This window comes from Desmodus rotundus, chromosome 10, assembly GCF_022682495.2.
Source record: "Desmodus rotundus isolate HL8 chromosome 10, HLdesRot8A.1, whole genome shotgun sequence".
Lineage (NCBI taxonomy): Eukaryota > Metazoa > Chordata > Mammalia > Chiroptera > Phyllostomidae > Desmodus > Desmodus rotundus.
In genome coordinates this window covers 3,934,189-4,042,007 of record NC_071396.1, presented here as the reverse complement: position 1 = coordinate 4,042,007, position 107,819 = coordinate 3,934,189, and the positions used below count along the sequence as shown (strand labels likewise).

Genomic DNA, 107,819 nt, shown 5'->3' with positions numbered 1-107,819 from the left:
TCCAGGATGATCTCCTCAAGATCCCAAACTAATTGACATCTATCTGCCAAGACTCAGTTTTCCAAGTAAAGTAACATTCACAGGGTCCAGGGATTTGACCAAAATATTTTAGTGGGAGGAAAAGGACCATTTTTTTCAGCCTACCTCATTTTTCAGCCCATGTAATCTAAAACTGCCTATAGAAAGCCTGATGTTTCATTGAAGTTTGTGTATTTTGTTAAAATTCTGTGAATTTTGTATTACACTCCTGTTGCACTGTAATCCAGTTTTTGTTTTACTGTATAGCTTCATCCTCTCCCATGTCAGTCTCTGCTGTAGGCACGGTTTGCAAACAGGGTTCCAACCCATAAGAGATAGCACTCTATCTTTTCTCTGATTTTGTGAACATGGTGTGAAATTCATGGTTCTTAGAGATGAGTCATATTTTTACTGTGGCATCACTGTTAAATACCAGTTGAGCCCTGGCTTGTGTGGCTCAGTGGGTTGAGTGCCAGCCTGTGAACTAAAAGGTTGCTGGTTCAATTCCCAGTCAGGGCACATGCCTGGGTTGAGGGCCAGGTCCCCAGTTAGGCACATGAGAGAGGCCGCCAATTGATGTTTCTTTTGCACATCGATATTTCTCTCCCTCTTTTTCTCTCCCTTCTCCTCTCTCTCAAAAACAAACAAACAAAAAACCACCCTGTTTGAAAAGGTAAAAACAAATTTGTGTGCCCAGGCTTTGTTTAGACTGAACAATGTCTCCCTCTTGTGTTTTTTTCCTCCCCAAATATACTGCAGCTGTAATTAAAATCGCTTAGTTTAAAACCATTGCTGAAATGCATTATAAGCTTTTTGGCATTATAAAGTTTCTCATTCTGCAAGTACAGAGATTCTTCTTTCACAGAAATGCTTCAGAAGGAATGTTGCTTTTCCAAACAACAAGTTGTCCAATGCTCTGATATCAGCCGGGTGCTCTACACTTCGGTTCAACGCTGACACTCACCACCTGGAGTGAGCACATGCCCCACAGGTTCAAGACTCAGTCCCACAGGTCTGCCTCCACTTTGGACACCAGCCACAAATGGGGTGTCCTGGCTACTTCTAGTTCTGCCTGGCCAACTACAAATATGGGTGTTACTATGACCTCCCTCAGGTTCAATAATTTGCTGGAAAAACTCACAACATTCAGGAAAGTGCTGTCCTTACAAATACAGTTTTAATTTGAAGGATATAACCCAGGAACAGCCGAATGGAAGAGATGCATGGGGCAAGGTTGGGGGAGGTTGGGTGCAGAGCTTCTCTATACTTTCTCCGGGAACACCCCTCCGTGATTTTCACCAACCAGCGGCTGCCCCCAACCTTTCCATTCAAGAGTTTTCATCAAAGTTTCATTTCATAGGCATGATTGATTAAAGCAATGGCAAGAACTCAGTCTCCAGCCCCCTCTCCTCCTGAGAGGTGTTTGGGGGTGGGAGGTGGGGTGTTGAAAGTCCAACCATTAAGCCCAAGTAGCCACACCCTTGAAACTAAATAAGGGTTCTCTAGGAATCACCTCACTAATGTCAACTCAGGTACAGGGGAAAGGGACTTTTTATGAATAACAACAGACTTCAACCACTCAGGAAATTCCAAGGGCTTTAGGAGCTTTGTGCCAGGAACCAAACCAGGAACAAAAAGCAAATACATATATATACAAATACTATCAATTTTATGCATATATAAAATTATACCAAAAGGACCTAGCTAGTCTTTTTATAGAAACCCAGAGGTTAAAAGCTAAGCAAACGGTGTCCGATGTTATTTGAAGTTCTTATACTCAGAAAGCACATGGTTTGGGTTCCTAATTCAAGAATGAAATGAATAAAGAAATACTATTGTTAGATAGGTCATAATATCCAGCTGCATAGTAAAAATGGAAAGGATTAACAATTTCTTCAGAAATTGTAAGTGTCAAACTGAAAGACATTTCAGTGCTTTGAGCTCAGAGAACAGGAGGAGATAGTATTTTATACATCACGGAAGAATTGGGAGTGATGTCCCTGAACCAAGTGTGTCCTGGATACATTTATGAGGGAATTAAAGATATGCCATTCATTAGGCGAAATCCTGTTAAAGAATGTGGTAGCTTTACCCCTCCATTGCACTCAAGAATCAGCATCCGGTATGTTCTGACCAAAGTATTTGCTTTTATTTTCTTCCAAGCACTTTCTTCCTTCTATATATGTCATGTCTATATCCATAAAATGTGTGTCCTTAAGTCTCTGGGTCAATAGACTGGACGACAAGAGCAGAATATATGTTTTCTTCTGAAGTGTGAGCAAATTATTTTTTTAAAAAGATCTCGGGTGGTCTCTAATCCTTGGACTAGACAAATTAATGACTCCAAGTGCCATGTGGTATTGAACAAACAACATTTAGTGATCAATGTTTCCTGACCTTTGCATTGTGGAGGGTTTTTATTTTTTCTGTCTACCAAATGAGTTCAGTGTTTCTTTGCCTTGTCCATTTTCTTGTTAAGAGGAGGCTAACCTTGTATTTTTATTCTTACTTTTTTATGAATTTAAAAAGAATGAGTATTTTCAGTTTCACTGGTGAATATAATCATATTTGAGGTCAGATATTCACTTAATAGTATAGAGACTTTCAACTGTTGATGCAAAAGACTAAAAGCATATGTCTGGTAAAATTTAATAGAGGCATATAGTGAATATAAGTAAATTCACATGCATAATTGAGTGACATTATCTGGTTCAGATTGAAGACTGAGAAATGTCAGTGGCATTTCAAAAACAGGCTACAGGGGTAATCGTATTCCACTGAGTCTGTGACTTTTTAAGATGTAATGATGGGTATACCTCTCTCCACAGTGCGTTCTTGGGGGTCTCTGTCCCAATGTCATTGACAGAAATGAAGTTTCCATCAAGTTTCAGCAGACACCCTCACCACCACAGACTGGGACCCTCAACTGTCTAGTCTGGACATGTGAAATCTCTTGTGTCTATTTCTGGCTAAGGCCTTGGATGCTTAACTGAGCTCCAACATTTCACTGAAGTCTTTCACATTGGTTATTATTTTATTTTCTTTCCTAGAAGTCTCCTGGGACCCTTCTGTTACCTGACCAGATTTGTGGTGTTCATTTGTGGAATTGTTTCCTAGCCTTCTAATCTTTTTCTCCTGTTGTCTGTTTGTCAGGTTGTCTGCTGAAGGAAAAGTCTGTGAGAAGATTCCAGGCAGGGACCCTGTAAGTCTGTGCTTTAGCCGGCCCCACAGGTCTCCTTTGACCCACCTTTGCTTCGAGTGTCCTCTCAAGGAAAAAGTAGATACAAACATTCTCCTTAGTCTTGCCTTTGTGTTCCTGCTCTGTTTAATTTCATCTGTCTAAAAGCAGGAGGTTTGCCCAACACATGTTGGAGGATGATTAGCCTTTGGCCAACTTCCAGAGCCATGAGGTTTCACCAGCACCACCTTTCAAGAATACTGCTGTTCTCGCAGGGGCTTCTCAGCTGAGCACTGCCACCTCCACGCCACACATGGCTTCCCTCACATTTGCACACTCTGCTAACTCGTACGCCACCTAACCGGCACAATTGCACCAGGGACAGTTTAGAGCTCCCCTGGTTGTTTCTGACAAGAACAAGATTGTTTACTAATAGGTGTTTTAGAATAAAAATAAAAGAAACCTTCATGAGGAAATTGTTTGTGTACAAGAAAGAGAATTTTAATTTAAGATAGGAGACACCCCTTCGTATATGTCCATACTTGGAAGGCTGCTAAGGCTGGCCTTTTAATTGTATGACCAGATGAAATTGTCAAGGCCCAACTTATTCTTTAAATCAGACATAATAACATTCTTTTGTGTGTGAACATGTTAAAATGGGTATTTCTACATCTAAATTTTCTCTCTTTGCATAGAAAATATAAATAGGCTTTTACAGTGGAAATTTCACGTTCGTCTAAAAGCCGGCAGCTTCTCTCTTTGTTCTGTTTTTCCCTCTCTTAAGGATTAACTGATGGATCAAACAAACAAACAAAATTGTTGAAATAATATAAAATGCACATTCATGGGAAAAATAGCTAAGCAATTACTGTTTTTCTGTCTGATGATTTTCTCTTTTGTTTGGAGAAAAAGATGGTTATTTTGATTAAATGTGATCCTTAATGTGACTGGTTGACTATATGAAGTGACAATAATTACCAAGAAATAAAAGAATGTATGGCAAACAATCTATATGATTTTCTGTTTATTAAGAGATTATTTAACAAGATTTTAATTTTGGTTGATACATTATTTTAGTTCAAATACTTATGTGAAAGCTATAAAGACTTTATATTATTTGCATGTATATTCATTTATGCTTAAATATACATAATATAAAGGTATACTTATAAATCTTACATAGCCAATAGTTACATGAATGATGTACAAAAGAGTAAAATTAGAATATGGGCCTGTTTTCTGTAAAAGAATTCAGTCATTCTGTGCCCAAGTTAGTAGAGGTTCCTTTTTGTCCACCAAAATATCTTAATTCTCAGTGCTTTCTAACATATTCAATTATGAATTTTGAAAAGACTCCTTTTGAAAAATTTAGTTCCTAATACAATTGTTGTCTATTGCTGTTTTTACAATATTGCCTCTAAATATGTCTTTAGATGCTTATACTTTTTAAAATTTCTTTTTGAAAAAAATTTGATTCCAGAGAGAGGGGAAAGGAGGGAGAAAGACAGGGAGAGAAACATCAGTGTGAGAGAGAACTGCATGCTCCCAGACTGGGGACAGAACTCACAACCCAGGCAGGTGTCCTGACTGGGAACTGAATTCACCTTTTGGTTTTCAGGATGATGCCCAACCAACTGAGCCACACACCAGCGAGGGCTCCTTTTAGGTACCTATAACTTAGTTTTTGTCTGCTCTAACAACTGTTGTTAATTTTGCTTTTTCTCAATTTAGGCTCCAGATTCAGAATAAGGTCTAAATTCTGATCAGGTATCCCAAAATGGCCATTGGGGAAAAAAGAATTAGTCTTTTAATCTAAACATTAAAAGTCAAGAAACATAATTAGATATTTCTAAAATTCTTCACATTTAAAAAATTATTAAGAAATTGTTTTCAAATCTTAGGAAAAAAACTACAAAAAGAGGCTCTCTTAGGTTAATTATCTATAAACAAAAAGTGTTAGTAAAAAATACCTTTCAATGATTGGAGTATACTTTTCAAGTTAAAAGAAACCTATCAAAATTTTTGTTTCCAGCTTTGGCTGGTGCGGCTCAGTGGGTTGAGCACTGGCCTGTGAACCAAGGGGTCGCAGGTTTGATTCCCAATCAGGGCACATGCCTGGGTTGTGGGCCAGATCCCCGGTGGGGGGCACATGAGAGGCAACCACACACTGATGTTTCTCTCCCTTCTTCCTCCTTTCCCCTCTGTCTAAAAGTAAATAAATAAAATCTTAAATTTTTTTTGTTGTTGTTTCCAGGATCCTCGTTTCAAAATCCTTCTTTGTCTTTGTCCAAGGAAGGTCTGAACAAGCCGAGGGGTACTGACTCTTTAGAAGTTTATTACTTATTTTAGTCTTTCATTAGATCTAGTAGCCAAAGGGCACTCATCTTGTCTAAGAACTTCAGTTGATTGTTTCAGGGCCCCTGCTAAACCTAATTGTTCCTCAAGCCAAGCAGACTTTTTTAAAGCTAGCTGATAAACTTATAAAATACTGTTTTCCTCATGCACCAGTCTGTTACCACAACACTAAATCCAGTCACCTGCCTTCCTTTACAAAAAAGTTATTCCCACCATTGACTACCTCCTTTAGGAACTGTCGTTAATACAGCAGGTCCTTGAATAACATCATTTTGTCCAAGTTGATGGAAAAAAAATGTATTCCAGCTGAGGTCACGGTCTGGGTGCAGTGTGAACATCTTCGCCTTGTCTGCTGTAGTTTCCTCCCACGTCCCAAAGATGCGCATGCTCAGGTTCAATGACGTGTCTACATGGTCCCAGTCTGAGTGAAGTAATAGCTATATATACAATTTAGAAAGGTAAGTAAAAACAAGTAAGAGCATTCTTTTCTCACCTGTTTATTCCAGGTCAGGGGTGTGGTGACCAAAGCCTGTCCTTGCAGTGCGGATCCACTCTGGACAGCACTCCCTTCCAACCCAAAGCCACTCATACCCCCCATGCCCACTCAGACTGAGACAATGTAGACAAGCCAGTGACCCTCACCTGTACCTCTGTCTTTGAGTTGTGGGAGGAAATCAGAGACTCCAGGGCCCTGGGGGAAAACGGACACACGCAAGAGGACACTGCAAAATCCACACAGGGAGTGGCCAGGCAAGATGATGTTTTTTCATCAAGGAGCAATGGTTATTCCAGGACCTGCTGTGTATTGAATTGATATCTTTTCCAGCACAGCAAGGCCACCCTTAAGCCGACTGAATGTCAGTTTAAAATATCAAGTAATCCCAAGTTGCTCTAATTCAGGCAGTTTGTAGTTCATGTTCTCTTAACTTTCCCATCGGCATCTTGGAACAGATCCTTTCAAATTCAGCCCTTTGGGGTTGGTGGGGAGGAACGGGGCTGGCATGGAAAAAGTCATCCTGTACGGAATGGAGGGATAAGACCCCACATGGGTGGCGTTTTGATGATTTGCTATATGCTTTCACCTGATTCTCTTATTAACTCCATTTACGCTATTGCCCAACTGTTGCTGTGATAAGGTGCTAAGCTGACCAAGGTCAAAGAACAGCAAACAAAAGTGGTGCCCAGGACTGATCTCTGCTGCCTTCGGTCTTTTCCAGTATGCGAATTTACCCAAAACCTCAAACTTCACCCTTCCAAAGGGGCTTAATCTCTGAGAGCCAGGGGCCGTTTGCTAGGCTTGAGTCGGGCCTCCATTGGAACACCATCCTAATGTTCTGCAAGACTTTGGCTAAGCTCCGTCCTCGCCAAAGCAGGAAGCCCAGAGCCTTTGGCCGCATTCAGCACGCGCTCCAGGGATGTGAGCGTGGACTCTCCGGGCAGGTGCGCGCGCACCTGTCGATTGCGGTGTGCGCAGCGGGGTGGTGGTGGGGGGACGGTGGAGGGGGGGGACGGTGAGAGGGGTTTTGCAGTACGTTCTCCTTGCGCGTGCGCCCGGCGAGGATTCCCGTCCGTGCGTCGTACGTGGGTACGGGGTTTCTGCGCCGCGAGGTTCGGGTCGGGAGTCGGCCCCGTGCCGGGCGGAGGTCTGAGAGGGGCGTGTTTCTGGGCGGTGGGCACGCCCCCTGGTGGCGGCCGCGCTGTGCTAGGGGCACGCAGTCAGGCGTTCTCCGCGGGCAGCCGGCGGCGGGGCCTTGCCTCCTAGCGCGGGGTCCTTGGCGGCCTGGGCGGCTCCTGCCCCTGTTGCTGGCGTAGGGAGCACGGCAGCGAGCGCGGCTGTAGTTAGCTCGCGGCGGCGGCGTTGGCGACGGCGGAGCAGCCGCGGGCGAGGGAGGCGACAAGCGCAGCCGGAGGCGAGCGCGGCGGCGGCGGCGGCGCTCCGGGCCCGGGGCGGCGAGGGGGCGGAAGATGGCGGACGTGCTTAGCGTCCTGCGACAGTACAACATCCAGAAGAAGGAGATTGTGGTGAAGGGGGACGAAGTCATCTTCGGCGAGTTCTCCTGGCCCAAGAACGTGAAGACCAACTATGTGGTCTGGGGGTACGTCCGGCCGGGCTGCGGCAGGCGCGGGGTGGCCGGGCAGAGTCGGGCGCTCGGGGCGACCTCGGTCCTGGCCCCTCCCCCCGTGCCGCTCGGGGGTGGGAAAAACGGGGGCTCTGGGCGAAAAGTTTTTCTCTGGAGCCGAAGTTGCACTTTTAGGTGGGGATGTGGAGGAGCCGCTTTGGGAGCGGTGCATCCCTTTCAGTGTCTGGGCAGCGTGTGACTTCCCGGATCCTCCGAGCTACCTGCGCGGGGCGCACCGGCTGCCCCCGGGACGCCCCCCTTTTTTTTTTTTGTTCTTGACGTTCCTTTCGTTTCGCGCTGTCCTGGGATACGAGTGTCTCCGCTACCCTCGCAGCGCCTGGTGGGTGTCTCATGCTTCCGCGGTTCCCTTAAGAGAGGAGGGGACGACCTTTGCGGGGTCGGGACTTGGTCACTTTGGGAGAGTCCTGCAGGTTGTGCTGAAGGTGAAGGAAGGAGTTTCCTAAGGGAGCAGGGACTGGGGAGCTCCTAGAGGGAAATAGATGATGTGATTTCGGGAAACGTGCTTTAAAGAGAAATGTTTTGGGTTGTCGATCCACGTGGGGTGTCCTGACTTGACGTCGTGAAGAAAGTATATAGAGAGAGTTCGGGGAATCGTCTGCGCCTGTCTAGGGATGTCTGTCTCGTTGGCATTAATTGGAACCTGAGGCCAGAACGTCCCTGCCCGCCCGCTTCGGGTGAACGGGAGTCGTGGGCTTTGTGAAGAGTCGGTGAGATCCAGGGGAGATGGAGTCTATTGGTTGGGTTCTGTTTTTGCTTTTTGGCCTCCAGGGCTTCCGATTTAATTAGTTTTATGGCATGTTGGTGAAACGACATTATTCTGATATTCCTGTGTGTGTGTGTGTTTCTTTCCAGACTTGTACAGACAGAATTATATTTGTTTGGAGTTTTAACCGATTTTTAGTTTTTTTTTAAAACATGGTGAAGGAGTTTACTCGGGCTGCAGAGCGGTTCAGCCTGAGAAATAGGAAAATTCTTAGGACCCTGGTCTCTGCCTGGAAGGAGATTGACTTAATCAGGCACTATGATCTTGGGGTGTTGGGTTTCATAGATGAATGTTTGGTTTGTGGACATGTTACAGATTTCTCTTGAATACATGAATGAGTAAATGAATAAGCTTTAACGAATGGATGGGAATTCTGAGGTTGAAATGGTGGGTTAGGTCTTTCAGGACCAGGGAACCGGATGCTTAAAAGGCCTGGTAGCCAGAGAGGAAACATTTTGACACTCAGTGAAGCCAGAGTGGAGGAGTGCTTAGGATAGTAGACTTCAAACTTGTACAACAGTGAATCACACCAGTAAATATATTTTCATTTACTGTTAATTTGTGCGCATGTGCAAATATGTATATACTTGTAGCATTCAATGATACATTATTGCATGTGCTGCATTCTGTTACTTTGCTTTTCTCTACCATAAAAAAGCCCCAGTTGTTACCCATATATTAGATTTCATAGTACGATAATTGACAGTGATGTGTGGTTTGAAATATATCCACTGAGAGGAAAAGTGGAAATAAAGTCTAAAAATTAGGTTTGGGGCTGATTATACTGGTGTATTCAGATGAATTCAAATACTCTGGTGTTTGTAAGGGGGGAGAGTGTGGTAGGAAGGGTGGGACTGGCCACTAATATTGCTGAGCATTGAAGAGCTTGTACCCCCAGATGACATTGTTTTATCACAGGTAGAATTCATTTCATTTTACATCGGTGGTGAGGGATGTCATAAGAATTACACCTCTGAAGTTCATTGTTGTTTTTACTGTGAAAATGTTACTTGGAAGACGTAGTAGGATCAATTTCTTACAAGGTTAGCCTCCTGCAGTAGTCTTGCTTCTAATCAGTTTGATTCTTTTATGGATCCTCTCCAATGTGTTACTAATTAGGTTTCTCTATTGAACAAGCCCAGAACCCAATTTGGGCCAAACTGTGAAAAGTGTATAGTAGCCTAAGGTATATATAAATATTGTGTGCTTTCCTTACCAACTGCTTTTTGTCCTTGTCTACCTTTGTGTTCCTTTGGCGCTAAGGACGGTTCCATTTATTAGATTCCATACTTTGTGTGTATTTCCTTTTTTTAAAAAAAGATTGTATTTATTTATTTTTGAAGAGGGGGAAGGGAGGGCAAAAGAGAGGGAAAGAAACATCGATCCCCTATGCACCCCGAGCACTCTGACCCGGGACCCAACCAGGACCTTTGCTTTGCAGGAGCGTGCCCACCCAACAGAGCCACACCAGCCAGGGCACTTTGTGCGTGTTTTCATTAGCTGTGTTAAATCCATTGTTGGAGAGCAGAGTGGGATAGGTAAATTAATACATGTAGTTAAGCTCAAAGAATTGAATTAGAATTATGAGTAAAACTCTTGTTATACTTATTTCAGGACTGGAAAGGAAGGCCAACCTAGAGAGTATTACACATTGGATTCTATCTTGTTTCTACTTAATAATGTGCACCTTTCCCATCCTGTTTATGTCCGACGTGCAGCCGTAAGTAGAATTCACTTAAGTTTTTTTATTTAATTGAGTGTTGGTATCATTTGGCATGGATAAGTTCCCTCTTGGATCCCAAATCGAAAGGATGAAACGGTTGTATTAAAATATCCTGGTGGGTTGTGATTATATTACTGTGATTTATGGACATTTTTTACATGTAAAATGTGGGTGGTGTTTACAACAACAAAAGTTTTGGCCATTTGTAGGGATATTTTTAATAATTTATGTGTCTATGGAAGGACCCCAATGTTCAGGACTCAAGTTTAATCTCCAGAAAACTTTTTTGACATCAAATAGAATTAAGACTAACAGGCAACTTTTAAAATTAATTTTTATTGAGTAAACTTTTCAAACTTTATTGATAAGTTTATTTTTAGTTTTGCCTGATTTCTGCGTTTCAGAGTCTGAACACTGCTTTTATGAATGAGATGTACATACTTAATATTAAATTTGTATTGAAAAAATAATACAGAGGGTAAAACTACTTGGGATTTGGGGGAAGAGTGGGATGAAATAGCAGCATATCTCTATAGAGCTGTGTTAACTCACATTGGACCTTTAAAAGTGAGTTTGGCAGTAACTAGAATGTTTTGTTGGGTATATCCATTCATTTCGAGGTAATACAGTTGCTCCAGGTTCTTGGTTTAGATTTAGAAATTTTGCTTCTGGGGAATGGTTGTAGCGTATAACGAAGGGGTAGCTCTGATTGTTTCTGATGCCCTTAACACCCTTGGTCACGTAAGATTTAATTTTTGTTTTTCTTAATTTGACACATCAAAAGGGCAGGATGCTAAAATTCTGGGGTTCTACAGTTTTACTCTCCTAACCCCTCTGTGTTATTTGCTGCTTCTTCTGAGTGGACTCTTTCTGACATGTTTCCCTGACCCATAGTTCATCTCTTATCATCCAGGGTTGTATGCAGAGTGCTTGGTACAGTGGGATTAAATCAACGCGCAGTATGCGATAGTTACCAGAGATACTAAGGGCTCTTGTTACTTCAGTGTTGCTTATGTGAAGCGACAAAGGGATTCCAGCAGCCACCAGTTTTTCCTGTACTCTGTTGTTTGTTTACATTATAAAAATGATGTGGAAATGGTGGTAATTATAGGATTTATTGAGTTCATGGCCTGTAAATGACTTCTGCCTAAAGTATACAGGTTTATTTGTTTTGCTCACCTTTTTATAAATTGCTAGTGTAAGAGGTTAAAGGAAAATTACCCATTTTACCAAAACAGATATTTTCAAGATTTAATTTTTTTACACCTTTTTTCTGGCATATATAATTTCTCCTTACTGAAGGATAAAAAGGAAATATGTAAGGTAGGAAATAACTGCCATTAACATTTTCCTATATAATTGTCTACATTTCCCCCCATGCCTAAACAACGCATACCTATTGCTAATTATGAAAACTTAGTTTTAGTGGTTATTAGTTTTTTTTGAAAGAGTTCAAGTAGACTATTTTGAGGCCGGTTTGGGTGTGAAAAAAGAAAGTCCTTTGGAAGCATTGCCTGACATGCGCAAGCACTTGGGACTAGAGACATCTGCCTCAAAGAGCACACAAACCATCATGAGCAAAGTTAAAAAATAAATACTTAGAGTAAGCCAAGGGAACCAGAAAGACTCAAACTAATATTTTATAGCATTGTTGTTTTATTTCTAATGACTGCCATTTTTATATCATACTTAAGTTTCAAGAGTAGAGTTATCAAAAATTAACATGCTTAAAGTTTTTAAAGATTTTTAAAAACTAAATCTAAATCTTTTAATCTAAAGTTAGATTCTTTTAGCCTAGTCATTTTCTAAAAATATCCTAAGAAAATGTTATCAAGTTATGTTGGAATAAAATTCAGATATTATATATTTTACCAAGGTTCTTAAAGTTATTATTGATTTGATACCTAATTTAAAATTTTTATTTCAGACAGAAAATATTCCTGTGGTTAGAAGACCTGACCGAAAAGATCTACTTGGATATCTCAATGGTGAAGCATGTGAGTAATTTTTCTATTGCTGTCCCTCTTTTTTTCTTTCTTTATTTTGATTTCGTCTTTATTTTTTTTTCCATTACCATTTAGTTCCCATATCTTCCTCTCCCCCTAGCATATTGCTGTCCTTCTTATGTAGAACTTGTTTCATTTTGTCCCCTGTGAAATAAGCAGCGGAAGAGAATTTGTATTTCCACTAAAAACTGACATGTCTGCACCTCTCTCCGTCTGCTCTCCTTTCTTTCCTGTGGAAAACCTCTCATTTTATTTTGTATACTTCCTTTCCTCCAATGCTGACCTGTTCTTGAGCTCCAGACTTAGGAAGTCATTCCCAACATCTTCCCGTGCAGATTTAATAGGCATCTGGAATTTAACGTACCCAGAGTCAATGCTGATTACCTCCTCCCTGTCTCCTGGAAACAAAACTAAAACAGCAGGTTTATTCCCAGTGTTCCCATCTCCGTAAATGGTTTCCCATCCGTGGAGTTGCTCAGGCCAAGGCCCTGGCTCTCACTTCTCACATGCACACCATCTGGGAAAGTCTGACAGCTTCTACTGGTCTCCTCCCACCCTGCTCCATGCTTCCTCTTCCAACTCCTGCATGGCCTCCCTTGGGTTTCCACACAATGTTTTCTACAGTGTCCCCTCCGCCTGCTGTTAGAGTGACCTGCTTTTGAAAACGCGTGTAACTCGATGTGTCATTCATCTGCTCAAGGCCATCCTATGGCTTCCCATCACACCTATCCTGACTTACACAATCTTGCTTCTGCTTAGATCTCTGACCTCATGTCCTACAAATCTTCCTTGCAAGTGGCAGTCCAGTCTCACTGGTTCTTTTAACTGTTCTAACCCTTAGAGCTTTTGCAGTCGCTGTGTTCTCTGTGTTCAGCCCTGTTTCTCTACGTTGTCACATGGCTCCCTTTTTACCACTTCCTTCAGTTCTGTGCTCAAATGGTGCTCTGTCAGGGGGAACTTTATTTGGCTGCTCTGAAGTGTAAAGTAACACCGCTTTCCCTCATTGGCCGTCTGTTTTATTTTTCATAAAACCCATATATTGATCTGGGATTAAGTGTTTATTTGTTTACTTACATATTGTCTGTCTTCCCCACCAGAGGGTAAACTCTAAGGGGCAGACACATTGTTAAATAACCCAGCACTTAGAACAGTTAATAGTCGGTGCTTACCTGAGTAAGTGAGTAGTAGTTAACTTGGATCTTACAACAGAGTATGAATAAATTTATGGTGTAGAACTGTTTGGTCTTGCCTTTGCTGGGGCGGAGTTCATTACCTTGAAGTCCTCTCTGTCTTGTCCCGTGTGCTCCCCTGCTTGAACACGAAGATTGGTTTGCACAGCCTTGGGTGTAATAGAAAGGCCGTCATCAAGGTTGTTGGCTTCCTGTACTGTCCACACTGAGCATTCAACAGGCACTCCCTGAGTGCTTGTTGTTAAAGGCATTATGCTGCGTGCTGTACAAAATGCAAAGTCCCCATCCTAACACATGTTACAGAGGTGCGAGGTAGATGTGATACAGGGTGAGAAGCAGGGGATCCCTGGGGAAAGGGATCTTTGGTTTGTGGTGAAGAGCGTGCAGTTGGGGAGGAGAGGCAAAGGCTTTTTTCCCCCTTTTGAACCATATGGTGGTACAGTTGTTAAAAACAGATTTTTGTTTTGCTTCAGAAGATCTGGTGTGGAGTCTTAGGATTCTCTGTTTTTAATAAGTTATCTCAGGTGAGCCTGATAAATAGCTAGTTTGGGGGCAGTGCTTTAGAGCAAATGGTTTTTATTTCCAAAACAGAGTTGCACTTTACCTATCCTAATCATTTCCTGTAGTTTCCATAGGATAAATAATTTTAGTCATCAAGTACATTGATTTGCTAATTTTTAAGAAATTGCTAATTTAATGGCTTAGTGAAAAAGTTGATCAAATCTTAAGGTGTTTCGTGTTCTCATACAGGAAGACATAAGAGCTTAAAGATAAGAGTTCTTGACATAATTTGTACATTTAACATGCTCCCAATAAAAATCTGAAGGGAATGGGTGGAACTAGAAAAGATGATTTTAGAATTCACTTAGTAAAGTTAACGTCACAAAAAATTGGAGAAGAACAATGAGAAATACCAGCCATTGTAGAGTTTAGAACTTATAGTAAAGCCCAAATAACTTAAAATATCTGAATCAATAAGTTGATAAAACTTTTTTTTTTAGGTTTTTTAAATTTACTTTTTAGAGAGAGTGGAAGGGAGGGAGAAAGAGGGAGAGAAACATCAGTTTGCAAGCGCAGATAGAACCTCTTTATTTGGTAGTTGTTGTGTGAGTTTAACGAGATTAAAGAGACATTTCCAATCAGTGGTGGGATTATTCAGTTAATGGGTTGGTAAAAAATAAAAGTTGTGGCATCGTGAAAACATGATAAACTGGGAAAGGGTATTTCAACTCATTAAAGTAAAAGAGCCAATCTCACTGATAACGTGAAGTGGTCTTAGAAATATATACATAAATGACCCGCAACCCAATGGATTACAGTGACACAGTTCACAGAAAAGGCCATTAAAATAATATGAAAAATGCTTCATTTCATTCATAGAAATAGAATTACAGATTTAAACTTGCAGAGAAGCATTTTTTTAAACTGACAAAAGTCTATGAGTTTGATAATGCACTCTAAGGCTATGGGGAAACAGATATTTTAGTGAACTGTTGGTTGTAGTGTCAATTGACACAGACCCACTGAGGAAATTCAGTCATTACAGATCGACAAAGAGATGCTGCACATCTGGGGCTTCATCCTAGAGGCATGTTTGGAAATGTGTGAAGCAGAATATATACACATATATATAAGATTTTCATTCTGCCCTTGTTGGTAGTGGCAAAAGACAGAATTGAACTGCCCATTGATAGGGAACCTGTTAAATAAATTACAGGTACTCTATACATTAGAATACTATGTAGCAGTTTGAAAAAAAAGAGTTAAAAAATGTTCCACATATTGATAGGGAAGGATATTGGAGATATATTGTTAAGTTAAAAAAAAAAGGAAGGTTCAGAACAGTGTGTATATTATACTGCGTTTTGGTAATTTGTATTTCTTGTGTCTACAGAAAGGAACTCTAGAAAAGATACACAAGAGACTTAATAGTAGTTACATTATGTGGTGAGAACTAGGTGGATGGGGACGGTATATCCTTGGTTATCTTTTTCAAATGGCTTAATTTAAAAGTAAGTTTCTATCAATTATGATTAACTAAAAATTTCATTACAAACTGAACGCTAACTTATAAAATGACCTTTCCCTTATATGTATATGTTTATGTATTTATGATGAACTATACTGTTATGTGCATGTGTTGGGATATTGGAATATGTTCTTCGAAGTGACCAATTGATTTCAGTGAGGTTATCTCAATAATTTGCAAGTTAAATTGTTAAAAATAGTTTAATAGATTTCCTAATACACATTAGTCTTTTATAATAAAGTGTATTTACAAAGCTGCTTTAAAACTTAGGTTTTACCTGGGGAAATGACCTATATAAAGTAATAGAACCAATCTTGAGCTTTTCATTTATAATAATATCTATTGTTTATGTTCAAATATTGACCTCACATAAATCTTTTTAAATCTTCAGCAACGTCGGCAAGTATAGACAGAAGTGCCCCTCTAGAAATAGGTCTTCAGCGATCTACTCAAGGTATGTCTTGTCAGATGTTTATATAGAACTTTCAAAAACCTATCCCAAAACTGTGCATTTATTTACTTTTTTCCTTGCAGTCAAACGAGCTGCAGATGAAGTTTTAGCAGAAGCAAAGAAACCACGAATTGAGGTAATGGAATTTTATTTTAGAGGCGATTCATATTGTTAGAGAAATGGGGATTGTGTAGCAATAAGAGTTCTTTGCTTATGGTATCCGAGGAGTTGTTTTTCTGGAAAAATTGCTGTAGAATAAATAGTAGCTTGAGTTGTAATTCAAGATCTCTGACATATAAGCTATGTCATGGATAAATCACTTTATTTCCTTATTGATGAAAGTGTTGGACCATATCAGGGGTCAGAAAATTTTCTATAAAGAGCCAGAGAGTAGATGTTTCAGGCTTTTGAGGGCATTTAAGCGCCTCTGTCCAACTACGGCACTCTCTCCTGGTGGGATGAAAGCAGGCATGGACTGCACGTATGTGAACACACCAGGCTGCGTTCCAGTAAACTGTTACAGAACAGGTAGAGGGCCGGGTTTGGCCTGTGGGCTGTGTTTACCTAACCCTAGAGTAAGATGGTGTGGAGATTTGCTTCATTCTTAAGAGCTGTGAACATAAAGTGCTCATTAGTTACTTAAATTATTGACACATCCAGTTACATATTTTCGTAGAATGTTATAGCCAGCAGGTAGAAAATAATATTGGTAAATAAAGTAGTTTACCTGCAACAGAAGTCACTTAAGAAATACATTACCTTTGGAAAGAATATTTGTTGATTAGTGTACTATGGAAGACTTCAGGAATTTTGTGATACTATTTATTTAAATGTGTAACAAGCCCCAGATCAGTTACATAGCAATCCCCCTGAAGATGGAGGACTGTGCACCAGAGGCACACTTAAGATCTGAGGAGTGACTTGGCTGGTCATATGTCAGTGAACAATGCAGGAAGGACACTTGGAGTCATCACTAGTGTTAACATGACCAGAGACCATGAATCTTTTTATTTCACACTAGCATACAAACCAAAGAGTTGCACCTTTTGCCTGCCGTGTAAACAATACAGCACCTACTATTGAGGATAAGAAAGGTAGCTGTTAAAGGGATAGGGTTGATTGATAAGTAAAAACAGTAGAATCATGGGCAGCATTTGATGCTAAAATAATGTAATTTTTAAGGAGATTATATTTTTTTATTTTTAGAGAGAGGGGAAGGGAGAGAGGAAGAGGGGGAGAGAAACATCAATATCTGGTTTCCTCTTGCACCCCCCTACTGAGGACCTGGCCCACAACCCAGGCATAGACCCTGACTGGGAATTGAACTGGTGACCCTTTGGTTCACAGGCTGGCACTCAATCCACTGAGCCACACCAGCCCAGGCATAATTTTAATTGGCATACCTGAGACATGGGCCAGATGTTTTTTAGGTAGTGATAATAATGATACTTAGCTCATTGTTACTACTCTGTGCTAGGTGATGCTCTCTGTACTTTATGTATATTAAGTATATTTATTGATTGATAAGTAAAAACAGTAGGACATGGGCAACATTTGATGCTAAAGTAATGTAATTTTTTAAAAGATGTTACTGATTCTGGTCCACAGTTTCCTTGTTTGTTGAATATGGAGATTAAACTATATTAGAGTTACTAAGTTTTGTTTTTAAGTAACCAAACACTTTTCAGACTAAATTTTACCTGAAATTCTTATATACAAATTAGGTAAAAAGCTACGACCAAGGTTGACTTCAGACAAGAAGGGCCCAAGGGGTAGTTTGTAGTCAATTCCTAATGTTTGGAGGAACAGGGTTTGAAAACCATTAAAGGTTCATATCTAAGGTTTTGATCTTTATTGATGGATTCAGGACCTGGGGCAACAGGTGAAAACAATCCAGACCCAAAATGAGATTTTGACTGTGATGAAGGCTTTTCATAAACTTAGTTATAAATTCTCCTGAAGAGTAGGAATTTATTTATTGTATGATATTTTTCTGAATAAAGGTAGCTATGATATCTTTGGAAGGACCACTTAATCATAGAAAAGTTACTGAAGGTTTTTGGTAAGCTTTTAGTCAGTTCTACTCTTACGTGATCCAACATACATTTATTATTATTGTCTGTATTTAACTGAAAGTAATCTCAAAGTTGACACGGGGCCAGCGATGCCTGGAATTTTATAGGCAGGAATATATGTAAGGGTACATTACATGCAGTATTGTTTCATTCTGAAAATTAAATAAAGCTTTAAAATACTCACTAAGCAGCAATTGTTTTCAGGATGAAGAGTGTGTGCGGCTTGATAAGGAGAGATTGGCTGCTCGCTTGGAGGGTCACAAAGAAGGGATTGTACAGACTGAACAGATTAGGTAAGATTTTCTTCGGTAGAACATAGGCAGTTCAGGTTCATGTAAGTGTGTAGGGAAAAGGGGCTATTGACCTGCTGTCTTCATTTACATTTACTTCTTGCGTTCATTATTTGCCACAGTGCCCTGAGTTCAAAAGTTGATGTGTGGGCCTGTTTTATGATGGGGTGGGGGTTAGAAGCCATTGTGTGACATACGCTTTCTGGAAAGCCTTCCTCTGGATTCGGTTACCATATTGATCTCTTCCTTTTAAATTATTCTATAGTCCAAGCCACTCACTTGTCACGTAATCTCTTGTTGATGTATATATAGTAGAGGTCAGTAAGCTCTTCCTGTAAAATGCCACATATTCAGTATTTTGACTTTGCAGGTCATGCGGGGTTTTTTGCAACTATTCAACCCTTTCATGGTAGGAAACAGTTCTGGGCTGCTTTCATTCATAAATGAGTGGGCTTGGCTGGTTTTGGCCTGTCATCTTATTTTATTGACTCTTGATTTTTACTGTAATTAGAATCACTTTATAATTTTTCTTTGGCACAATAATGTTTTTGGATGTTTATCCAAACTTAAAATTGTGATGCAGATTTTGAAAGCTTTAGTGAGGATAATTCAGTGAACTATTCATATTTAAAGTGTATAAGGTGATAAATTTTGTGTACGTCTACATCTGTGGCACCATATTCAAGGTAATGAATGGAGCATCAGTGCCATCCATTTCCTGTGCACCCTTATACTTCCATGGTCCACCTATCCCCACATCTTTCCCTCCCCAGCCAACCAGTGGTCTGCTGTTAGGTAAATTAGGGTTTTTTCCTAGAGTCAAATATAAATGAAATTATGTAGTATGTACTTTTGGGGGTCTTGGTGCAATTATTTTGAGACTCATCTGTGTTGCTGCATGCATCAGTAGGTCATTCCTTACTATTGCTGAGTAGTACTCCACTGTATGGATGAAACAGTTCGTTTCCCAGTTGTCACTTGGTGAGTATTCACTTGTTACTGTTTCTCTGTACATGTTTTTGCTTATGCACATATGTTTTTATTTATCTTGAGTGAATTCCTAGTAGTCATGATTGGATCATGTTGTATTGGAGATTTAACTTTTTGAGAAATTACAAAAGAAGGTGTGATATATATGTTCAGTGGAATACTACTCAGCCATAAGAAAAGGTGAAATACTGCCCTTTCTGACAACATGCATGGACCTGGAGAATATCACACTAAGCGAAGTAAGTCAGACAGAAAAAGCTAAGAATCATACAATTTTACTCATAGGTGAGATATAAAACTGAAAGCAACACATGAACAAACAAGACAAATCTCACAGACAACAGTCAGCAGTGTGGCAGTTACCGAAAGGAAGGGGGTTAAGGGATAGTAGAGGGTGAGGGAGGTCAATTATGTGGTGACGGAGGATGGTTTGACTTTGGATGGTGTGCACACAGTGCAGTGTGCAGGTAATGTGTCCTAGAACTGTACACTTCAAACATACATGATCTTACTAACCAATGTCATCCCAGTTGATTTAATTAAAAAAAAAAAATGCCAAACTGATTTTCTCAGTGGTTGTACTATTTTACATTTCTGCCAGCAGTGTGCAAGGGTTCTATTTTCTTTACATCCTTGGTCGGGCCTTTTAACTTCAGCCTTTCTAAATTAAAAGATGTCGTGAGCATCCATGTGCTTATTTTACATCCTGTATCATCTTTAGTAAAGTGTCTTCAAGTTTTTGTCCACTTCTATAAAATTTATTTTTAATTATAGTTTACATGCAATATTATGTCAACTTTTTTAACTGAAATGTTTTTTATTCCTGAGTTTTGACAGTTTATTATATGTTCTGGATATACATCCTTTTTCAGACATGCTTTTCAAACATTTCTCCTGGTCTGGCTTGTCTCTCAGTTTCCTATCATAACATTTGAATTTTTATGAAGTCTAATTTATGAATGTGTTCTTCGGTGAATTGTGCTTTGGTGTTAAAACTAAGAAATGTTTGAAAAGGTAGATAAAGATAGTCTATGTTTTCTGGTACAAGTTTTGTCATTTAGGTTTTACATCTTAAGCCCGTGATCCACTTTCAATTAATTTTTTTGTCTTTGGTATGTGGGATGGATAAAATTCACTTTATCTTTTTATGCGGTAGGAATTGAAGTTAAATTTAGTGCATACGGGTAGTTAGTGTTTTCAGTACCATTAGTCTCCAGTGAATTGTCTTTGCATTTGGGGGAAAAATCAGTTGTTCCTTCATGTGTAGGTCTGTTTCTGGACCCATTCTGGGTGGTTGGTCTTTGTCTTTTTTGCCAGTACCACAGTATTTTAATTACTTCTTGATAATGAGTTTAGAAATCATGTAGTGTTAGCCTTCCAACTCTGTTCCTCTGTTTCAGGGATGTTTAGGAGTTCTAGGTCCTTTGCATTTACATAGGGGTTTTGGAATTAATGTCTATTCCTACAAAAAAGCCTGGTGGGATTTTGATTTTGATTGCTTGGAATCTGTAGACCAATTAGGGGTAAAATTGACATCTTAAAAATACATTCTTCTGACATGTTGAACAAGGTGTATTTCTCTATTAATGGAAAGATACTTAGTTCTTCTTAGTTTCTCTTTATCATTATATACATTTTCAGTGTACAGGTTATATATGTCTTTGCCATACATTCTTTGTTGCTGTTATAAGTGGTATTTGAAGAAATTAACAATTTTGATCATTGCTGGTGTAGAAGTGCCATTGGTTTTGGGCGTGGATCCTGCAGTCATGCCAGACTCATGGGTTAGTCCTTGTAACCTTTTTTGTAGACTTTGTTGGCTTTTCTGCTTAGTCAGTCATGTTGTATACACAGATACATGTTCACTTCTTTCTTTCCAAGCTGGATGCCTTTTTCCCCCCAAGTGCACTGGCTAGACTTGCTAATCCAGTGTTGACTAGAAGCAGTGAGATTAGATATTCTTGTCTTGTTCCTCATTTTAGGGGAAAGCATTCTTTCATCATATAGGCATATTAGCTTAGGTTCTTTTCCTTTTCTTTTATTTTTTCTTCTTTTCATTTAATTTTTCATTTTTCTTTCCATTTTATTTTTTAGGTAATCTTTAACACATGGAGGAGATGTCCTTTTAAAATTCAGTTTGCTGAGATTTTATCAGAAAGGAATGCTGGATTTTGTCAAATACTTTTTCTGAATCTATTGAAATGATCGTATCGTTTTTCTTTTGTATTAATATGGTGAATTTTTTGAATGCTTACGTTCCATGGATGAACTCTACTCCTTACCCTTTGCTGCCTAACAAGTTAACCCAAAACATAATGGTTGAAACTACATCCGTATCATCTCAATTTCTGGGGATCAGGTATCTTGGGATGACTTACATGGCTTCTGTGCTTCAGACTCTCTCACAGGCTACAGCATGGTGTTGCTCAGGACTGTGGTCTCACATGTATGCACGATTTGGGAAGGATCTGCTGCTAGGCCCATGTGGTTGTTGACAGAATTTTGGTCCTGGCAGGTTGGTAGATACCAGGTTGTTCAGATGACTGTCTTGGTTCTTGGCTACATTTGGTCCCTCCATAGAATATTTCACAATACTACAGCTTGTTTCATCAGAGTGAGCAAACAAGAGGGCTAGAGAGAGGTCAAGCAAGATAAAAGTCAGAGTTTTTAATAGCTAGGTCTTCAGAGTGGCACCCTGTTACTTGCACAGCATTCTGTTCCTTAGAGGCAAGGTTGAACCCACACACAAACCCAGAGAGGGGATTCAATGTGTTTGTGGATGCCAGGAGGGGGATGTCATGAAGAGTCAGTCATGCAGGCCCTGGCCGGGTGGCTCAGTTAAAGCATCATTGTGTACACCTAAAGGTTGTGGGTTCCATTCCCGGTCAGGGCACATAGGTTGCGGGTTCAACCTTCTGTCCAGGTGCCTACAGGATGTAATCAATCAGTGTTTCTCTCTCTCTCTTTCCTTCCTCTCTAAAATAAATAAACATATCCTCTAGTGAGAATTAAAAAAACGTAGTCATGTTAGAAGTTGTCTACCAAAATTTTTTTTTAAAGGTTTTATTATTTAATTTTAGACAGGTGGAAGGGAGAGAGGGAGACAGAGAGGGAGAGAAACATCTATCGGTTGCCTCTCGCACACTCCCAGCTGGGGACCTGGCCTGCATCCGAGGCATCTGCACTGACTGGGAATCGAACCCTGTGACCTTGTGGTTTGTGGGAACAATGCCCAAGCCCCTGAGCCACGCTGGTTAGGGCCCACTGAGTTTCCTGAGGGAACTTTGGGATTCATAATTTTCATTGAATTTGGAAAAGTTTTGGCACTGGTTTTTCAACTTTTTTTTTTTTCCCTATTTTCCTCTTTCTGGTCTATGGTTACTTGAACTGTGCTTGAAGTTGTTTAGCAGCTCACTTAACATTTCTTTTTTTGGTATTCTTCTGTCTATTTCCATTTCTTTGGAGAGACTATTCATTTTGGATAGTTTCTGTAATGTAGTTCACTAATATTTTCATCTGTAATTATATTTTCAATACATTTGTTGTCTCCATCATTGCATTTTTATTTCTACAAGTCGGGTAAATACGTAGTCTGTGTCTCTACTTTGAGCATACGGAATAGAGTTGTAATAATTATTTTAATGTCTTTGTTTGCTAATCCTGTGTCTGTGTCAGTTTACAGCCGTTTTGATTTACATTTCTCTTCACCCTGGCTCGTATTTTCCTGCTCCTTTAACATGCCTTGTAATACTCAGGTACTAGACATTTTCATTTTACCTTTTTGAGTGCTAGATATTTTTGTATTTCTTTAAATTTACATTTTATTTTGGGACATTGTTAAAACACATGGAAATATTTTGTTCCTTTGGGGTAATTAATTGCTCCCCACAAATTGGTGAGACAGGCCCACTCTGAGGACTCTCCTTAATTCCTGGTGAGTATGAAGTGGGAACAGGTGCCAGTCCTCACCCTGTGTGAACCCTGGGGGAGGTCCTCTGAGTCCCCTTGGAGGATTGTGTGCCCAGCTTTGGTTTCCTCCTAGTCCTCTGCTAATCAGAGCTCTGCTGGAATCCTCTAGGGGGACCTTTTTTGCAGCTCTCTCTTTCCAGGCCCTCTGGCCTGTAAGCTCCAGCCACCTGCATCTTACTGGGCTCAGCTCATTCTCTCAAATCTGGAGTCCACTGGGTTTTCCTAAGGCCTCCTGCCTGTGCCACGATGGACGCTTGCAAAGCTCGGCTCGTCAGAGATCGCTGTCTTCTGTTGCTTGATGTCAGCTGTCTTGTACACTGTCATTTCACAGGTGCTGACTGGTTGTTTCAAACAGGAGGGCCACTGCAGTCTCTGTTAATTCACCTTGGCCAGGAAGAAAGTCCAGTGCACATTTCATTATAATTGAGAAAAGTATTCGATTTGGCCCAAGTTGTGCTGGTTTGCCTCAGATTGAGGGGAAATTGCACAGTATTATATAAAATGAGTCCAATACTAGATGCATATTCAGCTTCTGCTAGAAAGCACCTTCATACCTGATGCAAATAAGCTAGTATACTATATAATATTACCATATTTAAACCTGCAGGAATTCCCGTCCTTTTTCCAGATGTTGTTTAAACGTATTTCAAGATTGCCATCTTGTGATTAGAGTAATAATTTTATCATCTGTTAAGGTACCCAAACACTTTTCAACTTTTTCTCATTTTACATTGTGAAAAATGACACTGAGGTTAAATTTGTTATCATAGTGCAGTCTGTCCTCTCAGTGTTATTTTTTTATAGTTCTGAAAGCTCTGTTTACTATTTTGCCTATTATTTGAAAATTAAGTAAAGGAAAGAAAAGCAAACTTCAGAATACGGTTTCATCTTCCAGACAGTAAAAGACGTATATATTTACGTGGCATATAAAAGCCTCCTGTCGCCTATAAAATCTATGTGTTGTACATTAGGACATAGGGGTTTGAAAACCTTGAAGTAAATTTCAGGGAAAACCTGAGCTTTGAGTTTTTTATAGAATGAATTTTTCACGCTCCCTTTCCAAGGGTGTGTGTGTGTGTTTGTATGATTTGTATGAGTAGAGGAACATAAGCAAATAAAAGTCTCAGAAAAATATAAAGAAAAGCAGCCACGTTAATTCTACTCTTGGGGTGAAAGACACAAAAAATTTGATATTTTTTGTGGAATTGACCCTTCTAAGAAATAACTAATTTGCTCGTAGAGTAATATTTCTACGTGGGCTCTTTATTAAAAATCTTACATGAGCATAAAATATGAAGTACGTCATTTTTATAGATAAGAAAATCTTAAATTATTGCCACTTCTAAAGTATTTTTACCATGAACTTTTCGATTGTGATATGGTATATTTTGATGCACTCAAAAGATCCTTGCTGTGAAAATTAAAAAAATTAATTGCTTTTAGGTCTTTGTCTGAAGCTATGTCAGTGGAAAAAATTGCTGCCATCAAAGCCAAAATTATGGCTAAGAAAAGATCTACCATCAAGACTGACTTAGATGATGACATAACTGCTCTTAAACAGAGGAGTTTTGTGGACGCTGAGGTGGATGTGACTCGAGATATTGTCAGCAGAGAGCGGGTGTGGAGGACGCGGACAACAATCTTACAGAGCACGGGAAAGGTAATGGAGTCTTGGGCACATTTGTCAGTGTCCCACCCGGGATCCTTACAGGAGTGTGGGTGGTTTCAAGTTTGACCTCTGAGAGATCAGAATAATGTCAGTGTCTGCGTGCCGTATTTGCCGTTGTATTTGCCTTGCCATTGGTTGTTGGTCACCAAGGAAGCTGCTAAGAAAGTCTGACTCCAGGTGCAGCCCCTGATTTATATCCTCATTTGTTAGTGCAAGGAGGCAGCAGTTTTTCTGTGGATCAGATTGTTGTTTAAACCCAGGGAACAGGGAACATTGATGTCAAGCTTTCTGGTCACTCATTTTTTTCTCCACAAAGTAGAGAACTTGGGAAAATCGATCAGCAAACATTTGTTGCACATATTATATATTCTAATATGTGGATATACTAACATTTATTTGTTCCCTACTAACGGAGCCATTTTTTTCATATATTTTTTCTTTTTTTTTGCTATAGTATTGTGGGATTTTCTTCCCCTATTCTCCTCCTATTCTCCCTTCTTCCCCCTTCTCTACCTACTTAGTCACAATTACAGATAATGCATTAAAAACATCCTTGTACACAAGCCTTTGTGCATTTACATGTATACTGCAAAACAATCTTCAGACGCAAATTGCTGGTTAAAGGAGACGTGTACTTTAAATTTTGAAACCTGAAAATTGGAAAGATACAAGATGTCCAGTATTTATTGGATCTCTAGAAGGGTTGCAGTGATTGTGTCACCCGTGTACTTCCAGCTGTCTTTTTCTCCTCCGCCTGTTTTCTCCTAGATGTTAATGTCCCCACTGATGCACAGTTGTAGTAGTGATGATTTGGTAAGGAAGTTTGTACAAGTGGGTGAGGTTACTGATAAAAGCGAAAAAACTTTTACATGGGTTTCATTTGCAGATTTGGGGTTCCGGCCCCCCGTTGACTGTGCCACTTACAGTAGGAGGCGTAAAGCTGCTAGAAAAAAAAGAGTACCAGAGGAGAGAATTCTTTTGTACTTTGACTTGTTTCACAAAGTACTTGAGTTTAGGATTAAGCAGCATTCTCCAGAGCTTAGAATTAGAGAGAGGTCTAGAATATGAGTAAACTTCTACTTTTGTATTTATAGTAAATGATCTGTTTAATACTCATTTTTACTGTCTAATATGGGGCTCATAATTGAATATTGTGACTTATATTGTTCTACTAATGTATATTGTAAGTGTTGAAAAAATCTGAATTTTATAGTAATGGAATAAAACATAGGTGATACAATCCACCTTACTTTTAGACCAAACGTTAAGTTTTCAAATAACTGAGGTGAACAATTTTTATTGACCCCTAGGTGGCAGGATTGTACCATCATTTGAAAACTTAGTGTTCTAATTCAATTTAGTGTTGTAGGCACCACTGTTACAATTTTAAAAATAGGCTAATTTAAGAATTGTTTGGCAGCTAGCTTTGCTTCTATGAATATAATCATTTTTAAAAATAAAACTATTTTGACTGATATTTGCTCTGTATACTGTTTTTTTTTCTCCCTTGCTAAACTGTCAAAAACCTTATAGGTGCTCAGCCCTAGAAGACCCCAAGGATTTAGACAGACCTTCCTATTTTCTGAGTTTGGGGAATAAAAGACAAGTTGAAGATGAGAAATATAAGTTACGTTACTATTGCAGGCATTTTACATAAAGCAACCTGATTTTTATAATGGCATAAAAACACATTTTTAAGCATATGTAAATTGGCATGTGTTCATTGTTGAAAAGTCAATAAAAATATTATTAAAAGGAAGCTAATTACCTGTACCTCTGCCACACAAAAGGTTGATTTTTCTAGACTCTGTGTCTGTCACCCAGTCCTGCGTTGTGTTTACAGTACTGAGACTTACTTTCCATTGCTTCGGGCTGCTAGGCTGGTCACTGTGTTGCCCTCTGCACTGCCACTGTGCACGCAGCAGCGGGCTCCCCGTGGGCTCAGCAGGAGCAGGCATTGGCACCAGGCTCTGCTTGCGGCTGGCCAGTGTGTTCTTCACCCACTGACCACGTCCTTCATGAAATGTAAAAAGGGACTAATTTCATAATCTTGACCTTTGAATAACATTTTTCTAGTGTTTTGTGTGATGAAATCAGAATATATAAAGTACATCTGCATACAAAGTAGGGTGTTCATGTGTGTGAGTAGCACTGTACCATTGTTTAGGTCATGGGCCAAACCAGCTAACTTTTCACAGAAAACCATTTTTTATTTGAAAACCATGCTATCTAGACTTATATATTTGGCAGACATTTTTCAGAAATGAAGGAAGTTTGTTCCTTCAAGGAAAGGATTTAACAATATTTGTTGCCAATAAAAAAATGTGGGCTTTTATGAGAAAATTCAGATTTGGGGAAGTTTTTTTGCCACTGTGACTATAACAGGTTCCTGTTACTCTGGCTCTTCTGATGAGATCTGTGGCGAAATTGCAGTTTGCTGCTGTTACAGTATTTGGTAACATGGGGGAAGTTTCCACAATTCAGTGATGGATATTTTCCAGACACCTGTTGCATGCTGTTAACAAAATTATGGGTGGGTAAAAGAAAAAACCCATTTACCAAAGACACCAATGAATTTTATTTATTTATGTATTTTTTAAAAAGATTTTATTTATTTACTTTTAGAGAGAGGGGAAGGAAGGGAAAAAGAGAAGGAGAGAAACAGTAATGTGTGAGGGATACATGGATCGGTTGCCTCCCACACGCCCCCAAAATGGGGGACCTGGCCTGCAACTTAGGCACGTGCCCTGACTGGGAATTGAACTGGCGACCCCTCCATTTGCAGGCCAGTGGTCAATCCATTGAGCCACACCAGCTAGGGCATGGATTTTAAAGTAACAATACAAAAGTTATGGATGTGGTTTTCACATCACAGCAACCTTTAAGAAACCACTACTCACTGTGCTTTGGCATGATATCAAAGAATATCCACAGTTTTTTTAAAAGCTATTATACTCTTTTTTTTTTTTGTCTGTGTGAGACTAGCTTTTCTTATATGTATTTACACCAATACAAAAAAAAATGATACCACAACAAATATTAACTGTACAAATAGATACGAAATTACAGCTATCTTCTATTAAGCCAGACATTGAGATTTGCAAAAATTAAAAACAGTGCCACTCTTTCTTATCATTACTTTTCATGCATTTTGGGAAATAATTTTTAAAACCACGGATTACTCCAGAAAGCATTGAACCTCTACGAAGACTTCAAGCAGGGACCCCCCTGAAACAAGTGACCCCAAGTAATTTTACTGCAAGTAAGGGATGGTCACCCAGATTCAAGAAGAGGTTTGGACTGAAAAATGTAAAAATTATTGGAGAAGCTGTGTCTGCTGGTAAAGAAGCTGCTGCACATTTCTGGCAGAGTTGTAGAAATGATTAGGGCTTTTATTCCATTTGCAGTTTCAGGCATCTACGGAGGTCCTGGACCACATTCCCCGTGGATAAGGGGGGACTCTTGTCGTAGTTGCTTTAGAATGAAGCCTCTTTTGACAACAAATCTGTCTCATCTAAGTGTTAACTTGTTAGAATAGATGCAGAATACTAATAAATGTAAGCCAGTTATGCAGTTTAAGTAAAATGAAAAGCACCGGGTTTATAATAATCAGTCTTCAGGTCAATTTCCTTGTGGTAGTTGATTTGACTTATGTGTGTAGCAATAATATCTCATAATGATGTAGAGGGGAGGAATCAATTGAAAAAACTTAGTCTAGAAATATTAAGTAAACCTGCTATCTTTGAATGTTTAAATTACAGTGGGCTTAATTAAAATCCATTTATATTTTAGAATTTTTCCAAGAATATTTTTGCAATTCTTCAATCTGTAAAAGCCAGAGAAGAAGGACGTGCACCTGAACAGCGACCGGCCCCAAATGCAGCACCTGTGGTAAGAATGTTTACTGCTTATGGGGTAATTTTACTGACAGTGACACTTGGTTTTCAGTATTGGGATTTTGAAGACATCTAGTCTTAAAGTTTTCTAGTTAGTAGGCCCTAAACCTTTTGCTGGTGCAACACACACAAAGGATGTGAAAACCCTTCTCACCATTAAAAGTTACTTCAGAAGCAAGCCTTTTTTTTTTTTTTAAGATTTTATTTATTTATTTTATAGAGAGAGGAAGGAGGGAGAGAAACACCGACGATGTATGAGAGATACAGTGATAAGGTTGCCTCTCGCACGCCCCCAACTGGAGACCTGGCCTGCAACCCATTGCCCTGACTGGGAATTGAACTGGCGACCTTTCTGTTCGCAGGCTGGCGCTCAGTCCACTGACCCACACCAGCCAGGGCGCAGTAGTAATTCTTAACTGAAGACACACTTGTGTCAGAATCTGAAGGGGGTTCAGGGGAAAACCCTCTGAGTAATTGGGTAAACTCTAGCTGGCCTACCAACTGGAGAATCACTAACCACTGTTAGAAGTACAAATCCCTATTACCATTCAGTTTGGGGCGCTTTTTAAAATCATTGGTACCTATGACTTCATTGTGAGTGTATTGTATTTCTTCTGATGACAGGTCATTTGGTCCTGTCATTGTGCCTTTTTAAAAAAATTTTTTAAAGATTTTGTTTATTTTTGTTAGAGAGAGGGGAAGGGAGGAAGAAGGAGAGGGAGAGGAACATACACGTGCGAGAGAAACACCAATCAGTTGCCTCTCTCGTGCCCCAACTGGGCACCTGACCTGCAACCCAGGCATGTGCCCTAACTGGCAATTGAACTGGTGACCTTTTGGTTTGCAGGCCAGCACTCAGCCCACTGAGCCATACTAGCCAGGGCCATTCTGCCTTAGTTTTAGCTATTTGGAAGGTTGCCTGCGTCACTCTTTGAAGCGCCACTTAGGGTCCTCCCAAAATAAATTTTATGTATGACTTATAGCCTGTGTTTAAATTGGACATGCCTTCCATTTTTGTTCAAATCCTCCAACTAGTTTTATATGCATCAGCAAAAGAAATAAATATACAAATACGATTATTTTTATTTTACATAAAATTTTAAAAAGTATATCAACATTTGGTAGTACATAAATACAGTTTTTCCAAGATCTAGTAGTTTTGTTTGTTGATGAAATCATTGGTACTTAGTCATGTATAAGTAGTGAATGTTTGCGGGTATGTAGATGAATACTTTCCGTGGACTTGGCAGCAGTCCTGAAAGTGCCTGCTATTTGTCAGCCTGTGTGCTGATAAGAGATAAAAGAATGAGAAGGTTCACAGTCCCTGTCCTCTCTGAGCGTACAGTGTCCGGGACGCGGAGATGACTGAGAAAGGTGATGATGGTGAAACACTGGGTGCTTGTGTTAGGGTTTGCAGGACATTTCTGATAGCAGTTGGTAGGAGACTCGTGTCAAATCTTAACAGTTTAACCACTATCTTTGTGACTGTGAATGTTCTCTGTTCCCATAATCATTAAAATACTTGGAAATTTTAATGTTTGCATTTGACTGATGTTTGCATTTCTATGTGTGTGCATGTATACACACACACACCCGTACTCCTGATGACAGTCTTAAATAATTAAAGTGTCTATTATTTGGAGCAACAAAGTGAAGAGTATTTTAGTTTTCCTGAGTATCATGAATTTCCCGACCAATTTTTGGAGTATTCTTTAAATATGGTTTTCAGGTTATTACAGACTGAGTTTTAGATAAAGTATTTGTGAATTAAATTATCCATCATTTGGTTGGCAACTTTTTCTAAGTATTTGGGGGAAAAAACACCTCTGTTAACTTCGGTCTTACCCTGTACATTTGTAATGGGTTTGTTGTCAGAGTTGTCATTATTTTAATTTAAAGATGAACAATTTGGAAAATAATTCAGTTAAAAGGCTCTAAGATGTAAGCTTAATAAACTTTGAATTAAAAGGGATTTTTTGTTAAAAAATTTATAATTGGAGGGAGCTTATTATTTCACAAAGAAATTTAAGTAACTGGGATGAAAATACTATGCACAACTGTTTTATTTCTGCAGTGCCTAAGGGTTTTGCTTTTTGCCTCGGCGCGCGTTTACTTGGGGGTCCTTTGCCCTTGTTCCCGTAGGCATGGCCATTTTCTAGTAGTAAGCAGTATCTTGGAAAGAAGCATGAAATGACTTCCCCCTTTTGTCTTGTTGGCAGTAGTAAGAAAAAAGCTTAGGAGAAAACACCCTTATTGTGGTTTTCATTATGAGTATTTAGTAATAGTTTAGAATATTAGTGTGTAAGTCATGATTTATTTTTCTACAGGATCCCACATTGCGTACCAAACAGCCTATCCCAGCTGCCTACAACAGATACGACCAGGAACGATTCAAAGGGAAAGAAGGCAAGTTACTTAACTTTTATCTTTCTTTACTGCTGTTGTACTCAACTTGAGAGGCACTGTGGCCTGACATTTAAGGGCGGGGTTGGCAGGCCACATCTGGAGCATGGTCACACTCCTTCATTTATGTACGTTTATGGCTCCTTTGGTGCCGCAACAGCAGTGTTGATTGTGATAGAGACTGTGCTGTCTGCAGAGCCTCGAGACCCTGTCCGGTCTCCTACAAAGTGAATTTGCCTGCCTCTGCTTAACTGCATGCATTCCCTATTCAGACGGCCTGCGTCACACTTTGGCTGCATTCTGCCTTGGATTCCTCCTTTGTCACATCACAGCCTGTCTCTTAGAGTTATTGTGGGGTTATACCCTTTAATCAAGTCCCTAGAATTAGTGACTGGTGTGTAATAAGCTATTAGATGTATTTGCTGTTATGAATGTTAGTGCTGTTTCTCCAAAAGTTATTCTAGAATGGAGATTCTGTATGTCAGGTCATGGTTCCCAGATTTTAACTGAGAACTTGGGAAGCGTGGATTAGAGTCGCTATATGAGGATCCTTTTGTGAAAGTCCACATAGTATAGTGGCACCGTGGGAGGGCTCAGTGCCACGTTAACGAGGGGTCGGTGAAGTGGACTAATGTCGGTGTAACTTCTCATTTACCGACTTGATTCATGAAAAAGTGACGCGGTAGCAAATGGACGTTTGACATTTGTCATTTTTCCTCACTGTCTGAAACCTCTAAGTTACGTTAAAGTATATTGTCTGATGCAGTGAATTTGTGTTGACTTCATTTGCTGGACAGAGGCGTGTGCTAAATCCACGGTGTAGACAGTGGTCCATTCTTCTATTCACTGCAGTTCTTGTGGAATGAATTATATAAACTAGGGGTCGGCAAATCACAGCCCACAGATCAGATCCGACCCTCACCTTGCCGTCTGTTTCTCTCACTTTTGCACCACAACTGCAAAACTCAGTGGTTGTGACAGAGACTGCATGGCTTGCCATGTGTAAAATGTTTAAGAGCTGATGCTTCACAGAAAGGCCTATTGGGGCTCTGTCTTGGAACCCTTATCCTATTTACAACACTAGTTATCTACAATATAACATAACGCCTATCAATGTAATTTTGGAACGTGACTTTTTATATATGTTAAGGACTTCTCATGACAATTGCTTTTAGTGGTCCTGTAATTGGGTACTAGGTGTAAATAATTTTGGGGTTATATCATCAAGTATCTTAGTCTAATTTTTGATCTTCCCAACGAACTGTATGCATAGTGAATACAGTTGCAGAGGTGGTCTTACCAGATTCTCCATAGAGGTGAGTCCATCTCGTTGGTGTTTCTGAATATATTTTTGAGACTGGTACCCTTAAACAGTTTTTATCTTCACAAGTATGTGACTTGACTTTATGTGTACAGTAGATTCAAGGCTTTGTTGTACTATTGAATTATTGAGATATATTGAAGATCATTATTAGATTTGTGACTGATAAAGAAATACCTCAAATCTAGTAGAAAACTTCTTTCCTTACAGAAACGGAAGGCTTCAAAATCGACACAATGGGCACCTACCATGGCATGACACTGAAGTCTGTGACGGTAAGTCCCTCCGACTGCAGAGCTCCTTTGTCCCACCCATTTTATGTAGCAGCGGATGTTGAAGAAATCTGTACTTTTCAGTATTTTCTATTTGAAACGATCATTGGTGACCAGTTGTGTCATTAGATCTGTGTGGTGAATATTTGATTCATGGATGTCTTTCTTTTTCTTTCTTTCTTTTTTTTTTTAAACTCAGTTGAGTGTATTTAAATCTGTTTTAACTGCAAGTAGGTAGGGTGCTACCTGGTTAGAGGATTTCAAGCCAGTGAGGGGGCCAGGGGCCAGCTTGTAGAGTTTCTTGCCGTAGTATCTTACGGTCTTTAAAAAGACAGAGTGCAGTGTTGACGTGTTGCATACAAGTGCATACTTGACAGAACCACATACTCGATGTCCGTGATTATAAGCCTTTGACTCACTTTTTGCAATTGTTCTGTTTTATTTTGTTAACCCACAATCTGAAACTTCTAAGCCGTATATATTTTTTAACACTTAATTTTTAGTGATAGGACGTGGTGACATAGAGCAGGAATTCTGTTAACCTCATTTTGCATATTTGTATTATAGATCATTACACCTTTTAGACTTTAAAATACTTGTATATGCGTTAATTAGAGTACCGTACATTTAAAACACAGGTTCCAGGCTTTGTTTTGGGGGTCATCAGACCTGAGGATGCAGGGGCGTGGAGGGTTCTTCCTTCGCTTTGATTGCTCACAAGTGAGGTGCGCCTTGCCGTGCTCTACTCGTTTGCAGAAACAGCAAGTAAATGAGGAGACGCTAGTATGAGAAGTTGGCTTTTTTTCTTTTTCGCTTGGAATTGAAGATTAGATATTCTGCTGATAGATAGTACAGCTGTTTTTGAATTGTCATCAGGTTTATTTTCGTAATTTTGAACTTGTACATGGACTCGTTCGTTCATTCAGCACTGTGTGAGACCTTGTTCTGGTTTCTGGGACTACAGCTGTGACTGAGACAGATAGGGCTTCTCGAGGGAGAGGAGTGAGTGAGGCTTCTCTGAGGAGGTGAAGGGTGAGCAGAGGCCTGGCAGGAGAGCGTCTCGTGAAAGACAACGCAAAGGTCACCGCGACTGAGGCCCAGCAGAGCCACAGCAGGAAGGCCAGTGTCTCAGAGTCCAGTGAGTGCGGGGCGAGTGGTAAGAGGTCAGACACACCGTCTTCTAACATCGGTCAGTCCTTCCTGACTTCACGATGTAACTCGAGTCTGTTAGAGCTAACTTAAATTTGTAAAGATTCATTTATTGACATTCCTGGGGACAGACCTCGCCTACTGGTTATTCCCCAAGTGAATCAGTGTGGAAGTGAAGTTGTTTTCCTTCAGCAGCTCTCAAAGTAAGTCTGTGGTTATTGTCGTTTTTACTTTTGTTTTCTATGAAATGCCATTAAATTGGTTTCATTACTGAGTTCCCATGCAAATTATAAAATCAGTGATAGTTTTGATAGTGATTCTTTTTACAGAACAGTTTTACTCAAATCCAAGGGCAGCCTCTTGATTAAGCAGTGGGAGAATGATACGGCTGCTTCCTCATCAGAGACTTTGTTCTTCAATATGCTAACAAGAGAGGCGAATTGAAGCACATTCATGGTGTGTGATAATAAGGAAGTAATCACAAGAAGACATTGTATAGGACTGTAACAGAAAGACTAAAAATGGTCAAATTGCTAGTACTTTTAGTATTTTAATACCCATTTTGGATCTCTGCTGCTTATGACCTGATTTATTTTAGCAGTTCTTACAGAATGCTTATAGAACCTTGAACTGGAAAGCTTTGAAGTTGTTCTGATAATTGTATCTTTTAAAAAGTTAAACCTCAAGCCTATGTTTTTTTTTTCCCCCTTTTTTCTTCTTTTTGGAATTACTATGTATTTGTGAGCTTACGAGTTTCACCAATTTTTTACCTTATTCTTCAACTAAGAAAGTTTCTTTTATGATATCCACCCAGACATACAAAGTAGTTAAGTGTCTGTTGAAGACTTAATGTGTTACACAGATGTGAGTTCTTTCTAATTTACGTATAGTTCATTTTGTTGCCATTGTTGTTCAGGGTTTTGATATGCTGAGTCGACATACATAATTACTAGAATTAGAGTCCGTCTGCATTAGGGTTGATCGATATGACTAAGTTCCAGACACCAGCGTTCTGTTAGGGATGTGAGACTAAATTAATAAATTGACTCCTGCAGATGGCTAGAAAACTTTTACACAAATGAATTTTTCTGATGTGTTGTAGAGAAAAGGTATGTATTTTGATAATAAAATACTTCATTAGAACCATAAGTTATTGAGATTTATAGAAATTAATGCCCAGCCAGGGAATTGGTAATATTTGGTTAATATTTCACAAAAGTAATAATTTACTCAAGTTTATTGTAGGAACAGAAGCCCAGGTATTTTTATAGTTAATTACAAGTTTATGTAGTTGGGTTCCTGGTTAATTTTGACTGAGGTCGAGGAATGAATTTCATAGTAAAAGTTCCAGAGGTCGAGGCATGAATGTGGAAGGGTTGTTAGAGGGTTTTTCTCAGTTGTGTGCCTGTTTCCAAAATGTAGTACTTGGGTTCTATAATGTTTAAGAATACTGGATTAAACCAGATTTTGTGGTATGGGAATGTCATCATTTTTAACAGATGAATCAAGAGCATGCATTCTTTCCCAAGCCTATTTATCTTTAGTTTGCCTTTTTCCTCCCTCCTGTTGGGAATACTGGGGAGACCTAGTGTTGCACCGGATCAGTTTAAGGGAAGCCATCTTAGTACAGGTTGAGAGTAGAAATCGTTTAGTACAGGGACAGCAGAATATATTTTCATGGATTCCTTTTATGAAAGGGGCCATATTATCTAAGAAAATGCCACCTGCTCGTGCTTTAGTGAAAATTAAATTCAGTAAATGAGAGGGGTTGATGAAGACCTTTCTTTGTTAGTGGTAGCCAGGAACTTCGCTGTGGTTCCACTGGAGAGGGAATACGAAAATATGATCAGAGTTCACCCTTTGTTATCTCTAACTGCGATTTTCCGCCAGCGTGCTGCAAGAATGTTTAAGGTACACACTACCTGACGGTTTAGTCAGGGGCACTGACCTCTTTTCCCTTACACTGTCAAATAACAAAATGACAACAGCCAACACAACAGCCATCTGATGTAGATAATCAAAATCACACCTATTTTGTGTCACATCAGCAAAACGTGTATTTTTTGGTGTGCCGCAGAATTTTAGTAATTAACTTTTGTGGGCCGTGGGATGAGAGAGGTGGTAAATTGCTGATCCATAAGGGTTTGGTTGTTGAACCCAGCACGCCTTCATTTCAGCCTCCTGCTCCAGCCAGCTCGGTGGTGGGGCCCGGCGCCCCACTCCTCTATCCCTCCCGCGTGCCACCGAGGGTCCATTGATCACCTTGCTGTCTGAGCGTTTCTGAGGAGATGCTCTGCACTCTGAAATCGGGCTTAGATCTAAAGCTTTCCTTTAAGATCATTATTTGAGTTGACTCTTACGGGCAGTAGTTCTGATAATAAGTGTTTGGGGAACTGTTTTTCTAGTAGTAAGTAAACTTTTGTGGATTTTCAGTGTTTGTGCTAGAGGTGTAATATCACCATCACTCTTTACTTTCTAGAAGGATCCAGAATCTTAGTCTCTTCGTGAACTTCTGTTCTTAAGCAGAAATGCATCCTTTAGTAACCTCCCTACTCCCTGTGTTAGAGTCTTTTCATTCTTGCTCAGTTGCTGATCTACTTGTTCATGTCTGCTCGGAGGGTGAGGGTGCTGTGGGAGCAGCAGACACTTGCTCAGTGCTGGTGACAGGCCATGCACTGCGCTAGGTCCTGGGACAGCAGAGATGAAAGACTGGCACGTTCTCATGGACTTTGTCCAGGGTCTCTTGGAGGAGAGACGACTTTGCCACTCAGAGAGGCAAACTCGTGGCTGAGCCGAGTGTATGGGGGTGCATGGTACCATGGGAATGTGAAACTGGGGGGTTTTGTAGAAGTCAAACTGGTTGGTTGAGGGGGTGGTAGAGGGAGTGAGTCCTGAAGTTTGAGCAGGGGTTGACTTGAAGACATCAGGAAAACACGTCTAGGAGTAGGGCCCTGAGTCCAGTTACCATCATCCTGGTGGGGAGAGCAAGGCAGGCAGGAAGATGTGGGAGAAGACTGCTTATTGTGTGGATTTTACCAGTGCGCACAGGAGCGTTTCTTCCCCAGTGTCCGATGCTGCCTGCCTGGTCAACCTGAGCGCGTCACACAGGCAGCCTGGATGGCCAGCTGCTTTTGCGAGCCTGAGCCCCAAGTCCCACCACAGCGGGCGGACACAGCCCTGAGCAAGCGGATGCTGCCTCTACCAGGAGGGGTATTTTCTCCTGTCACCCCAGGCCTCATGGCCCGATGCCTTTTAGCCGTCCTGCTTCCCTCCTGTGTACCACCTTCTGAGGCCACGGGCCCTGCCTTTGAAGTCCTGACCTAAGTAGAGGCGGCTCCTGCTTGTTCAGGAGAAATGAAGCAGTTGGGAACACTGGGTCGTCAGCCCTGGATGAGTCCCAGCTCTTCCATTCACTCTGCAGCTCAGGAGGTTGAGAAGTCACTTTCCCTTTCTGTCAGTGGTCATGTTGTTTTATTTACTGATGGACTGATTTTATCATTCAAGATAGTTTTATTTAACACATTAAAACTTCACAGGCTACAGTATAACTGCCCAGCCTTCCAGCTACCACTGACACTTTTCCCAGCATAGAGAGGCCAACATGTTGGGATTAACTGATTCTGTTTTTAACCTTTATTAAAAAAGAGCTTTCTGGTAGTTAGAACAAATAATCTCTCATTTGTTGCTTGAAAGTGTAAAATGGGATCATTGGTTTCTAGGCTTGCTGCTTAGCAACCTGCTGCACTTCCTGCCTTCCCTCCTGTTGTAAAGTGCAGTGGACCCGACCCGGGAGTGGGCTGATGAGGGATGGGAACGTGACAGAGGTGTGCACGGGGGTTGCTCAGGAGTGATGCGCACCACAGGCCAAGAAGTTTCTGTGTCTGGATGCTTGGGCGTAGCCTGAAGCATGGGAGGTTACCGTGTGCTCCCACACCCCGGCTTGTTTGCTGGAGTCTGGGTGCAGAGTAAGGCATCCACACCCCGGCACCAACAGGCCAGGCGTTTCTCTAGGACTCACTGTGACAGACAGAAGGTGCTGCTCGCTCCCAGCTTTCACTGCATAAGTAGTTTTTACTGTATTGCCATCAGATCTGCATAAAGTGGAACTCCCTTTGAAGACAGTAGCATATTCTAACTCCTGAGCATTACAGGAGGTTTTTCTTTATCTGGATTGGGATTCAGTTCTTCAGACGTGAAAGGTATCAAACATTCGGCTATTGCAGCACATTGGGCTGAATGTCTTATAAATTCCCCTTGTTTATTGCCAGCTACTAGCTTAGGCCAGGTCAGTCCTTCATTCTTCTTAATCAAGGAAATCTCTGAGTTTTCCTTTTATTATTATCATTCTTATTCTGCTTTCATGATCAGTAGATGAACAGAGATTTCCTTCCCAAACCTCTGGCCCTTCAGCACAGTGTTGATGGGATCAGGCAAAAACTCTGCTTGAATGTCCTCCTAGTACTGACTTCTTGAAGCCGAATCGTGGTTGTCACACTGTCTTCAGTGTGTTGCCAGTAGTACAGAGGCTCTTTGATTTTTTGGAAATCATGTCGTCATCCTCGTTTTCTTCATTGTCTTGACCAGCTAGAACAAATGTGAAGGATTTGAGGAGACAATCATTAGACCCTTTCTGCTGGGCTCACTAGCAGTATAATGTGGTCCTGATTTCCCATGGAGAATATCACGCTTAATAATTTCATAGTTTTTATTTTTCTTACTGACAGTGACACGCCTCAAGGTAATGAAGAAACCACTACCTCTCATGTCCAATTCTTCTTTGTCTGTTCAGCAAAGGGTAGCTTTTGAATGTTCTTCAGCTTTCAGCAGTGAGATCCTAGGAGTTATGATGCAAGGATCCCCAGCTCTTCATTAAACATGGTCTCCCATTTTTCAGACGCACTGTTTCCACACCTGTTCCAATGAGATACACTCTTCCAGCTCCACCTGACAGGGGACCCAGGCAGAAGATGTGAAACGGATGGCTGCACAGAGGCAACTGTCGCACACCATTGCATCTGTAGGCAGTCCACGTTCCTCTCGTGGGCTGTCCTAAGGCAGTGTCCAGCACCCCTGGGAAATTCATGATCCTTTCAGGGTCATCAGTGTAGTAGTAGACGTCGTTTTGATGCCGTGAGTCACAGAATGGGTGACTACACATTCCAAAAGCACGCTTCTGTTCCAGCGTGTATCGATCCATCTCAGTGTTTTCCTTCTGCGTCAAGTTCCAGCCGGTAACAGGGCAGTGGCTCAAGGGACGGTTTGTAACCCTCGGATCAGGGATCCAGCGGAGATCTCCTCACCTGCAGGGAGCACTCAGTGGCCGCTCCACGGCCTTCTGGACCCTAGCGTGAGAATTCACGAAGCTCTTGTTGAAAGGTCTGCGCTTCCCTTGTAGAATGGAGGCTGGGAGGCCACGTGGCTCCCATCCCAGAAAACACTGCCTCGTGTTCTTATTTTATAGTAAAGATGGTTTTCTCATCTGGAGAAGCATATTGTAATAACTTCCTCTGGGATTCGTTTCGAGGTTTAAATGTATACAGGTATACCTTGTTTAGTGTTGTTCCTTTCAGTACGTTTAATTGTCACACTGAATTCATTGTAAAAGCTACTGCAGAAATATTTTTACATTAAACAATGTTTTGTAAACTTTTTATAGGGAACAGAAAACACCATTTTGTTAAGTTGGTAGTATTCGGTGTGAACACTTACATAGATAGGTGGGTATTAATCTCCTTACCCTGGTACCTTCTTTGTGGTGAGAGACAATAAAGTCTCATTTTATCCTAATATTTTGTCAGCATAGTCAGCCATTTAAAGAAATATCACCTGAGGATATGTTTATTGACTTTGCAGAGGGAGGATGGGGGTGGGGGAGAGGGGAGAGAAAAAGAAAGAAAAAGAAACATCCATTGAGAGAGGCATAAATCAGTTCCCTCCCACACGCACCTGACGGGATCTAACCTGCAACCTTTTGGTGTAAGGGATGATGCTTCAACCAACTGAGCCACCCAGCCAGGGCCATGATCAGCATTTTGATGCTAATATACTTCAAGAAAAATTAATTATGGCAACAGAACACCTATTAATAGGTGTCAGGAAATTTTAATGCATATTAAGTAAAAGTTTATCTTACTAGATTTATTGAAAATCCATTGCCCTAATAAACTCAATAAAAATTTAAAAATAAGTAAATAAAAAGAAAATCCATTGCAGGGTACATGATATGTTTGGTGTAAAGCTATAATTAAACTCCATTAGTTTAGGTTTGTACTTCATTAAAGAGTTTATCTAAAATTCTAAAATACACACATACCTTAGCAGGAGCATTTGAGATCTTGCTTCCGGAAATATGTCATCAGTTTGGCTCAAATAAACTAAAAAAATTCTCTAAAAAAACAATGTAAAAGAAAATATTTTAGTGATTTTGATAATATCTGTGACGTGTCTTTTAAAGTTAGTCTGCCAGTGGTCACACAGTTAATGCTGTGATCACAAAACTCCTGAGACTTATTCTGAAAGAAGCCTAGAAAGAGTTACTCAGGAACTTAGATCAGAAGTAACCCCAAAACTGTTGTGTCATTTTTAACAATAACGGTAACACATCTTGTTTCAAAGTGGTTTAATATGATCACATGCTAAAAATAGAAAAGCCCTGGTCGGTTTGCTTGGATGGTTTAGAGCATCCTCCCCATGCATGGTCGGTTTGCTCGGATGGTTTAGAGCATCCTCCCCATGCACCAAGGTGGTGGGTTCGATCCCCGGGCAGGGCACGTGCAGGAGTCAACCAGTGAATGCATAAACAAGTGTAACAACCCATCGATCTTTCTCTCTCTCCCCCTCCCTCTCCCTTCTTTCCTCCTTCTCCCCCTGTCTAAAATCGATAAATTAAAAAAATAAAAGAATAGGAGAAAACAAACCAGTTAGGAAATAATGATATTTTGTTAATTACATGGTAAAAGTTTGTACCATGAAATTTCAGTTTGATTGTATATACTCTTTTCACTTGTAGGTCCATGTGTAATGCTGTAGTTACATGTGACTCATGCACAAAAGCAAACTAATTTCCTGTAAATTTAACAGTCTCTCAGATGTAGTACAATGTAGCCTCTAATTTCTATGTACCTTCATCAATACAATTTGAATCCCTTTAATTTTAACAAGATTATTATCAGTATAGAATGCGTTTCACTACTCTTAACTTCTGACTCCTCCTCAGTGTCTTTGTGGACTGACCAACCACCAATTTTTTTTAACACAGATACAATTTATACACACACACACATATATATGTATATATATGTTTTTCATTACTTTGAGAAAAAAGGTTATTTCCTTTTATTTAATGATAGACGATTTGAATTCATTCATATGAAAACAACCTACTATGTTTGATAACATGCTGTAATTGGTGTTTAGATATTTCCTTGATGGGTACTTTTCTGCTGGCTGTTGGCAGAGTTTTAGTTTGCTGTATCAGTTTTGAGGTCTTAATAATAGATTGGTTTAAATCTTCAGTGAATTTCCAATCTTCTATATAAATTCAACATTCAAATTTTATTTTCTTAGTTATCTTAGTATTTCTGTCATTATTCATTGGATTGTCTAGTTAGTTCATCCCTCCCCCCTCCCCTCACTGTGCCAAACCTCATTTGATCTTTAATTCTAAGTTTTGATTTTTTTTCCAGGTCTTTTTCTTGATGGATGTTTCTTTTAGTGTTGTTCTTCTTGTCTTTCCTGCTTCTCATGTTCCTCTGTGAGTGATTGTTCCCACTTTTATTTTAAATACCTGTTTTAAAATCTTAACCACTTCTGGTCTGGATGAAACTAAAGTTTTATTTGAAATTTTAGAATGGTGTTTTACTGTGAATAAATTGAAGATACATTCATTTGTAATACTGAGGAATTAAAGTTCTTGAAGATTTTTATTTTAATTGGAGACAAAAACCATACAATAGAACTCAGATAATTGTCTCCTATTGAGGTTGTCAGAGTTTTTGTTGTCATGAAAAGTCTACGTTCAGATTTTTGTGTAGTGTGTAAGATCAAGCATAGTTACTTTGATATCAGGTCAGTCTGACACTTTTACAAATTACAATTTGAGTCAGGAATAATTCAGTTTTTTATCGTCATCTTCAAACACTGAATGAATTTTGAACACTATCAGTCTAATTATTTACTTCCCTAGATTTGATATTTTTAGGTTCTTCAGTTTTCTTACAGTGTCTTTTTGTCATCTCTGTCTTATATGTGTTGCCATAAACATCCTGGAATTGGATTTTTGTATAATTTAATATATCAAACTTGAGAACTAAGATTAAGCAGGTCCTCAGGCTTTTCAAAAAAAATTTAACTTCTATGCAGAAGGCTTTTAGTTTTCTTTATTAGGAAACCCCAAAATTCAGCTTTTAATATGATAGAATTTAAAAATTTATCTTAAAAAGCTGTATAAAATACTTAACATCTTTAGGATCTGTTGACTTTTAACATAGAGCTGTCATAACCGTTCTGATAGTAAATTTGTGGGTACATTATAATTTATCAAGAACTTTGGTATATATTGTCAGATTTTTCCCCCTTCAGTTACTTTAATAGAAAAAAGCATTTAAAACTTCAGTTATTTGAGTTGGGGAACTTTTTTAAAAATCTGGATTAAATGTAATGGATATCATTGATCTAATGCCTTCTAATAAATTAATGGATATCAGTTTTCAGGAGACCTGTGGTACACATTTGATTTATTTATAAACTTTGAGTCATTATTAGTACTTTTGAAAAGCTTATGTAATCTTTTTAAAGCTTCAGGCACCAGTATAAAGGTAATAGTGTGGTAGATGCTACAAAAACACGCTTCAGTATGGCATCCGGGGGTCATCGCGTGTGGGTTTGGTGTCGGGTCTCCTCGTAGACCACTGTGCCCACTCCGCAGTCACGCAGCCTGATGCTGGGGGCCTGAAGGGCTGCCACCTGCTTCGTGCTAGTGGAGCAGCGCGAAGCGTGTGTCCCTGCTGCTGGGAGTCCTGAGCAGAAGGTGGTGATTTCAACAGCATACGGTGTTTGGAGAACAAAGTTACAAGGCTTTTTTTTTTTCCCCCTGTCAGTCCAGCTGAGGAAGCGCTTTGCAAAGACAGAGGAGCCTGTTGAGTTTGGTGGCAGGTGAGGTGAGCAGGACGGTGTAATGGGCAGGGAAGCCACCTTCCTGCAAGTTGCAGACCTTGTCAGTGTTTCTGCCTACATATGCTAAGCGGGAGAGGTGGGCGGCCCCCACACAGATGCAGAGGGTGGCTTTTTAGTTAGTTCTGTGACAGCCTGAGAACCATCTTGTACAGTCCAGTTGCCTAAATACGGCGATGCCTCCCCCATCCGCTTTTTCCCTTCTTACCAGTCCTGAGGACTAAGGGACCTGGCACTGCATTGTCCGCGTGTATCTGCACCTACCCACCTTTCCTCCTCCTCCCGCCTGTTCTTCTGAATTGTCAGGGGTCCCTCAGTGTGAAGCTGAAACTTAATCAGCACCTACTAGCTTAAGACTGCAACTTACTATTTCTTCTAAACAATTGCTATCTAATGATTTCTGGTGCCAAGATAGGCTAATTTGATCAAAGACGGCTGAAGAAGGAGAAATAGTTTTTGTTTTCTTGGCGATTAGTGCTGTCAGGCAGGGAGTGTGTACTCAAAAAGATACGAGTGATTCCAGAGCAGGTATTAATGATGCCGCCGTCTTCCCTGAGCCAGACAGGGAAGAAGGGACATCCTCATTAGCCTCATCGAGTCGTGCCACCTGGTCTAGGACACCTGTCAACCTGGAGAAAGGGGCATCTTTCCTTCATTTGTTCTGCAACCCACGGTGCCTCTTTGTAATTCACTTCCCTTTAAGGGGCTTCTTTTTGTAAAGCAACTACTGAATGCCTTTGATATCCCCCCCCCTTTTTTCTTTAATTTTGAGAAACTTCAGACACAAACATAGAGAATTGTAATCAGTATGATTTTCTATCAGCCCATCACACAGATTCTGTAATTACCATTTTCAAACCCCTCTTACTTCATCTGTCCCACATCTCTTGTTTCCTGAAGTATTGTAAAGCAAAATCCAGACACTGATGTTTTATGCCTACATACTTTGCACTTCTAAAAATTATGGAGTGTTTTTTTTTTTTTTTTAACCTAGCCACAGAGGCATAATCTCACATAACAAATAATTTTTTGGTATCCTTTCAGTTCATTTTCCAGTTTCTTTGATTTTTCTGAAAAATGTCTCTTTGGAGTTCATTTGTGGAAATAGAGTCCAAACAAGCACCAAAAGTTGCATTTAGTTGTTAGGAATCTTAACTTTCTTTTCCTCTAGATTAAAGGTTCATAATCTTTTTTTATGTCACGGACCCTTTTGGTGGACTGGTGAACCCTATGAGTCTCTCCGAATGTTTTTAATGCGTAATATAAAATACAAAAGATGACAAAACCAGTTCTAATGAAGTAAAGTTATCAAGGTATTTTAAAAATGCAAGTGATGACATGGTAGTTTGTACTTCTTTGTGAATGCATTACATAAGAAGACTCAGTGAAAAATCTAATAAATGCCAGGAATTTAAAGTATGAGGATATACATTACTTCAAATACATGTAGCAGTGGTGATAGGAAAATAACTGATTTCTGTTGAAGACAAAGTCACAGCCATTGTTCATAGTCCTGTTGTTTCTTGCCTACATTCACGAAGGATGGAAATGCTAATTTCTGTTAGAAGTTGGTGAAAATAAAATTGTAAAATGTCTTTCCACATTCAAGTTAGGGGCCCTCTGAATTCTATCCACAATGCCCTACTCTACTATAAAGGTTTTGAGAAAGGTTCTTGCTACAGTCCTGTTTCACTGGCTTTTTTCTGCTTTTCTACCAACTTGTCAGGTTCTTCTCAGCCTCCGGGCCTTTGTCTTTGCAGTTCTGTTTGCCTGCATCCTCCTCCTCCTTGCTCTAATAAGACTGGCGCTCATCATTCATATCTCAATTCAGAGGTTACTTTCTTAGGAAGACTCCCCAGTGTATTCTTCTAGTAGTCTTCCTGTCTGTGTATGTGCTTGAATGATTTCTTAGAACACGAGGATCTGAAGGCAAGGGCCACATCTTGCTCTGCACTGTGCCTCGTACAGAGAGCAGTACTTGGCACATGGGTGTCACTTGAAAAATGTTTGTTAAAAGAATGATTCTTAACCTCATGGTACACATTCCATTTCTAGTTACTTTCCATACGTTCATGTGTGTGGAGTAGTAGTTAAAACCCTTAATGTTGGTGCTATAACATGGAGGTCCTCAGTGCCACTGGACAGTTCCTTTATATGTTTCTGGTGGCTGTCTATTACATTATCCCTGGGAGTCGGGTCTCACACAGTGTTTCTTTCTCAGTCCATGGGCACTGTCCTCCCCTCAGTGCCCGGCTTGGGACCGACCCTTGGCACCATCTCTGCCCCGTGTTTCCTCTCCCTCGTCTGCAGTGTCTGGACAGCATGATGCCCGCTGCCCTTCCCAGCCTCTCTGGAATCTCTTATCTCGTATCCCTAGCGTTCTTCCTGGTCCAGACCATTTTATATCTACCCTGGACTGCAGCAGTCTCACAGTCGGTCTTCTCACATCCCCCCTGTGTCTCCGCCGTTTGTTCTGCATGTTGCTTCAAGCTCTTAAGAACTAGAAGCTACTAGGCTGCTGCTTTTTTCTATTTTCCAAACATTGCTGTTTCTTTACAGGCTTTCCATCATTTCTGGGGATAAAAACCATCGTTCTTAACAGGTGCCACAAGTCTTGTGGTTTTACCTGTCCCTGTCTTCTACCTTTCTGGCATCAGCGCATACCAGTCTTACTCTATTTTTTTGTGCCATGGTTTTTTCCCACCTTGGGGTCATTGTACCAGTTGTTCCTCGTCCTGTAATCGTGCCCGTGTCACCAGATTAGCATCTAGTCACCACTGAGATGTTAGCTTGAATATTTTCTCTGAGAAGGCTCTTCTGACCCTCAGCAGCACAGACAAGGTCTGGCCCCCTGTTCCATGCTTTATGGCAGATACCCCAGTTACCTTTCTGTGCACTTGGAGATTTGACGTGTGGCTTTCTCTGTGCAGGGAGTATTGTCTCAACAACGTAGTGGTGGTTTTTGTTCATAGGTCTCCTTACAGTTCATGTCTCAGTGCCTAGGCTCACAGGCAATAGTTCTCGGATGCGTACACTTTTGGGTGTTTCTTTAATCTTGAGGAGTATCGGGCTCAAGGGTTTCTATTAGCCTAATGGTAGAGTTCTAGAACATGGTAAAACATTTATTGGTTGCAAACATCTTTTCCCAGTTTGTCATTTGTCTTCTGATTTTATGTTTTTATTGCCATGCAACAGATTTTTCCAAAATTTTATGTAATCACAATTACAAATCTCTCAATGTTTCTGAGTTTTGTCATATTGAGGAAAATTTCTCCTTCTCCCAGGTTAGAAAGGAATTCACATTTTCCCCTCTAGAACTGGTTTGTTTCATTATTAACATTAAGATATTTGATCTGTTTGAAGATTATTCTGATACATGGTTGAGGAACAGATCTAATCATTTTTCTTATGGCTATTCAGTTACCTAAACATCGTTTACTGAATTCAGACCATGTCTTGTCTAGTTGCCATCATAGTGTCAGCACCTGGCAAATTGTAGTCTCTTAAAAAATGTTTGAATGATTGAAAAATTCTCTCTTAAAAGATCTAGTGCATTATGTTCCAGTTAAAGGTGAGATCATCTGGTATTTGTCCCTCACTGCCTGGCTTATTTCACTTAGCATAATGCTCTCCAGTTCCATCCATATGCTGTCGCAAAGAGTATAAGCTCCTCCTTTCTCCTTTCTCTCTGCTGTGTAGAATTCCATTGTGTAAATGTACCATAGTTTTTTGATCCACTCATTTGCTGATATGATCTCACCTTTAACTGGAACATAATCAACAAAAGAAAAAGCCAACAAAACATAACCAGAGTCATCGAAATTAAGAACAATCTAACAATAGCCAGAGGAGAGGGGGGAGGGACAGTGGGGAGAAGGGCTTTCAGGAACTACTATAGAGGACACTTGGACAAAACCAAGGGGGAGGATGGAAGCAAGGGAGGGAGGTGGGTTTGGATGGGTTGGTGGGGAGGGGGAGAAGAAAATGCAGACAACTGTAATTGAACAACAATAAAATAATTTAGAAAAGAAAGATCTAGTCCAATCACTTTATTAAAGTTTTGGTTATCTTCTATAACTCTAGAAAGTTCTTTAAAAATATTTGAAATTTATTAAATTAGAGTAGACTTAGTGATTACAGTATATAAGATATACTTTGTATATAGTGCCCATTAGCTTGTTAATGACTTCATTTTTCACTGATTTTTAAACCTGGAAAAATACAGACAATCCACTTTCCAGAAATCATTACTATTCCTGTTTTTTGAGCATTCATTTTCTGGGTTTTAATTTTTTTAATATTCTGATTTTGGGGGGGAGGGACTTAATACAGTATGTAAGTGGTTTTCTATGTTATTAAATAGTCTTTAAATCCAAGTTTTAAATGACTGTGGTATTCTTTTCTTTAACCACCATAGTTTATTTAATCTCTGTTTTGAACGTGAAAATTTTTTCTTGTGTTTTACTTCCTTGAATACTGCCTTACAATAGATTTTTAATTGTGGGCTGAAGATTCAAAGGCGCTTAAATGTTTTTAAAGTTGTGTTTCAGAAAGACTTCACCACTTTACACTGCCATTGGGATGTTCTATTCTCATAAGTGCTATAGGCAGTTATTTAAAAAAAAAAAAATCTTCCAGTTTGATGTAGAAGGGACCATACTAATTTTTAAGTATGTTTATGTGATTAGTGAGACTGAATGTATTTTATTCATTGGGTTATTTCATTGTTGTTTGTGACTTCTAGGAATTCTTTTTATATCAAGACTCTTACTGTTAATTACATATTTTTTCCTCAATTTCTGTTTCGCCTTTTGACTTTTAATTTTGTTTATGGCATTAGTTTACGTAGAGGTTAGTATTTTATCTGTTTCTGCTTGGTTTCTTTCTCTCTGATTTTTTTTTACTCTGTGATCAATAAAATGGTCCCCTACCCCCTCATTAAAATGCTTAGTAGTACCTGGCACATAATAGATTTGGTAATTATTAGCACAGTATTATACTTACTTTGCTCAGCTTGGGATTCATTTATTCTTTAATAGTATGACTTAAGTAATAGTGTGATGACTTAACCTGACTCCTAAGCATTAAACCTTAGACATCAGCCAGTTTTTCTATTGAATAATGGTATATCGGTTGTCATTTGTTCATGATGCCAGGTTAGTATACTTGTTAGGGTCTCTTTCAGAGCTTTTTTTTTTTTTTTTTTTTTTTAATACAACTGCCTAATCCTTGTGCCTGCGCAAATTGTTATTGCTTTATAGTAAGTTTTTTAGCATCATTTAAAATATTTTCTTAGCTACTAATACTTTTTTCCATATTCTATACCTTTAGTCAGTAATTTCCATTCACACACTCTACAAACTTAAAAAATTTTAAGAAAAAGACTCTTGCTTTAGTATTGTAATCTTGCCTTTGACTGATTTTCCGAGTTCTTTTTATTCTTCAAGTCAGTTGATCTGTTGGGTGTTATAAATAAATATAAGTGTTATTCTCTTCTGTAGTTATATTTCAGTTCAACAGTTATTGAACTTGAATTAATATATATTTTAATGTGCTGCTGATCTATTTTTATTTTTTTCAGTGCTTATGATACTGTCTAAAGTGGGATACAAATTTAAAATCAGTTAAAATTTAGTTGCAGGTTGAAATAATTAACATAGTAAACAGACAGAGGCAGCTGCTGTAGCTCTAACTGTTCTCTAGCTCAGTCGTTTGCTGTGGGAAAGGGCGGGATAGTCCTGTCCCGACAAGGATGCTCTTCCTCTGCTGGCAGACTGTACCTTGAAAGCAGTGAGGTCTCTTGTTGTGTTATGCTGGACGAGGGTGTGTGTTTGTGTTGATGGAGTGCACAGTAATAGGTTTCTGCCTGAAGTCAAGATGCCCTTTTTAGTATTTGACATATGTAACCTGCCTTCTGATACCCTGATAATCCGCAAGGTATATTAAAAGTATGTAGTGCGGATAGTACTTTTGCTTCTTAAATCTGTGTTAATGTAATAGTCACATTTTGTAGTCGGGCAGCGAACACTGGGGGTGGGAGAGCCCAAATCAGCTGGGTCAGAGGATCTTAACTACCTCATCACAACATGTAGTGAGTAAACCGGTGGAGTGGGCACAATCAGTAGTACTCTGTCTGTTGAGAATGATTGGTTGTGCTTCAGTAGAAGCACCTTTTGAGATTGTTAAGTGCCATGTCTGTTCTTCACAGACGTGTCTCAGTGCCCAAAGGAGCAAGAGGTAAGCACAAAGCTTATGCTTTCCCAAGGTTCTGGTCACCCGACAGCAGCAGCGGAAAGGAGAATTGTAACTGAAGGACAGATTGCCTCTCCTTTCCCTTCTCTTACTCACACTTAACAGCATGCGCCCCTGCAGCGGACCAAGAGCAGCAGAGAACAGGAGACCAGCGGACAGGCCGTGGCCAGCGCTGTGGCCCCCACTGCGGGTGCCATGGGAAATGTGCGGCAGAGTAGCGCAGTGGTTATGAGAGTGGTCTGTGAAAGGTGCCCTGCCTCTAAGGGAGCTGCCCTGCCTTAGCGGGGCTCTCCTGTTGTGGGTGTTGTGGTGACTCTGGGTGGCCATGCGCTCTGAGTAGTACAGTGCTCTCATGCGGTGCTGGCATGCACATGGCGGGGCTCAGTCAGGAAGAGTGCCCGTTGACTCTGTTACTGTTTCCATAGGGCTTTCGGGTAGTAGATATTAGTGCTAGTGCAGTTGAACTTAAATACAATTATGCTGTATAGTGAGCGGTGACAAATTTAAGTTTTATACTTGAATTAGGATTTCATCACTTAAAATCTTGAGCAAAATAAATGCATAAGTATTAAAAGTTTTGCTGTTTTTTTCTTCTAAAATATCTATTAACACTGAGCATACAGATTATTTTGTAATTTTTTCCTTGACCAAATGCAACATTGTCATTTAAAATTATGTTTTCACGTATAATAAAAATTACATAGTTCTGGGTATGAGTAAGGCACAGTCAATACTTGGTGAAATGTTTAAATACTTTAAAATATAATACAGAAATTCCTATTTTTCTGAAGAAATCAGCTTGCATATTGTTGACAGTGGAAGGTCAAATATAAATTAATCATAGAACATTTATTTTAAAACGAGGATTCTCAGCAGTACTAAGAAACTATTATTTGGTCCAGTGTTCTTTGAGAACTCAGAGTTTCATCAGTTCCCATCAGTTTTCAAGAAAGTATCAGTGATTTAGACATGACTTTAAATTGAAGCCTGAGATAGGAGGAATTTAGTCTATTAAGAGTTGTTTTGCCCAAGTCAACTTTTTAAACTTAAAGTTTTCTGGAGGGGCGATACTATTTTTTAAAGACCCTGCACCATGACCAAGCACATGCTGGACAGATGGCACAGGGCTCTGGTTCTGCGCACACTTGCACTTTCCTTTGTTCTTCTTGCGCTAGGGGCATAAATGAGAAGACTCTCCACACTGAGGCATGGATTCCTTCTGTCTTCATCAGACTTAGCTACTTTGGTATTATTGTCGTCTTATGTGTGACTTTTATTTAGTAATTTGGGGATTTAATTTTAGTCTTTTTGTAATATATGGAATTTAAATTAAGTGAAAAACCAAGAACTGGGGGTGTTAGCTGAGCTTTGAGAATTACTGTATATAGAATAGAACTCTTAGACTAGTGAATTGAAAATGGGGGATAAATTGAGTATAAATAGAATCAACATATTAAATAATAAGTACAGTGTCTGTAATTCTGAACTTTATAAAATGTTACAGTTCTGATTTGATGTAATACCTTCAGAATCAAAGATACAAACGATCATTATTAGAATTAGGGTAAGTAACATTCTGACTAAGATTCAATAAATTTACATAGCTGTATGAAATAAAAACACCATTTTAGAGCTAGTAGGTTTAGTATTTCCTGATTTTTAATTTTGTAATGGAATCAAACAAAATTACTGAGAAAATATTTGTACCATAACACTCAGTAAAGATTTTTTGTTTACCTTTTTTATTAAAAATTTGATAAAAGTGCATTGAATACATTGTTCATCCTAGAATCAAGTGTTCATCAAACATTTGTAGTTTCCTCCCACTCCCCCCAAAAGGTTTTTAACTGGTGATGCAGACTGTTCATCATCTACCAAATTAAAAACTGCAGGTTTGTAAACTGGCACTCGGGAAGAAGTAGGTGCCGAGAAATGATGAAGTGTTGGCATGTGTATTCCTGCTGCCAGGAAATCAACTTCCCATATGTTGCCGTTTGGCAGACATGCATCTTAAAAATGGATTGAATGAAGCTGCTGCTGCCCTCTTTTCCCCTTTATCTGTTTCCAGCAGTACGTTCTCTTTGTGCCTGTAAGTTATCACTTCTGCTGCAGTGATGTATTTTTACAGATATGCTTGAAGTGAAGTGGAAGTGCTCCTTCAGAGTGCAGTCCCCGAGCTAGTGGAATAACTCATTCAAACACTAGCGTGGCCCTTGCATCAACGAGAAAACAAATTTGTCTGTTTTGAAACATTAAATTTTTTGTTTTTATAAAAATTTGAGCCTGAGACACATTGATTTTTCACATTTTATCACATCATGTCAAAATAACTTCCTCGATATATGTGAGTCTTAATAACAGAAAATGAATATCTCAGTTGTTTTTGAAAAATAAGTACTTAGATGAGAATAGATTGATGAAACACCTGAACTTTATAAATGTGTTTCTGGAGTAACTCAACTAAATCTTATTGCACGGAATACAGTTTTTAGGACCCCAGAAAATCTGTCCTTTACACAATTACAGTTTCCTTAAAATTGACAGTGGTGTTTTATTTACATATAATTATATATTGAGATGTAGAACTGAATCTAAAGTGACGGGTCTTTCGACTGTCTCCATTTCTTAAATAAAAATTTATGTGGAAAATATACGCAAATACCTTATTGGCCCCTAATGGCCCCTAACGTAAGACTAGAGCCATTGGTGAGTGCATGCTTGTTATTGCATGTTAATACACAGAATCCCCGTATGCAGTTTTTTTCTAGATCCTCTCAGGGTGCCTTTTTGTCCTATAATGTATTTTTAAGAGTTACCTCTTCAGAAATTAAAAAAATATTTTTGGAATTCTTTTATGTGATGAGTTTTAACTAAAACTTGTCCTATGGGTATAATCAATCTTAATTATACATGCTTTTAGCAATATTTTACAGATTGCACACTTGGAAAAAAAAGTTGTCTTTTCTAGTGCAGTTTACGGTGGCGATACCTGCCTGCCTTTTCCTTTGCTGCGTTGGCACAAGCATTGTGCTTATTTTGTTGTAAATGGTTCCAGTATTTTATCAGTTCACTAGGCTGGAACTGATGAGAGGTAATTAGGTGGCTGTATTTACAGCTTGAATAAGAAACTCGCCAGTGATTGAACACAAATTCATTGGGAGGGGGCACAGGATCAATTCTCAACTTGGCAAGACAGATCCCTACATATACATCCTCCAAGTGCAAACGACGGATACTTAAAGAAACTTTAAATATCTTCTCTGCCAGATCTCCCGAGAAAACATAACCAGTCCCAGAGCAGAAGACGGGGTAGCGCTCACTGGGGTAGAGGTCTGGTGGCATGTACCATTTGCTGTCTTTGTTTCGGTTGGGTGCGTATCCTCTCATTAGGTAACCAGTAAAATAGTTATGTCTGGGAGGCAGGTCTGGCTTCAGTAACTTATGTATTAAATATTCAGTGTTGACAAACATGTCGCTGTCGGTTTTCATAACATAAGGAGTATGTGGGCAGTATGTTGCGACCCAGTTCATACCCATCAGTGTTTTAATGGTCAAGTTGTAGTATGTATCTAAGTATTCCTGTTGGATTATGTCATGGTACTGTCTGCTCTCTTCCAGTATCGCACGTTGAAGGTAGCCGTTTAACTTGACACTTAGGCCCAACAAAAAAATCCGTGTGATTTGGATACCAGGGGCTAGACTTTCGTTGCCCCAGGTTTGCCGAATAGCTCTTCTAGCTTCTATTTGTCCAGGTTCTGCTGCTATTAGTAGGATTAAAAAAGGGCTTTTTTCCTGGCATTTGTCAGGTTCGTTGATAATATACTTGAAGTGGTAAGAGTTCAGACGTCCGGTGCCCTTTTCGTTGTAGATGCTTCCATTGGCACTGAGTGTGTTCTCCAGCCCTGTGACTCCTTGTGGCGACAGGTCTGTGTTGTTGGGGTTGGTTGCAGTTTGAGGCCTCAGAGTTTGAGGAACTGTTTCTTTCCAAATATTCCGAAGAGAGCTGTGGTTTGTCTCACTTTTTGTAGAACGAAATCCTCGGAAGGTATAGGTCACAGGGTTTTCTTTGAATCCGGCTCGGCCTGGTAGCCAGTCGTGATGATTGAAGAATAAGAACATGGCAAAGAGAAACACCAGGGAGAGGGCGCCGACGAGGTGGGTCCGGAACAGAGACCGCTTGGCCCAGCAGCAGTGTCGCCGCCTCCACTGCAGCATGTTGCAGACGCCCAGGGACGGGAGGGGAGACTGCGGCCGAACGGGTTCTTCCTCTGCTGGGTCAGCACTGCTCTTTGGTAATCATGCTCTGTTCAGTCACGTGGTCTCCCTTGCGGTCATTCTATAAAGATAAAGCATACAGTTTATAAAATGCTAAGTATTGTAGAGATGCCTGAAAGAGACTTTGGATGATAATAAAATTAGGGCAGATAGGCATTTTTTGAAGCTATAGAAATGTGATAACCTGGAAGTGAAGTTTATAACTTGTTTCCCCTTGGTACCATGACATCACTGAGGGCAGGGTCAGCTTCTCTAGAAATATTCCTTGGTAGCACTGTGAGCACCTTGCTGTTCTTCCACTTCATTGTCTCAGTAGCTTCGGCCATTTGTACTTGGGACCCGAGTTAAAGATTTAAAAGTTGCATGCTTATAGAAGCGAGAATGTTACTAGATTTCTGAAGGGGCCATGTAACAAGGCCTGAGAGCAGGTGGAAGACTTATTGGCATTAATTAAAATTGATTTGACACACGGTTGGTGGGGTGTGCACACTCAGCAGCCTTCTCTGTAAAATGGTCATGCGTCAGCTGTGGGACAGACAGGGCGAGGTGACGACGGCAGAGTTCTGCTCGTCACACTGCGCTATCTGGCGTGTTTTCATTGGCCCCTGCTGTGCTGAGAAACTCAGTGAGAAGATGCACCTGTCAAAATTAATTTTCAGGGTCCAGTAACTTCAGTCCAAGGTTTTAAGACAGTAATAAATGATGAGCATCGTCAAACACTCTTCTGATTTTTAACCTTGTACTTTAAATGGGAAGTAAGTATTCAGGACACATTATCCTTACTTAGACTCCAGATTGATTTTAAAAAAACACATAGCAACTGTTCTCAATTATCTGTGGCCTTGGCAGACACCAGCATGTGTCCCAGTTCGTCCCCGTGTTAGAGTCAAAGAAAACTACTTTCAGCAGTCTATTCAGATGTCCAAAATACAGGCATGAGTTACTACTGTCTTAGCCCGCTGTTTAAAATTTCAAATTCCACAAAGTGTATTTTTAAAGATTCTCAAGTTACGCCATGGTCTAAATTTGCACGAAGAGAATTTGTCACGTTTTTAGGACTTTTGCTAGCATGACATTTAGAGCCCTAGGTTTTTTAAAAGATTAGGAGATGTCACTATGGAAGGTTCACGGTGCCCATATTAAGAAGTGGCTGTGTTGTCTTTGAACGAGGTTTTCCAGTGCACAGCACAGATTTGTTCACAGTTTTCAGCTTGTTCTTAGTTTTTCTGGATCAAGGAGTTGGGGGTGGAGGTGTAAGAAGCTGAGCTTCCATTCTTTGTGAGGATATTAATAAATATGTAATTTTAACTTTTTTCAACATTTTATTGTGAAGCTTACTACTTTAAGCAAAATAAAACTAGTTAATTTAATGTAGGACCACTTGGTTATTTGTATGTATAATTTTATGTATGTATATTATATACATTATACATACGTGTGTATATTCATTTAGCCTGTGATACTGAGAGATTCATAGTTAATACCAAATTTACTTAATTCTGACATGAAATTTAATTATTTTGGAGGAAATAATTAAAGTCTTTATATAACTGAATAATTATAGAATAAAATTCAAACATAATGTGAAGTACTTTGAAAATACTGATTGAAAGTGTTGACATATATGTGGCTGAATGCTAGTAACAGCCACTAGGGGGAGCAAGTAGCTGGGAATTTGAACAGATTTCTAAAGTGTAATATAGTACAGGCATCAGCTTTTGATAATTTCTAGTATCTGAAATTATGTAGTACTTTTAGAAGTAATGGTATTTCTCAAATGCAGAAAATTATTTAATCATTTTGTGAGATATAAACAGTTATTGTTTTTTAGGTTTGGGATTTTAAAAACTATCTTGTTATTTATTAGAGTTTATTTACATGAATTTTAATCTTACATTACTACAGTGAAGACCAAGGCTATTCCTTCTACCAGTAAAACATAGTTCTGCAGTGAGCTAAGCTGGAAATAATAGAGCTGAGTGTTCTGATTTAGAAACTCACTTTTTCCCTCCTTGTTCCGTAAATAGCAGTCTGCTTAGACTGGGAAACTCTTCCTAAGCTTTTATTTTCAAATGAAATATCTGATAAATAGTAATGATTCTTCTCCCATTCCATAAAGAGAAACCAGTAGATATTAGGTCTATGAGTATAAATTTAAAAGAAAAATTACCTTTAAAATTTATTTGATAATCTATTTTAAACATTCCAAAGCTAGATTAAAATGTATCAGATTTCTGTTGATATAGTAGTGCTTGGAAACTGACTGAAGTCCCAATTGTTGAAATCTTTTTAAAAGTTTAAATTTGATAGTTCGAGAAGCAATAAATGTTTGGGTGAATGTATGGCTGGAGGACAGGAGAGGTGAGTGAGGGAAGACAGTAACAAATTGTGGTGTGTTTGTGAGCACAATACACCTGAAGTATTTCTGTGTTACAGGGAACAGCTGATTGCTCTGCATTGTGTCTCAGCATAACTGCATAGTTGAGGGTTCTCTGTGGTTTTGTAGCAATGTGGGTGATGGAGGGGCGTCCTAATTTACATTTGTGTGCCTGCAAAATATTAAGCCACTCGGGCTCGAAATCATTTGTGTCCATTTGTTATTCTCCCATTGATAAAAGTGCATGTGTCTAGCCTTAAAAAATTCTTTATTGATAAAATTTTCTCAGGTATTATAATTTCTTCGTTAAAAGTAAAGTAAAATCACAACCTTTTATTACATGGTAAAATTATTCTCAACGTACTCGTGTGTGTTTTTTATTTCCCTTAAGTGGTAACAAGGCAAGAAAGTTAAAATGGTTTGGCATTCTAAATAGCTTTGCACTTTAGATTTTCAGCATAGGAATAGCTTTTGATTTATCTCCTCTGTGTTTTTTATGTTAATATTTTCAAGTTATTAATGTGTGTTCATGTCTTATGGATTAAAGTTCATGGAAAGGATATTAACGGTAAAATGTTCAGTTAGTACACACATGTACTCTTTTTATCATTTGGTTTTTAAGAGTGTGGATATCTTTAGTTTGTTGAAACAGTCCTAGATTTCAGTGGTGCTTGAATGAAAAATTCTACATTTTTGTGTTGAGATATTTAGCTTATAAAAATGTTTAATTGGTAACTTGAACATTGAAAGATAAAGGCACTGAGAAAGACTTGAGATTTTTACAACTACATGTTTTCAGTACCCCCGATTTCATTCTTAAATGGAATAAAAACTCATGGTATGAATGAGAGTTGATGCTGAGATACAGTAATAATAGGACCTGATAAAACTTGTTTAGTCTTAATTTTAGAATGGCATGCTTACACGTGTCTTTAACATGTTTGCCTTTTATGATTAGTTACTGTGAAGTTGAGTAAAGATTAAGCTCTTTTATAGATTTATAAACAATTTTAGAACTATCCTGGAGTTCCTGAACCACGAACTGCTATTGTAACTGTGATTGTCACTAAAATAGTTTATTAGATCTATTTTTGCCCTGCATTTACACACCATGGCAGTGGTTTGTTACTACATATGACATAGCCTGAAAGCACAGTGGCTACATTATGTTTAATTCTTGACCTTGTAAGTGCTATTTATGGATACTTTGCTATCAGAGTGTTTTCATATTATGTTTTTAAATCTCAAAAATGCTCACCAAGAACAACAACCTTGTGTGTGATCTTTCAGAAGCAGTCTGTTGCTTAACGTTAAAGCTCACTATTTTTAAATGGGGGTTTTCCAGCAACTATCACTATTTCTTTGTTTAAAGTTGTCTTCATGAGCAGTGTAACATGCATCCACTGTGATGTGCTGTGCAGAAACTCACGCCTTCTGTGAACCTGTGCAAATGCTTTCCCTGTAGTCTGTTACCGCTCGGTAACACTTAAAATTTGTGGGCACTGTCCTGGTTTGTGTTCGTTATCTCTGTTTGGGGAGATGGATTTTGGAGGGAAGACTTTGTTACTGAAAGCTGCTATAAAGATTTTGTTTTAAAAGGGCTGAAAAAAGCTCTTGCTATTAACCTCCTCTTTAATACTATTTAATGTAATTTCACTGCATTGTCTCTCTTGATAGCCATTTTTAAGGGAGCACTGTAATTTACTGGGTAAGGATTCAGTTTGACCTAATTCGGTAGAGGATTGCTATGTTTTCTTTAGAGGGCTGCATATTTTTTTTTAAGTTTTAATTTCTCAGAGAATCCTTTAAGCACATCGTGTTACCGTTTGCCTTCCCTCTGCTGTATGCCTATAATCTGTAATTACTCCAAGCTACATGGTCACTGGAATAAAGCAGCCACAGCTTGTGCTCTAAACAATGACACATTTTAGATAATACATTCCGAAAGCCTCTCACAGTTTCAAGGGCAGTGAGCTGCGGGAACTTGTTTATCAGACACTAGTGCCTCCAGGGCCACACCGGGTAGGGAGTAGACATTCAAACGCACATCGCACACAACACAGCCACGTACCTTTCCTGGTCAGGCCATCCGTGTGGACAGGGTTATGCCCACTGACCATACTTTTGGCTTGCCATCCCTTCAGCAGAAAGATGCCCTCGAACATGCGCACATCCCCAAAGGTCTGCCTCCTGCGCCTGCTTTTCACGGGGTCCAAAGTGTCCATCTGTCTGCCTGTCTTCCTGGCACCCTCCTTCTTCATACGGGTGCTGGTCTTCTGAGGCTTTCCCTTTCTTTCATTTTCTCTGGCTTTAAACAAAAGAGCTATAGTCGTCCGTTCTGTTGGGAGCAGTGTTGACTCTCTGGCAGCCAGCAATGCATTGAAGCTCCTTACATCTGCTGATTTCCCGGCTGGACAATGCAGAGCTGCGTTCTCTCCTCAGTGTCCATATTTCTAGGAACAACACGGACCTGCAGTGGGAGCCGCCGGAGCTAGGATGGAGTGCTCGATTGGGCTGGAAAAGGACGGGCTGAACTCTCCTTTGTGGCTGCCTGACAGCTGCAGGGAGGATTTTGAGCAGTTTCCCTGGGTTTTAGTCTATAATATGAAATCCACGCTTCTCAGCTGCTGCACAGGCAGGCAGCAGTTTAAATCTGGGCTTGACAGATGTTCTCTCTGACAGAGCAGAATTTAACGTCACTGCTTGGCTGAGTCCCACGTGATTGTTTGCATTAATTTGGACTAAAAACCCAAGGTAGGGAGCAGCTTAGAGATTTTGCTTCTGTGTGAAACATACTCAGTGTAAGTGTAGTGAGGAGTGAATAATTTGAAAATGGGATGATGAAATGAATGGTTGTAATTTTATTTTTTCATCTTATTTCCTTCTTAATGCCTAAGCACAGGCTTTCTAAATGTTTTTACCATTAGATGTTGATTTTCATGTTTTTTACATGGTTTTATAGGGCATAAGCAATATAAGCTTTTATATATAACTAGATCTGATTTAACCCCTTCAGTGCATTCCCTCCCTTGAAGTTTTCTTTTTTTTTTTCTCAAATTGCCTCACTTTTACTAATACCTAATTAAGACTCGTGGACTGTTTTCTTTCACCTGTAACTTAGGCACCCCCGCCCCCCCACCCCATACCCCAGTTCCCCATTTTCTGGGGTTTATATAAATCAGCTGCCCTGGGTCGCTTTACTGACACGTGATGTGATACAGCTCACCTCTTTTTTCACCCCCCCCCCTTAAGTAGTTTCTAATGTTCTTGAAGGCAGCAAAACTTTATTTGTAAGCACTTTTAATGTGAGCATTTATTTATTTATTTTCTTTAAAATTACATGTGTGATAGAATGCAACAAAATGATGTAGTAGATACGGTGCACTTGTGGGTAATTAGGTTTTACTAATCGTATTTGCTTATCCTAATATTTCAGGAGGGGCTAGTAACTTGCTCTGAAGCATATTTCTTAGTAAGCACTATATACTCAAATATTGCTTTGTATGTTTAGTCTCCTGGGCACCTTATTTCTTTTTTTTCTGCAGAGTATTGGGGTGTTGTACTTTTTTTTTCTTTAATATCTCGAATTACCAGTTTTTCCTGAGACATTAGGGACATTAACTCCTAGAAATTTATAGTTTTGGAACTGAAGCTATATGTTTGTCGTCATAATATACCCTTGATCCCGCCTCTCTTCCCCAATAATGTCTGTTATTTCAAATACAACTTACATTTCATCTATTTTTTTATTGTTACTTGTTTATTAAGGAAATTGAGATGTTAGAGATTAATTCTAGTCATTTGATTACTTTTCAGTATCCAAGAAGACTCCAAAGTCTTTAAGCCATTGAGTTACAAAATGATTTTTCCATATTTTGTTGAGAAACATAAAATTCAAATACAAAGAAATGATTGAGTGAACCTGAAAATTGCCATCTTTTTAAATGTCAAAGGGTGGTGATTGATAGTTGGGAAGTGCAGTAACATGGAGGAAAGACAAAAATGGGACATATAAAAGACAAATAGTTTTGCTAAATTTTATCTCCAAAGTTTTAAATCTTTCCAACTTTTAGAAACTTTTTGCACCAAAAAAGGAATCAATACTTTTCATTCCAGTCTTGTCAACCTGAGCCAAAGCCTTCTGCGCTGCAGTCATTTTGCTATTTCTCTTTTCAGCCTTCAAGTCTTTAGTATTAAACGTAGTGTAACCTTCTTTTGCTTCTCTGGGCTCATCTGATAACTTTCTTTGATGGAAGATTTGGCAGTGAAGCTGAAGGGTCTGAAGCTGTAAGTATTTAGCTAAGGCAATACTTAATTCTTCAGGGTTGTAATCAAGCGTCAGACCACGGGCACAGCGAATGTAGTCCTCTTCTGTGTCCCTGGGAGCCTGGTGGCTGGAGAACAGTGCAGTCATCTCTGCCTGGGCACTGGTCTTTATGTGACTGGTTTCTAAGGCCGCCATGGTCTGATGAACCTTTTTTCCAGCCACTTTCATGTCTTTTCTTTGCTGTACTTGTAATATTTCTTTCTGTATACTTCTTATCCTCTGTCACGTGTTGAAGTAACTTCTCAATTTCTGGAAGTTTCAGCAACAAGGTGCAGTTCAGAAACGTCATCCACCACACCTTGGTCTAGAGACTGAAACTGTCCCATGTGGTCAGCCTCTGTAAGGCAGTGGAGGTGCAGCAGGTGAGGGTCCAGGGGTATGGCCAAGCAGAGAAGACCCCACTGAACAGGTTGATTGAAAAACCAAGAATGGTGTTTTCCTTGAAAATTTATTTTAGACAGCTCCAATAGACACACATTGAACAAGAAAGGGCTCCTTCCTCCGAACATGGGTGAACCGGTTTTATAAGCCGTAAGCCCACTTTCATCTTTGAAGCATCTTCTAAATATTCTGGAAGCAATGTGGCCCATCTGTTCCCGGGGCCTGGGCACAACAGCCGAGGTTTCAGCCCAGGGAGGTGGACAGTCGGACAGAAGTGGTTTTGTTTCTAGAGCCAGCCAGCTACTCATGTTAACTTTTTAAATTTAACACCAGGCCATCTAATACCTTTAACTTTTGCCCAGTGTGTTTTTAGTGTAGCTGATGAAACGTAGTTTAGGAATTCTGACTGTTTTTAGGAATCTATGTGACTTTCCTGGAAATGTTAGAAGGAACATTGGACATTTTGTAAATGAGAAACCCAAGACCTCAAGCTTTGACGTTCGCGGTTCTCTCCTGAGTGAAGGGGAGAACTGAAACCCAAGTTGTCCCGGCGTTTAGTCCTCTGTCCACCCTACTGCACGCTTACTGCTCTCTGTGTTCGTGTGTTTGATTTGAGTAGCAGAGTAGTGCTTAAGTGCCTACTTACAACAACTTGTTTTAAACAAGCAGACATTGGTTTTAGCAGATCAGTGTTCTTCAGCAGTTCCTTACACAGGCCTGCACCATGTGGCCAGCAGAATGACCGTTACTGAGCACTGACCTCGAGTCCGGATGGATGCTGGCCTACCTGAGATGTGACGGACATGGCCTTCGCGCTCATCGTGGATTTATGATTGTGATGCCCATTTGAAGATGGAGAGCCATGCTTAGAGTTGTAAGATAATTATCCCAAATAGTAGCTAATTAGTGGTGAGGAGGAGTCCAGCCGGGAATTAAAACAAGATCATCGAGGTCCTCACACTCTATTCTTAACCATTATGCTCCATGGCACTGCTGGAGGAGTGGCGGGATCTTCGCCACTGCTGGGACAGCAGACCCAGAGATCATCCATAGAAGTGTCAGCGGATGTTTACGTTTTCACTTGATTCACCTGCTCAACAAATTCATACTGGTCAACTACTGTGTGCCAACATCTGCAGTTAGGCACAGCTCATTAAAATGATCTGGATCCAAAAATGTTTTAGCCGTATTTCCTGCCCTTTCTCCAGGAAGGATAAAATAATTATTTTTTGCCAGTTCTTTTGTTTGGACTCTTATTTGATGTCCCACTGGATTTATTTTGGATCTTGGTTATTAAGAGATCTCCATAGGTTACTTGCTGGCTAGTAGGGAACCTTTAGTATTGTCTGGAGCCCCTGACTTCCAAGCAGATTGTTGACTAACTCTGCTTGCTACGGGGCAAGTGTTTATACAGCAGAGAGACTCCTGGAAACTAATAAAAAGGGGCCTGTGTACTTAATCAGAATTTATTTTAAGCTTAGGTACACCTGCATTCTATTTCTTAAGTTCAAGTTAAGCTGGTTAAAAACTTCACATAAAGTACAGAAAAATAGAGCAGGCATGAAATAAAGAAAGGTTCCTTTTGCAAAAGGAACTTTTTCTAGCAACCTGCATCTTTCCAGCCAAGAGAATCTGTAAAAATCTTAGGACAGACAGGCTTGTAGAAGTTCTCCCTTTAGTCTAATTCCTTTAACATCTGAAATGTGTGGTTGAACTTTCCCAGTAAATGTGATGAGTTTCTTTGTCAGTCTCAGCAGACTGGCATCTATTTTGTTAAGCTTTATACTTATAACTGTGTTGTAATTTTTACTTGCATAAGTCTACTTTTTAGTCTATAACATGTCACTCATGGGGAAAAGGTCGTTATTATTAAGTGTGCGGTAGCCAGAACCGTCCGGGTTGGCGGTAGCATTTTCCTGGGCCTGTCTGGAGCAGCCCTCAAGGAGTGAGAGTTTAGTGACAGGGCTTGCAATGCCTCTCTCAGCATTGAAAACAAAATAGTTATTTTATCAGCAAACCTGAGTTTATTTAGAATGGCCGAGGAATTGCAGTTTGGGGCATGAAAGCTGTGACAAACCGCAGGCAGGTGTAGAGAACGCAGGAGAGGAACCTTAGTTTATAGAGAAAAAGGGAGAGCCAGGAGGAGCTCTGAATGCAAGTCCTGGGAGGAGAGCAGGCTGTGGGTGGTGGTGTGTGAGCGCCCCTCCTTGGTGCTCCTCACTTCAAGTTTACTGAGGTTTCCTTTATCCCTTTCCACACCTCCTAACTCTTAGTTTCTCCTGGCTACAGAAGTAATTGTTACTCCAGTAGTTAATAGTTTTCAAGTGATCATTACATGATGAATCAGGTATAGGTTTGCTTATTATCTAAGAGTAAAGATAAGCCATTTCATGGACTTACATTATCTGTTATCTATCTAGATTAATTCAACTAAATGTCCTTGGTAAAAAGAATGGGGGAGAAGGGGATGCAGGGAGAGCACTTCACCAGGGATGAGTGATTCTCATTCACTGTGCACATGCAAATGTCCTTGAGTCAAGTGAAAAGGGAGGTGGGAGTCTGGTTTCTCCTATGTTGGTCTCCATTCCTGTTTGTGCTTTAGTATGAGTAGTTGGCCCCTAGATGCATTTATTGGGTTGGCCAAAAAAGTTCATTTAGTTTTTTCTGTAAGATGACTCTAGTAGTGCTTAGTTGTCTTTAACTTCACTTGAAACAATTTTGTTAGATTGTATTGTGACAGCTGTCATATCAGTGTGCATTTAAAAAAACAACACAGTTGGTGAATTTTTGTATAGCTATTTTAATATTGAAGACGGAAGAAAATACACAGCATTTTTGGCACATTATGCTTTATTATTTCAAGAAAGGTAAAGTGCAACTGAAACACAAAAAAAACATTTGCATGGAGTATGGTGAAGGTGCTGTGACTGACCAAACATGGCAAAAGTGGTTTGCAACGTTTCGTGCTGGAGATTTCTTGCTGGACGATGGTCCACGGTCTGATAGACCAGTTGAAGTTGATAGCGATCAAATTGAGACATTAATTGAGGTTATACCACTCAGGCGTTAGCTGACATACTCAAAATATCCAAATCAATAAAGCTGCTGGTGAAAACGAAAAACAAGTCTTTTATGGGAAAAACCATACGGACTTTTTGGCCAAGCCAGTATTGCAGGTAGTGTTCACCTGAGGAACCACCCATTTTTTCCAGTGCAGGAAACAGATCCTGAGGTTTTGGGTCAGATGGAATTTCCCCGAAGTACTCCGAAAGTGCTGTTTGACAGTTACTTAGAGATCAGTTTTAGTTTGATTGTGATCAGTCGGCAGTTTGCTTGGGGTTTATATCTCTTCACCATTTCGCCTTAAAATTAGATGAAATCTTTTTCATTACATTAAGAGATTTGGACAAATGGTATATTTTGACTATTTAAATTTAGTAAATAGTTTACCTTTTTGAAGAAAAATTGTTTGTTAAGGGTTTAGAGTTTTCCTTTGAAGACAATAGATGACTTACAAACCAGTCTCACGTTTCCTTGAACTCATGAAGCAGCAGTGAGCCTGACTGCTTACTGGCAGTCTCAGCATTGACGGTGTCAGTGCGGGTCTGCCCGTCTCTGTCCTTCACTTCTCACCAGCTTGCGCCACAGGCCTTAATGGTTTTTTGACTTCAGAGTAGAGCTAAATTTCAGTGTCTCTTTCAGAACCAATGGTAGACACCTGTATCTGTTTTAATTCATAGGAACTGTTCATGACCCCAAGGGGAAATGGAAGCACTTAAAATCAGGAGTGATTTCAGCACATACTTTGGTAGCATGCTTGGGCTGGGCTTTGGTTCCTCAGCAGCCTCGCGATTCTGTTGAGCACAAAGCAACTAGGATTCTTTCAGCTGTTACTTGCTGTATTCAGGGGATACTTGGGGTTAGAGGGGTTACACTGGGGGTGGTGCTGCTTTCTAGGAGGTGCTGTAGAAATTCCATACAGCAATTCCATACAGTGGGGGAGTTAGTTGTTGGTGGATGGAACTAGTGAAAAGGTAAGTTGTCGAGGGGTCCCTGGAAGGTAGGCTGGAGTCTGTGGGACAGCCGTCGAAAACAGCGAGGCCTGGTTCCATGCACCGCAGGACTGGTGTGTGAGCAAGACACATTCTTTATAATCCCACAAACATAAGACAGAATTGGACTGCCAGGTCTATTCTGTAAAGGTCAAACACGCACTGAAATCCCTGGAAATTCAACTGCAGTGCACGTGGCAGGAAGATGGTGCCTAACTGTGTTCTGCACTTTGCCATAGCTCACCTTTCTGAAGTCAGGTCTGCGGCCTGTGGCAGGTGCCTTAGGTATTTCGGAGGCACCAACTCCTGCGTGAGTAATGGACAGGACTCAGCACTTAGCACATTGTCTTGTACGTACCGCGTGCTTAGTAATCAGTTGAGATTTGTTATTCAGTTTTAAGCTATTTTCAACCACTCTTAAATATAACAAATCTCATCTTTGTAAATAGGATTATTTTCCCTGAATAGTTCAAAGGCATTTAATATGAAGTGTTTGTGGCTTTGTTTACATCTTTCTAATGTGAGGTTATATATTAATTATTCATTTGAAACTGTTTAAAGGGAAAAAAAGATTGACTTGATTAAAAACAGGTAATGACATATCGGAGATGTTAAAATTGTCAGCAATTAAGCAAATCATTGAGTATTTGAGAAATATTATGCTTATCATAACTACTGTATAGTAACAATTTTAAATTTATTTTCCACTTAAGTTTCTATTTCCACCTTATGACCAATAGGATAAAAAATAAGGAAAAGTTATCTATTTTATTTTATTTTACACTCTTAAGACCATAGCATGTTCAGTGGGGTGACTGATTGAGAAACACCTAGCTATGGAATTTATTCGCAGTAATTAAATGAAAGTGTTTATTATGTAAAGAAACTTGGATGTCATATGTCATTTTTTATTCTTTCAAAGGAGGGTGCATCGGCCCGGAAGACTCAGACTCCTGCAGCACAGCCAGTACCAAGACCAGGTAGAAATAGACAATTTTTTCCCCTTAAATGATCACAAGAGTGAAAAAAATTTGCAGTATAATGCTTTGAAGGAATTAAGATTGTAGTTAAAACACTTCTAAATGAATAGCATAAGAACATGTGTATGATGGTAGGTATATTTAAAAAGGTAAAGAAAATTTTTAGGAAAATGATTTTAAGATTCTAGAAAAATGTTTTAAAAAAATTTTATATGTACCACCCCTCACCAATTCCTTGTTTAAGGTTCATGATGGTACGTGTTTTCCTCTTGAAAGCATAAAGCTGTAATTTTGATAGACTGGTATGCAGCTTTGGTGCTTAGAATTTCAGGTGTGTGTGTTATTTATCATACAAGGTTATATAATCATTTTTTAGAAACTGTACTAAAAGCAAAGGTAGGAAATGTAACTAATGAGGCGTGTGCTTTCGAGTGGGTGGAGAAGCACAAGCCTTGGTAGGCCATGGCCCTGGACTCGCTGTCACTTCCTTTTTGTAGCCAGACGGACTGCCTCGCACATGCCCCTTGCCCGCCCCCCCCCCCCTTTCTGACACACACACAGGCACTCCTCCAGCCCTAGTTCTTACCTGCACTTCATAGATCGTCTGACATGGGCAGGTGGCTCATAGTTCCAGTTTATCTGCTTTCTGTCAGTGAGATGGAGAGTTAGCCCTCTGTGTATGTCAGAGAGATTGCTTATGCTGTTCAGTTGTCCACTGTGTAAGGCAGTTGTTGGTCGGAGAACCTCCTTCCATGGTTTTAAATTGATGGGCTGATGACTTTCACACTCGTAGCTCCAGTTCAGACATCTCTTCTTACCTCTGCTATCTTACATTAACTGTCTAACATTTGGATGTGCCATAGGCTTTTTAAAACTGATGTAGAACCTTTGTTCCCTGATATTTTCCCCAAGATGTCTTACTTTACACTTCTGCTTCATGAATAAAAGGCACCACCATTAGCTCTGTTTCTCAAGCCAGAAATTTAGGAGTCATTTCTCATCCTTCAGATTGGCTGTTCCTCTCGTCTAATGTCATGAGTTCTGTCAGATTTGCCTTTTCTGTATTCCAGATCCATCTGTTTTCTCTTTGTCTCCCCCACCACAACTCAAGTGTAAGCCATCATTATTCCTCTAGATCTGTGTGTCTCATTTTTTAAAAGTTTTATTTACTTTTAGAGAGAGCGAAAGAGAGGGAGAGAAACATCGATCAGTTTATCACATGCCCCTGACCAGGGACCTGGCCCACAGCCCACGCATGTGCCCTGACCGGGAATCAAACCTGTGACCTTCTGGTTTGCAGGGCAGTGCCCAACCCCTGAGCCACACCGTCAAGGCTAGATCAGTGTGTGTTAAAGCATCATTCCACGTCCGTCGTCCGTCCCCCCCCCCCCCCCCCCCCCCCCCCCCCCGAGATGCACCTAGACGTGGAGGGTGGTGGAGGGTGCGGTCCGGTCCCGTCTGCGGGTGCTGGCGGCAGTCCGTTGGCGCTGTGTTTCCTTCAGTACAGAGCCCGACCCTCACCCCACGTGAACAGCCCTGACTGAGCCCCCGCTTTCGTGCCGTTTCCTTTGAGTCCCTGGTCTAAACCCACTGTCTTTCCCTCACAGGAGAGCTGACGTGAATGGAAGTTATGTCGCTTTCTGGCTTAAAAGTTGTGTCTTCCAGTGGCGCTTCCACACACACTTAACATTGCCTAGGGAGCCGCCTGGGTGCTGGTGTCTGCACAGGTCTGGCCTCTGCCCGGCCGTCGGGCCTCCCTCTCATCTCACCATTGGACCCCTTGTTCTCCGCAGCTGTCACCTTTCCTTCCTTTGAGAGGGGTTTCAGAGCCTTCTCTCAAGGACACCTTCCCCAGTGTCACTCTTTCTGTCCCTTGGCATTACCTGGTGTCTGTGTGTCATGGCCTGTGCATGGTCAGGCTCCACTTCCGCACTGGAGGGTCTCTGAGCTCAGGCATTCTTTCTCTTTTCTTTATCGTCGTAATAATAAGGATGTAGTAGAGTGACTTGTACATGGGCTCTGAAGACATATTTAAGTGAAGAATGTGATTATATTTGGAATCAAAAATAGCAACAATAAGTGCTGCTTCTGAGCCTGTGCATTGTCAGTCCCTGTGCTTACTGGAGGAGGCGGACCAGGGCTGTAGCAGTTAGTGCCCCCCACACCTGGTTCAGGAGATCCTTGCCACAGTGTCCAGGTGTAGAAACTGTTATCTTTGTGTTACTGTTGAGGACAGCTGAGGTTGAGCAGTCAGTCAACCTGGCCAGGGTAATTTGCCTAGAAAGTGGTAAAATGGGGGCCCAAATTGAGATCATTTGGGTGTAGAGACTTACTGACCCCATAGGGCTTCTGCTCATTCCCCCCTCCCCTCGGCTCCCCTCCCCCTTTAAATCGGCCCCCCATCAGCATGTCCCTCACCGTGCCCCTGCCTTGGTCCTTACCAGGGAGCCTGTGTATATTCTTTTGTAGTTATTTTTTACTGAACCTCTAAAGTGTACTTGTACTATGAGAGCGTTTCTGTTTTGTCTTGTTCCTATAGTGGGTCGTCTTAGCCTTTATTTTAGTGACTTTTCCTAACCCCCTGAGTCCATTGTGGCTCCCTTACCACATTGGTGGCATTTCAGTCTGAGATGTCCTTTTGTTTTTCTCTCGGTCATTCTCATAGCAGCTGCTGTCCCCTGTTTGTCCCCATGTCTGCCCACCCTGCCATACCTTTCTCCCTCCAACAGATACACGTATTCATTGAGACTGGACTTTCTCCCAGGTGACACCGTCCAGCTTATCAGATGTATCCATGAGTCCTGTTCCCAAAAATGACTTGCGAGTTTCAGTACTTCTTCTCAGTAAGAAGGAAGATGAGAACACTACCATAAACCTGCATTTGTGCATATCTTTGTGTGTAAACCTGCATTTGTGCATATCTTTCTCTGTTTTTATGTGTCTGGGAGAATCATACTACTGAATTTGATAATATCTAATCACAATGAATTTGTACAGGGTTACAAAGTAGTTTTCTAAAAATGGTGTGCTTCCCTTTAAAATGGTATCTTTCTAAGAACTGATGTTTAGTTAGAATTTTAAATCTCCTAAATTTTTATTTATTTTTATGACTAAAAAAAGATACTCAAGCACAAATACATGGCACATGGGAGGCAGTTAGTAAATTTTGATTTTTATGGATAAACACTGAAAATTGAACATATGTGTGTATATATATATATTTATATACATATATATAGAGAGATATATAGCCCTTTTTATCCTAAAATACATTCATCTTGAGCTAGGCTGGTATGACCATTAATGTGCCAACACACCTTTCTGTGCATTATAAAGTCCGTTGCGTACAAAAATGAAAAGGTATGAATACTCGTGCTGTAATAACGTATGCTCACAATTATTAACGATATGGGCAATTGCAGACAATATAGACCTTTATATGGTTCATTGCCTAGAATGTTCTCTTATAATGAAAAAAACAGAAGACATTTTGAAAAAGAAGTAAGGTAATGAATGATTTAGGTCCTAGCTCCCTGTAACTCCGTTTTCCTGTAAAGGGCTGAGGCACGTTGCCCTGCCCCAGCCCTCCCCGTGCCGTCTGCTCTGGGGTGCTCCGTGTGCTTTAGTGCAGCGTTACAGGCAGGTGTCAGTCACAGGCCACTCCTGTGACTCCAGATGCTGAATAACGGCTAAGCCATTTTAGTGTTGCTGTTCTTTTAAAGATTTTATTTACTTATCTTTAGAGAGAGGGAAGGGAGGGAGAAAGAGAGGGAGAGGAACATCAATTGGTTGCCTCTTGCACACGCCCCAACGGGGGACCTGGCCTGCAACCCACACATGTGCCCCGACCTGGAATTGAACTGGCTACCTTTCCCTTTGTGAGCCTATGCCCAACCCACTGAGCCACACTAGTAAGGGCCCATTTTAATGTTTTTATGAAGCAGAGAAATAATATTATTTGAGAAGATTGCAATACATTTGAAAATTTTATAACTAGTTATATGTAAATACAAATAATTTTTAAGCTTCAAAGTAAGAATGTGATTGTTATAACACTCAAAAGTTTGGTTCTTATTATTTTCTCTTACAGTTTCTCAAGCAAGACCTCCCCCAAATCAGAAGAAAGGTGAGGTTGTGCATGCAATTCTAAATGTATTTTAAAAAGTCAGCGTGAATAAGCTGGGTTCCAGAACAGGGCCAGTACTGCGGTGCACTTACGTACGTCATATGTTTGTGCTTGGTGTCTGTGCAGACTAGCAGGGTGTAGGTCATATTGATTACTGAGTATTTTGAACTTCACTGTTGACTTAAGATGTTTTTTACCTCAAAAGATTGAAAATGATAAATTTACGAACTTTTGACTGGGAAGGTAACTGATTTCTTTTAAAAGTACCGATGACACACGTTGCCTTTCAAATTCTGTCTGGACAGGTTCTCGCACGCCCATCATCATCATCCCCGCGGCCACCACCTCCTTAATCACCATGCTCAACGCCAAGGACCTCCTCCAGGACCTGAAGTGAGTGCCTTGCTGACTCGCGTCTGCCAGAGCGGGAGCTACTGCAGGGAGTTAGTCAGTGTCATTTCCTATTTCTCATTTGGAGAAAACAAAATTTCAGTTTCTGCTTTACAGATACTTTGAAATTGAACTCTCAAAATAGAGTAGATTCTTTTACGTTCTTCGATGTCTTTTATGTCTATTAGTTAGAATAGCGATAGTATTTTGTACTTAGAATGCTCTGACATTTTAAATTCTTGTTAACTATTTTTAGTGGTAACTAGAAAAATATATTAATTCAGTGACATAATTAATACCTAAAAAAAGCGTGAGTGAATGCTCTACCTTTCTGCATAAAAATAACAATGTCAGTTCTTGAGGAAGGAAAAGAAAGCACCTCACCTCCAAAAAGCAAGTCGTTCTGCTTCCGAATCACTACTGGCTCATTAAAAATGAGAAGCAAAGTTAGTTGTGAGACTTGCTGATTTTGGGTTATATCAAATTGAATTTTATGTGCCTGTGACTTTTAAATAGCTGAATAAAGATCTCTTTAACTTGGTACACACAAGTTTACCCATGTAGTAAGTAATTTTTCTTCAGTACCTTTGAATGAAATTTTCAGCAAACTTCTTCCTGCTAACAGTATGGAAATAAGGAATTTTTAAAATTAAATTTATTGGGGTGACATTGGTTATTGAAATGATAGGTTTCAAGAGTACGGAAGGGATTTTATGTGTTTGGTTTTTTAAAATATTTTATTTATTTATTTTTAGAGAGAAGGGAAGAGAGGGAGAAACATCAATGTGTGGCTACCTCCTATACGTCCCCCACTGGGAACCCGGCCCAGGCATGTGCCCTGGCCGGGCAACCACTTGGCTTGCAGGCCCCCACTCAGTCCACTGAGCTACACCAGCCGGGGCAGGATTTTATGTTTTATAATATTATATTTTATTAGGCTTTTTAAAAAGAGACTTTATTTTTTATTTTTAGAGAGAGGGAAAGGGAGAGAGAAAGAGAGAGAGAAACCTGGTTGTCCGAGAGATACATCTATAGGTTGCCTCTTGCATGCCCCCGACTGGCGACCTGGCCCATCACCCAGGCATGGCCCTGACTGGGAATCCAACTGGCACTCAATCCACTACTGAGCCACACGGGCCAGGGATATTATGCTTTTATATTGAAGTTTAGTGTTCTGACAATGTGGATTACTCAGATAATTCCTCTGGTAATCTACAGTTCCTCAACTAATCTACAGTAGGGTGAGTAAGAAATGTAGTCATTTTTGTCTACCTCTTGAAATACATTTGATAATAAGAGACAGCAGACCCACGTACAAATGGTTTTCATTAAGTACTTTAAAAAAGTGTTGCTTTAGTTTGAGTATTCACGTATCTCCTTTTCACCTGCTAACCAGTATACAGAGTAGACTTTTTGTCCTCTTCATCTTTGGGGTGGGAGATGTCTCTCTGGTCTCTGGTCTGGTGCTGGCTCTGTGTCCTGTAGCTGGGAACCCAGCCCTCCAGCTGCAGGGGACTTCCTCAGGGAGAGGATCTGTTCTTCTGTTGTGAGCTCTCTCTCCATTGTGTGAAACAGCTTTTGCCTGATAATGGGCATTGAATAAATGTTCAGGAAGAAAAAAAGGAAGCAGGACACATTGAGAAAATTAGAGAATACTCACTCTTCATCCCTGTAATTCAAAGTGTGTGTGTGTTAGCCATGACTTTATTTAGTGCATTTCTCTCTGATTTTAAAGTCATTTTTTTTTTGATATATGGCAGTCATATCTGCACATGTGACTTGATTTTAGTTCCTGTGAAGTGTCATTATACTTGGTGTTGGATTTTTTGCACTTAGTGTATTTGGATCTTTACTGTCTTTTCTAACTCTGGGATATTTATGATTTGTGAACTTGGTCCTTACAGTTATCATAATTTTTAGTAACATACAACTAACTATACTTTTTATAAATATGTCTGAGTAGTTGCAGAAAATTCACAATAAGTTTTTGAAATGTTAAAAAAAAATTCTCTTTAATTTTTCATTCTCCAAATCTTTGCATTGCTCTTCTAATATATTATACATCTAATACTTAAATATTTCACTATAGAAGGTAACAAATAGTGCAAAGAAAATCACAAAGTAAATTTTAGTGTCTTTCCCTTTTGCCTTGCTACAAAGAAGCCACGCAGTTCAACAGACCACATTCTTAGGACAGACCGTTCCTAATTTTTCTTCCAAGTTTAAAACACTCCCTTCATTGTTTAACACCTCATTGCAGCTGACACGTCCCCTGCAGTGTGAGTCAGCTGGAGGCTTTGCTGTGTAATTAATGCATAATTGAAACCACCTCCGCACAATTACAGTACTGGCTGTAACCCATGGCTTCGGTTGGCATAGATATTGTTTGGTTTCATGTAAAACTGGGGATTCTTCCTTCAATTTTCTAGCCCTGCAGTCAGTAAAAGAAACAAAACAAAATAAAACCCACCCTAACCTTTATCACCCTAAATAATGAAGTAAGGATACATGATGGAAGCATTAAAAAGCACCTTCCCCATTTATAAATATGACCTTGAGAGAGTTTCAGTGGGACTGTAAGTATTCAGAATAAGCTGGTCTGAGGATGCTCGTGATTCTGACCGAGTTCCAGCGAGGGGAGATGGCCCGGGGGACCCCCTTGCTTCAGCACTGGCCATAGGAAGTGCTGAAGGCCTGGGCAGGTAGCACGCTGAGCAGTTGCTGAAGTTGACCCTGGACCAGGAGTAGTTCATGTTCCCAGCAGAGCGCAGAGTGACTCAGCCACTTCGGAAAAGATCCAGGAGTCTCCTATTTTTGCTCATTACATTGAAGATACTCCACTGTCTTCCTCTGTTGGTGACGATGGGTCAGCTGTTGGTGTGACAGCCCATCCTGTGGAGGAGGTTATCTTGACCTGGCTATTTTAAAAGAGCACCGTAGTTTGCCATGAGTAATGCGCACCTGTACTTTAGCGCTGCCTATGCAGAATTCACATCCTTAGTTTTCCCTCAAAAATCTGGGCCAGAGAATATGCATTATACATGGCAAAATACAGTATCCGAATTTATCTATATACTGAGAAGTAGATTTCATATATATCCCACTTTGGGGTTCATTAGAATTAAATCTATGGATTGGCATTTTTCATCAGTTCTGTTTCTTTTCTCTTTAGATCAGTGATTTTCAGACTTTTCTACCTCATGGCACACACAGAATAGTTACTAAAATTCTGTGGCACACCAAAAGAATATTTTTTGCTTATTTGACAAAAAATAGGTATGATTTTGATTGATTTACAAAAAGGAAATAATAGTAATCACTTACTCTCTTTGCTCCAAAGTGACTTTCACTTTATTTTATTTTACTATTTTATTGTATTTTTTGGCATTAACAGTTACTTACCCCTTTATACCCTTCTCTGTCCTGCAATCACCACATTGTTGTCCATGCCCATGACCTCCACCAAAGTGACTTCTTAAAAAAAAGTCAGGTGCATGTGACTCATACAAGGATTTCTGGTACCAGTAATTAACCAGTGAGATGCAACTTTATTTTGTGACCCATAAGATGCAGCTCTATTCTATGACCTATATATATATTGTCCAACACAGGGTGTGTACACCAGACGGCTACTGTTGTGGTAGCTGTTGTCACTTTTTCTCTTGACAGTGTCAGGGAGAAGAGCTCAGTGCCCCAGACAAGCAGACAGCTGCTGCATGTTTTACACATTTTAGCATCACGCCAGTTAAAAATCTCTGCTTTAGGTATTCATTTTTGTTCTTTCCCCTTCCCCCCTTTTTGCTCTTTTCTTTCTGGGACTTAAATAAGATACACTTTAGACCTCTCATTTCATCTTTCACTGTCTCTTAAATGGTTCTGTTTTCCATCTCTTTTTCTGTCACATGCATTTTTGATACTTTCTTTAACAACTAGAAAGTTGTCTGTTTCTTTGGCCATGCCCTAATCTGATGTAAGTCTGTCTATTGCATTTTTGAATTCAGATAACCTAATTTTTTATTGCAGTGGTTCTTTATTGCAGTTCATTTTCAAACCTTTGATCTTTTAAAATAATTTTTCCCTTTATATATTTGTAAACTGTGTTATAAGCTTTGATCTTTGACAATTGCATCAGTGAAGTCCTTAGTTATCTTTTTCTTTTGACTGTTGTTTCATTCATGACACCTCATTTCCTTGTGTTTTTTACAATTCATTTAATGGTTTTCATTGTTCTCATTTACTCACTTCCTTGGAATTTTATTTTGTAGAAATTTCTTGATTTGCGGAATGTAGGTGTGGGTACTCCAGAAGAGATTTGCATTTGTGTGTGCTGAACATCTGGGAGCATAACCAGTTTAACACCACTTTAAGTTTGCTCTTTGAGGTTAACTTCCAGATAGTGTTTTCTTGTATTTTTTAAAATTCAATTTTTTTTTATTTAGGAAAAAGGAAAACCTGGGAAATATCCATAAACTTGTCCTGTATGTATGTATGTATTTATTTTCCTCACCCAAGGACATTGTTCCCATTGCTTTGGTGTGAGGGGAAACAGACAGACAGACAGATATTGATGTGAGAAACATTAATTGGTTGCCTTCTCTTACGTGCCCCAACCAGGAATTGAACCCATGACTTTGCCGTCTATGGGATGATGCTCCAACCAACTGAGCCACACTGGCCAGGGCTTGTTTTGTTCTTACAGTAACATAAAGTCTGGAACTTACCTAGCTATATCTCATTTGCATTTTGTTCTTTGACGAATTGATTGTCATTCACTAAATGGATGAATCAATGGACGTCAGAATATTTCTTCAAATCATATATTTCCATCTACCATCTCAGTTTTGTAGTTCTGGTTATATTTGTTACAATGCTTTTAGTTGTAAATGATAAAACTCAAAGTAGTTTTATCAAAAATAGTTTGTTGGTTCAACATAACTGAAAGGGTGAGGCTTTGGGGACAGCTGGGCTCAGACCTGAACTGATGCAATCAGCAGTTGGTCCCTCCATCTCTAGGGCAGGTTCTCCCCTTCAGGGACAAAAGTGATTATCAGAAATGTCAGGTTAGCAATCACTGACCAAGATAATGCCTGTTTCCCAGGAATTCCAGCAAAAACCGCAGGATTAATTCTCATTGGCCTGGCTTGTTTGTTCTAAGCCAGTCACTGTGGCCAAGGTTAAATCTTGCCTCAAATCTAAGTGAGGTCCAGTTTACAATTCTGAGATTTGATTTTGCTTGCAGTTGCCATGGCGTTGGCTAGGATTGGTGGTGAGCGGCAGGAAAACGGGTGGGCAGTGGGTTTGTTTCTAGTTTACCATTATACCAAACGTATCCCAAGACCTCTAGCTTTATGAGAGAAGGAGCTTCTGTGAGATACCCTACCTTGAGCAGAATTTGGGCTATTTCCTGTCCCAGGAATCTGTGAAATAGAGTAGAAAGCAAAGTTTAAGTCTAATTAGTTTGCCAGTGCCTTCCATGCACAGAATTCTGCACTGTTCTGGGTCCCTGGCTTTCCTGTCTAGGGCACAAGCGTCCCCTTCTTTCTGGTTAGCTCAGAGGTGCATTTAAAATGTTCTACTTTGTCCTACTTTGGAAAACTTCCTGGCGGTTTATTGTGAAGTCAAACACATGCCGTGACCCAGCCGTCCCACACGCAGGTGTTCATGTAAGACGTGAGTGCATGTGTCCACGGAAAGACACGCACAGTATGGTGGTTGCAGTTCTGTCTGTCACAGCCCCAACTGTGGAGCTGCCCAGACACTCCTCACAGGGAGTGCATACACAGACTGTGGCGTAGTCATACCCCAGCGTTCTCCCCAGCATCCAGAAGGGTGAGCTAGCACTGTGCCTGAGCCTGGGCAGATCTTGAAAACTTCAAACTGAGGGACAGAAGCCAGGCCCCCAAGAGCATGTCCTGTGCAATCCTGGTGTGCATTCTTACAGCAAGCAAAATGGATCCTGGGTGACAAAAGGCAGACTAGCGGCTGCCTATTCGGGGAGGGAGCCAGGAGGCTTTCTTCAAGGTGCACAAGGAAGTTTCCAGCCCAGAGCAGATGTCTTTGATCCCCGTTGGAGTGGCGCTTAGACTGAGTACACGTTCATGAAAACTTAGCTGTTTGTGACTGTCACTCTGCAAATTTTATGTGCTCCCCAGGACGTGCAATGGTGTATGCAGAAATACATGGGAAGAGAGGGAATGTGGTGTTTGGGAAGCATGTATTTATTCCCGTTGGAGGAGTAGCCTCACTCTCATATTTTCTTGTAGATGAGTTTTCATGAATGAGTCTATAGGCAGTAAAATGATTATCTGGGAGAAATTGTTAAATGACACAACAGTCTCAGCTTTCCCATCAGAGGTGCCATGGATATGAAAACACTCAGCTCGGAAGTGAAGTTCACTGTGACCACAGTCACTTTGTACTAACAGCTCTCAGGGTTACACAGTTAGTATCACTTCACGATGGATCCAGTATGTGGGATTGAAAATTTTCAAAGGATTCTGCCCAGTGTCAGCTCTCCTGCATCCCCTTCCTTCTTTGTCTCCCCTGAACTTTAGAAGCAGGGTGATACTCAGTGCAGTGACTGCATTGCCCCATTTATCTGGAGGGGGTGGACCATAGCTAATACAGTATGCTAATGACTATGTAGGAGAGAGAGAGAGAGTGTGTGTGTGTGTGTGTGTGTGTGTGTATTTATATTTTTTTAAACACTTTTAAAATGCTTTGTGAATACTAACAAACCTAGAGCTGGAAACAGCTCTGCAGGTTGCTGAATTATTTTTGAGAATAAGATTGATGGTACAGTAGATAATTGAATTATATAGATTTGTTCATTTACTAAATTACTAGCAACATTTACTAAAACTGACAATTGGCATACACTGATCTAATTTCCTTACTTAAAAATTTGCAAAGTGTCCCTGAAATTTGGTGGCATTTTCTAATTTTGCTGAAACATTAACTGTGAAAAGGGGCATTTGGTGAAGTTCGTGGGCTGGCTGAGTCACCTGTCTGGGAAGAAGTCTAGCCAGCCACATCACCTTCCTTTCAAGCCCTCTTTCAATTTATCATAACATTTCCCTCTAATAGCACTTGAGAAATCAAGGGTTGGTGTGGTTTTCTTTGTCGCCTTGAAGAGTGCCGAGTGCTGTTGAGTATGAATTGTATGTCGGTGCGAGAGACACTCACCCTGACCCGGCAGTGGTGAGCGTGTACTTTGTCCGACGTGCAGAGAAAGACCCACACTCCTCAAGCGTTATGATCTGTATACATAGAGCACGTTTAATTTGAAAATGTTTTGGGTTTAAACATCAGTATTTAAAAAATTATCACAAAGTATGATTTGTTTTTCCATTTTTATCACATTGCATCATTTGACCTTTTCTCTTGTTTTTTCAAAGATTCGTCCCATCAGATGAGAAGAAGAAGCAGGGCTGCCAGCGGGAGAATGAAACTCTGATACAGCGGAGGAAAGACCAGATGCAGCCCGGGGGCACTGCCCTCAGCGTCACGGTTCCCTACCGAGTGGTGGACCAGCCCCTGAAGCTCATGCCTCAGGACTGGTACGGTGACCTCTCTCTGTGTACTCAGGAGTTTCTGGTGGAATGAACAAGGAGCACATTTTATTGTGCATTACAAATAGAGCCTGTTTGAAACCAGGGGTGATGCTAATTTGGTCATCAGTAATACTGTCCAGTGATACCTACTGAAATCTCTATTTTGGATAGCGAAACTTCATTTTACTTGTAAGAAACACTAACTTCTGGAAAACTTAGTAGAAATTTTTTCACTCGTCTGTTTGTTCTGGATCAGCTTTTAGAGCAACACTTTCAAACAGACTTAACGTTTTGAGATCTGCATTTTAGATTTGGAAAATTCAGGTTTTCTGGTAAGACACAATAAGTAAAGGCATTGTTACATTTATTATAAAGGAATAATTTAATAAAAATAATAATGTGAGTACCCTGGTTTAGCCCTTTGATTATATTAAAATGTTCCTTAATAAAATACTGAGCTCTGTATAATATAAAGAGCCTTACAACCTCAGTTACATAAGTTACCTTAAACGATGTCACTGATCCAAGCTGGAGTGAGACCGCGAGTCTGAGAGTGTGTCTCTGTGGCGCAGAGAGCGCAGCACCTTAGACGGAGTTTTCCTTCGTAGCCCTGGTTGGTCTTCAGACCTTATGAAGTCCATTGGCAATACCAGTATGTTAAAAATGTCCTAAAGAAGAGAGGGTTCCTGTTTTATATTCGCCCCCAGTACCTACCCAGGACACATTGAATCATACATGAAGTGAGTAAGAGAAGAATTTCAGCTATCAAGTTTAAAACTCGCAGGATATAGGCATGGTACATATTTGTATCATATTATTTGCAGAAAATGAAAGCAGTAGCGTGTACAAGTGCCATGTCTGTGTCACAGAAGAGTGTGTGTGCATACTCACTAGGTTCCTAGCTGCTGGTGCCGTTCTAGGAGTAGCAGTACTTTGTCCTTTCAGGAATTCACTGGGAGGAGTGTTTGCATCACCCTGCTGCCTTGCTGGCCCAGGGAGACCTAGTAGGATTCAGCAGACCTCTGTCCAGCAGACTCTCTTTAGTTGGCAGGCACCTGGAGCTTTCAGCTGTGTGGTACAAGTTACATCATAAAATTAAGAGGCCATTTAATAGTGTGCTCCATCATCAAAGATGGTTTTGGCCACAGGGGGCATATACCCTTGAAAGCAGGGAATTTTTTATTTAAGACTCAATTGTAGTCTCAGAGATTTTGAACAGATTAAGAATTTTAAGCTGTGGTTTTTCATAGTAACTGATTTTTAGTATTTTTATTTACTGACTGGGAATTGAACTGGTGACCTTTTGGTTTGTAGACTGCTGTTCAGTGTACTGGGCCACGCTGGCTACGGCTGTTGAAACTGATCTTGCTGTAGGTGTTTCATGTGACTGGAGGATAAGCCTGGTTTGATGTTGCGTTGGATATGTAGAGTCATCCAGTGCAGTAGCTAACTTGGACCACTGGGCATCCTCAGGACCTTTTGGAGGAGTGTTGAGGTCAAAACTATTTCCATCTTAATACCAAGTGGCTGTTCTCGTGATTTATCGGTCCTCACACAGGGACAGTGGCACAGCCAGTGCGCAGGGTTCGCTGTCTCCTTTTCTGGTGTGCCATGCACTTCCGTTCCTCCTCCCTGAGAGCAGTGGCGACAGGCTGGTCCCCAGGACTCTGCTGAGGGTGCAGTGTGCCAGCATGAGTCATGTGAGCTGCTGAGACCTGCGCTGGCACAGAGGAGGTGCCCTGGGGAAGCTCACTGACAGTCACATTAGGGTTCTGACCCCGCCTCTTTGGTTCTAGGCTTAAGCTGTTCATGGCAATGTGCTTATGACTTCTCAAGTTAATTAAGTATTTTGTAAACCAATGAAATATGAGGGCCTGGAAAGGGATTTGTGGGGTTTTTTTAAAATGAAAACAACGTTAAATGGTTGGAAAAACAAATTGCTTTAAGAAAAACTTTATGGTGAGCAAAACAGTTATAAAACAGTTGGAAAAACTTTAAAAAGTCTGTGGTTTCTGTACTCGGATTACTTTTAAAATAATCAGAAGTCAAAAAGTAGGCCTTTATAGCTTCATAAAATTGTTGGTGACTTACAATAATTTATAACATTTTTAATTAAAGTAAAATATCTGTTTGAATTTTAAAAGATTTCCTTTTTTTGTTTTAAATCCTCACCTGAGGTCATTTTTTCATTCTGAGAGAGAGATATCAGTTGGTTGCCTTCTCATATGTACCCTGGCTGGGGATTGAACTTGCAACCTGTGACCTGACTGGGAACCGAACCCATGACCTTTTGGTCTACAAGACAATGCTCCTACCAACTGAGCCACACTATCCAGGGCTAAATGATTGCCTTTGAAAACCAGCTTTTCCAGTTAATATATCAGCTACTGTTCCCTGTTGCATTGGAGAAGTGGTCCCTTACTGTAGTTAATGCAACAGAAGGGGAGAAATAAAAGACTGAAGAGAGCCTTGGCTGGTGTGGCTCAGTGGATTGAGTGCCAGCCTGCAAACCAAAGGGTCGCTGGTTCAATTCCTAGTCGGCACAGATGCCTGGGTTGCGGGCCAGGTCCCTAGTAGGGGGCACACAAGAGGCAACCACACATTGATGTTTCTCTCCCTCTCTTCCTCCCTCCCTTCCCTCTCTCTAAGAATAAATAAATAAAACCTTTTAAAAAAGGGCTAAAAAGATCACATAGGACTGTGAGTGATGAATGTCGTTTAAAAGATTTAGGGGAAAACACGCATGGGATAGTTCGTCATGGACCCTGATGACGACGATGCAGCGGGAAGTTGTGGTCCTGTGCCCATGTGCCTCGCAGGTGTGGGCAGGATACTGTCTCGTGTGGAGGACGATGAGGCTCTCTCCTGAAGGGTTCACGGTGCGTGTGCCTGCTCTCCGTCCACTCTTCTCACCCCTCTCTGTTTGCAGGGACCGGGTTGTAGCCGTGTTCGTGCAGGGGCCTGCGTGGCAGTTCAAAGGCTGGCCGTGGCTTTTGCCTGATGGTTCACCAGTTGACATATTTGCTAAAAGTAAGATCCGTTTTTTACTGCTCACTCAGTATAGGAATGCTCTTGCTTTATTTAAGACGAAGAGCCCCTGTGTCTACATGAGATATGTGTATTAAACGATTCCCAGTAATATATATAATGTTGATTTTTAAGCTCCTGTGAAATATTTTAAAGCCTTTTTTTGAATATTAATATTTTCTGTATACATGAATTATTGCGTGCCCCCCAACATTAATAAATTTTAGGCTGCTTTAAAATCATTAATATTATTGCATGTCCATACATTGTAATTAAAATTGATGGCCAGATTATATCTTTACTGTAAGTTCCCTGATTGGAGGAGCCTTACCGCCTTGTGCACTCTTGTTTCGTCAGCACAGAAGAGTGTGGTGTAGAGGAAGCGTTCAGTAGGCATCTGTTATTTAAAGAGTGGGTGTCATGTGCCTTGTACCCTTTAGTGGCCATATATTGGTCACTAAAAAGTAGATGAATTTAGCCTGGGTTTTTTTGTTTGTTTTTTGCTAGTAGGGAGATTGCAATTATTATTTGAATTTGAGTACCCAGTTAAGTTAGTAGTATAGAATTACTTTATGAAAAACATTCTTATGAAACAAATGTTTGTTAAAAATGCCAACTTTATTATGAGTGTGGATTGTGCTGCTGTGCAGTCCTGCCTGTTTTTAGCAGTTTTGTTAGTGGGCCCACCATTCTTCCTGGCTAGAAACTGGCCACACGTGAAAGATTTCATCATGTAAGGGTCTCCGATATTTGTAACATTAGAATTACTTTTTATGTTATTTCTGGAACTTGAGTGATGCATAGACTTAATAAATGAAAGTTAAAAGATAAGGAGACATTGAGAATGTTATTAAAAAGTAAAATGTCAGTCAGCGTGAATACTGTGTTTTACCTACTCACCTTGTTGAATAGTATTGTAAAAATTATTATTAGAATGTCTTCAGGATATAAATGCTCTCTAAATTTCATTAAAGAGTATAGTGATGTTTTAATTTTCATTTTGTTCATATTGTTAATTTCTGAAATTTAGGTGTAAGAGCTTAGAGACTTTTTAAAAACAGTTATTAATAATGATTTTCTTCCATGAATTAGTCTTTCTCTTCAGCCTTCTTCTTCACTGACTCCTTTCTGTCAGCATTTAAAATGAAAGTGCTCTTGCCTCTTCTATCTTAAAAGCAACAGAATGAAGCAGACCCTTCCCCTTGACCTCACCTTTCCATCTGTCTCCTTTTCTTTCTGCTGTTACAGCTTAGCTTTTGAAAGAATTGGTCTCTACCAACTACTCACTTTTTCTCTCCAATTCCTAATTCACTGTGGTCTCATTTTCTTGCCTTCTGCTAAACTATTCCCACCAAACTCACCAGTGACCCAAATATTGAATAGATACTTTTGACCTCCTCATCAGAATTTGACTCCCTAGACCACATTTTCTCCTTTTTAAAATGTTACTTTCCTGCCACTTGTTATGCTTTCTCAGACTCCTTAGCTACTTTTCCTCTGGCTTCCAGCCACATATTTATGCTCTTGCTTCTTTTCCTTCCCCTTTAATTACAAATTCTCTCTCTATGGAGTTCTAATGGCTTTCCTTCACTATCTTTGTCCTCTTGAGTCTCTGGCTCGGTGTTCCGGGCCCCATTGCTCAGGATGGATGACCAGGCCACTTCTGGGTCCCATCGTGCATCGGGCTCAGCCTGTCCCAGGGCAGTTGATCTTCCTGTTCCCTCCCTCAGCCCCAAACTGCCTTTTCTGCAGTTAGCTTTTAAGTGATTTGCCTAAATCAGAAACTTAGGAATACATTATCTCTTTTTATTGGTCTCTTTGCTGATCCTGCTTGTTCTTCTTCTAGCCCCCCAACCCCACTCCTCACGACACTTTGAAAACGGTAGTGCCTGTGCGCACGGGAGAGAAAGCAGGTGCTGGGGATCATCTGTATGGACCGTGGCAAAAAGTTACATTTCCTTTATATTGCTTAACAATACGTCACATAGTTTTAGAGATCCTAAATATTGACATACGTAAAATGGCCAAATAAAAATCTTTTCAGAATTATGAGAAACTAGATTCCGCTTTTCTAAAGTATCATTTATTCTGTGTTTGAGGTGGCTGCACACATTTGTGATCAAGACTTTTAAATGATGATTTCTTCAGATTTTTGCTAGTTATCATTTAAAAAGAATTTTCATTTAATAATTTTTGTATTTTTTGTCTCTTTGTCATTTGACATGATTCTGTCTACTAAATGTTATTCAAGAGCACTGTTTTAGTTTTGTTTGCTTCTTTGTTCCCATGAAAAAAAGTGTTGACAAGGCTTTCATGCAGTTTGCAGAAAATGAGCAGTTCTGGGCCATGTGAAGTATTTTGCTTTGGTAGTCACTGTGTTACCAGATAACTGGCTTCTAAAGCTTGCTTCTCCTTTACTTTTTGCTGAGGCTTAAAGCCTTTAAGTCTTTTTTTGAATAAGAAAGATATTTTTTAAAGAAGAAAGATATTTTGTGGTAATGTCTTGGTATAAGCTTGCTTGCCACAATTGCTTCGTGCTAATATTTTGTATGATGAGAGAAACCTTATGTTTCTTCATTGTGGCTTAAACTTTTGGACCCTGATGTTTCCGCTTTACTTTAAAAATTTGTCTCTTCAGTTGGGAGAACAAATATTATATGAACTAAATCCATTGAAATTATTAAGGGGGACTGTATGCTTTTGTTGTTTTGGGTAAATCAGTTTAAAAAATATAATTAATGTGTATTTTTAAGAATGATTTAAAGCAATCATATTGAGAAAAGTGAACCATGTTAAGCAGAATAGGAAATATTGAGATGTGACTTATTTTTTAAAATTTGAAAAACAATCAAAAAATATTTTTACCCATAAAAAGCATTTTAAAAATGGGTTTTCTGAAATCATGACATAAAACCCCTTTATGTCATGAAGGGGTTGACATAATGAATTGGTTTAAATTCATTAAATTGAATTCAATTCAGAATGAGTAATGTGTCCAATGAGAGAACTTTTATTTATAAAAGCAAGTAATTTAGAAATAATGTTTGTGTTTTTTGTGGACACAAATGATTATTCATTTGGGATTTCCGTGAAGAATTGGACCTTGATTGGTTTTTAACACCAAAAGCCAGTAAGCCAGCAAGCATTATGGGACAAGCAATCTGTAAAGTAGCTGTCAAAAAATTAACAAAGTTAGTAATTTTCTTTTTAAAAAAAATCCCGTGCTACTTAGATGACAATGGTGAGAACAAGAGTCATATTTTATGCTAGGAAAAAAGTAAAAAATGGTGGAAGAAGCTAAATGTCTTCTCTGTCATGTGCACGATGTGCAAAATGACAGCTCCGCTGAGGTTAAATCATTGAATTATCTACATCTAGGTAACTTTCTCCAAAGGCCTTCTGGGTTTTGTTTTGTTTTGTTTTTTCTTTTCCCCTTTTCATCATTTCTTGCCAAATCCCACTAGTTCTCACCCCCAGCATATCTCTTGACTGTTGGTCTTGCCACGTGCACATCTCGCCAGTTGATCACATCTGCCTCTTTCCCTGGGTTTCTGTATTAATGGCCTTGCTCTCTGCTGAACACTTCGTGGTGCCTCTTGGTGCCTGCCAGCTCACAGTGCAGACTCTGGGCCCGCGAGCCGGCGGCACCGCTCCAGGCCTCTGCGGTCTCACCTCTTCCTCGTCCTCTGCATTAATCACCTTGCACACATGGTTCCACTGGATCTCTTCTGTTTCTAGAGTGAACTGTTTTCTCCTTGAGCATGCTGTCACTGCTTGTTCTGTGTTAGCCGCATTCTTGCTCTACCATTAGGGTGCTTAGATTAGTCGTCACTGCCCATGCAAGCCTTTTCTGAATTCCATGGTCCGGGTAAGGGGCTCTTGTGTGTTTCTGTGATGCCCTACCTTTCTTTATCATATTGCATTTGAATTGTCTTTCTTATTTTTCACGGGGCCATATGCATTTTATCTCACTTCTCATTTCAGTCCCAGTGGCCGGCATGTATAAACAACCCTCAGTAAATATTTGTTGAGTTGAATGTTTTAGAGGATGCCACAGTTTCTAGCATCAATTTCAAAATTCACTTTGGTTATAATAATACCTTTGGTTGGTAGAAGAAAAATTGTTTTATGTTTTAGTTTGTTTTAAGTTATATTGGGGCACTAATGTCTGCATTGGGTGTTTTTATTTTTCATAAAGTACTTTAATAATTTTGATTGCACTTTGAATAAAAAAAATATTTCCTCCCATATAGTTAAAGCCTTCCATCTCAAATATGATGAAGTTCGTCTAGATCCAAATGTTCAGAAATGGGATGTAACAGTGTTAGAGCTCAGCTATCACAAACGACATTTGGACAGACCAGTTTTCTTACGGTTCTGGGAAACATTGGATAGGTAATTCTGTTTCCGAAATGCACTTACTTCTACTTTATTGTATTGATTTTCCCGTCTCTTCAGTCAGATTTTACGTTCCTTAAAGTTGTGAACCATTTCTCCCCATTCCATTTTTTTGAACATTATCTGATTTGATGCTGAACTACAGTAGATAAGTAACAAAATAGCTTTGTTATAGTGATTTCAGAAACGGGTGGAAAAAGGGCTTCTCACTTGGTAGAAGGCAACTGAAGTCTGAGCCGGTAGACCTGCGTTTTAGTCTGGGTTCTGTGGTCTGGCTGCGTGCCTGGCCGGACCTTGTATTCTCTGCACCCACGAACTTGGACTAAGTTATCCCTATGGTTTTTCCTACATGAGAAGGTCTCTACCTCTGTCTTTGACTTGTGGGTAGCTCATGAAAGGAATATAGTTTCTGAATTTGTTTTAACTACTAGTATACAGTTATTAAAGTCATTTACAAGAATAGCAGTTTTGTAGTTGGAAAATAATTGCAGTTAATACCACTGAGTCTGTTGTTCTCTTTGAGGCACCCATTAAAATCTAACTTTCTTGGTCTAAGTCTCCCACTGAGTATTATGGGTTTCCTCAAAGTCAGCGGTGATTGAGGGTAACCCAATGGTTAGAATCGAAAATGTAGTAAAAAGGAACATGTATAATTCTAGCCAGAAGCTCTTAGATTATAGACTTTAATAAGAGGAATATTTCTTATAGTTTACTTCAGAAGCCTTTATATTCCCAAAAGTTACAGTAGCAAATTTCCAGGGGTTTTTTTTGTTTTTTTTTTTGTTTGTTTGTTTTAAGAAAACAAAATATCCTATTTCACTGTTTTAAAAAGTCACCTTATTTTTACATGTAATATTCTAAAAGTCCTAAAATTCTCAATAATCATTGTAACTTACTATAATATTATTTTTCAGGTACATGGTAAAGCATAAATCCCACTTGAGATTCTGAATTACATCATTTCCCCTTCTGCAAATCTGGATTAAGAAGCATTGGATATACCTTGATCTAAAGACTGCCTGAGAGTCAAGCTTTATGAATTTATCAGAAACTTATAATTAAGAAGGTCACATCGATCAAAAGACCTCATTTGATGCTTTATGCTTCAAAGGGATGGTGCCCGTCATTCATATAAGCAAACTTTTTGGCCTACTACTATTTTTTTAATATTAGCCTTCTAGTCTGTAATGGAAATTGTATATTTTGATAGAAGTTTTTTCTCCATTGGTTAAACTAGCATTACTTAAAATGTGTTTCTTTAGAAAATAAATATAGGTTATAAATGTGTGTATATTTAGAGGTTATATGGCTCTCTAAGCCATCTTGCTTCTGATTTTTCATTGCTCTATAATTCCTTTTATTGAAAATACTGTGTTATGAATGATATTAAATTTTAGTTTCTGGAACTTGCAAAACCAAGCAAAGGGATGTGACTATTTTGAATGAATCAGAATGTCAACCTGTATGTATACTATATCTATACTTATTCTTTATTTAAAAAGGAATAATGAAAAATCAAGAACAAGTCTTCAGCTTTGGTTGAACTGTTCAGCCTTTTCCAGACTTCTTTACTTATATTGAGAACATTTAATGAATGTACATGCTTCTCACTGACTTTGGGGATTTTAAAACTTAGAATGATATATTTCTGTCTGTGATATCTTTCCACTTGAAACATCTCAAAACACAGATTGAAACCTTGTAGGCTATAGTACTTCTTATTTTGGGAGCCAGAGTATGATTTGGGGGAAGGAAATGTATTAGTTCTACTGCAATGTAATGTTAACTTCCTTATCTTTTCTCATAAATCCACCTTTGATTCTTAAGTTGTAGGGTATGGGATTTTGAGTCTTCTGTTTCTAGGCATGTTGACCTCAGTCCTTATTTTCCATTGTCCCTAAATATTGATAAACTCTCCCAGGCACCAAAGAACACATTTGCTTAACTAAGTGTCTGAACAGAAACAAGATAAAAACACTGGTATTTTTATGTGCGTATTCAATATTGTATGAAATATAAAACCTATATTTTAACTTAGTAAGATATTTTACTACTTCTCTACTTTAGACAGTGTTGCATCCATAGTACAACGAATGAGCCTTTTCCTTGAGTCTTAATTTCACATTTTATTACTTAAAAGCAACTTGGAAACTCGACTTGCCTAAAGAGTTTTTACCATTAGAATTGTTGCTGATCATTTATCTCTCTCCTTCCGTTCCCCTCTTCTCCCCCCAGTGATTTCTCTTAGTTTGACATATTTTTGGTAAACATCTAACTCTTTCTTACGTTTAGCTGACATTGTCTAGCCTCATTTGTAAATTTAATGTTATCGTAAAAATGAGAAGCACTTAACTTACTCTTTCAACCATGAAAGTCCATACCAATAGGGAATAGAAAAAAAATACTTATTCATGTGGAATTTACTAGGTTTTTCAGAAGAAAAGCAGTCAGCATTTAAAATTATAAGATTTTAGAATATTTATAAGGTTTGAACAGATTCTGTCCCCTTCTCTGCATCCTCTTCTTGAAAATAAGAGAAAAATTTTTTCACATTAGAATATCAGCATATAATTCTGTTTTCAAAATAAATTATGTATTGTATAAACTTTCTCAGTGATGAAAAGTCAAAGTCTAGAATCTGTAATATTTTAATGTAAGATGACTTGTTAAGACTACTACAAGTGGATATGAACTACCTTTCTATAAAGATTTTTAGTATTTATACTTATGTCATGTATGAAATTTACTTGATAATAGAGTGTGGTTAAAATTGGGAACATCTTCTTTAAACAGGATTTATTTTTCTATCTTGAATTTGCCTTATATGTATTCAGAGGCTTCTGGAAATACTGTAAGGAACATTAGGAAAAGTACAAATATGCTACACCATGTATTTTAAAATCAGACCTTAGCATGTACCTATTTTGTCTTTTTCTGTTTTTGGCAGTTCAACCCCTTATTTAGGTGTATGTAATTAACTTACAGACATTAATTCTTAAACAAAACACCCAACTCAGAGCCAATTACTATTGATTCTCTCATGACTCCAGGTCCTACAGCAGCAGCTATCACAGTGCCTTGCACATAGTAGGCATTCAGGAAATATTTATATACATGAATCAATGATGTATTTTCAACATAACTTAAAGTACTTTGTACTTGGTCTGGGAGTTTGAAAATACAGAATTACAGGGAACGAAGAGGCATTTGAAGACACTTAAATGGAAATGAAGTACCCATTAATAAATTTGACTTACCCATAAGTTACTGTTACGAGGCCCCTTGTCTTGTCCCAGCGGATACAGAAAGCTCTACTGCATTGTTCTGTGGACACTCTTCTGCGTCAGGGAGCAGTGAGAAGCATCAGGTTTCCATCAGCAGCTGTCCACCCTGATGGCAGGTTGGAGCCATGGCAGGTAGTGGCCTTGGCAAAATACCATTTCCCGAGTTCTGATTCTGGTCTAAGTTGTCTGGGGTGAGACCTGGTCATCAGTGTTTTTAACAAATTCTTCAGGTCCAGAAAGGATTGAGAATGACTGGTATTAAATGTGATTTCTTCTCCTTAATTTTTTTCTTTTTTGTGGCCACCCTTTGCACTAGACCATCCCCATTATTGGTGGTGTTGGCCTATGGTTCCACATGACAAAATTGGTTTTATTTATTTAATATAGGAGTATTTTGCTGTTTAATATTTAAACAATGTTTAATATATTTCATTATAAACTAGTGTTGTAGTTTATGATTTGTTTTCCATGTGTCCATATCCTTTACTATTTTTTTTTCTACGTAACAGCAGTATGACAACAATTCATACCAAAATAACTAATTCATGGAGGAAAACTTCATAATTTTTAAGGTAGAAGGAAATAAAGTATTAATTTCTTATCTGCCATGCAGAATGAGAGTTTGCTTATGAAAAGAAAGAGGCATACTTTTTAATTGGTCTACACAGAAAAGTAAATTATTCATTTAAATAAAATTAATGATCTAATAAACATTGAAGGAAATATTTTTCCTAAATAAAAATTTTTGTGACTCCTAACAAAATTAAAGTGATGACATTGTTCTTTATTGGAGGGTGGGGAGGAGGCCTTTAGTTGCCATATTTCTTACTATATAACAACTCCATTTTATCAGTGTCAACAATAGAAACGATGATAGGATACATGTGTGTGGCCAGAAATGAAGTGCCACTTCGTCAGATAACCTGTTATCTGAGTCTTGTTAGCTAGTTTATAAAATTCTCTGTGACCGATGGTTTATTTTATAATACAAATACAGCAATTACAAAAGCTGGTCAAAATGAAAGAAAACATGAAAAATAAATTTAATTTAGCCTTAATGTCATTTGACTGAATTTTTATTGTTTGGATTTGACGTTCAACTGGTTACACTAATGGTCGTATATTCATTTTAGAAGTAAAAAATGGAAGAGGTGACAAGTTAAGATTTGGATTAGAAGTTTGGAAATGCCTTGTCGCCATCACTTTTGGATATTCGCCGACCCGAAGCATGGCATTTGCGTTAATACGTTGGGATAAGAAGAATTGAAAATGTGTAATAGATATATAAAAAATTACATTTAGTAAATGTGTAATAGCTAATAATTTCAAGATCTGGATCTGTTTGGGCGTATATGTATTATTTCAGGTAGTGTTTTGAATAGTACCTTGGGAATTATAAATGCGTGCCATTTCGATGAGGGAAGCCATGAAATAAACTAATTTTACTACCAACATATTTAAAAAGTGGGGGTGGTTGTAAGTGATCTGAGAAGTTTTTTGGCATTGAATTCCATCTTATCCACTTTAAATTTACTAAAAGCTACTTCACTTCCAAGTGTGAAGATTGTGCGTGACGGACTCGGGGTGGGCACCGTGGGGCACTGTTCGGTCACCGATTTGCACTCGACACGTGGTTCTTTAACAGAGGTTAAGTTTGGGCCGCGTGACCTGGTAAGAAGTGCCATTTATTTTGATGCCACTTCAGCGCACTTGGACACTTAAGGTTCAGTTGTAAATCAAACGCTGTGCAGTTAAGAGCCTCACGCCTCCCGGTGGCCCAGGTGGCCCAGGTGCTGCCGTGAGGAAGCCCACGTGCTGCCCGGGAGGAGGGGCCACGGTCCGGGCGGGTGGACGTCTTCTCCCGCAGGGGCCTGGGGGCCGTGCTGAGTTCCCCGCTGAGGAAATGCGGGTGACCTTGGAGCAACGTGGGGTGGGGGCACCACTCGGAGGGGTCCCGCGCTGGAGCTGGACGGTTGGTCGAGTCGCACAGTGAACGCACCAGCCGGAAAGGCAGTTCGGCGCAGATATCGGCCGTAGGTGTCCAGGCTCTGCGCATGCGCAGAGCCCGGAGGGTCGGAGGGTCAGAGGGTCGCGGCGGCGGTGCCTCGGTCGAGGGCCGCGTCAGGTCCCCCTGAGTTTCGCGCTGAAAATCAGCCAGTTCCCCACATTGAGCCCCCTTCTCTCCTCGCGAGTTAAGTACTGCGGCCACTCGGGCCTTCGTGCGGGTGACGGGCTGCGCCTCTGCCGTGTCCCGTGGGTGAAGTAGCCCTTACAGGTGAGCGTCCTCGTCAGGACATTTCTGGTTAAAATTTTAGTTTTCAGTCCCAGTTTACATCCAGTGTTATTTCGTCTTAGAGTCAGACGCGCAGCGTAGCAGTTGGGCAATCGGGTACTGGACAGAGGGCCCCGGTCCCACAGTTCGGCGCCCCCCGGGCTCGTGCACGGCACGACATTTCTGTCACGGGCGCCCCCGTGACCGTGACCGCCTTGTGACCCACTCCCCGCCCGTACCTCCCACGCCCTCACCTTACTACCCAGCCCCAGGCCCCCGTTTCTTTCTCTGTGTCTGTGAGTCTGTCTCTGTTTTGTTCATTTTCTTTAGATTCCCCATAGAAGTGAGATCGCATGGCATCTGTCCTCCTCCGACTGGCTGATCTCACCGAGCGCAATGCTCTCCCGGACCGTCCACGCTGTCGCAAACGGTAAGATCGCCTTCTTCTTCATGACCCAGTAATCTTCCATCGTGTAAACGACCGACTTCTCTGTCCGCTCGTCGGTGGATGGGCCCTTGGGCTGCACCTGACGTCCACACCTGACATTTCGAGAGCAAGCCGTGCTTCCGTGTCCGCGAATGGGCAGCAGCGTCGTGCTGCGAGTGGCGCCAGGGACCCTGCAGCCCAGCGTCCTTGGTGACGAGTCCCATGGCCACGCTGGGACCCCTGTCCTTTCAGGTGACAAGTGCCTGCAGCGTGCGTGCTGTTCTGCTGGGCCGGGGGCGCCCGCAGAGCTGAGGAGGTCGGTCCGAGATACAAGCGCTGCTTTTCTAAGGCCCAGAGGAGCTACAGTGAGTAACAGCCCCCGGCCAGAGCAGCCTTTCGCCCCCATTTTCTAAAACACTTGGCTTTGGTATTTGGTTGTGTAACCATCAGCATTTGCAGTGGGTTGGGAGACTTTTCCTCTCTATTTCCTTAACTGACACCAAAACAAACGATAAAAAGTAGCCTTGAGTAGTTGAGTCTGTCTCATAATTATGTGTAGACCGTTGGGCGCAGGAGTATTTAAAGTTAATGAACAATTCACCCTCATCCAGTGTGGATTCATGTTAGGTGACGGATGAGGGTGTAGGCAACAGAACACCTGGGATTTTGTTGATCACGTTTCAGTCTTCTTGTGCTTCATTTGCCGGAAAATTGCAGGTGGGAGAACATGGGGTTTTTATAACATCGACCGGATAGAATATGGTAATGTGTTTTCACAGGACTGCCTTCCTGGAACTTACAGAGTTAAAGATGTAAATAGCGCAGTGGCATCTGTTTCTCTTCTTAAAAATTGTTACATAACATAAACTCGTTTTTCTTTCAAATGGAATTGTTTGAAAGTTTATCAAGTCGGACTATGTGTAGTGTTCAGTGGAGACCAGGCGAGCTTGTTCCTAGCTCGATCAGGTAGTTTAGCACTAATGTTTATGGTGGTTTTGATTTAAAGCAGTTTTACAGTGTTTACACTTAGTTATGTATTTTCCATAACGCACCATCGAGTACAAAGACGGGGGAGGTTGCCGAAGATGAAATAAATTGAGGAGCGTTAACGGCATTTAAAGCAAGACGACAGAGGAACTGGAGGAGAGAGAAGGAGTTCTATGGGAACTCCGTTTTCACTTGGTTGCACCTTTGATCTTCAACGTAAGTGGGGGTGCGGGGAGCTAGCCTACCTGTGTGAGAGCCTCGCTGGCGGAGATCCGAGGATGTGGAGGAAAAGCAGTCCTCCCAGGTGGTCCTAGGAAGACGCTGGTTCTAGGCAACAGGAGGGGGGAAGGTTAAGTAGGCGGACATTTCATTCAGCTGTTTACTTTGTGTGAAGGACAAGGACTGTCTTGGTGGCTGGGAACCCGGGGTGAACGAAGCATTGGATGGTGCCCTCACGGAGTGGGGAGACACAGGTGAGTGAGTGAATGAATGTGTCAGATGGGAACGAGTGATACGAAAAAAAATAAAGCAAAGTGAGTGACTGGGCTGTGTTGGGATGAGGCAGAGGCAGGATTTCCTAGTTGAGACGGTGGTCAGAGACGTCTCAGAAAAGGTAGAATCTCAGGTAAGCAGCAATTGGGAGGTGAGGTAGCCAGCCTCGTAAGTAGCGGTCGTCTTTGCCAGTAAGACTTACGGTATTTGTTGAAGCTTTGAGGAGATGATACTCTTCTAATTTGTTTTGGTTTGGGAAGTGTTATTTGTGCAAAGGAAGTTAAAGATAGTTAAAGGGAGACTGTTTGGACCAGTTTCACTGCTGATCAGGCACAACTACTTGCGTCCTAAATCCCCTTTCAGTTACTTTAAAATATTTTCAAATGAGTTATGTTGTGTATGTAAAACAAAACCAGTATGGTAAGAAATTATTGATTTTCTGCTTGGTTTGCCTCTTTAATTCCTTTCAGTTCCTTGACTTCTCCCGTCTCCCTCATCCATCCAGTTGTGCCGTGCCAAGCATTGTAAGATTGTTGGGAAGGCAAAGATGCGTAAAGGTTCTCTTTGTCATGGAGAAGCTGGTGGGAGAGACAGGAATACAGAGAATGAGTAAACAGTGTACAGCAGTCACAGAGTTGACATACACAGGGTATTGCAGATGGGATGGAGAATCTATGAAGGCTTCTTGGAGGAAGTGTCAGCTTTAGTCTAAAAGGATAAGTAAAGATTACCCTTGAAACTACACAAGGCAAGGCCATTTTAGGGAGAATTACCTTCCGAGTCATTCTGTTTTAGATTCAGGAGAAGAGAAATGGCTAAGCGCCGGGTATACGCAGAGAAGTAATTTATGACCTCCATTAGAACTGGAATCACACGTGAATTTATAACACCTTAGGAAAATGGAGTCAGAGAGTCGCTGCTCAGGGGTTATATGTTCTGAGGTGTGTTTCTTACTAATGTATATATTTTTTATGCTTTATATACAGAATGGAGCTGTCTAGGCAGTTGCAGGTACATTTCAATAACGCTAGTATTTATTGAATGCTTTCTATGTTCTGAGCACTTTTTAAACATTAACTAATGTAATCCTCACACCCAGCCGATGGTATACGGAAGACACTAAGAAACAGTATCATTTGCCCAAGGTCATCTGTTAAGTAGAGAACCAGAACGTGAACCAAGGCATCCATGACGAATAATAGAACATGAATCTTAAATTACTAAAACGTTGAGTTTTAACATCCCTCTGTGTGATAATTTTGCCATACATCTTTTCTGACAGTGATAAATGCATGTATTAAGCTTGATTAGGAAGGAAGTCTTTTATTGGGGGTGGGGGAGAGAAAGTCCAATTCAAAATCAACTTCAAGGAGCATTTGAGGAGCTAAGAAAGCGCACTGCTCATCAAACTGCTTGGCACCAAAAACTGCCCAAAGGCACGTGTTAGGGAGGGGCAGGGGGTCACCCACAACCTGTGGTCACCAAACTCCCTTACCAGATGCGAGATGGATTCTCAGAGCTACGGCCTTTCAGATGCTTGTCAGAATGTCCGCCCAGGAGAGAGCTTGGAGGGAAGCTGGGTACGCTGCGTGCTTGCTGAGCACAGGAGCCACTAGCCTGAGGACACAAGTGTGAGGACAACGTCAGAGACCAAAGCAAAGTGTTTCACTTGAAGAAAGTCTAATCCAAAAAAAAAAAAAATCCGCATGTATCCGCACGCTACGCATCTCCCAAAGGACAGGACACTGTCAAGTGTTAAGCAATCAAAACAAATTTTTTAGGTAAAACGATGTTCTCGCTCTGTCATGTTACAAGTTATTAGACATAACATTTAGCCTGTGTCTGCACCAGGTTCTCACTGGATTCTACCCATTTTGAAAGGCTTCAGTGTAGTGCGGAAAAAGCACAGGCAAGAAAGACTCGCAGTCCCTATTCTGCAGCTCTGAAACCTAAAATTCTCCTCGAAGTGCAGCTGTTTCATTGCGTTTGGCACGTAAAATGCAATGCATTTGGGTGTAAAACCCAACCCGAACTAATACACGGCTATGTAAGTTTTCCGTTTATCACAGTTCCTGTGAATTTTGGTATGTTTTGCCACAAAAACCTTAATGAGTTTCATGACCCTGCTCTGGGTGTTACGTAATAAATAATGTAGGCACCATATTACTTTTCTAAAATTAAAAAAAAAGAAACCTGAATTCCTGAATGCATCTGGCGCATGCTTTGCAGAGAACTATTGTGGACACGCACCAGCAACTTGCGCGACCTGTCCACTTCCTGTTCCTAGTTTAGATTATTTTCATATTATACCCCTAGTTCTTTTGGGGAGAAACATTACCAAGAATTACAACTTTACAAAGTAGCCAATTCGCAGTCTTCATGAATCACTCATTTATCAGAACCCAGATAAAGTGCTGAAAACGTTGTTTCAAAGAAAAATAGTCTTTTTCTTCTCTCCTGAAGAAGGCAGTTTAGTAAAAACTGAGGGAGGTCTTCACCTCTTTGATGGAATAGATATCAAAAGATTAGCAACTGGTTGAAAGAAATCTCTGAAGCGCATAGACTTGTTACTACACACTGACATTTACCTTTTTTCTAGTTCTATTGACAAATGCTTGACATCACTGTGTAAGTTCGAGGTGCATAGCACAATGGTTTGATTTACATATATTGTGAAATGGCTACTGCAGTGGTCTTAGCCTAATGCCTGTCTTTTCATGTAGCCGCTACATTGTACCTTCCATCCCTGTAAGTACTTCCTGCCCGTAAAACTGACGTTGTACCTTCCATCCCTAGTACTTCCTGATCATAAACTGGGGGTTGGTGCATTTTGACCATTTTCCTCCAGGTCCCCCTCCTTTGCTCAGCATAGTGTCCTCAAGGGTTATTCATGCTGTAGCAAATGATGGGGTTTCATTTTTATGGCTGAATAACATGTACATTTATATTTATACACACACACACACACATATACATATACACACTACATATATATAAAGATTCCAAAATTTCTTTATCCAGGCGCACACTGGTGAGCACCTAGGCTGTCTCCAGTCTCCATGCCCTGGCTTTGCACCAATGCTGTCGTGGACGTGGGAGTGCAGATGTCTCTTTGAGTCAGCGTTTCCTTTTCTTCAGACAGATGCCCAGAGGTGGGATTGCTGGGTCTTACGGTGATTCTACTTCTGATGTCTGGAGGGACCTCCATGCTGCTTCCCACGGTGGCCGCGCCAGTTTTCGTCCCTACCAGCAGTGCCCGAGGCTCCCTTTCCTCCGCCTCCGGGCCAGCACTTGTTCTCTCTTGTCTTTTTGACGTCGGCCATTCTGGCAGGTGTGAGGTGCTGTCTCATTGTGGTTTGTATTTTCACATTTAGTATTTTAATTTTTATAGCAATTTCCATACCTCCCCATAATAAACGGCTAAAAGAGCAGCTCTGGTCAAGAATGGAATGAAAGAACAAAACCAAAAACAAAAAGCAAAACAAAAAGAACACACAAACAAAACCCAGGTACGGTTGCTTTTTTAAAAAAAAAACAGCACTTTCACCAATTACGTTCAAACAAAACCACCCAGACAACATTCGCACAAAGTATCTTTGGTGCTTCCTTGCAGCCCCTCTCCTTGCCAGCCTACAAATGACAGGACGGCCGTCAGGTGGGCGCTCAGCAGTCAGTTGGTCAGTTATTGGTCACCGGGTCAGTGGTCAGTGGTCTGGTCAATTGTCTGTCAGGTGGTCAGTGGCCAGTTGTCTCACTGGCTTTGGCAGGCTCACTCGGCCCCACAGTATCCCAGGCCCTGGGGGGAAAGACTCTAAGGTCCTCAAATCCCAAAGTCTCTGGCTCGATGGCTGTCAGGAGCATGGTGTTTGTGATGGTTGCTCGTCCAGTGCTGTGTCCCCAGGGCTGTGTCACGGTCCTCAATCATAACCCTCTTGTCTTTGTCACCCTGCATGTTCTGTTTCGGAATGTTCAAGGTGGCAGCCACAGTCATCTCAGTGAGAGCTCTGGGCAGCAGCCGCGGCCAGCAGTTCAAGGCTGTTTGGTGAGAGAGGGGACACGCTCGGAAGGGGCAGGGGCTTAGTTCGCAGGGTCAGGCCCGCACACTCTGTGCGGTGCTGCCACAGCTGACCCAGGCTGGCAGCCCCATCCACGGGTAGAGAGGCCGACCTCACACTCAGCCACCAGGGAGTGCTATCGCCACCGAACCTGGACCCCCACAGCCCCAGGGCGTGGCTGGCTTTTTCACGCACTTCCTGAAGGATTGCAGAAGACACTCACATTAGAAATGACCTCATCCAGCAGTCGGCAGAATGTTGGGGTGCCAACCCAAGCTGAGAGCGGTGAGCAAGTTGTCTTTGTAATGGGCTCGCCTAACTGCCAGGCACTTTTGGGCCGAAGTAGCAGCCAGGAGTGAGTGGTGCTGCCCCTCCCACAGCAAACATGCTCTCTGGTGGGGACCATGCAACCCAAGTGGAGGCACAATGGATTCTCAGGTTGCCAGGCATGGCTTCCAGACACATCTGTCTGACTCTAGGCTTGGGCCCGGCAGTCGCTCCTGATTGGGTCCACTCTGCTCCTTGGGCTCACAGGGGTCACCCGGGCCCCCCATCTTCTTACAGATGTGGTCTCGAGATGATGGAGGCTGAGGGCTCCCTGGGCACGACTCCTGTTCCAGGCACGATGGGTGATGGGCTTCAGTAAAACCGATGCAGGGACATTGGCCTTTGTGATTCAAAGGACAGAAAGCTGGGGTCCAGCCTGGCTCGGAGGGGATTCCGGTTAGCCCAGGCCAACAGGCTCCAGAGGCGCAGCGGGGCATCTCACTGAGGTTTTGACTCGCAGTGACAACAAAGACAAGGTACAGTCGCCTTACTCCCATATACAGATTGGCCTTGTTTACCAGTAGGAGTTGTGCAGTGCTGAAGTCCAGAGACTTTGTTTCAAACTGAAGAACTTAAGTTTGATTGGCTTTTATTTTTCTTGGACAAATCAGGGTGCAAGCTATAGCCTGCAGGTCAAGTCCGGGCTGCTGCCTGGACTCATTTCTGTAACTGAGGTTTTGGTGAAGCAGCCCTGCCCACATGCTCACAGGCCTCCCAGGCTGCCCCTGGCCTGCATAACTGCAGCAGAGACCCGGTGGCCCGTGGGCAGAATGTCGTACAGCGGAAGCCTGGAGACCCTGGGTGTAAGTGGAAGAAATGTGCTTGTAACAGCTTCAGACCAGGTACACGACCTGCCCCAAGCAACCTTTCCTGGACAAGTCCTTTTGACTTTTTGAGACCTTTTTTTTTTGTCAAAACAATGACAAGTTTTGCTTTTTTCTCTTACTAGAAAAGTTGTGGTGTTGCTTTTTTTAAAAAAATTTCATTAACAAAATTTTTTTCTGCCTTTTCTAATTGAAAAATTCATCTCCTCGACTAGTAATAAATATTGGAAATCAGTGTCATGTCCACAGTCCCTCTTAACATTTCCTCTGATGCTGAAATGCATTTTGTGCTTTGGATTTCTCACAAGAGCTAAGTGTCGGAGTGGCAGAGAAAATATCAGAACACATCAACACCCAGCTTTACCTCGCAGAGTCCCGAACCGCTTCCCTGAGCCCCAGAGGTGAGTGCGTATTCTAGACAATGGAGCAACATGGCAGACATTTTTAATTTTTTCTTTTAAAATAAGCACTCTCTCCATGCGGTTAAGTACTCTGTAAGATTATCTTGAAAGAAATATTTCATTTTAAAATCTAGAAGCTTTCACACAGTTATACATTAATCTTATTGTTGTCATTTAATACAGTGCCTGGCAATTTAAAATTAAGAATGTTAATACAACTATATCCTAGGAAATAATTGAGTTGTAACTCAACAGCTTTTTCAAAAAATTAAATTTCTGATCAAATGAGAATCAGTTGGAACAACCAAATGCTTACTTCATCTTAATTAATATTTAAGACACCCAATGAATAAATTTGCATACATGTGTATTATAAAAACACCGTATGAAATCAACCCGGATTTGAAATAAACATTAGGGGAAGAGCATTTATATGCCTCTATGTTCACCTTATAACAAAGCATGAGCTTTTCAATCGTATGAGTAACTCAGATTGTTGGAATCATGAAATAAAATATAAATTGATTATTTTGCATATCCACCAAATCTAATGTAATCATAATTTCCATATATTTTAATGAATTGTTATGAGTACACATACTAGTTGAGTTACTATGTTACTCATGTTACTATGAGTAACATTAGTTCGGTTATTTTAGTGCAGGGAATTCTGGGTACTATAGAAATTAATAAAACATGGTTTCTGCCATCAGGGAGTTTTTGATCTTGGCAGTGAGATGCGCATCTGTGTCAAATAACCACTTACTCATCCAGCAAGTCTTTAGCCTGTGCTTGCTGTGTGCCTGGCATTGTCTGTGAGCCAGGCCTGAGGGGTGCAGCAGTATAACCCAGTGCACAGTGTATGTAGTCTTGCTTTCCTAGTATGTGATATTGAAAGGACGGAGCGGAAAAGGCCCCAGGAGGAGGAATGAAGAATTCAGAGAGATTAGAGCAAAATAAAAAAAAAGACTTGCGTCTGTTTAGGACAGCAGTCGGGGTAGAAAATCTTCGTGGAAGATGAGGCCCATGAGTTGCACCCACAAGAATTGCAGCATTGGCGGGCGTTCCCGGAAGTGAGAGGAGAGGGGGCGAGGGAGCGGGACTGAGACAGGCGTGTGCGGTTGTGCAAAGAGTCGCAGTTATTGTATCACCACTTTGGCCTGTTTGCCAGTGTCTAATAAACCCCTCCCCCAGCATCCCCTACTCGGTGTCTACTGAAGAAAATGAGTGCACGTGTCCAAAAAGAGGCTCACGGGTACTCGCATTAGCTTTATTAACAGTAGCCCCCGCTCGTCAGGAGGAGTTATCGCGTAATAAAGGTGAGCGCGCTGCTGGCACCTGTAGCAGGCTTGCGGGTGAATCTCACGCACAGAAAAGTGAGACACGAGGAGGTGCACCCAGGACGGTGTCATCGGAATGGAGTTCTAGAACAGGCAGGACCCATCGGGGCCATAGGAATCAGAAGAGCTGTTGCCTGAAGGTGTGGAAAGGAGGGTGCGAGGGGACTTTCTAGGCTGTTGGACGTTCCACGACTTCATGTGATGCGGGCTTCGTGAGAGTGCGCGCTGGTCAAGACCCAAGGAGCCTCTGTGCGGTTTACTTAAACCTCTGGACGGTACCTCAGTGAAGTGCTGCTCAGCGCTGAGAAATGGCACCAGCAAGCAGTTCATTTGAGGCGAGTATTAGACAGATGGCAACCTGGTGACTTGAGTAATAAAAATGGTGATCAACACAAGCGCAGTTCTTTATTCCTGCTGCTGCTTGTTTCGTACGAGGCAGAGCCATAGGCGAGTACCCTGCCCGAGAGGGGCAGGGACGGCGGGTGCAAGGGCCAGAAGTTCCGGGGGGCTGCTTTTGGAGGGAACTGTGAGAAGCTAGGGTCAAGTAGTTTATTTCTTACATTTTTTAAAGAAATTGAAGTGCAGTTTGCATACATGATTAGTGTCAGGTATACGACGAGGTGATTTGGCATCTATACACGTTACGATGCATGTGATCACCCTCAGTCTAGTGGCCTCCGTCCCTGCGCTGAGTTCTCACGAGGTCAGCTGTGCGTCCTGTGCTGTAGGCCCCACCACCGTGACCTACAGGGGACCTCCTTCTTCTGTGACTGGGAGTCTGCACCTCTTACTCCCTTTTCCCTTCTTTCCGCCCCCCGCCATGCTCCCTGACCCATTCAGACAAGCTGTGCGGACTGATTACTCAGCTGATCAGATCACGGGGCAAAGAGCCCCATCTCTGCAAAGACTTGATTGGAGAAAATGCAATGAACAGATAAATAAATCTCGGACTATGTGACAGCGGCTCCTGTCTGCCCCCTCTGCTGCCTGGACAGAAGTCCAGGCTCACTGCCCGCGCCCATCTTCTCCTCTAATTATGGGGTGGGGCGTGTCTTCTCTTTACTGTGCCCACCCTGTGTCTCATGTTTCAGCGGTTTCCGAGCAAACAGCGGGGTGCAAACGCCTGCTTCACTGTGTCCAGAAACCCTGGTCCGTGTGTCTCTCAGTGCAGGGTGCAGAAGCACGCGGGGGGCAGGGGGGTGGTGGTGTGGGGTCAGCTCACCTGCACCACCCCTTGGACCAGGGCCTTTGGAACTAGATGGGTCTGCACCCCCTTCCCTCCGTTCTCTGGCTTCCGCACCCTTTTCTGTGGAGGGACACACCCAGTAGCCACCTGAGGGTTGGGAAAACTAGAAATGAAGTGGGAAAGGGTGCCTGGAACGTCATGGAAGGAACACAGCAAATATCGATTATGATTATTAATTGGTGGGTTTATTGACGTCTTCTTACAACTTGAGTACTATGAAACTTAAATATTATGCCTACACTCTATTGAGCCCTTCTGTTTGATTGGCTTTCAAGGTTCCTAAAGAGTTCTTCTATTTTCTGCAGAATACTAAAGAGATTGTCCTCTTTTTTGGCCAGAGCGTTGGCTATACATTCCAGAGCAAGGTCAGCAAGTTTTTTCTGTGAAGGGCCGGATGGTAAATATTTTTGGCGTTGAGCATCAGCAGCCTCTGTCGGGTCCACCCCACTTTCGCTGTGGCAGGAAGGCAGCCCTAGGAGCACCCAGAGAGCCTGCCGCCTTCCACAGTGGAGGCAGAGCTGGCCGGGTCGTGGTTCGCCTCCTAGGTACCGGCACTGTCAACACTACGTGATCCCTGTCCCCCCTGTGCCGTTTACCTCCGTCGTAATGATTACCTTGAGTGGTTTCAGTGTATAGATAAGGTCGCTTTTATTTTCAGGTGGTATTTCAAACTTGGAGGGGTTTTTTTTCCTTTTTTTAAAAGTTATTTATATTTGTGCTTTTATTTTTTCCTTTTTTTTCCAAACATGGAATTGTTTAAGATATGGAAATGTTGTTGTTGTTGTTCTTCCTCTTCTTATTCTTATTCTCCTTATTCTTATTTAAGATGGGCCATTTTAAAGTAGGCCACCCCATGTGTGGTCACTGTGGCTCTATAGCTCCCAGCCCGTCCTGAATTTTCTGTTTCCTTTTCCTCACTCCCTGCCCCTAGCATGGCCTTTGCGTTTTGTCAGATGGTGCGACGCCAGGCTGCACATGCAGTGGAGAACAGATCGACTCTGGATGTGAGCGCTGTAGCTTGGCTACTGAAAGCGAAGCGCCGCGGCACTATTAGTTAGCCAGCGTGATAGATGGACTGAGTGTTTCCAGAGTTGGGAGAGGGGGTGAGGTGGGAAGCGGTTTGTGCTTTGCAGCTGATTGCTCTCAAATAGTTATTTCTTTTCTCAAGTTTTTCCTTTTTTTCCTCTGTGGCAATAACCACAAAACATGCAATCTGGTGGTATCCCATTTCATCACATTGCAGATTTTAAGAGCTCCTCTAGACTCATCCATAAATCACTTCTGCTTTTGTCTGACATTTACCGTTTTCGCATCCGGCATACGTTGCTCCATGGTGATGTAACTAACTAGCTTGCATTGTCCTGGCAAATGGCAGCACTGCCCTGCCCTCGTTATGCCCGTTTCCTGCCAGTCACTCAGCGGCTCGGACAGGGTGGGCCACACACAGCCACCGGGGCCGCCCTGTTCCCATCTGGGCACCAGCGGAGGGAGAGCCTCACGCTCACTTCAGACACGGCCCAAGTCATCTGGTGCACGGAAGTCGGGGTCTTACGTAATGAGGGAGGGATGACTGTGTGGGACAGATGGGGTTTCTTTTCCGCCAGCACGGGCTCTGTGCAGTCTGGTGCAGCTTAGGATTCCTGGGTTTTGCTGTGTCTTGGTGTGCAGCCCGCTTGTTTTTCCACGTTCCCTGACATACAGCATCACACCCTGAGGTATCCCTCCCCAAAGCTGGCCCCTCTGTTGTCGGCATGGATTTAGGGTCTTGGCACAGGCCAGGCCAGGGTAGGAGGCTAGTAAAGAGCTTTTTCCTCTCCTAAAGAATGTAACCTTAGAATTTCCCCAGCATTTTCTTTGTTTCCAGCTGTAGCAGGAAAACAAAATGTTATTTCCATAACTGGCCTTCAAGTTGCTCTGAGCGAGACCCCTAGCATGTGAGGGAAGCACCCAGAAAGGCTCCCAGGGGCAGAAGGTGAAGTGTCAGGGCTGTGACCTGGGACACAGGTATGATGAGGTAGGTGCATGTCGCCCAGTGGGGGAGTGTTACAGAACAGACTGATGGGGGGTGAATGATATACTATTACCGAATAGACCCTCCATCCCGCTCCTAGGGTCCCCCTACTCTTGGTACTAGGTTCGCCTTGCCCACCACCAGGGAATGATGTCTCTCAATGCCAGAGATTGGTGAAAAGAAAAGACATTATTTATTCAAAAAGTTATACAGACTTAGAGTAGTACCTTAATGTCTTCATTAAAATGCTAAAGTCCTTTAGAATACCCACAAATGCACACAGTCCTACCTTCTCCCTCTGCCCAGTCCGGGGTACTGCAGGAAAAGAAGTGGAAGTCCGTGGCTCAGGCAGCCCCTCGGTTCCTGGCACCATCAGCTGTGTTGCCGCCGCGATCTCCAGTTAATCCAAAACCACTGGCACCTTCTTACAGCCCACCAGCAAGAGTCCTTTCACCCCTTTCCTTCCCAGCAAGGTCTCTCTTGCTGCCTAAGCTACATGGCAAAAGGGAGCACCCCAAGGCTGAGTGGTCCCCAACCTTCCTTCTTTTCTCTCTCACGCAGGCACTGTGACCAGGGGGAGTTGCCTCCCAGTTTCCTCATGGGTTCAAGTCCCTCCCATCTCCCTGGCTCAAAGCATGGCCACAGCTATTGAACATATGCATTAAACCAGTTAAAAGTTAGACATGTTAAATGAGCATGCCAGAGGTCAGCTGCAGAACCGTTGCTATGCAGAACAACCCTGGCCCTGCTCTGAGTGTCTCATCCCCCAGTTCAGACCTGTGGGGGTGAGGACATCATAATCATATATATATATATATAATGTTTCCTGGACACCCTGAGTTCTGGACCCCATTACAAGTCCCTATTTGGGGGCCCCCTGGCTCAGGAGAGGGTTCGGGAGGAGTGGGCGGGCATTCTGGAGTGTGCTCATTTATTCATCCCAACTCAAAGGCAGGTGGCTGTGGCTGTGGCTGGTAGCTGGGCTTTTTGGTTACACTTCCTGGCACACTGTACCTTCTGTTGTTCAGTTCACCAGATAACCCAAGCGCTATTTAACATTTATTCTGGTTCAAGGGCATGTGGGGTGGGCACGGGGCGGGGCAGTTGTTAGGGCGGCCCGTGGACGGTAAACCTGAGTGTGCCTGTGGCCCGGGGCCAGCTGTCTCCGGGCTGACACATCCTCCTCAGAGGAGAGTCAGGCAAAGTCAGCCTGGGAATGAAGCCTCAGGCGGGAGGACAGGGGCATTTCAGGATGCAATCACACGTCGTCCTAGCCCTGGTCCTCAGGAACTGCTGTCCTCCTCCAGGGAGGGAGGGGACCTGGGTGTAAACACCTTATCCGCCCTGAAAGGTGTTAGGCAGCACCCCAGCTGCTGGGGGGACACAGGTAAGAAGTCACAAGACAGCTGGGACAGCCTGAGGGCCTTCTGCTCAGTGAACTACATCAGAGAAAGACCAATATCACGTGATCTCACTCGTATGTGGAATCCAATGCTCACAATAAAGAAACAAACAAGATTGAGACAGGTCACAGACACAGAGAATGGACTGATGGTAGCCAGACAGGGGGTTGAGGGACTGTGAGCAAGGAGGGGGACGAGAAGTACGATTGGCAGCTAGAACGTAGTGTGGGGGTGTGACATCGAGTACAGGGAGTGCAGCCAAACTGTTGCAATGGCTGTGTACAGTGCCAGGCGGGTACTGGCACTGCCGGGGGGTGCTCTGTAAAGTAGATAACTGTAACCACTACGCTGTACACCAGAAGCCAGTACAGACTAATGCTGAATGTAAACTGTAACTGAAAAAAACAACAAGCAGGTGGAGACCAAAAAATATTGTCTCATTCAGAGTCAGAGAAGATAGTCTTGTCCCTTCAGTAAGAGCCCCGTATGGGGTGGGGGCAGCTCTGAGGACTTCAGACAGCAGCACAGCAGCCTATATGTGGGGGGCAGGGGGTGGCATTGACCAAAAGCTCCCCACGGTCACACCGTGCCACTCCCCAGGATCCCTGTAGGGAACCCATTAATCACATGAAACAGCCCTGTGGGGTCAGAACCTCTGCTGGCCTTGCTCAGTGCCCTCCTCAAAGAAGAGAGGACCCCAGGGTAAGCAGGGCCCAGCATTTCACAACCAGCCGGCCTGGGGCCGGAGCCCGAGACCCTAGTCACCGTGCCCTGATCCCTTTGGGGACATACCCAAGGGACTAGGGAGGGGATTTTTTTGTCAGCAGGCTTCTAGCTGAGGAAGGGGATGGCCGGGTTCCTTTCTTGCCCACTCCCCAGGGCCGCTCTCGGAGCACTCTCTCTCCCTCTCCCATAGGGAGGGAGGCACTGCTAACCTTTCTCCAGGGGCACCGCACTCCCTGCAAGGCCGTTGTCAGGAGTGACAGGGAGTGACAGCATGGGCATCCTGGTTGGGGCTGTTCTGACCTGATGCTTCTCAGTGCCTGTGGGAGCATGAGCAGCCCATCTCCCGGGCCTGGGGGTCTGTTTAGAATGTGGGGTTGTTGGTGTTTTCCTTCTCTGCTTTGGGCGTTAGCCTCAATTTCAGAATAAGATAACCTCACTTGACATGCTCTTACATGAATTTGTGCGGATATAAAAAAATAGAAAATGGGAAATGCTACAATAGCAGTTACAAGAGAATAGAGAGTGACAGAAATTTAAGGATTTCTCATATTACCTTGTTCTCTTCGATAAGCAAAGACGATCCTTCTCCCAAAATGCGTTTGTGGTTCTGATTTCTAGGTTTCTCTTCCTCCACAACAGCCTGCATTTCATCTATAACTGGTTCACGATCCCAGGCTGAAGTTTGGAGGCAGACTAGGGACCCAGCTCCAGGAAGTGCAGCTCAGTTCCAGGCGCTGAGGGAGATCAGGGCTGCGACTGTGACAGTGAGCACAGGTGGGCCCGCTGCCCTCTGCCTCAGTGCTCACGCTCTGCAAACACAGTCGACCCTTGAACAACAACTGGTGTTGGGGCACCCACCCCCACAAGTCGACAGTCCATGTATAACTTTTGACTCCCCCAAAACTTAACTCCTAATAGCCTACTGTTCACTGAAAGTGTTAGGATAACAGTTGATTAATAACTTATTTTTATTATATAATAAAATTATATAATAATTTTATATATAATTATTGTTTTTGAAAAAACAATCTGCATTGTTTTTGAAAAAACAATCCACGTGGAAGTGGACCCACACCACTCAAACCCGTGCTGTTCAGGGGTCGGCCAGAGAGGCTCCGGACAGGCCGCCTGGACTGGGATTGCGGTAGTTGTGCGGTAGTTGGGTGGAGCAGGTGAGGTCCTGGGATGCCTAATGTGGGGCCTCATGGGTGCTCTACTCACTGGCAGTTCTACGTCACTCAGGGGAGGGGCCAGGGCTGTGGGTCTCAGTAGATTCCAAGATCCCACAGATGCTGTCTTCCACAACTTCAGATCAGGGGAGTTCCTGACTCTGGGGGACGAGACTTGCAGAGCCCCCTGGGTCGTGACGAGGAGGCAAGATCCGCCATTGCCTCAAGGCTCCCTGACCCTCGGCAGCTCAACCGCTGGATTTCAGCTGCAGCTCAGCGTGACTCTGGAGCAGTCATTAGGGGTCCGGCGTGTGCTGGACCAGCTGCCCATCATGTGTAGAATGTGGCCTCATTTTCTATCTTGAGAAAGACATTCTATTCAGTGGCCACTTGGCCAGCATCCCCAAGTGCCCTCAATTCATCTGAGGTCGCTGGGCAAGCTTGGGTGGGAGGGGACGATGCAGTGGCGCTAGAGCCTTAGGAAAGTGGTCCTTCCAGCCCAGAGGCCACCACGTTCTGCCAGACAGCAGCTGTCATCCCACGGGTCACATGTTGAAATTGTTGCTGAGAGACAGTGGAAGGGATTCTCCAAGTCTGGTGAGTTGCTCCATTTGTTTAGGAGCTTCTTGGGAAGGGACTGTTGTGCATTCCGGTGAAAGGTGCTGGGTCCATTGTGGGTAAACCTTGACTTCCAGCAAAAGCAGTATTTCCTCTGGTATCTCAAATGCGTTTTCAGTGCCAGGAAGGAGACACAGGAACAGAACAGTTTTCTAATCTGCTCAGCGTTGGCTGATCTTGAACATCTTGGTTTCTAAGTGTGTTAATATTATGAAGTAGCAGATTAATGGTCCTTCAGAATCTTTGTCACTTCTCTTTACTTTGTTGTCAATTAGGTATGTCTTCTGTTGCTTATTCCTCCAGCCACAGCTGGCTAATGAGATGTCTTCTGAGTGCAAAGCTGCTGTGTTATTTTAAGGCTGACGTCCTTAGCCCAGAAGCAAATAAAAGAACATCGTCGTTTTGGCAGAAAAGCTGATAAATGATGACATACAGAGGTGCTGGCAAAGGACAGATATTTAGGAAAAAGAAAACTTTTAGGGTGCATAGCCCTGAGACAAAAGGCAGCTTGCACTGCTGAACTCGGGAGGAGGGTGGTCATCTATTAACCTTTTTAATATGAATTTTTAAAAAATTATAACAACATTCTTGTCACAAATTGAATGGGAATCTCACAGCCGTCAAGCTTTCTCCATTAAATGCTTCAGAATATCACTCTTCTGTTGTAAGCTTACAGCACCAATGTCATTTCAGAGTGCCACTGTTCCTCTACCTGAGCTGGCCATTCTTCCCCAGCTAGATGATCCGGTAGGCGGACGAGATGTAGGACCACGTGGGTATCCGCTCCCACGTGATTGGTTTTCCTCCTCTTTCTTCTTTGACTCTGACAACTTTTATGACCCTTCCCCTGATACACTCAACTCTTTCAGAGTTGACCTTTGCTCTTCTCTCGGGGACAGAGAAGACTTGATAACCACTTGTCACAGAGAAGGACACTGGACATGAAGGAGCGAGAGCAGTAAGCTAGAGAGAAGCAGTATCAGTGAACTTGAAGGCAAAGAGAACAGAAGTTCCCTCTGGGTATCATCACACAGAATCAG

At 41.2% G+C, this 107,819-nt stretch overlaps 2 protein-coding genes and 2 pseudogenes across 3 annotated transcripts; 1 reads left to right on the top strand and 3 right to left on the bottom strand.

The window, feature by feature from the left end:
* Window positions 1-7,185: 7,185 nt before the first annotated feature.
* On the top strand, window positions 7,186-89,544 carry CDC73 (cell division cycle 73). Of its 2 annotated transcripts, XM_053912374.2 has the most exons (17): window positions 7,198-7,647; window positions 10,070-10,175; window positions 12,106-12,175; window positions 15,795-15,857; window positions 15,938-15,990; window positions 18,134-18,222; window positions 24,622-24,838; window positions 28,640-28,738; window positions 31,071-31,149; window positions 32,678-32,742; window positions 65,646-65,703; window positions 69,794-69,829; window positions 70,135-70,222; window positions 77,617-77,778; window positions 80,702-80,802; window positions 85,053-85,194; window positions 86,112-89,544. In XM_053912374.2, exons 1-17 carry the CDS (start codon window positions 7,517-7,519, stop codon window positions 86,146-86,148), a joined length of 1,596 nt encoding a protein of 531 aa, XP_053768349.1. In that variant the 5' UTR covers window positions 7,198-7,516; the 3' UTR covers window positions 86,149-89,544. The 2 variants fall into 2 exon arrangements, with proteins under 2 accessions (XP_053768350.1, XP_053768349.1); XM_053912375.2 differs by lacking the exon at window positions 85,053-85,194 and having other exon boundaries at window positions 7,186-7,647.
* On the bottom strand, window positions 36,338-39,168 carry LOC112318914 (nudC domain-containing protein 1 pseudogene; annotated as a pseudogene).
* B3GALT2 (beta-1,3-galactosyltransferase 2) lies at window positions 50,777-59,044 on the bottom strand. Its single transcript, XM_024576154.4, has 2 exons — window positions 58,035-59,044; window positions 50,777-53,647 (listed from the first exon to the last, which is right to left on the bottom strand). Exon 2 carries the CDS (start codon window positions 53,524-53,526, stop codon window positions 52,276-52,278), a length of 1,251 nt encoding a protein of 416 aa, XP_024431922.1. The 5' UTR covers window positions 53,527-53,647; window positions 58,035-59,044; the 3' UTR covers window positions 50,777-52,275.
* Window positions 59,145-61,491, bottom strand: LOC139440316 (ribonuclease H2 subunit B pseudogene; annotated as a pseudogene).
* Window positions 89,545-107,819: the final 18,275 nt, after the last annotated feature.

Bases quoted from the DNA above. Each gene is read 5' to 3' on its own strand.
- B3GALT2 (XM_024576154.4), bottom strand. From the start codon at position 53,526: ATGCTGCAGTGGAGGCGGCGACACTGCTGCTGGGCCAAGCGGTCTCTG.
- CDC73 (XM_053912374.2), top strand. From the start codon at position 7,517: ATGGCGGACGTGCTTAGCGTCCTGCGACAGTACAACATCCAGAAGAAG. The intron at 12,176-15,794 runs GTGAGTAATTTT...TTAAATCTTCAG, and splicing joins ATATCTCAATGGTGAAGCAT to CAACGTCGGCAAGTATAGAC. The intron at 15,858-15,937 runs GTATGTCTTGTC...TTTTCCTTGCAG, and splicing joins TCTTCAGCGATCTACTCAAG to TCAAACGAGCTGCAGATGAA.